The sequence below is a fragment of the Rosa rugosa genome, chromosome 3 (genome assembly GCF_958449725.1).
Source record: "Rosa rugosa chromosome 3, drRosRugo1.1, whole genome shotgun sequence".
NCBI classification, from domain to species: Eukaryota; Viridiplantae; Streptophyta; class Magnoliopsida; order Rosales; family Rosaceae; genus Rosa; species Rosa rugosa.
The window spans coordinates 55,443,084-55,547,260 of record NC_084822.1 but is presented as its reverse complement, the minus strand read 5'-3'; the positions used below and the strand labels follow the sequence as shown (position 1 = coordinate 55,547,260).

Here is a 104,177-nt window from a genome sequence, read left to right as displayed (position 1 = left end):
CCTGTGAGGACTAGTTCCTGCACTGTGCACACAATTTTGGTATGTGTTTGGTTGTAGCGTGTCCTCGTTGATTTTCTTTCTCCCTTAGTTTAGTAATTAGTGGAGAAGCATGCATGGTTCTTATCGGGGTTTTTTTCTTAGGTTTCGTTGTTTTTTATAGTTAATTGCTTGTGTTGATGAGCTTTTCCCCCAATTCCGTGTGTGTATCTAGGGAAAACTTCAGTTTCATGTTTTAAAAAAAAAAAAAACATATATATATATATATATATATATATATATTTCCGGGTTGGATAATAACTTGGATCTTAATAACTTGTGATGATTTGGATCATATCCGAAATTTGAAAAGTTAAAACTTCTATATATGGATCAAATATCCAAAAGAAAAATTAAGACCAGGGAATGATTACATCGATCAGCTTGACTGTATCCCAAGGCCAGGATTTATTGAAACATCAATCAAGAAAGAATAGTATAGAATCAAGTGGATTATTTGCCCTTATTTCTTACAACAAATTATAACTCATACTTTAATACTAAGAGAGCCATCATGACTAGATTTAGGTATAGCATGTCCCTGGGGGGACCTAGCAAGGCGAAGCCACTTCTCTTCAGACAGTAGTTTTGCAAACCTTGTAAGAGCCTCTGCATTAGTCTCTTCGGTAAAAGCCTCATAATTTCCGGTCTCTAAATTAACTCTAGAGACTGGTTTTTTCAATAGGCCTTCACCAACTTTCAAAAGATCATTCAAATTCTTCTCTACTGCTATATCCACTGAAGATACTTGCCCAGTTAGCGTGTCATCCTGCAATTGTTAAATATTAATTAGTTAACCGAGCTTGGTTTGGCCAGTTAATTCATTTGGTGCTTTGTTAAATCTGCATGATATTATTCTCATTTTCACTTTGTCATGCTGCATTATTGTCGTGAATAATTACAGTAATCAAATATTAATTTTGTAGTGCAAGATGATAAATTTAGAATGTATATTAATACCAGCCGCGTGAAATACCTGAATTCGAAGATAGTTTTCCTCCGAGTGTAGGGCTTGGAAAACAACCGACAGATTAAAATCGACCATATCAGAACTTGACTGACTGAAAACATCAATTAATGGGGTATGTCCACCGCTGGTTAACCAATCCAACAAACCCCATTTGGCAGCAGCATGGGCATGATATTTCAGTTCTATCTTGGGTGAGCCAGTTCCTAGTGATATGACTAGAAATCGACCATAGTCCATGGGTTTAATAGGAAAGAAGTTTGAACTGCCCTTGAGTATTGTCTTTGTCACTTCCCCAATAGCAACTAAAGTCTGGAAATAAGAGACAAAAAAACCACATATTCAAGGCACATTTTAAGACAGTACTATATATACACTATTGGACTATTTCATGCATGGTATGTACTTACCGGGTTATTTGCACAAACGCCGCCATCAATAAGGTTAAATTCCTTAACGTTGCCTTGGAAGTCTCGGGTTTCAAAATAATGAGCTGGGAGATAAGTAGGTGCAGCTGAGGTTGCAATGCATATATCTCTGAGTAGAGCATCGGAGCATGGCTTGCTTTTCACCTAGCCAAATCAAGAAAGCACATAGTATTTACATATATTGTCGATAAAACTGTAAAGTAACAAGTTTTGAACTCTAAAAATGAAAAATATTAAGAAAGCGAACCTCAAAGCTGGAAAAGATAGTTGGCTGGAGTTGTTTTATGTCAAAAGTGGGAATGACCACATTAGTCAATGTCTTGTGCAGTTTTTTGTCACCTAATTTTTCCCCAACCAAGTGGTGGAGATATTTTCCATCATATTTTGGTCCTGCTAAAGCTTTGATAATCTTTACAGTAAGAGGAAACACTGGACAGCTGTTGTTTGCAACATTAAAGAAAATATTAGTAACCAAGCTAATGAAATATTAATTGAAATTTTAAATCAATTGCCATTTAATTAGCAAGAAACATCACTTACTGCCTCTGGGGGAAGATTTTAGGGCAGTGTGTAAGATAGAAATCCTTAATATCTTTTGCGGCAAACACAGGGCGGTTGTTGTTGTTCTCGTCTGGGGTTGCAATCATGGCAGTTACGAGACCACCTGTGCTAGTCCCGGCAATCACATCAAAATAATCTGCTAGTCTTGCATCCTTGCCATCTAGCTTCTGCAACATGCATAAACATACTATTAAATTTGTACTTGATATATGATCAATATCTATCTTTTAGCAAAAATGCTAGATGATCAAATCGAATCTACTAATTCTGCAGCAAAATTATACCTGAAGCTCGGATTCAAGGTAATCAAGAATGGCTGCTGGGATAAGGCCTCTTATTCCACCCCCATCAATGCTCAAAACAGTTACTAGGTTTCCGTAGGTTGGGGGCTGTAGAGGTATACTCTTGGTTCTTTCCATGATCAGACAACTAAGAGTTCTAGTTGCAGCTATAAAAGAGAAAGCAGAAGAGAAAAGGAGAGTCTTTGAGCTTTAGAAGAGGCTTTTGGACAGATAGATAGAGTTCTTAATTCACTTTGTGAGTTACCATTGACAGATCAAGTATGGTACTTATAGAGTCTACTCCTGTCCCAGGAAACAACCCAGAAAGAGATTAGATAATCGAATTTTCAATGGTTTGTCTGTTCTATGGACAATAATATTGTTCAAATTGGACTGGCCTGTCTACTAAGAATGGAGAATTTCCTTATCCAGTCAAACTATATACACCCCTTGGATCTTCTCTACAGGAAGAAGGCTCATTATTTGTTCCCCTAGGCCATGGACAAATCATAATAAGTGAGAATTGTAGAACTTTAGGTGAGACTCTCCATCAGACTTGTAGGTAAACAATGTGAGACCATAAATAGTTAGGCCAAAACCAAGTTGCCCTCATGAAAATGCCTATACCATCTAAAGCAGCAGGCTCTATCAATAAGAATTAATGCAGACAATACTTTTAGGTTATTAATATGCAAAGTTCCTTTGTATGGTTTCATACAATGAATGCACATGCGCGCATGGTAAGATCGATTTCCTAGTTTCCAAGGATTATTAGAATTCTTCACGCGCTAGAGTTTGATTCGTAAAAGGCTGCGAGGAACCATAGCAGAAAGCAGCCCGTTTGATTGTTAATTGCAGAATGTACTTGTAAGGAAATTAAAAATTGAAGGATCCATTCAATTTTGCCCGCTGATATCTATCTATATCAACTTTAACTTGATCCTGCGTAATTTGAAGAAGTTTCTATGGTCATATGTTTTTCATGGACTTTGAATTTTATCAAGTTCAAAAGAAATTAGAATGATCGATTTGCTAACCTAACTAGCCAGCTGCAATCTAAAGTGAAAAGTGAATTACATATTCACTGTCCATTGGTAATACATATGTACAGATCACTGTAATAAATTTATTAGTACTTGTTCTATTGGTAGCAGAACTTCCTAAAAGTTGCTTCAAGTAGTCCCTCAACAAACTCAATGGTTCTTAACAGCATCTATACAAAAACACACACATGCATACACACAAGGACTATCTATGAACTTACTAATATAAATACTGGAATCTGGATTTTTGCCAAGGTATATCTCAATTCCTAATTTAAACAGTAACTTGCATAAGTACCGTAGGCAGTGAATCACCACCATAATTTTATGAGGAGATATTTGTTCAAGGAGATAAAGATAGATGCAAAAATATGCGATAAGATCAATGAGTCTAGCTGCAATAGTATATGTATTTCCAATATATGGTTAGCTTCTAAAATTAATATGCAGTACATGAATTAAGTTTGTTCTTGTCTTTTAGAAATTAAGTAGTATATATTGTTTAGTACTATTCATTGAGTTTGCTGTTTCTATCTGTGTGTTTACGTACTGAGGAAAGCCAGAGTTCTTATTCGATGATAAAAATAAAAAATAAAAAATAAAAAAAATAAAAAAAAGAATGCAAGTGGAACAAACCCTAATTGAGTACCCAGAAAACCAGGATATTAAGCTGGTATACTTATTAAGGTCAATCAAGAATATTATACGAGTATGAGGCGGCATCTTCCCAACTTGTGTGGTTTAGCAATAATACTTAAAAACTAGTCAGTATGTCGTTCAATCTGGACCCAAACCCTAGCTTATTGAAAGTACTGTTTGAGCCCAAAAGTAATTTTGGCAATATCCTTCAGTGGATCTAGCACAGCGGGCCGATACCTGCGGCCCAAAAATAAACATACTTGGTTTTGGGTTACGACTCCGCCTATTCCGGAATCCATGAGGAGAGCGAAGTCCTATTGGAATCAAGTAATAGAGATTGACTAGGAAACTCCGGTCAATATTCCTTCTACGACAAGGAGCGGTCGAAACCTTAGGTATATATACCAGGTTTCGAGGACAGATTAAGGAACTCTCTCATATCAATCAATCCTAGCGATTACAAAGCCTCCCCGGAGCAAACCTTCAACCTTGTTGAAACCCGGTGACCGTGCGCCAGTCCTAGTCTCTCCAAGAGCCGACTGTCAGCATCACCAGACCAACCCGGCGACCGCACTTCCAGTCCCAGTCTCCCAGCGAGCCGACTGCGAGCGCAACCGCCACCGTTACTACCAGCGAAGCAAGGGTAACGCCCTCGCAACCCAGCGAAGCTAAAGTCACGCTTTAGCAAAAAACCCCTGCTTCTCCTAACTTCCCAGTGATTGCTCTGCTTAGTCTACAACACTAAGTATCGATTCGGTGAACGCAAGAGACCACAACCAAAGTCCTTATCCGTAAGGCAAAAGTCCTTTTCCGAAAGGCTAGAGAAGAACCCTGTGACGAGGTTGGTGCTCTCCTCGTCCACAGCGCTTGAAGAAGAAGTCAGGTCAAGGGACTACCCCAACGACTGCACCCCGCGGTGCTGGCACGCCTGCGCAATCACTCGCTCAAAAGAGACAGTTTGCAAGCCAACTGGTTTTGGAGCCAAACATTTTGGCACGCTCAGTGGGACCAAACTAGTGTCTCTTCGTGAACGGTAGCCATTGGGAAGTCAAGCGAAAACCCTTACCAAAAGGTTTACGCTAACTGCCCAAAGCATAAGACCTCCAGTTACAAGCCGCATTCTCGCGCGGATTGTCGTGGTCTTTCTGAGCAACAAGTGACTCAAAGATTCGCTCTTCATCCCCATCCAACCGAGATGTCGACGGAAAAAGGAGAGAATCGTCCGACCGCTGCTGAGGGTCAAACTGTCACTAACAACCAGGCCAGCGAGCCGGTTGACACTGTCGCTAGCTCCAACACAGCGACGAGTGTGCAAAGAGAGGCTTTCGTTCCGAAGCCTATCCCAGAAGGGGCCTCCTCCGAGGTCGCGTTCGCAATTATCCTGGAGAACATCGAAAACCACAGCAAGAAGATAGCTGCTGACCTTGCAAGGGATAATGCGAGAGCCGACCAGGTCATACGCGAGATAAACCAGCGTATTTCCCAACAAGCGGAGGAAACTAAGCAGCAAATCTCATAGACTGAGAATGCTTTGATGGCCCATGCTTCAGGTATCGCAGAAGAGCAGAACCAGCGCCAGAAAGGAATAATAGAGGCCATTGCGAACCATACGAAGCAAACAACGGCTGACATGGCTGGTCTCCGTAAAGATGGAGAGATCCTCGCAACCGAGGTTGCCATGCAGAGGGCCGAGCTGAACTAGGCTAAGGAGGTATTAAACCAGACCTTGGGTGATCCCAATGCTATCCTTGGTTCTCTTGGCCAGCCATCCGGTTCGGGCAAATACGTGCCACCGAACCAGCGCGAGAAGGTTAGCAGCCATACTGCTATACCTGCCGCAACTGTTGCTGCCACACCGCTGAAAAACAAAGAACAAGCGCTAGTTATCGGCGGCAGCAAAGATAAAGGTACTGCCTCAAATGGGCAGACTACCAGGCAGAAGCACCAGGCCTCAAAGGGCGCTGGAACCTCGTCCGATTCTACGTTCGTTCAATACGACAACGACGGGGCAGAGAACGTATATCAAGAGCTGCCGGGAAGCTACTATGGGATTGACCAGGCTGGTAATCCGGTTAGGATAACAGCGCTGGCAAAGGAGATGCCCATACCAGCAGTGACTCTTCAACAACCCGCTACAACCCGCGTTGTCCACATAGGAGAAGGGGCAGCGACTGTAAACCAAGCAATACCTGTGCAGCCTGTTCGCCATACAGCGGCCATACCACCTCCTCCTCCTCCGGGTCCAGAATATGTGAGACGAGATGAGGTAGAGGAGATGATTAGACAGGCTAACCCTAGGGCCCAGATGGATGGGATCTATGAGGGACCTTTCCCGCCGCATATAATGCTCGCGCCTTTCCCCAGGGGCTATAAGAACATTATATTTGCTACTTTCTCAGGGGAAGACTCCGAGAATGCAGCAACCCATCTGGCCAGGTTCAGGGTACAATGCGGCCAGTACCAGAATGATGACATCCTCAAGTGCAGGATTTTTGGCACTTCTCTCTCAGGAGCTGCCTTCAGGTGGTTCTCCAAATTGCGGCCAGGAACTGTAGCAGATTGGCCTGCAATGGAAAAGCTTTTCCGGGAGACTTTCGGGGCCACAGAACCTGAGGTAGACTTGGCTTCTCTCACCCAGATGGCCCAACAGCCCACAGAGTCCGCTGTGGCCTATCTTCAGCGCTTCCAGATTCAGAAGGCCAAGCTGAATGTGATCCTGCCAGAGAAAGAATTGATCAAGTTGGCGATCAAGGGCTTAGAGCCTCGCCAGCGAAAGAAGCAGCATGGCAGCATGATCCAGTCAATGGGAGAGCTCATCACAGAGGTGGGAAGCTTCGAACACCTCCTCAGAGAAACTGACGCCAGGAAGAATGCGTCCAGAGGAACATACGTACCAGGGAAACACCGCACTTTAGCGGCCCTGAGCTACCAGCCGGCTACGTATGATCCTTACTACCACTATCACAGTGAGGACGTGGCTCAGGAGGACGAGGAGGAAGATGAAAGCGACATCGCCGCTTATGAGCTGACAGGGAGAAAGAACCCAGCCTTAAAGCAATTGAAAATCTCCAAGGAACCTGTCAAGCTCAAATCGATGGCCTTCACTAAACCTGAATTCGCGACGTATACATATGATGCCAACAAGGCACACGAGATTCTAGATGAGATGATCGCCGCGAAGATGGTGAAGACCGACTTTGGACCTTTTCCTCGACCAGATCAGCTGAAAGGAAAGAAGTACTGCAAATTCCATAACCTGTGGAACCATAATACAGCTGATTGTGTGAAGCTCAAGGACCAGATTCAGGTATGGCTCAACAACGGTAGTCTTCAGGTGGAAGCTCCAGTAACTGCAGCAGCGCTTGTTGACCTAAACCCTTTTCCTGATACTGGGATTAACATGGTTGATGTGAACTAGACCAAGCAGAACCAGAGGAAACCAACTCTGGATTTGTCCACGAAAGGACAAGAAACAGAGCCTAAAGAGGCTCCTGCCCAGAAGAAGGCCAAACCATTTGGTCAAGCCTCGCCAGTAGTGTTATGCTCGCGGTGCAAAGAAGAGTGTGGCATCCAAGTGCCGCACGAAGAGGTCGAGCAGACATTTCGTTTTGGTTCTCTCCCGCCCATTAAGTGGGCTTCGTTATCACGAAACTACCAGCCTTCCAGCCCAAGAGAAAAGGAGAGATTGGGGTCGCCTACATCGCCAAAGGACTCCAATCTGTTCAAGAAGCTGAAGGCAGCTACGGCTGATCAGAAGATGGAGGAAAAGGCCGCGAACAAGCACAAAGACATTCTGACCAAGCCCTACATACCACCTGCTTCAACCGCTACCATCAAAGAAGGAAAGTGGTACACCAGGGAGAAGGGGAAGGCAGTGGAGATAAGTCCTTCCAAGAAGCGAAAACTGCAGCGCAGATTTGGTGAAGCCAAGCGCGCGCTAGAGGCTTTAGACCAGGGCCTGATCAAACCTTCACAGTTGGTCAAATCTCCTGAGCAGTATCAGAAGGAGATGGAAGCGCTCGCTGCCAAGCCATTAGTGGCTCCTCGCAGTCTGCGAAAGCCAGCGAGCTCAGAATCTGGGGCATCTAAGCCCAATGTTTTTTGTAGGATTACCACGGAGAGAACACCTCCGCTGGCCAGAAGGGAGAGCTCGCCGTCCATGCGACCACACGTCAGGCGCAGGTTGTCTCGCGAGGAACCAGAAGCCAAACCCTCGGTTTTCGAGAGACTGGGGGGCAGAGACAAGACTACCGACACTTTACAGTGGAGACCTAAGAAAGTCCAGAGTTTGGTGGTCGCTCCCCCAAAGGCGGATATTGCTAGGGAACTGAAGCCAGATTCCCTTGAACAAGCTTCAGTGGTTCAAGAGCTCGAACAATGTGAAGTAAAAGGCCTCACCGAGGAATCCTTAGTGGACAGGTTGGTCAAACAATTCAACACGGATATCCCTGTCCACGAACCCAAGCTTAACCTGGAGGACGACATAGATGAATTCGAAACGTCCTGCAATATGGTTTATGTGCTTCCAGCGCGGTATGCAATGCCGGTCGCTGCTCAGGAATGCGTAGAAGCTGAGGAAAGTAATACACAACCCCTGCAGATCACGTCAGCAGTCCCAACACCGGTAGAAGAGTTTGTTTGTCTGGAAACAGAGGACGCTAACGGTAAAGAATTCTTCATGAGCTTCACTAGGCCAACTCCTGCCATGGTCCAGCACATGAGACCTTTATACATCACGGCGGACGTTGGTGGTACCAAAGTTAGCAAGATCATGGTTGATACTGGAGCTGCTGTTAATGTCATTACTACCCGGACCATGCACTTGCTTGGAATCAAAAAGGAGAAAATCCAGTCCACGTCCCTCACTCTCAAGAACTTCGCGGGGACTGTAACAAAGACTTTGGGATTACTTTTCTTGCGTATCAAGGTAGGTCCAGCAGAGGGAGTTTATGCTTTCTTTGTGACAGACTGCTATGCGGCCTACAACGCTATCTTGGGAAGGGACTGGATTCATCGGAGCTACTGTGTTCCGTCAACCCTCCATCAGGAACTTATTATGTGGAACAGGGAGACAGACAAAGCTGAGGTGATCAAAGCGGACCCTCGTCCTTTCCCAGTATCCGCAAACTATGTAGATGCCAGGTACTACTTGGAGCCTATCGCTCCATTGCAAGTCAGTGGCATCGATAACAAAGGCCGCCCCACAGGGGTGACGGCCTCTGAACTGGCACAGTGGGGGCTTACGCTCGCAAAAGAAGGCTTAGAAAGGCCTGGCCACGCTGTGCCTAAACCCTTGAACGATTAATGGATTACGACCTTCCAGAGGAAGGGATAGAGGCCCTCCACTCGCTGCATGAAAGATTATCATCATATCTAGTGGAAAAACAGGCCTATGAGCAAATCGCGACTTTGGAAATCGTTGAAGAGGGACTCTCTGATCAGGAACAAGAGGATGAGGTAGAAATCCAGCTCGCTCCGGCAGCGTTGGACGACACGCCTCCTAAAGTCAGAGATCCTACCGAGAAAGTCAATCTCGGAATAGCAGATGAGCCTATGGAAGTGGCTATCAGCGCTTACTTAGAGCCTAGCGAGAAACAGAGGCTTATTGACTTATTACCAGAATTCAAGGACTGCTTTGCGGAAAAGTATGAGGATATGCCTGGCCTGTCACCGGACTTGGTTTGCCATCAGCTACCAACACTCCCTGACAAGAGGCCTGTGAAACAAGAGCCGCGAAGAATGAATTCAGAGACTCAAATCCTCGTTAAAGAGGAGGTCGAAAAAATGCACAAATCAGGCATTATCAGGGTGGCCAAGTACAATCAGTGGCTATCTAACATAGTGCCTGTCCGAAAGAAGAATGGTAAGATGAGGGTCTGCGTAGATTACAGAGACCTTAATACTGCTACACCTAAAGATGTCTACCCCATGCCGGTCGCGGATATGTTGGTAGATGCCGTTGCGCGGCATGAATTACTGTCCTTCATGGACGGCACTGCGGGGTATCACCAGATTCCGGTTGCAGAAGAAGACAGACACAAAACCGCGTTCCGCTGCCCTGGGTTCGCGGGCGTTTTTGAATATGTGGTTATGCCTTTTGGACTGAAGAACGCTGGAGCGACTTACCAAAGAGCCATGAACCTAATCTTCCATGACATACTTGGAAAGATTTTGGAGGTTTACATTGATGACGTGGTTGTCAAGTCTCAGAAAAGAGGGGATCATATCACAGACCTCAGGAAAGTATTCGAGCGCATGCGACAGCACAAGCTTAAAATGAATCCTGCTAAGTGCGTTTTTGGAGTTCAAGCGGGAGACTTTCTGGGGTTCATTGTCCATCAGAGGGGAATTGAGGTCCCTGAAGACAAAGCGAGTGCAGTTATCAACGCATCTCCGCCACGCACGAAGAAAGAGCTACATCGCTTGCTTGGTAAAATCAACTTCCTGAGACGCTTCATCTCTAACTCTGCAGGTAAGATCCAGCCTTTCTCTCCTCTACTGAAGCTGCAGGGCCAAAGCGAGTTTGTCTGGGAACGTAAGCACCAAGAGGCTTTTGACAGAATCAAGGCCTACCTAGCGAGCCCGCCAGTGCTCGTTCCTCCTAGGGCTGGATTTTCATTAAAGCTATATATATCAGCAGCTGAGGCTTCTATTGGCAGCCTACTCGCCCAAGACGATGAGGATGGTGTCGAACATGCCATATTCTACCTTAGTAGGACACTCACAGACTGCGAGACAAGGTACACTCCAATGGAAAAGCTATGTCTCACATTGTACTTCTCAGCGTGCAAGCTGCGCCACTACATGTTATCCTTTACCACTTGCATCATCGCTCAGACTGACTTAGTTAAGTACATGCTATCGCGACCTATTCTGAGAGGCCGCATTGGCAAATGGGTGTTAGCTTTATCTGAATTCTCACTACAGTATGTACCACAAAAGGTAGTAAAGGGACAGGCTATCGCAGATTTCCTCGCGCACCACCCTACCTTAGACATCCCTATAGTGAAGGAGTTAGAAATAGCAGCTGTGGCCATCACTCGGCCAGATTTGGCGCGCATCCCAGAGTACGCTATTTTCTACCAAGCCACAGTCTCCTTACAGTCCTGGATACTATACTTTGACGGTTCAAGAACGGAAACGTTAGCAGGGGCTGGGATTGTTCTGGAAAATCCAGCGGGCGATCGGTTCTCTTATTCTTTCCAGTTGGAGTTTAAGTGTACCAACAATCAAGCAGAGTATGAGGCCCTTATCATTGGCCTAGAGGTTCTGCTAGAGTTAGGGGTGAGGGACGTTCAGGTACACGGCGACTCTTTGCTCATAATCAACCAACTCCAAGGAAAGTACAAGTGTGAAAGCTTTTTGCTCATACCCTACATGCATCGTGCCATTGAACTTCTAGATCAATTTGACGATGTAGACTTGGAGCACATACCTCGTGAGCGCAACTTTGCGGCCAATGAACTCGCTCAATTGGCTACAGGCATTACATTGAAATATGGCGTTCGCGAGCGCATTCTGAAAGTCGAGCGCCGCACACTGCCTTCGTGGCTCGCGCGGCCTGACCCACCAGACGATCCAGTCGTCGCGGTCCTCGAGCCTATCGACGTTGATTGGCGCATACCGTTGATTGACTACCTCAAGCAACCAGATCTTACAACAGACAGGAAGATTCGTTTCCTTGCCTTGAATTATTTCCTTCGAGGTGATGAGCTGCGACGACGTGGAGAAGATGGCGTAGACTTTAGATGTGTCTATGGCCGCGAAGCAAAACGATTAATGCGCGAAGCGCACACAGGAGTTTGTGGAGCCCATCAAGCGGGCCCCAAGATGCGTTGGCTTATCAGAAGACATGGGTTTTATTGGCCTAGCATTTTGAAAGATTGTATCGCATTCGCGAAAGGCTGCCAAGACTGTCAGGCGCATGGTCCGGTGCAGCACATTCCCAATATTCCCATGCAACCCATTATTAAGCCTTGGCCTGCACGAGGCTGGGCTTTGGATTTGATTGGGATGATTCACCCTCACTCTTCGCTCCAGCATAAGTTCATCATTGTGGCCACTGATTTCTTCACAAAGTGGGTTGAAGCTGAACCATTGAAGGAGGCTTCCGGCGCTACCATTCGTCAGTTTATCTTTCAGAATATTATTTGCAGGTTTGGTATCCCGGAAGTGTTGGTCTCAGACAGGGGGGCAGCGTTTATGGGCGGTGATGTAGAGAAGCTTGTCAATGAGTTGGGTATTCAGTTTGTCCACAGCACACCATATTATGACCAATCCAATGGTCAAGCAGAGGCCAGTAACAAGATTATTATCACCTTGCTCAAGAAGATGATGGTTGAAAACCCCAGACAGTGGCACGATACGCTGTATGAAACCTTATGGGCGTATCGTACCTCCAAGAGGAATCCCACTGCTACAACCCCCTATGCGCTAATGTTCGGCCATGATGCAGTCTTACCTTTGGAACTCAACGTCCAATCTTTGCGCGTCCAAGATCAGCATCACTTGATCGGGGAAGATTATGTTCAGGCGATGTGGCAAGAACACGAAGATCTCAGCGAGCAACGCTTGGCAGCTTTGGACAACTTGGTCTTGGAAAAACAGAGGATTGCTCGCGCCTGTGACAAGAGGACACGTGGCCGTAGTTACAAAGAGGGTGATTTGGTTTGGAAGGCTGTTTTGCCTTTTGGCGAGAAGTTGACCGGTCGCGGTAAATGGACTCCGCGATGGGAAGGACCCTTCGTTGTTCATCGCATTCTGGAGCGCGGGGCCTTTCACCTCAAAGATTTGGATGGCGACATCCATCGCAATCCCATTAACGGGCGTTTCCTGAAGAAATACTACCCTAGTGTTTGGGAGTTTGACGATCCACCGGATCAACTTTCTTCTCAGACAGGGGGGCAACCTTAGTCTGCCCAGGTTCGCTTCATCCATATTCAGGCCTTACCTGTGGCCTTAGTATCCTGTACTTGCTTCACCTACGCATACTAGGGGGGCAACACTCTGTACATTCAGGCCTTATTTGTGGCTTTTCGTTCAAAAATTTCAATTTCAACGCTTTCTTTTCTTTGACATTATGGTGTTAAGAATGCATGTAATGGCCTATACCTGAGGCCTTATTTTATACTTTGATTTGCAAAAAAGTGTTAAAAACTTTCATTCATAAAGTGGCTTTGCGGCCAAAAGCAGTACAAAGTGCAAATCAAAATAATTACATTTGCGGTTTACAAGGCCAGAAGTGGCTTAGAGTAAAAACCATAAAGTTACAGATCTACTGAGAGTTTCTGGATCTTGTGGCAGCAAAGGGGCTGTGCTCGGGCATTCCTACTCTCCCTCTCTTCACCCACATGCCTCCTCTGCTTTGAGTTGCAAACCGCTACCGTCTGTACCGGACCAAAAAGGAAGGAAATAATCCATCGCAACCCTTTTGGGAAGGATTATCCTCCGGGATGGAGATGGTCTTCACAGAGAAGCGCGACTCACAACCACATCTACCTCCAGGGGAAAAACATAAGTCACGCAGTCAGACCCTGGAGGCAGGCGACGGAGCAAGAACAGGCGACCCATATTGGTCTTCCGCCCTTCTTCCTCCTGCTCCACGCGGGCAATCTGAGAGAGGAGACCCCTCAGAATCTTGTTCCGCCGCTACGGGAGCATCACATGTTCTTTGGTCTAAATGAAACCGGTGGGTTTCACCGCGACTTCCAGAGACCAAAGACATGAGGTTGGACCTGAGGTTAGGCCATAAGACCTACCCAGGTATTGAGGTTAAGCCATAAGACCTAGGGGTTTGAGGCTAAGGCTGATATCGTGAGGAGAAGATTTTAGAAACTGGAGAAAGAGAAGTAGAGATTGCGATACTATTTCTGGGAAAGCCATATTGCGTTTATGTCTATCATCTCTCTAGAGTGCAGGTATTTATAGCGCCAATCTCAGTGGCCTCAACCGTACGATGGGCAGTTGTGACATTCTCACTGTCATCAATGAGCGTATCAACAAGGTTAAATGCGAAGATCTCGGAAATGAAGGTAATTGAAAGCGCGTGGAAAGTGGGGGCAGTCTCCAAGGAGGTAACCGCTCCGTTTCGAGATTATCTTTTCAATCTTTTCAAACGGTTTTAAAGCAATAAAGGCAACTTAAAGCGTTGAACCGTTTGAGAGAATAAGTTATTATTTGGGCCAAGCAAAGTGGGCTAAATAGTAAGTTATTAATAATAATAATATTGTTCATACAAAATATGGGCCTAATTCTAGGGGCCCAAAAGTCTTCGGCCTGCATGGGTCAGGCGAAGGAAGAGTTCGTCCAAACGAAAACTGGCGTCCGCAGCAGCTTGTGCGGCTTGTTGGGCTGCCACGCGTGCCTGAGCCAGTTCCTGGGATAGCGTCTCGAGAGCAGCGAGGGGTTGTTCCAACTGAGGCTCTGCATGAACGAGCATAGCAGTAACATCGGTTAACCGGGCTTGAAAGGCCTGAATTTGGGACCTCAAGTGGTTCCTCTCAAGCGTCAGGTCCCTGATGAGGTTAGCTTGGTCACCCAAGAAGTCACGCGCGGTCTCCGTTTGCTGAGTAAGGTTCTGATAATGCATTTCGGTCTGCCTGGCTTGCGCATTCGCGACTGCCCGCTCGTTGAGCCCTTGAGGAAGATCCTGCAACAGTTGGTCGATTTCCTGGAATTGTTCCTCAGTGATGGCTCCCTCGCGGAGGAGCACTCTCAAGTATTCTAAGACCCTCACAGGCGCACCAGGAATCAAGATATCAGGGCCCAGGAAGCGGCGAAGGCCTTCTCTGACTTCATCTACTACCCCAGGGGGGGTCACTTCAAGTACACGAGCTAACCTTTCCAAAGTAGAGGGAGTAGGAGGCTCAGCGACAGGGGCCTCAGGAGGTTCAGCGATAGGTACTTCCGGCACTGGTTCAGGAAGGTCTTCCAATTCTTCAGCTTCAGCGACTTGGGGGGCAGGGGGAGGAAGTTCCCGATCAACCACGTTAGGAACAGGCTCAGCAGCTTCTGCTTCTACTGCTCCGATTACATCGTCCCCAGTTCCAACGACGTTTGGAACCTGGAAGAAGACATTATCAGAATACTTGAACCAGGAAATAATGATGAAATAGTTGGTTAGGAGGAATACCTCTTCAATTGGGGGCTCATACACAATGATCGCTAGCATTGTCTCTGGGCTAGCTTCGCTGGGAACAGGAATTGAGTCAGGCGCTGTCTGTTCCAGGACAGGAACGTCGCTTGGTTCTTCGCGAGGTGCATCCAATAGCAGTACTCTATTTTCAGCCTCCGGCGAGCTGTCATCTATGATCTGCACTGGTATCGAGGCCAATTGTGCATTATCTACAGCGCCCGCAGGAGGTGGAGAGTGGTTCACAACAGTTGGCGCTGGAGCTTGGGAAGCAGATGTGCATTCACCAACAGTTGAAGATCCTTCTTCAGCATGTCTCGAGGACCTGTGGCGAACCTGCAAATGAGGATTGTCACAGAGTCACGCAGAATGAAAAGAAATTTCTAACAAGTGCTTAGTGTGCTTGGGTCTTACCAGTCGGTCAGCGATTGGTTCATCCTCTGCCCACAGGTCAGTTCGAGGATCAGAACGAGCGCGCTTCCGAGCCGAGAGAGCTGCGATCTGTTAGAGGCAGGGGATTAGGTATGACTCGTAAAGGAAGCATGACTTGTACAAACAGAGGGCTCTTACCGTTTGCATGTCATCATCATCAGAGGAGGATTCTTTGTCCTCAGGCTCTATCATTACTGCCTTTTGCTTCCCAGACTGGCCAGCGGCTTGGGAAGCGTTGGCTGCGCGACTGCCAGAAAGTGGCGCGCTCCCCTGGAAAAGCAAAGTTTGAATTTAAAGGGGGAGGGATAAAAGAACAAAACATGAGTCAAGATTAGTTACCTCTTGAAGGGGTTCGCGGATTACGATACCAGCTTGGGCCTGACGTGGGGCTTGCGCGGGTCGCGGAGCCGGTTCAGCAGCAGGAGGAGAAGCTTGTGCAGCGTCTTCAGGGATGCGAGCAAGTTGATCAACGTCAGCGGCGTAGGGATATCGCAGTTCCCCGAAGATGGCAGCGAATACCTCATCGTGCTGTTGCCGCCAGCAGTTAACAGAGACTTCTGCCCACCATGCATCATATCCTTCCTCAGTCGCGTCCACAGAGTCGATCTCTTTGGCCCAGTCAGGAAGATCAACCAGCGCGAGCGTGCTTTGTGCTGGCGGAGGCCCAGAAAGGGGCCCAATTCTACCCCAAGAAGTGTTGTAGTTCCAAGCATCATGTAGAGGGAATGGCACTAATTGGACAAGACCAAGTTGACGAGCGAAATGGTTGGGAGCGTAGAGCTCATAACTGAGTTCGTCAGCGGCAATCCTGATGTCGGAACAGGAGATCGCGCGGCGAAAAGCCAAGCGCGCGCGATCACTGTAGCGAGAGGCGCCAGGGAGGAATCCATGTTCAAGCGGAGCTGGGAATCTTCTACTCAGCACTAAGTCGCAGTACGGCATCTCGTGCAGAAAGTACAAGTATGTGAAGCACTCAAAATAAGGAGGGGATGTGTACCTTTCGCCGCGACTGAGCCATCGACCCAAGAGTTGGTCAGTGGGCGGAAGTAATGGGATGTCGTCGCGACGAAAGTATGGAAAGTAAATTTGAATCCAGAAGTCAAGGATCCAAAAGGGGCCAGAAATGCTAGTCTCAAAGGGATGCATTGTGGCTTGATACAAAGTACGGTAGAGGGCACCTAATACTGGTTGTCCTAGTCCCACACGGTGGCCGTTGTAGAGGGCCGTCGCCAGAGAAGTCCAGGCACCAGTGGGCTTACAGGAGGAAGTGCAGAAAATAAATTTACAGAGCCAGTACTCCAAGAATGCAATCCCGCCAGTCGCATTGTGCTCCTGGCGGTAATAGGCCAGCCACCGCGGGTAGGAGCTGCTATGGGCGCCGCGACCATGTTGGGCCATGGTGGAGGTGAAAGTATCAGAGTCAAATTGGCCATGCAGATAGGGTTCACCATCAATGGGTAGGCCAGTAATGGTGAGAATGTCCAATAAAGTGACACTCATTTGGCCAAATCGAAAATCAAAGGTGTTGGTAGCAGTGTTCCAGAAACAAAGAAAGGCAGCGAGTGGCGAACGATTGCCACCGCGCGGAAGACGAAAACAAAGATCGATAGTATGGGTGATACCTGCTGCGTTCCAGCGGGCTAGATCTCGAGCGCGTGCTTCCCGGTACCAAGAAAGCTCTTCCGCACTGATGGAGGATGGCCAATGCCCTATTTTTGATCGATGATTAGGGGCACTCCAACTGGTAAAATCCCCAGGGGTCCTTCGGAGGACGGGGATGGGGCGACGAACAGGTAGACCATAAAAGGCGACGGCGTCGTCCGGGAAAGCATCTCGCGATGTTGGGCCCAGCCCGGCATGGTGGTTCGAAAGTCGGAGGAGCAGAGGTCTTTGGATGGTGGTCTGGAGAATCAGGCTGGCGCCAATCCCAGTTCCCCAAGAGCGTGCTGCCTGTTCATTCAGTTCTTCTTCTTGGTCGATAACCATCTTTTTCGGGGGAGCCATTTCTGGGTTTCGAAAAGGAAGATGTGTGCCAAGGAGGGTTTCTGGGTTTAGGAGACTAAAAGAGTTTCTGATGTGACAGGTCTGAAGTGGTTGCGGATTTAAATAAGAGATTTTGTGAGGGAAACGATGCGACAAAAAGGCGTTTCGCAAGTAAAAAGACGCAACCCTCATTAATGACATCGTTTCGAGCATCGAACGCGTCGTTTTAGTCCCCTTCAATCAGTTACACTTTCATGGGCCTGATTTCGAGGCCTGGGGGGCAATGTTTGAGCCCAAAAGTAATTTTGGCAATATCCTTCAGTGGATCTAGCACAGCGGGCCGATACCTGCGGCCCAAAAATAAACATACTTGGTTTTGGGTTACGACTCCGCCTATTCCGGAATCCATGAGGAGAGCGAAGTCCTATTGGAATCAAGTAATAGAGATTGACTAGGAAACTCCGGTCAATATTCCTTCTACGACAAGGAGCGGTCGAAAACCTAGGTATATATACCAGGTTTCGAGGACAGATTAAGGACCTCTCTCATATCAATCAATCCTAGCGATTACAAAGCCTTCCCGGAGCAAACCTTCAACCTTGTTGAAACCCGGTGACCGTGCGCCAGTCCTAGTCTCTCCAAGAGCCGACTGTCAGCATCACCAGACCAACCCGGCGACCGCACTTCCAGTCCCAGTCTCCCAGCGAGCCGACTGCGAGCGCAACCGCCACCGTTACTACCAGCGAAGCAAGGGTAACGCCCTCGCAACCCAGCGAAGCTAAAGTCACGCTTTAGCAAAAAACCCCTGCTTCTCCTAACTTCCCAGTGATTGCTCTGCTTAGTCTACAACACTAAGTATCGATTCGGTGAACGCAAGAGACCACAACCAAAGTCCTTATCCGTAAGGCAAAAGTCCTTTTCCGAAAGGCTAGAGAAGAACCCTGTGACGAGGTTGGTGCTCTCCTCGTCCACAGCGCTTGAAGAAGAAGTCAGGTCAAGGGACTACCCCAACGACTGCACCCCGCGGTGCTTGCACGCCTGCGCAATCACTCGCTCAAAAGAGACAGTTTGCAAGCCAACTGGTTTTGGAGCCAAACAAGTACAATATTAACTTGGTTCATATCGATCACACGCCACTCTAGGACGACTCATAACAATCAATTAACAAGGATTCAGGGACTCAAGGATTCGAGAATCTAAGAAACAATGAACAACCACCCATGTGCATGGATTGATTATATAACTTCGTACTGTCTGTTGCTCGATCTAGTAATGGTGCAGGAGGCTAAGATAGATAGATTAATCATGGCGGCCTTGGTTTTAAATTAACCTTTCCCCTTTTAATTTAATTTTGCTTTAGGTTCGCGCGAAGGTCGTCGTTGCTTTTCTAGTTCGTTGACTTGTTGGTAATAGTCGTATTCTATCTATGACGGTTAATTAAAGAATTATATATTCTCCAACCTAACCGACCAAATGGTCAAATTCTTGACAAGAACAGTGGAATTTCCAGAAAGATAGATGTGCTTATCAGTGAATCTTCAGAATACTATAATGCAATATATGCAAATTCACTTTATATATAGAAAAAGCTCTAAGTTAAACAACGAACAACTTGATCACAAACAAACTGAGCTTTTTCTTTTCTTTTCTTAAAGTTGAATGGTGTGCATCTAAAATATAGGGGTCGTCTTGGGTACCTTGATGTATGCCGTACCTTTATTTTTTTACTTTTAGTAAATTAATATAGTGGAAACCTACTGAACTGGTCAACAGGTTACCCAATTAAATATCGACATGTGTCATTTTTAAAAATAAAATTTACCATATTAACAACACACTCTTTCTTGATATGTAACATTGTTACAAATCATGTAACAAGTATTGTTAAAATAATAAATTACACATAGTTGAACTACAATTACGACTTATGACAACAATTGTTGTGGTTATTGTAATTGAGTAGTCAAAGATGTAAATATCTTATTTGGACAACTTTTATCAAATTTAGAACCTTGATTATCAAGTGGAGAAGCTCCTTACAATACTGAGTTGTTACATATCTTTTGGTCTAATTTTAATTTTACCATGTTCACAACACAAATGTTGTCGGAATTGTAAAATGGTTGGTAATCTTGTGAATGGTATAGTTTTTGAAGTAATTATTACAATCAGAACAAAAGTTACAGTTTTTACACCAATAGTTGCGAGTTATGGTAAAATATGTAGTCATTGAGTAATTATTCCATTAATGATAAAAATATAATGGTTTACCACTTTGACAACAAATTTGTTGTTGCACTTGTTAAATTGTCCATAAATTAGTACATTAGTTTAGGTTGAGTAATTACTATAAATAGGACAAAAGTTACCGTTTTTACATCAATTGTTGTGATTGTGGTAAAATGTGTAGTCAATGTAGTAATCATTTCATTAATGATAAAAACATAAATATTTACCACTCTGACAACAAATTTGTTGTCATACTTGTTAAATTGTCCATAAATTAGTACATTAGTTTAGGTAGAGTAATTACTATAATTAGAACAAAAATTTTCATTTTTTCATCAATTGTTGGAATTTGTGGTAAATTACATCGATTAAAAGTAATTACTAATTCGACGATGGACATTACACAATATATTACTTTCATTACGCAAGGGAGACCTTTATTACACAAATGAGGACGGGTAAAGCTATGGACATTAACATTTCTCATACATGTTCTATTTTATATAATATTTACCACTTTGAGGACTCATGTAACCACTGTGACGACACATGTGGTAATTAGAAAAAAAATCCTCATTAAAGTAAATAAGGTATTCGTTAGAGTAAAGTAGGTTCTCATTTGAGTAATTAAGTCCTAAAAGTGGTAATTGTAATAGATTCTCATTAGAGTAAAGTATATTCTCATTTGAGTAAATAAGTCCTAAAGTATGTTCTCATTTGACTACATTTAAAACAAATATTATTTATTTTTACACTAATTGTTGTGGTTGTCATAAAATGCATGTAAAAAGAATTATATTTGGTTAAGGAAACTACTAATGATATAATTAATTGGTAATAAAGACTACTTAACTAATACTAATTTTGCGAACGTAGGTTAGAAGGTTCTGTTTTTAATAAGGAAAAAACATAATTTTCAATTGTGTAATTGTCCATTAATAACAAGCATTAATCAAACATTAATTCACTAATAATAAAATTAAATTTTTTTTTGAATAAAAAATTAATTAGTAATATAGACTATTTAACTAATAGTAATTCGGTGAACTTAGGATAGAAGGTTCTTTTAATTTTTTTTTTGAAAAAGGAAAAATCATAATTGTCAATTGATAATCAAACATTAATTGACTTTATTGTTTTCAATTCAATTAGTAGTTTGTGTTAACATTTTTGCTTATTGGAAATGAGTAGCATAATTAGAAAGGCTAAGGGCTAAACAAGTTACCAATTTATTAAATATTTTGAACCATTGGATATATTACTAATCCAATAGTCCAAAATATTTAACAAAATGATATTTAACAAAATGAGGGTATGGCAAACACCAAGGTACCCAAGAATTCTCCCTAAAATATATATAACAGGTTCATACTTTTATAAACAGCTTATAATTCCATATTGATGCAAATTTTAAGTTGAATTGATTTATTTAGACTAAAACGGTTCATACATTAATGTATAATATAATCTATAATTTATAAGTTTGGTGATTACATACATAGAAGCTAAACCAAAATAATTCTTGCTTGCTAGCTAATTTTCCTTTATTCTGGAATAGGAGAATTATCGATATCGATGTGTTACAATATACACAACAATTATTTCCCGGCCTATTAGGGTTTTATTTCAATACAAAGAATTAAAGAATGATCAAGTATGTTGGATCATTTGTCCCCATACCTTGAACTACAAGAAACTGTTACTTAAACAGTTAATGCAAATGAAAGAATAGAATAGTAAGTTTGTGTAACATATATGTATAGAGGCATTCAGAATTTTTGGATATAATATGTATCAATGGGAGTTCGGCATGGGCATGTCACAATTTCCGTGGGGCGACCTTGCAAGGCGAAGCCACTTCTCTTCAGAGAGTAGTTTTGCAAACCTGCAAATTAATAGTCAAAACTTTCTGTCAATATATTGTTATACATATTATTTAATGGATTATCAAAGAATATAATACCATAGATATCGGAGAAACAGCCAATATATATTGGTAACATATGTAGTTGCATACCTTATAAGAGCCTCTTCGTTGGTCTCATGATTGGAAGCCTCAAATCTGCCATTCTCCAAATTAACCCTAGACACTGGTTTCTTCAATAGGCCTTCTCCAACTCCTAGGAGATCGTTCAAATTTTTCTTCGTGGCTACATCCACCGAAGATACTTTTCCACTTAGCGTGTCATCCTGCATTTTCATTTCCATTAATCAATTAAATTTGTATCTGTCAAAAAAATTGTAAGATTAATTCATGCCTATCTGGAAGAATAAAGTTACATAGTAATAATTTTAAGTACCTGAATTCGAAGATAATTTTTCTCTGAGTGAAGGGCTTGGAAAACTACAGAAAGGTGAAGATCGACCATATCGGCACTTGCATGACTAAAAACGTTAATGATTGGAGTGGAACCACCGCTGGTTAACCAATTCAAGATACCCCATTTAGCTGCGCTCGGCGCATTGTACTTCAATTCAATTTTTGGTGAGCCAGTTCCTAATGATATAACCAAAAACCTTCCATAGTCCATAGGTTTTATAGGGAAAAAGTCGGAGCTCCCCTTGATTATTTCCTTTGTAACTTCACCAATAGCAACTAGAGTCTGAAACAAAAGTAAAACTATGAATGGGGTAAAGCTATGATATGTTAACATTTCTCATACATCAACTATTTTTACCACTTTAAGGACTCATGTTACCACATTGTAGAATTTTCCGTATGAATTTAGGGTTATATTCTTGATTATCAATCTTTGATATGGATTACATATATAATTTTATTTCTAGTACTTACCGGATTATTTGCAGCTACCCCACCATCTATAAGGTTGAATTCTCTTACTTTCCCTTCCGCGTCCTTGGTTTCAAAATAATAAGCTGGAAGATAAGTTGGTGCTGCTGAGGTTGCGATGCTTATGTCTGAAAGCAAAGCATCAAAGGATGGCTTCTTTTTCACCTGATGATATCCCAATAAAAGCAAACCATATATGTTAGATCTTTTTACTCCAGCTATAACTATATATACCATCGCATGCTATAAGTGGATTAATAATTTTACACAGAAGAAAAAATAAATGTGCACCTCAAAGCTGGAAAAGATTGTTGGCTGGAGATTCTTTATATCAAACGCAGGAATGACAACATTAGTCAATGTCTGATGCAGTTTCTTGTCACCAAGTTTTTCCCTAATCAAGCTATGTAGATACTTCCCATCGTATTTTGGTCCTACTAGAGATTTGATGATGTTTATAAGACGAGCAAACAGCCACCATCTGTCGAGGGTTTAAGAGATTCAGAGATTAATTAAGTAATTACTTGGAAGCATCCAAAGGTAGTAAATACTAGCTAGGTTAAAAGCAAATTTAGTTAACTAATATGTAAGCATTACGTACGTCTTCTGGGGGAAGATTTTGGGGCTATGAGTAAGGTAGAAGTCCTTTATATCTTTAGCAGCAAACATCGGTCTGTTATTCTCATCTGGGGTTGTAAGCATGGCAGTCACAAGACCTCCTGTGCTTGTCCCTGAAATCACATCAAAGTAGTCGGCGAGTCTCACATCTTCTCCATCCAGCTTCTGCAAGTTGATTAATGACTTTATTACTAGATGGTATAATATATTAACCAATAGAAATGACATATATAAGACGGCTGTTGGACATTAAAGAAAATACAATATTTCTATAATTAATTTGCTCTACAAGCGCTGGCGTAGCTTATGCAACATGATCAAAATGTTAGATTTATTGTTTGATCAACCTAGGAGAAATGCACGAGTCGAACCACGCATTTTGATCACTTTGTATTTGACAGTTGATATGTACTTATAGCACTCAACTACTACATATATTATTGATATATATCTGTATTGTGCCCCAGCGTGATTACTCTAGCATTACTCATATCGGACATGTACGTACATGTTGGACAATGAATACGACAAATACTATAACTTGCAAATGCAAATGCATAACCCTAGTTTGGTACAAAATTGATCTAGCGTTCATATGCTACCTGAAGCTCAGATTCAAGAAAAGCAAGGATTGTTCCTGGGATAAGCCCTCTTATTCCACCTCCATCGATGCTTAGAACAGTGATTAGGTTTCCATAAGTTGGTGGCTGTAGTGGGATGCTTTTGGTTCTTTCCATGAGACTGACTGAGAAAGTCTGTGCTGCAGCTATATATGTGAGAGATCAAAAGATAACGAGATGGTTGATCTGATGAACTTTTGGAGAAGAGGCTTTAGGAAAATAGCTCGAGTTCCTTGGTGAATTCCTATTTGAGAGATCAAGTACGGTATTTATAGACTCCTACTAAACTCATATACCTAGAATCAACCAAGTCATTGAATCAAGTTGCCCCCAAAGTGTTTGAATAACTGGAATGTCAATAGATGAACGCGATTCAAAAGATTGACCCGGTTTTGTACAACTTCTTGGATATGGTTCAAGTTGGACCGCATGCACGTATTCGCATATATAATTATTAGAAAGTTCATATCTAGTCCATCATGCCCTCTTTGCTACAGCAAAAACGTACATTGTTCCCCTACGTTATGGACCACATATGCATTTATGAGAATTGCAGAATAGTAGGTGAGACTCTGAGAATTGTAGGTAAGACTGATTAGCTGAAGCACCGAAGGCTAGCAAGGACGAGACAATTGAGTTAGGCCTAATCTCTGCTCTTAAACTTGCCTAAATCTAAAGTGAAGCCTTTACCAAGAAGCGAATGCCTTGGATTGTTAATTAGTTTGAAGTTATCTTTTTGTAGCCAACATGGTGAGATTGATGCTGCACTAATTCAAGGAGATCATACTAAATCATCAAGTTTAATAAATTAATTTGATTCATATAAGGCGGCGAAGGATGATCGATCAACGATGGCATAGAGGCTTGGAAAGGTCAATATATAGGATAACTTGCCTAAGTAATTGATCAAGACATAAAAATACAAGGACTTGCACGAAACTGAAAAAAATCGTTGGTCTACCATTCCATTAATATGCCTGTGTACTCTAATTAATCTGAATTGATGATGACAGAGATGGTGAGACGGTAGATCCAGGAAATGTTCATGATTTAATCATATTCTATTGCCACATGTTTCTCCTGTTCCTTGATTTAGTGTTGAATTTGTCGTCTGTTTGTTATCGTGAACTTCAAATACACTATAATCATTTTGGATATCATCAAGACATTATCTTCAGAGTTACAGATGCATGATAAACTGAAATTGACCATATATTGATTTTGTAAGAAAATGAATAACTCAGAAAGCTCAGCTGTAATCAAAATCAACCACAGGACGTCACGAGTATCGAAGAACAGACACTACAGAGGCTTAATCAGCAAGCTGAAACTAATCCTCCAGCTCGATCAGCTCTTGAGTGTTAACATTAATTAATAATATATCAATGTCCTTCTTTTATGCCTAATGACAACTGTTCTTTCTCCATCAACTCTCAAAATACATTCAAGCTTTTGTCCTTGTCATACTTTGCTGATTACTCATCCTCCATGCTCCATAAAGAGGATCTTTTTTAAAAAAAAATATTTATTTTATTTTTTTATGGGGAAAATGATATGCAGAGACGCAAAAAGGTCACCGGACATGAGTCGATCTAAAAGGTTTTTATTAGATATGTGTTGAGTTCTTTTGCCATTTTGCAAGTATACTACTGTACGTTCTATATATATTCTTCTGCCTAGAAAAGATGCATATCCATCCATGAAAATTTTGGGTTTATTCCAAATGATCGAATAGTGTCGTAGCCCGATTTTGTAATAAGAGGAGTTAAAAATATAATTTCAACAAGTTAGAGTTTACGTTTAAGTGAAGCCTCATTTCCACCCACAAGTTTTTTTTTAATTTCCCGTTTATAGACAAAAACCCAGTATTTGCTCATTCTTCATCGAATCATAGGGATCGAGAGCCTAACAATGATGGAATTTATATTCTGTTTCTTCCTCACTTTCCCCCCTTTCTTCCGTTTTTGAGTTTTCTTTCAGTTTTTTAGTAACAATGGGTGACGATATTCTGCCTAAATAGTAACTAGACATAGGTAATAAATAAGAGAATACTAAAGATTCGAGCCATAGAATTTCTCATCAATTCTGACTCAAGGTACTTATTTGATCTAATACGTACATTAGATCTAATAGAATTATTTTGCTGTAATGAATTATAGTTAAAAAATCAAAAACTGGAAAGGAATTTTAGAATTTGTATGAAAATGGAATAATAGTTTAAACTGTTGTCTGTTGAGAGTATATACATCCCACATGAGAAAAATTAGACATTGCCTATATGTTTATAAGAATTTGGGCCACTCCACAGACCTAGATATTTGTCAATTAGTTTTAGTGATTAAATATCCTACTTATTCTTTATCAAGTGATAAAAAGCATTTGAATCGGTAGCACCCGATGAATCACATGACGGTGACATATTCCATTACGTGCATGATATCTACAAATCCAAATATTTTCAATTTTAATTTCATACCAGTTTTAGCTCAAAATTCCCATTAATTTATTATGGTAAACCAGGGTAGGTGAAAACCTTGTTGAACAAGAAAGAGTACTTTGAGAAAGATTGGGAAATGACTTGTCGAAAATACTATTGATCGATGAAGTTTGCTAGCACTACAGATCTGTTCTCTTACATGCATGTCCGGCAAACTGAGGATGTAGAAATAGAAAAGGTTGCAGCCCTATATTGCAACGTAGTTTCCATATATTCGTGCATATATGTGATAAAGTAATCTGAGATTCGCATCTAAAACCAATTGACAATGGATGGAGTGGCCCAAACCCTTATAAACTCATAGGCAATGTCCTATTTTTTCTATGTGGGATGTATATATTCTCAACACGCCCCCGTACGTATGGCAAATTTTCAATCCATACACGTGAACAACTTTGGGTGATGTGGAGCCCGTGTGGCCGCGAGGCATGCACACGTGGGATAACCTGCTCTGATACCATGATAAAATAATATGGGGTTCGCATCCAAAACCAATTGGTAATGGATGGAGTGGCCCAAACCCTTATAAACCCGTAGGCGAGGTCCCATTTTTTCATGTGGGCCGGGATGTATGTATTCTCAACAATTTGTCCTGCAAATCAGTTGTCTCAAGATTTCATAAGTTGCGAACATGTTGTAGCAGAAACATGGTATCTGTTAAAAATAAAGTGCAAATCGATAAGTAGCTTTGCCCTATTACTTTGAATTAAAGGATTGGCGTGTTAAAGACACCATCAGCATCATTAATTATTTACTCAAAATTTTCTTTTGACGGAATATTAATTTCCAAGAAATTAAGCTTTGCCCTAAGGAAGTGGCCAGTGGTATTATTTAATATAATTAGTACTTTAGCAGATTCCGACTTCAGATTAGTACTTGAACAGATTCATGACTTCAGATTAGTACTTAAGCACCAGCTAGCTTTTCACTGAAATGAACAAAGTTCTATTTTCTCATAGACTTAGTGGTCTGTGACTCTCTGCCGTGGTCTATATATAGTAAAGAAACTTTCCCTTCCTAAACTTCTCAGTGAGTTTGAACCTAGCTAAAAAAGAAAGTTGTGAAAGCGCATCCAGATTGACCAAAACCCATGAGAAGCATGAGCGGCATGCCTGTATGCTCAAAATAGTAAAGACAAAACCTGTTTTCTGGCATGGTTAGCATAGTGAAGGAAAACTTTGCCAAAAAAAATAATAAAAAATAGAATAATGACAAAAAAAAAAAATTGCTATAGTACTACGGTAGGTCAAGTGACTCAGTGTGTCCATACATGCATGATTCACAAATCTGCAATTTGCCAATAGGTGCTCTGCTCATTGCGGTAGGATGAATGCACGAACGCGCGTGGTGCCTCGGAAATTCTAAAGTGTGAATTACGTTCTAATCCACTAATCCATATAGGGATGTGTTACCTGAGCTTGGCCGGAATATAGAAAAACAATAAAATAAAATAAAAACATAACAGTAAAAGACTGAATTTGCCACACACCAAAAGAAAAATGAAAAACTAAGGGATCGGAACTCATATAGATTGCATGCAATGGCCATAGGGTCATTTGTTCATGTCTGATACTAATTACTGTAAGTAACTGATGAATTAACCCAACTAATAACAAGACTATTAAGTCCCCCTTCATATATAAACCAATGTTATACTTTAATTTTGATTATGACGACTGTTTAACAATCTTAAAACATCAAGAACTCGAAAGTTTAGTAAATTTCTTCATATATACCAGTTAAACACTTAAATGGGGTTTTAGGTTAAAATCTAGTTACTCGTGTCTGATATTCAATATACACTGTTATTACTCGTGTAAATTGGCATGACGATTTCAGGTCATACGTACCCATCTCAGCTAGATTGATTTATCTGTTCCATGCATGCTTGGAAATTTCCTCCTAATTATTGGTCCATATATAACAATGTCCGACTCCGTGTCTTCAACAGATCGAGGATAATGTTTGAAAAATACAGCAATATTTTGAATGGAGGAAAAATAAGCCACGCATATTCTTGAAGCTAGAAACTACATGGATCCTCCATGGAGTTATAAACTTAATTTTATGAACTGTATATTGATTCCCAAATATCATATTTTATCTGCATGCATCACATGAACTGTCTGTCATTATTGTTCTAGTCTTTTTGATCATCAAGACTTTCACGATTGAATGGAAAGAACATTTACACAGCAGCATCCAGATCGAGCAAGGGACCATTACTCTGATCAATCAGGTATTCACACCAGATCCAGTTCTGCATGCAAGACCATTATCTCAATTATTCACAGCAAAATAAACACACGATTTAAGCATGCATGCATGCTGTTAAGGGTAATATAGGAGTGTTGGTTATTTTTACTAGTGTTGGTTATTTTCACTTAGTTTGCTTTAGTATATAAAGAGAATGTATGGTTGTAAATGTAATTAGAAATCCCAGTAACAATGTAGTCCTTAAGCCTTCTCGGGGTTTCTTTTCCTTCCTCCTCCTTCCTTCTTCTTTCTTCTTCTTCCATGGTTGAAATTCTAGCATGGTATCAAAGCCATGGCGGCCTGACCATCGCTCCACTGTTGCTTCTCCGCTGCAATTCTCTCCGTTCTTAGTTTCTTTTGTGTTTCAATATAGAGAAATCGAATCTAATAAGCCCCAAAATCCCCCAATCGGAATTCCCAAACCCTAAAATTGTCAATCTCTCTCAATCCCTCGTCATCACCTGGCCTCTGTCCAATTACGAACTCTCGCCATCTCCGGAGTTGTCGTCTTTCTGCTTTCTACTCTAGCCGAGTCGCCGGTGACCACTGGACCTCACTGGAGCTCCATCTCCAACCAGAGGTCAAGATAACTCGACGGCTTCCGATGAGATTCCATCGGCATCTGTGCCGTGGGCAGATTCAGGTCCGGAGATTACAGACGATAATTCCGACTCCGACGGTGTTGAAATTTCAGAGTGTGTGGTTCGAGCTTTGGCTCAAAAGCTGCGTTTTATCTTCTTCTTGGTAAAATTTTGACTGTGCCTTTCATGAAAGTTCAATTGGTTCATTTGCTTCTTGAAAATTGAGTTGGGTATATTGAGTGCTACTGCTGTGTGACCTACTCTGCTTATCGATTGCCCCGTATTACCTGGATTATGAACTCAGTCTGCTTAGGTGATGGTATTTGGTGTTATAAGGTTGATGTTGATATGTTATGATTTGGTACTGTTAAGTGAAATCTGATCATATGCTACTCGAAGATATTCAATTGTCCTGTGCCACAGCCTTTCCCATTTTTGTTTTCTTGCCTATCCCTCTTCTTGATTTCCTTTAATATTTTTCTTTCAATTTGCTTATGTACAATTACCAATCAAAATACCAAGAGATTCTTTGTTTTCTCTATGTGTACAATTACCAATCAAAATACCAGGAGATTCTTTGTTTTCTCTATTCATTTATGTACAATTACCAGTCAAAATACTATCCAATTCCTTTGTTTTTTCAGTTCATTTTCAGCTTTTCTTTTCCTTTTGTACAATTACCAAATCAAGATCAAAATCTGTAAAATTACCATTCAATCTTTTGCCTTCTGCACTTTTCTTCATTCTTCTTCTTTCCTATATTCTTCTGGGCTAAGGCTGTGGCCACTCCACTCAAGATGGGACTACTGTAGTTACTTTGCTGACCTTGGGTATCTCAGCTTGGTGGCTGTTTTGCTCTCACAATTATGCTATTAAAAGACAGGGCAGGGTTGGTGAACTGTGGCATGTTGCAATTGGAATTAGCATCTGTTTTTGATATAATGTGGGCAGCAAAAGTGATTCATAGAGATACTGGTAATGAGTTGCTGGATGGGAATTTCATTACAAAAAGTTTGGTGATTTTAGATTGGCAAAGCTCATGGATCATGATAGGAGCCCTGTTTTGAGGCAGATAGCTGGAATAATGGGGTGCTGATGCTTTCTGCTTTGGTGGGAAAACTGATTGAAGCTGCTGGAGTTCTGCTTTCCACTGTTTTTCTTTGTTCCAACCATTATGCTTAGGTACCAAGCATATGGTTGAGGGGGGATGTTAAGGGTAATATAGGAGTGTTGGTTATTTTTACTAGTGTTGGTTATTTTCACTTAGTTTGCTTTAGTATATAAAGAGAATGTATGGTTGTAAATGTAATTAGAAATCCCAGTAACAATGTAGTCCTTAAGCCTTCTCGGGGTTTCTTTTCCTTCCTCCTCCTTCCTTCTTCTTTCTTCTTCTTCCATGGTTGAAATTCTAGCACATGCAAAGACCTGCAAATAAAAAGACAAAGAAATCGTGTTTCACAAAAAGAAAAGAGACAAGAACGGAAGCAATGCGCCCCATCTTGGTTGGGATGCTCAAACGTTGATGTTAACCGTACCCAGAAGAAATCTGAATGGACTTATTTTTTCGTCCACTCAAATTGAACAAAAAAAAAGAAGAAGAAATGTCAGTTTGGAGATAATATCGCGTTTGTCTAATGTATTTGTAATCCCTGGGCTATATTCCTGACGTGTAATACATCTTTCGTTTGGGCCTTTGTTGCTCCATAACACTAAAACAAAGAAAACGTTATCATCTGCTCGATCCGGGACCATTACTTTTTTTTTTTTAAAGAAAGAACCGTTACTATTTTTGTTTTGGCAAGTTAGGTAAAATAATTTCCATTATTAGAAACAACCAAAAGACACCCCAAATTCTCTTGATCAAACTCTCGTGGACGAATTCCATGCATATAACCTAAAATGCGTTGATAATGTGTAAAAAAAAAAAAATCATGAAATTTATAACATAACTTTAATCTCCAACTCGTGGACGAATTCCACGCATATAACCTAAAATTCATTGACAATGCGTAAAAAAAAAAATTCATGAAATTTATAACATAACTTTAATCTCCAAGGTAATCCCGTTCTCTATAAAAAAAAATATTGGAAAATTATATTATATGTGTATAAATGTGTTGGTTCAGGTGTGGACTGATGAAAAATGCACTAAATGTCTATATGCATAGAGCTAGTTTTTTTTTTTCCTCTCAGTTTGCAATGGGAACATCCACATTTGAATGATTTCTAGGGGGTAAACCACAACACGTTACTGTGATCAAGCTGATTACATAATTTTTAGTATCCATTCTTTTCTTTAAGTTGTGCAGTTATCAAAAATATATATCATGCCAAAAATTTAAATCATATCAGAAGTCTCCTTTACCCTTAATGCCTACAGGCTATGACATAGGTACGTACGTGTCTATAAAATGTTAGAGATATATATAACTGTGAGAGTATAGTTTTTACTCTTCATGATTTCCACGTGCATTGAATTTCAAGTCCGTAATTACCGGATGGAACAAAATTGATAGAGTTTGAGTAATGACAGTTATTCAAACAAGCAACAACACAAATAAAAGAACACAAGAATTGCTGACGCAGTGTAAACCTCTCCACTGAGGAAACTTCACTGCGTGGCTTTTAACGTAGCCAACACGAGAATCAAATCCAATATGAATCAAATCGTTACAGATCACAAGTAGTGGTATTCAACACAACCACATTGACTAGCAACAATGCTAACTTGCTCACAACTGTAAAAGACCTATTCTAAACAACTATGAAGCAATCTGTATAGATGAAGAAATCTGGACACGCCTTCAGATTCAATCTTGCCTTGAAGCCTCACTGATCTCAATCACATATGCAAGTGATGAATGCAGTGAACAAGCAGTATGATCAATCAATCAAACAAACAATGAGAGTTTTGTAAAACAGTTAGTGCAGACTATGCAGCACAATTAAAATTCTCAATCAGAAAACTCTGCATCTCATAATGCAGTTTCAAAACCTTTTATAGAAGATAAAGACTCCCCCTCAATCCAATCACATTAAACACCGATTGAGATAAACATGGAAAGGTTTTTCAAAACAATATGCAATCACAATCTTTTATCTGATATGTATTCAAAACAATTCTAAATGCAGATAAGATTTCCTAAACTCCTTTCCTTAAACACTATTTGAATTGGAGAGTTTAGACCCACAATCTATGCATCAATCACATGCAAATTGATATGATATGCAAATTAAAAGCTCTCTAAACCTAGACCATATTTTCAGAATTATATGGAGAAAGAATCGTGTACAATCAATGCGTCTAACCCTAATTGATTCCTATTAGGAAAAATCTTTTTAACAAAAGATTGCCAATTAAAATAAACAGACCTAAATCAATTAGGTCTTCAATGGGACGATTTTAACTGGTGAAAAAAATCTTTGCCTAATAAAATTTAAGAATAGAAAGATACTTTCCAAAAACAAACTTCCTAAAACCTAGGACTGACTCAAGGATTGCAACACAGATTGCAATCCCAATGCATATGCTGACTCATGAGATGCATTTACCTGTAACGTATTTGAGATCAGTATTAGGCCTTTTTCCAGCTTCTTCAGTGATGAATTGTCATGATATACTTCACTAGCTTTGTATGGGAATGCCAACAAATAACATGTACAAAATCTTGTACTTACAATCTCCCCCTTTGGCATTCCTATACAAAACACATCTAATTAATACAAACTCCCCCTCAACAAGTACTTGAGGATCCTCACTTGGGAAGAAGCCTGCAATTCCTGTAACACTTATCACACACACCTTGTAAAAAGCAAGTTAAAGATAAGGCATAGGAATGTCAACGCAATTTCAAGATCAATATCAAAAGATTTAAACAATCAAAGCACAAGTTGATCAAATTCACCAAGATTCTCCCCCTTTTTGTCTAGGAATGACAAAGGCAACCTTCAGCTTGTAGTTAATGAACAAGTGAGAGCACAACATAATAAAACCGAACATGTAGACACAGCATGTGAATGAACCCAAGAATACCAGCTCTTGTGCTGCTCGTACTTGAGTGAATAAATAGAGGAGCATGCAACAAGGAACAAAAGCACATACTTCAAATATTTCATTCCGATATCATCATATTCCTTTGTCTTATTCCCTGCATGGGACTCAGAACCTCAACATTGGTATCTTCCCACTTCTATCAATCTCTATGTGCATGGCCTTCCCAATTTTCCAAAATTTAATGCAGCAGCCAACTCCAGAGCTTTCAAGAACCATCCATGAATTCATTGTCAAGTAGATAGAGGAAGATAACGAACTAGCTTATGAAGCACACAACAACAGACTTCGAAGACAGCCCTTCCATAGACTTATTTTTGTTCCAAAACTGAATATCATTTTTTTTTTATATATATATATATCGAAAACACAAAACTAACAACCTAAAAATAGCAAAAAGGTTTCAATTTTCTTCCCCCCACACTTAAACCAAATATTGTCCTCAATGTTTGACAAATAATCACATGTAATGAAAAGATTTAAGTATAGAAAGAGAGAGAAAAGAAAACAACAAAAACAAGTATAGTTAAGAAAAGTAGAGAATGCTCCCTCTTGTAGACCTCCCAATGCACACGACCTTTGGAGACGAACTAAAGACACAAACCTCAAGGCTAATTAAGCCTTGACTTCCTAACATAAGCTCCATGCCAAACATGCTCCAAAGGTACTCCAATAATGCTCAAAGACAATAGGAAACATCACTTGTCACAAACTGATTTCAGCTAAAACCTTGCAGCAGTCCTACTTCCGAGGCTTATAGCTCATCCATTCAGAATCAGAATCCAAAGATCCTACTTGGAGATGAAAGTTCATATTCAGGGATTGCCGTACATATGTGGCGCGAATTCTAAGTCCAAGGGATGTGAAAACTAGAGACCTGCAAAGTTAGCAAAAAAATACAGAAAACTGTCAGAATGCTGACAGAATGTCCTTTGTCCATTCAAACCTGAATACCGGAACCTACAGGGGTCACATTCAGAAACCCTTTGGTATGAATGAAGTAGACATCTGGGGCTTCAAATACATATAAGGCTTGTCTCATTTGGACCCCGGGAAGTATCCCCTGTTTTGCACTTTATGTGGCTCAGCTGCCCAGTTTTCTGGTTTTCTTCCCTGACCTTTCTGTACTCAACTGAAGACTGCAGACTCATTAGAACTCAGAATTTCTATCTGTCAACTCCATTGGAAAATAGACTCCTGGGGCTTTTGATCCATGTATGGCACGTCTTCTGGTTCCAAGTGATCTGTGAACCCTAGCCGTTCAAAATGAACTGATCCGCGAGCCAGAAAAACTGTTTCGGTCAACAATGATCTTCTTCTATCTTTCCTCAACTATATGACCTGCACACACACTAAAAACATAAAAAGGAACCAGAAAAGAAGCAAAGAAATTGAAAAGAAGATTCAGGTAAACTATAACACCCTTTTAACATAAAAGTTTCCTACGCCGTTGCCATCTCCTCATCCATTCATTGGATTGCCTCCCAATTAGTGCTTGGTTTCATGTCATACAAGCGCACTTTCATTTCCAAATTCATTGAACTTCTCATGTTCAGTAATCAGTGACCTATTCAATGACCTGATCGGTGACCTGATCGGCTTCACCACTGAAACCAAAATCATTTACACGGTTTTTGTCCACGGGATAGACCCATCTCTGGTATATGTAAATCAGAAATATGATATCATCACGGAACACACAAAAAAGCGATGCAACATTGACATTTTTATGACAAATGCAACTTATGTAGCGGAAGCTATGTAGAAGGAGGATCACCAGTAGATGTTTCGCAATAGACACCAGCCCAAGAAGAATCAATCAGAGAAAGATAGCCCAAGTATCAATACTCCCCCTAAGTGTGATCATGTGATGAGAGATGCAAGGATGAAATGCAAACACACAATGAGTGGGTTGTATCCAAATGCTAAGAACAGATTTAATTCGCATAGCTTTTCCAACAAGAGCAATACCACTTAATCATAAACAATAGTGCAACAAAATAAGTTCACACGAGTGTATTAATTCCGACAATCACAAGGTAAGATAGAGGGTGATCGAGTATTCTATACCTCTTGTTGTGAAGAGTGAACATATCTCAAGATGGGGTGTGTAATATTTGTGGAAACCTGAAAAGCAAGCCTCACATACGAAACAAATTTAAGCACGTAAACTATATTCCCCCTTATAACACCGTGTTCGCATGATTTTGAATTTTTCTTTTGGCCTTTCACACAAAGTAACATTTTTGCTCAAGAAGACTACGACCCATGTAACGAGTATTAAGCTAGCAGCTCCCAAGTCAGATGACTTTAGGGTACTAGATGTAACAAGGACATCCCAAAGAGCACATCTACTCGAGTCAATAGTCTTATAATCCACCGGGGTGACCAAACCATTCCCGTTTCTTCCCAATCCTCATATCGTTCGTCACGACCGAGGGATGTTTACTTTGGCAATAGCCTGGCCATGCTCCATAAAACTTTTTTTTTTTTTTTTTTTTCAAGGAGCAGCAAAAATAATGAAATATTCCGTACAAGAGTATTGAGAACAGGCCAACCAAAAAATATGACTTACCACCACTTAGAGTATGTGTGCATGTGAGGATTCAAGGTGATAGAGAATATGTTGTTCAAGCTCACAATTACAGAGTGATGCAGGAACAAATTCAAAACATGCTAAGCAGCTCATTGCACACAGATTTAAGAAAAGGAGTAGAGCCCTCGTCAATCTAAGTTTAAATTAATATGTCAGACACTTAGGGATACAAATCACAATCTTGAATTTCCAGAAACTGATCCTAACAATGCAGAAACGGAAATAATAATGCACCTATACTACCATGAAGACATACAACATGAATGCATGCAAAATGGATCAAGCGAAGTGAGAGTATCAATACTTAGAGCATCCACCAACGGTGCTTCTAAGTGATTCAAATTGAGTTCTGTCTAAAGGCCTAGTAAACGAATTAGACAATTTGTGTTCAGTAGGAATGAAAGCAAGCTCAAGCATATTATCAAGATTATTCATATGAGCAGAAAAACAATTATTTGAACCTTTTTTAATCCAGATTTGCTTCTGCTTCAAATTCTGCTCCTTGGGGATTGCAATCCTGCTAATCAACTTCAGATGCTCTTTCAGCTCTGCTTGCAGCGATGCAGTTGAGCCTATTTTTGATGCTTTCCTCTGATTTTGAGTGACCCTGCGGAGCATATTACATCTAGGACGTATGTGTCCCAATTTTCCGCAGAAATGACAAGTGGGAGTGAAACTTTTTGAGTTATGAACATACCTGGGCTGACGCACAGAGATGTGACTGTCAGAACTTACCTGAGTTCTCCTTTGATGAGGTGGAGGTGCTGAATCAAATTTAGGCTTTTGAGGAAGAGTTGGGGGATGAGTTTCTTGGTCATTTGATGAGCTTGAGTGCACACTTGAGCTCACACCTTTCACAAAGTTAGAACGATTGATTTTTGCACCTTTATGCCGCAACCTTTTCTTGTTGGTGTGTGGTTTTCCAATTCCAATCATTTTGGAAACCAAATCTGACCCTATTGAGAATTTGTTGAACTTTTCTTGAGACTCTTCAAGCTTAACCTGCAAACTCTCAATTTTAGAGGTTAGTGAGATATTCAGTGATGATTGGGCTTTAACTTCAACCTGAAGGGTTTTAATCCTGTCAATCAACTCAATACGCTCCACCTCCCAATTTTGGGAATTCATCTTATCCTGCAAAATATCAATTTTGTCAGTGTAAGCAAAGCGTTCACCTTCCCATTTTTCTTTGCATGATTCAAGATTTAACTCGGCCTTGATCTTTGCTTTTCTGATTTGCTCAATCTCGTTCTCAAGTTTAAGATTTCTTTTGAACATCACTCTTGAAGCTTTATACAATTCCCTGCACTTATCATTAGTCTCATCATCTGATACATCAAAAATCTTACCTTTACTGTTGGAATCGTCAGATGCCTCATGATAAGGTGAGGAGATGAAAGCAATATTCTCTTCTTCATTCTCAGTTTGAGAATTTTCCTCACTGTCGCTCCAAGTTGACTTAAGAGCATTGTTATTTCGTGAGCTATATTTTCTATTTCCACAATCAGAAGAGATATGACCAATACCACCACATTCATAACGTATAGGTTTTTCAACAACGCTTTTCTCTTTATCAAAATTATTGACTTTTGGGTTTTTGTCAATACGTTTTTCAGATAATTGCCCCATTTTTGATTCAGATATACTTTTTGAAGTACTACCATAAGAGTTTTTATTTTTCAGAAATTTTTTAAACTCTTTGGTTAATTAGTAAAGCTAAATCCACAGAATCACTATCATCCACATCTTTCATTTTAACAGAAGAGACAACAAAATTTTGTACCTTTTTCTTAGGCTTGAACCTCATCATGATCTTCCATTGCGAGTAATCTTCACCATCAAAATATGGGGGACAATTTATCGAACTTGCAGCTCTGTCACATTCATGTTCCATCATGTCCTCGGATCTACTAAAAAGCTTTAGAACCCGCTCTGATACCAATTGTAATTACCGGATGGAACAAAATTGATAGAGTTTGAGTAATGACAGTTATTCAAACAAGCAACAACACACATAAAAGAACACAAGAATTGCTGACGCAGTGTAAACCTCTCCACTGAGGAAACTTCACTGCGTGGCTTTTAACGTAGCCAACACGAGAATCAAATCCAATATGAATCAAATCGTTACAGATCACAAGTAGTGGTATTCAACACAACCACATTGACTAGCAACAATGCTAACTTGCTCACAACTGTAAAAGACCTATTCTAAACAACTATGAAGCAATCTGTATAGATGAAGAAATCTGGACACGCTTTCAGATTCAATCTTGCCTTGAAGCCTCACTGATCTCAATCACATATGCAAGTGATGAATGCAGTGAACAAGCAGTATGATCAATCAATCAAACAAACAATGAGAGTTTTGTAAAACAGTTAGTGCAGACTATGCAGCACAATTAAAATTCTCAATCAGAAAACTCTGCATCTCATAATGCAGTTTCAAAACCTTTTATAGAAGATAAAGACTCCCCCTCAATCCAATCACATTAAACACCGATTGAGATAAACATGGAAAGGTTTTTCAAAACAATATGCAATCACAATCTTTTATCTGATATGTATTCAAAACAATTCTAAATGCAGATAAGATTTCCTAAACTCCTTTCCTTAAACACTATTTGAATTGGAGAGTTTAGACCCACAATCTATGCATCAATCACATGCAAATTGATATGATATGCAAATTAAAAGCTCTCTAAACCTAGACCATATTTTCAGAATTATATGGAGAAAGAATCGTGTACAATCAATGCGTCTAACCCTAATTGATTCCTATTAGGAAAAATCTTTTTAACAAAAGATTGCCAATTAAAATAAACAGACCTAAATCAATTAGGTCTTCAATGGGACGATTTTAACTGGTGAAAAAAATCTTTGCCTAATAAAATTTAAGAATAGAAAGATACTTTCCAAAAACAAACTTCCTAAAACCTAGGACTGACTCAAGGATTGCAACACAGATTGCAATCCCAATGCATATGCTGACTCATGAGATGCATTTACCTGTAACGTATTTGAGATCAGTATTAGGCCTTTTTCCAGCTTCTTCAGTGATGAATTGTCATGATATACTTCACTAGCTTTGTATGTGAATGCCAACAAATAACATGTACAAAATCTTGTACTTACAAAGTCCAAACAGAGTAAGGGAGGTTAGGAGACCTCTATATAAAGCCTATACAAGCTCTGTAATCTTCACTCCTCCTCAGCTATAGCTGGTCGATCATCCTAGCTTTTAAGTTCTTCAAGTTATCTCAGTTTTATTAGCTTCTAGCTAACTAAGTAAACAGTACTAGCTAGCTAGTCCAGATGGAGAAAGCAAGTGCATTCCTTTGCCATCCCCCTCCCTCACATGGAAAGCTCATCACTGTTCTCAGCATTGATGGAGGTGGAATCAAAGGGATTATCCCCGGAACTCTGCTCAGCTTCCTAGAGTCCGAGCTCCAGGTAATTAACATTATATATGTCAATACTAAACACGTATTTAATATTAATTACTTGATAAAGTAATCTGGGATTCACATCCAAAATTAATTGGCAATGGATGGAGTGGCCCAAATCCTTATAAACTCGTAGGCAAGATCCTATTTTTCTTATGTGGGATGTGTACTCTCAACACGCCCCTGCACGTGTAGCGAATTTTCAAGTCATACACGTAGACAACTTATATTGGGTGACGTGGAGCTCGTGTGGCCGCAAGGCATGCACATGTGGAATAACCTGGCTCTGATCGATACCATAATAAAGTAATATGGGGTTCACATCCAAAACCAATTAGCAATGGATTGAGTGATCCAAACTCTTATAAACTCATAGGCAATGTCCCATTTTTCCCATGTGGAATGTATACTCTCAACAGTTATGTTGTATATATGCAGAAGCTGGATGGTGAAGCTGCAAGGTTGGCAGATTATTTTGATGTTATTGCAGGGACTAGCACAGGTGGCCTTGTCACTTCCATGTTTACTGCCCCGGATCAAAACAACCGTCCCTTGTTTGCGGCTAACCAGATTGTCAATTTTTACGTTGAGCACTGCCCTAAAATATTCCCTCAAATCAAGTAATTATAACTCCAACACTGATAATTAATTGAAATTTAATTAGTAATTACTATTACGCTTAACGATTAACCATGATCTATTTAACTAATTTCCTTGTGCATGTTGTATATCTGTCCACAGTATTCCACTGTTTGGTGACGCCTTAGAAAATGCAAAGGGTGTATACGCACCAAAATATGATGGCAAGTATTTACACAAGCTTATCAAGGAAAAATTAGGAGACAGACGATTGAACCAGACATTGACCAATGTTGTGATCCCAACTTTTGATATAAGTTGCCTCCAACCAGCTATATTCTCCACCTACGAGGTTTGTTTCGGTCTGATCCTTATAAATTTCTTGTGTATATAATGTATATTTCTGGTGCCACTACAAGAGAAAATGTCATCGGCGACAACCCAAAGTTGTTGTAAAAAGTCTAAATTTCTCGTTAAATTGAAAATGCGATGACTTTGGGTTGTCGCAACCAGTTGTCGCCTTATGTGTTTTACTGATTGTCAAAAGCGACAAAATTACACGGTTGTCGCTTTTTCAATATGCGACGCAATCAGTTCCTCGCATATCAAAATATAGTTGTCACATAAACATTAAGCGATAATTCTCAGAAGTCGTCACCTAATTAATCTTTTGCGAGGAAGTTAAAGTTGTCACACAAACATTAGCCGACAGTTGGTAGAAATTGTCGCCTAATTGAAATTTTGCGAGGAATGGGGTGTCGCATAATGTCAAATGGGCGACAACTGTCAATTTGTCGCAAATACCTATTTTATGCGACAAATTGGTTGTCGCTGATGGAATCATGTGCGATAATTGAAATTTCCTCGCATTTGCTAAGTTTTTGCGACGAATTTTTGGTTGTCACAATGAAATTCCTCGCTTTTGCTATTTTCTCTTGTAGTGTGCTCGATCTTACTAATATATAATTCTTAATAATGAGAAAAAATTATATGTTGGTTTATTGTAGTTGAAAAGGAACAAGAAATTAGATCCGGCTCTACTGTCGGATATATGCATCGGAACTTCAGCAGCACCAACTTATCTTCCCTCGCATTATTTCAAAAACGCAACAAGAGAATTCCATCTCGTTGATGGCGGTGTGGCTGCAAATAACCCGGTATTAACTAATTGATCATATCGTTGATCACTTTCCAAGCAATAAAATTTATCATCAAAAATAAAAAGTCACTTGTGTTAATTATACTTCTCAGGGTTTGACTGCTATAACCGAAGTGACAAAAGAAATCAAGAAGGGAAATACTGACTTCTCTCCGGTTGAGGCAGCTGATCAGGGTAATAGGTTCCTCCTCATATCTTTGGATACTGGTTCATAAGCAAAATCCAAGTACGATGCCAGAGTAGCAGCTAAGTGGGGTATTATGGCATGGTTGATGCAAGCCAACTTTATGTCCATTGTTAGATGTACTCACTGAAGCAAGTAGTGACATGGTAGATTGCCACCTTTCTACCCTTTTCCAAGGTCTTTGGTCTGACGATAACTACCTTCGAATTCAGGTACATATATATACATCGATCTAATCAATATAAATATATATATGACCTTTTAAATTGAATCATGTTTTAAACAATTGATAAGGGAACAAACAATCTGATTATTTTGATTATTTGCTTAACTAATGTGATCACGTACAAGTGCTCCATGGCATCCAGTATAATATACTTAAACTCTAATGTGGGCAGGATGACCAATTGAGCACCGACTTGAATTCTATGGATAATGCTACGCCCGAAAACTTGAAAAAACTTGTAAAAGTGGGAGAGGCACTGTTAAAGAAACAAGCTTCAAAGTTGAATATAGCTACCGGCCTCCATGAGCTTGATGAACGTCATATTACTAATGAAGAGGCTCTCAGAAGGTACTTGTTGGTACGAATTACTCTCTATATGTACTGGGATTTGTATCAAAGCATCATAAACATATATTCATTAATATTACTATTATTAATTAGTTATTTGTTTTCTTAATCATTCTGCATATGCAGGGTAGCGGCAGTTCTCTCCAAAGAGAAGAAGGAACGTGCAATCAGATCAGCAGCACCACAAGCAAACCCAGCATCTGCCAGCTGATCGATAAGCTTGATATATACTCGATCTGTTGAAGAAAAATAAATGCCCATCATATATAGTGATGGTGGAATATTGATGCTTAATACTAGAGTTTCGACTATCTTGTAACTCAGTACGTGCGTACTGAGATTATGTTCTCAATAAATACCAATCTACTACCTCTGTTATTTGTGATGGAACTAGCTTGTTCTGCACTATAATTTTCCTTTTCTTCATTTGGAAGCTTTAAGTCAAATTAGAAACAAAACATCCCATCTATCAGTAAAAGAATTAATGGTACGTGACTTAACATAAAAGCTAGCTTAATCGTTGTTGAGAGTTGAAGTATTTTCAAATTTAACATTTCCTATTCTCCAACTTTCTTCATCAGCAAAAGCACCACGTGTCATAGATCTGGAGGTTCATTCAGTGGGTTGGTTAGAAGGCTTAGTTAATTTAAGAGTTCCTCGGTATTTCTTTTCTTTGTTTCATTTAAGTTTGATTTGTAAATTCCCTTTCATGATTACATGGGTTTCACAACTAAAATCAATTGTTAATAGATGAAGTTGACCTAAATCCTTATAAACTTATAGATAAGGTCCCTATATTGTCATGTGGGAGTCATACTCTCTCAAAACACCCCCGCACGTATGACAAATTTTCATATATCGGGCGACATGAAGCTCGTAAGGCCGCAAGGCATATGTGGGAAAGAATCATGGGATAACCCGCTCTGGTAGTAATCTAGGCTTACCAACCACAACCAATTGGCAATGGAGGAAGTTAACTTGAATTCATATAAATCCATAGGCAATGTCTCAACCTTTCCCTGTAGGATTCATACTCTCAACATTGAATTATCCAGAATTAATACTATAACGAGTTTAAGGTCGAGTTTGGTGTAGCTGTGATTATAAAAAAAAATGACTTATGCTGTGTTATTAGAATAATCAGCTTTGAACTTAAGTTGTTGAGTGTTTGATGAGATAGAGGGAATAGAGGAACTTATGAGCAGATGAGGACACTTTTGGTATTTAAAAAAAATCCAATTACTGCTTGGCAGCTGCTTCTAAAAGTATGGTTTAGCCAACTTCTATAATCTGCATTGAAAGTTGTGAACTTGAGAAATAAGCTGCAGTTTCTTACTTCACCAAATGCATCAACCAACTTAACTTAATAAAAAAGCTGATAATCTGTAATACCAGCGGGGCCAAACTGGGCCTAAGGATTCATACTCTCAACATAAAGAATTAACGAGTTCATCTTACTTTCTTATATATGAATCATCTCAATTATTGTGTTTAAAGATTGCTCAAATGCCGGAGAAAAGCTAAAAGGTTTTATTGACGGACACAAACCAGAATTAATAGAAAGCTTGATCTGTTACAATGATGATATCCGGTCACCTGGGTTTTATTCAATCATAAATAACATTATAAAAAGAATCAAGTACGGTGGTTGATGATCATGTGCCCCCATACGTTGAGATTACAACATGCAAATTGTTTTATTACTTCAAACAATGTGTGCTAAAATAGAGAACCATATGCCAAGACTTTCTCGTGGAACTTTGCAACATACATATCAGTGAGACTGTGCAATATGTCCATGGGGAGACCTTGCAAGGCGAAGCCACTTCTCTTCGGACAGCAATTTTGCAAACGTACATATTAATATCAGTTATAATTTTTTTTTATAAATTAAATAGAGGATTAGGCTATATTAGTTTCTCTGCGACAGCCGATTTGGGGTGACTGGCACCTGTTAAGGGTAGTATAGTAATATGGTTGGCACTATATAAAGAAAATTGCTGTAATATTGTTTTTTATCCATTCCAGTCAAAATGTAGTTTTTTTTAACTCTCTGCGTTTCTCTTTCTTCCTCCTCTCTTCTTCTTTCTTCTTCTTCCATGGTTGAAATTCTAGCATGGTATCAGAGCGGGTTACCCACGTGTACATGCCTAATGGCCACACGGCTCCACGTCACCCAAAAAGTTGTTCACGTGAATGGCTTGAAAATTCTCCACACGTGCGGGGGCGTGTTGAGAATATATACATCCCACATGGGAAAAATGGGACCTTGCCTATGGGTTTATAAGGGTTTAGGCCACTCCATCCATTGCCAATTGGTTTTGGATGTGAACACCAGATTACTTTATCATGGATTCATGGTGTTGAAGGTGAGAAGATGTGGCCTGGATGGCTTGGTCAGAGTGTTTTTCGGATGTTGGACAATGGCCATTGGTGCAATGATTTGGTGAATTGGATTGAGTGGGAATTGATTTGTCAAGTTGACAAAGGCTTGGTAGGAGTTGCACAAGGCTTGGATGAGATTGGATGCATTGCAGCTGTCCGTTGATCACAACACAAGTGTAATAACCTCATTTTCCATTACCTTAATTATTGAATTTTCTGGTTTTGGCACTAGAGTAGTGATGATTTCTTTTTTTTAAAAAAAAAAAAAAAAGAAATCTGTGAGGCGTGTTGAGCAACAGTGAAGCAGTGCTTCTGCTTTACTTCTTTTGTATATTGAATGAGAATTGGTGGAAGGCGGTAGGCAGCACAGTGCTTCTGCTTTAGTTCTTTTGTAGTATTGTATGCGATTGTTGGAAGGTGGTAAGCAAGCACAGAAGAGAAAAAAAAAGAGGAAAAGAAATTCCACTCTCTCCCGTTCTCACGTCCGAAAACAACCCAAAGAACAGAGCAAATTTCTCCAAGATTTTTCTCGCTCCACAGACCATCGATCGACCCCAGACCACGTCCCACGCCTTCGCCTCCTCCTTTCGCAGCTGCCGGTAACAGCCTTTCGCCGTCTCGTGGGCCGTACACGGCGGTGGAGCACAAGGCCGGTTTACCCCCGTTTTGATTTCAAGCTTGATATCTCAAGCTACCAGTCACCACTCCTCACCAAACTCCATCCACAAGCTCGCCTCAACGTCCTGAAGCTCCCAGAAGTGGCCTTGCACGGCGGCGCTACTCGTGGTGGCGGCTGGAAGCCAGACCCGATCAAATTGAAAACCGAAGCTTCGAGCAATATATCTCGCGCTACAGGACGTTGTTTTGAGTGTTTCTTGAACTGGTGAACTCAGAGTGAGGATCTGAACAACTTTCCAGAAGGTATCGAGGCCTGAAGTTGCAGTTTTTACGTCGAACTAGGAGCTCGCCGGTTTCTGGGTTTTTCCGGCCAACCGACTGGTTTGAGGTAATTTCTATTCCTTCCGGTCATTTTCAGACTTCGTGCTAGTTATGAAAGTTGTCAAGCATGATGAGAGGAAGAAGAGCAGCCCGGCCCCGACACCATTGGTGGTGGTCGGCGGCGGCTCTGCCACTAACTCCGGCGGCCCTTTCCGGCCACCTCCGGGGATCAAAAATATGGTTTCTGTACATTTTCAGATTCTATATTTCAATACGATCATTTTGATATATTATACACAATTTTTGGATATCATATGATTAAGTTATGAATTTTACGATTTCGATCGATTTCGATCGTTCGATTTGTGATATGTGAAGATCGGACCGTCCGATGGACTTGTAGTTTTGATATGTTGATCTTATGACTGTCCCAGTGGCTTTGTGTGGTCATGGGCGAAGATCCGACCGTTGGATCTTCGTATAATTGCTAAACAGTGACTAGGAGGCGATTCGTGAGAATCCGTCCGTTGAATTTTCGTATAAATTAGCGGAGATGTTAGTAAGGACGATTCAGGAAGATCTGACCGTTGGATCTTCGTGATGATTTTTGGAGGATGATCCTAAAGGCGATCTGTGAGGATCCGACCGTTGGATCATCATTTAATTTCGATCCGACCGTTGGATTGTCGTTTGATTATGTTTTTGAGTTATTGGCTAAGTTAAGGTCATGTCTGATTAGGTGATCGACGATTTGATTTGGCGGACGATTCGTGAAAGTGTATTTTGAGCTGTTAAGAAGACGCAGCGGGAATTTAGAGGTGAGTAAACCTCACGTGGTTCATATTACGAACCGAATAAATTTAATTACCTTATTTTGTCGTAATTGCGTGAAAATATTTATGAAATAAATATTTGTTTTAAAATCATATGGACTTGATCAACTACGGTCCATGGGTAAGTAAAATGATTTTTACTATACAAATGAATTTCTCGGTTTTATTGCATGTGAACTATAGTTGGTATTAGTGATTATCCCTGAGCGGATAATTACGTATATATATATTTACGTGATTATATGTGAATGGTGTGACATTGAAGAGTGTGGAATTGGGATGATTAAATTATTATGAATTGACATGTGACTTACCATATTTACATGTGATGAACATGATTGATGAGTTCTTGTTAATATTCATGATTTACATTGGAGGATGTATAGAGTTAGAGAATGTAGGGTTCTGAGGATGAAGTGTCCGAAGTTCGACGGTTAAGGATAACCGGAGTGTTTGTGTACTGAGGACGGGGATGTCCAAGGTGCGACGGTTTATTATTAACCGAAGTTGTGTGCTGAGGACGGGGATGTCCAAAGCGCGACGGTTTATTATTAACCGAAGTATATGGTGCTGAGGACGGGGATGTCCAAAGCGCGACGGTTATAGTGTTAACCGAAGTATTTTTGCCGTTGCTTGACCCTAGGCCAAGGTGTCAGAGGTAACGAGGCAGTTAGAGCTCTAACGTGTTATGGGATGGGACCAAAGTGGTGATAGTGTTGTGAGATAGGACCAAAAATGGTGATAGTGTTGTGTGATAAGACCAAAGTGGTGATATTGAATGGGTTTGACGTTTGCGTCGTGGATGTTGAGATTGTTGGTTGTATTGTTGAGTTATAAGAATTGTAATTTAAAATCAACAGTTCTTTCTTGTTTACTCATACTGGCTGTAAAAAGCTTACCGGGTTTTGTGTTGTTGCAACTCCCGGTACACTATTCAAATTGTGTAGCGGGAAATCCTACAGGTCAGGAGAACCAGGACGGTGATCGGGCTGCTTAGAGTAGTGTTATGTGAATTACAGCATTATATTGTGAGGTTTGTTATGCTCATTTAGAGCTTTGCAATTTTACTTTGTAAGAGTGAATTGTAATAATTAACTCGAGGGTTTCGAGTTTTTGTGTTGAGTGGCGAGTGGTGTGTTTGTTTGTGAGAAAAAAATTCAGAACGTTATTTGTATTAATTGTTTATTCATGTTTCGGATTTGAATTGGTTATTCAAAATTCGGGGCGTGACAACAAGCATTGAAGGGGATGACTTGTGCATTTGGGATTTATATCATGTGTTCCAACCATTATGCTTGGTACCCAAGCATATGGTTGAGGGGGGATGTTAAGGGTAGTATAGTAATATGGTTGTCACTATATAAAGAAAATTGCTGTAATATTGTTTTTTATCCATTCCAGTCAAAATGTAGTTTTTTTTTAATTCTCTGTGTTTCTCTTTCTTCCTCTTCTCTTCTTCTTTCTTCTTCTTCCATGGTTGAAATTCTAGCAGCACCCACCCACAATCTCGAAAGAAAGGGGGCCATCGCAACCGGGAACCCACCGCCCGTCCCTCTATTTTATTTTATTAAAAAAGGAAAAGAAAACACAAGAAGAAAGGAGGACAAGAACCAAAACCTCTCTGAAAACAAAATGAAATAAAGTACTCAAAGTGAGCACTGAACTAAAATAGTTACAAACTGATGAATAGAGCAACCATGCAGCTGATAGGAGCATTTTAATGTGGTGTTTGAATAGTTAATTCCTCATATTTTGCTTAGTTAATTCCTTAACGAATCGTTTTTTTAACTCAGTTTCTATTTTTTAGGTACATTGGAGTAGATGATGATGAAATAAGTGTTAGGTCCATAAAATGATGGAGAAAAATGGAAATGCACTAAAAATGTCAACTTTACACATTTTCCTACTCCGACTAGGAGAAACCAAGCCAAGCAAGGAAGAATGAGCGACCACCTGACCAAATGAACTTCAAATGAGCTGAAACCTTCCAGATCCATTCTAGACATCCTAAGAAACATTTTCTTATGAAGAGTGCAAGAGCCAAATAGAAGTGGAAGACCTTCAAACAGTCAGCCCAATTTTCTACAGAAGCAAAACTGGAAAACTGGACCTGTAAGGAGTCCAGCAGCAATTCCGGCCCAAAGGCATGGAAATAAATTCTGAAAATTTTACAACATGATCTATACTCATGGTGGATCATTTCATATGAAGAAGTCATGGGCAAAATCTGAAGTCTTGGTGGATAATTAATTGAAGGAAAAATGAGCAGAAAGTGACTCAAACCTAACAAATTCCATTAGTGTTTAAATATTCAAACCTAACAAATTCCATTAGTGTTTAAATATTCAAACCTAACAAATTCCATTAGTGTTTAAATATTCAAACCTAACAAATTCCATTAGTGTTTAAATATTCAAACCTAAAAAATTCCATTAATGTTTAAATGCTCAAACCTAACCCATCATCATTTGTTTAAAGCCAAATAGTTTTGCTTGGTAGCCTATAAATAGAGGCTACAACAAAGAAGAAAAACACATTCCTTCATCCATTTCATCTTCTTTGTCTCTCCATTTCCTTTCCATTTTTCTCTCCATTCTCTAGTTGCAAAATTCTGCGTTTTCAAGCAAGGAGAGGAAGAAGAAGAAGGAGCGGTGAAGATCATATCCTCCATCGTCCACCTTGAAGGCTTGCTTCCAAGATTCAAGATTCCAACGTACGTTTCAAGCTCTCCATCTCCATCTCCAACTCACGGTGTAATTCATTCTTTTTCCTTGTAATATTTTGATTTCTTTTTTTGATTTCGTAGGAATTTGTTTCTAGTTAACAATAACGTTTATGGGCAAAGTTTAAGCCCAATTTCTATGTTTGAATAAAGATTTCGAATTCCATAATTGTGATTCTAAGTTGCTTATGTGAGTTTGTTCGATTGAATTTGCTTGATAGAAAACTTTTATATGTTTATCTTATTTGGGTCGACACTTATAGGATTTGCATGTAATTGGTGCTAGATTTTGGTAAACGATTCACCTAATAGTTTTGTGAACCTAAATCACAAGTAGTAAAGGCTTTAGACAAAGGTCGAATTAAATTGAAGAGGATTGCAAATATGTGAACTTATTTGCAGAGGTCGAATTCAATTGAAGAGGATTGCAAATATGTGAACTTATTCATAACTAGGTTGTGCACTTAAGTTGATAACCTTTCTCTATGCTTCTTGCGTTGAACATGTTTTGATTAGCTAGCTTTCTAGACTTTGATTGCATGTTTAATAGGATTGATCTAGATGCTTTCATTTGGATTAATTAGTTAAGGAAAGTAAAATATGGGAAATCATTTGCTTTGAATGTTTCACATGATCAACTTCGATCTTTCTCATGACTTGGATGATCAATTATAGGGTTTGAATCGAATTTGATTACATGAAATTGGTTTTGATCTTTGTTCCTTGCGTTCCACCCTTGTATATGTGTTTTTACATTTTCTCTATTTTATTTTATTTTAATTCCAATTCTATAATCCCAAAACCCCCTTTTTACATTAACTTGTATATATTTCTATTCTTTGTTTTATTTTTGTACATAATACTTTTTACTTTATTATTTTAATTCTTTATTTGTTTTTGCAATTACAGGTGTACCCTCAATTCCCGGCTAGAACGATCCCTACTTATTCTATACTAACAACCAAGGTTTTAAATATCGGTATTTTCATATCTATCGGTACGTTGAAAAAGGGAGATATCAGATATATTGGGGATACAGTGTACGAAAATATTGTTTTTGAAAAAAGTCAATTTATTAGAAATTTAGAACTACATATAAATACATATGAATGTCAACTTCATCTACATCCAAAAAAAGACTCTAGGCGGTTGAAAAGCCGCTCGCTGGTCTACGAAAATGCAATAATCAGACCAAGACATATGACCCATATAGTGCGAATTATAGTGATGAACATGATCGATAGTTATAGATCTCTTTAGAGCTGCCGACTGTTTCTCCTATAAGGGGATAATAAGGATGAACCCAACTAGATAACTGATCATATACTTCTCCATATTGATTATATCCATAAGCATCATAACCAAATTGATTGTTGTCTTCATGAGATTCATTTGAGATCCCACTGCGCTCTGTGCCTAAACTGATAGAGTCAAAACTTAAGGCAATTGAAGAAACATCAGATGGGGTACTTTGATGATCAGTTGCACCTCTAGTCCTCCTCCCATATCGGGTCTTCTCTTGAGCACCATGACCAGCTGTTCTCACTGCGTGGTCTTCATCTTGGGTGGCATGATCAAAATTACCTTCACAGGTAAATTGGAATCCTCCATCCACAGAAGATTGTCCATATTCATATCTTTCACCTCCACCACCTGTTCCGCTTCCACCCTCTCCACCATCATCAGAACTATCTGGAGTTGCTGTACCACTGATTACACGTATTTTTTATACGTGTAATTATATCTAAAATACTATAATTAAGTTAATCCTTAAGTCAATTAATATGTAATTAATCTATTTTTATTTATTTTGTAGGAAATAAGCGGAATTACGAAAATCGAGAGAAAATGACCTCAAAATGGAGCAATTCGGAATTTCCGACAAAAAGACGAAATTATTGATTTCTTAATTAATCAATTAAGCGTTGGTTAATTAACCAGCTTAATTGATTATGCAATGCACGTTTGGTATACTTAATCCAATTATGAGGTGACATGTGGCATTGATTTGTTTGTTTTGATCCAAATTATGCTGCAGCCATTACATGTCTCCTTACCTAAATAACCAAAACGCACCGCATCACATGAATGGGTCCAAACCCTTGTCTTTTCTCCTTCACACGAATTGGCAGCCACCCATATATATATTCTCCTCTCTCTCGACAGAGGAGAACCCTTCTTCAGCGCCGCACCAAAACAGGGGGCAGCCTTGGGCTGCTCTCACTCTCCCTCCTTTCCCCCCATTTTTTTTCTTCTTTTCTTTATAATTTCTTTTGAGATTTGAAGAACTACTCACACAAAGCATCAAGGATCCATCAAGGGGCTCAATCTCTACAAGATTCAAGATTTGGGTATTTTCTGGGAGTTGTAATTCAAGGCTAGTCATGCTAGCTTCCTAGCTATTTGTGACTATCCTTGTTTTCTCCTACACTTCTCTACTCTTTGCTATTTGAATTTTGTAATTTTGATGTTCATGAATATGGGTTGTGAGTAGTTACTTTTGGGAGCTAGGGTTTCTAACTCTAGCTCAATTTTGATGTAATGAACATATTTTTCAAGTGATAAATAATGTATTTTCATATGGGTGCACTCTAATTACTATGTTAATTGATTCTTGATGCATGAATTTAGGGAATTGACCACTCTCTTTGTTATGTGTTGAGATTTGTGATGTGTGATACAATTGGTGGTTCTTTTGTTCACTAGCTTCATGTAATTAGTGTGGTGTGTCAAGTAGTTACTTAATCGAGAATGAATGATTGCCTAAGTTTCTATTTTCTTGTGCCCTTCGCCTTTAATCCTAGACGTTGTGGCCTTAACAAGGCATAATGATTAGGGTTAGAGAGTTCATTCTTGCCTTAACCGGAAGAATGGATACCAAATAAAAGAAATTGACTTAGTGGCCTTAACCGGCATTAGGTAGAGAACTAAGCAATCGTTAAATTTTAGGTTGTAACTATTGCATGCTTAAATCCCTAATTTCTAGAGCTCTAGGCCTTTAGTTCATGTTTTGGTAGCCCTACTAAGGTACTAACTCATGAATTAGAGAGTTCATATTTGTCCTAACCGAAAATGTGAATACCCTTAAGGAAATTCGGCTTAGTGGCCTTGACCGGCATTAAGTACGGGATTTGGTTCTCATGAAAATATGTTTGTTTGCTTGAAATGTGTTCGTTGCATTGAAATTGCTAGAGAGTGATCCCTAGTACCCAAACCTATCTCTCTTTTATTTTTATTTTCTTTGTTTTTAATTGTTGTTGTTAATTTAGTTTTTGACTTAGCCTTTTTAGAAAATTAAATCACAATGTTTAATGACAATTTCTACCTCATTGTAAATAGTCATCACTAGGCTTTTAGTTTTGATTAGGCTTTGGTGAAAACCAAAGCCGAGCATTGCTAAGGCTTGGTGCCTTAGATTAGCTTTTTTATTTATTTTCCTTTTCTTTTCTTTGTTTGCTAAGTGTCTTTATTTCCGATTACCCAAGGATTGTGGGTTAGCCACTAATCCCCGTGGTACGATAAACTTTGGGCATAATATTTCCCTATCTTGACAATGATACGTACGCTTGCGTAAATGTATATCCAAGTCAACCACCCCACGCATCATCACTATCTGAATTATCTTCTGGGTTTTTAACAACTTCTTCAGATAAGACTCTCTCTACGTTGATTCCAGCATTAGTTGCAGTTTCTACAACTTGTGGAAGAGGTCTTCCAGCTTCATCATCGAGGTGTGCAGGCATAATCCAATCATTAGTTGCAGTTTCTACAACTTGTGGAAGAGGTCTTCCAGCTTCATCATCGAGGTGTGCAGGCATAATCCAATCATGAAGTGAATCAATGCCATTATCAAGCGGCTTGCTTGCAACATGAAGTAGATCTATATAATTGTTTTCATTGACCACATTATTCTTTGCCTGTTTATCTCGCAGCCGCAGCTTCATGTTGTAGTAGCATTATACAAGCTTTTCCAACTTCTGATATGCCAAACGGTTCCTTTGCTTGGTATGAATAATAGCAAATTTACTCCAATTTCTCTCACACGCAGAAGAAGAAGCCGTTTGTGCCAAAATACGCATTGCAATTTTCTGCATGTTTGGTGCAAAATACCCACATTGTGTCCACCAATCAGCTGTAAAGCTACTACAATGAGTTACTGCTATAATAGATCAACATTTTCTATTAAAGAAATTATATGTGTGTGTATGTGTGTCTTTTAATGAATACATATACGGATATACCACAAACCTGTATTTCTGGTTTCTCTTGTTTTTCTTGCTATGGTTGACCCAAATGATTCCTTTGCATCTCTAAAGCATACAATCTGCATTAACCATTTGAAAATTAGTCATTTCTAATCCCAAATTTTTTTAAGGTTGTCATCAATAAGAAGTTACCTCATCCACAAATGTATCCGCAATTTCTCCATTTATGTTAAATTGTTCGACAACTGTTGCCAGAGAGTTTGTGAAACGTGGGCTATAACCAACATCATGTCGATAATGAAAATTTGGGTTTAAGAAATGTGCTACAAACAAGAAACCAAAAAGTTATATAATATAGATCTAACTAAGTAATTATCAAGATACAAACGTATTTCGAGATAGAGAATTTTAGAGAATTACTTCTCACCCAAAATCGCCTTGAGGGTATTTATCCAATTCTCCTCACCTAGATTCGCCTTGAGGGGATTTTTTTCCTCACCTAGATTCGCCTTGAGGGGATTTTCTACTCACCTAGATTCACCTTGAGGGGATTTCTCCTCACTCAAATTTGCCTTTAGGAAATCTCTCTTCACACAGATTTTCATTTAGAGAATTACTGAGTTTTTTTTTTATTTTTACCTCAAATTTTACAAATATTTCTTCACTTTATCGGGATATATCGCAAATATCTAATATATCGGGGATATTTGACGATGTCAGAGAAATTTCGCAGAAACGGTGACAGATAAGATATTTACCCCCTAGATATATCGGTCCGTCGAAAAAAGGAGATATCGGGGGATATATCGGAAATATCGCAGAGATTTAGAACCTTGCTAACAACTACATGTTGCAAGGTTAAATTGCGCGCTTACTTTTAGCGTATCAATTTTTGGCACCGTTGCCGGGGATTGACACGTGCTACTTTTAGTGTATCAGCAGCAGAAACCACCTTTGCATGAAAACTATCAAGCACTTCAGAATTATCTAATACGGAATGCCCCTCATGATCCACCCTATAGTTAGCTAAGCAGTTAGCCACTTGATTCCCTTCTCGATAAATATGTGAAAACCGAATCTGCACAGAGGAGAGAATGGTACAACAATTAGGGTTTAACCTTGCAGATTGTGAACAAAGGCAGCTGAAGCACAAGGAGGGCAAGAGTCCCACCAATAATGCCCCTCATGATCCACCCCATAGTTAGCTAAGCAGTCAGCCACTTGATTCCCTTCTCGATAAATATGTGAAAAGCGAATCTTCATAAATATGTGACCAGAGTTATAAATTTCTATTAGCTAGGTTACATATTTTACCATTCTATATATATATTGAAACCTGTTGATCAGCAATTAGGGTTTTCAAACATGTTATGTACGTGGTTACCTTATAAGAGCCTCTTTATTAGTCTCATGATTACAGGCTTCGAATCTGCCTGTCTCTAAATTAACCCTGGAAACTGGTTGTCAATAGTCCTTCACCAACTTTGAGAAGATGGTCCAGATTCTTCTCTGTTGCTATATCTACTGAAGATACTTCGCCACTTAGTGTGTGATCCTGCGTTTGTTTATTTCCATCCTATGTGTACGTCAATTAAACATCAACTCAACCCAATTTATGCTATATAAAAGCATATACCTGAATTCGAAGATCGTTTTTCTCCAAGTGAAGGGCTTTGAACACCACAGAAAGATGCAAATCGACCATATCGGCACTTGCTTGACTGAAAGCATTGATCTATGGGGTGGAACCACCGCTCGTTAACCAATTCCACACACCCCACTTGGAGGCAACATGAGCATTGTATTTCAGTTCAGCTTTCGATGAGCCAGTTCCTAAGGATATCACCAGAAATCGTCCATAGTCCATTGGTTTTATAGGAAAGAAGTCTGAATTCCCCTTAACTATTTCCTTTGTCACTTCACCAATAGCAATCAAAGTCTGCAAGGGCAAAAATACAATCGGTTTGTTTTTCTAATGGTTTATATTGGCTATGTGATAATATGAGTATTGAACATACCGGATTATTTGCTGCCAATCCACCATCTATCAGGTGAAATTCTCTAACTTTTCCTTTTAGGCCGTTGGTTTCAAAATAATGAGCTGGAAGATAAGTTGGTGCCGCTGAGGTTGCAATACATATGTCCGAGAGTAGGGCATCAAAGGAAGGCTTATTTTTCACCTGTCCTCCCCATAAATTTAAGCACAGGCACATTAGAATTCAGTTAAATATATGAGTGCATCGCATCGCATACACTCGTATTATAGGTGGCATGGAAAAATTGTGTGCATCGCATTTCAATGATGCAATTTCGTTGTTCACATATTTTTCGTGAAGGAAACCAGTTGCCTGATGCATTGGCCAATTTTGGCGCTTTAGGTACGGGCTTTACTTGGTTTGATTCATCTCCAAGCTTCGTTAATCAATTTTGTTTAAGAGATAAGTTGGGTCGCCCTAGTTTTTGTTTTAGATGATTTCTTTTATTTTGGAAGGCAGGATGTTGTCTGTCATTCTTCATCCGTAGTACTTTACATATGGGAGGTGTAGGATATGTTATCTCCTCTTACTTGTATTTCCTTCTTTTTTTTAATAAATCTTTTTCCTCGCATTTGCGAGGTTTGAAAAAATAAAAATGAGTGCAGTTAATTTTCTTGTTAACTAGTTGTGACATGGTACGTAGGGAAAAACCTATAAGATGTAAAAAGGAAATTGGACTGGAGATCAAACCTTGAAGCTGGAAAAGATAGCTGGCTGGTTCCTGGGATTTGGCCTCTTATTCCACCGCCATCGATGCTCAGAACAGTGACTAGGTTTCCATAGGTTGGGCCTGTAATGCCATACTTCCAGTACGTTCCATTATATATCAGAGTATATATAGAAAGAGAGCCAACTGAATTCGTAAGATATATAGCTTGAACTGGATCTGATCGATCTGTGCTGATGATTTTCCATTTGAGAGTAGTAGCTAGCTAAGGGTATCTATATAGATCGACTAGCCCATACAGTTCCCATGCATGTTCCTGGAAAAGACCATATTGCTAAACGTTTTAATTGAGCTAGCCAGCAAGCATGATTTGCAAGCAAACATATATATATATAACTCGATCAGATAGATATAACCAACATCAGCATTCTGATCATATATATATATATATATATCCTCCAGCTCGATCAAATGAACTAATTAAACTATAGTCCCAGTAGTAGTGATCGATGACCTGGAGAGATATTATTAATTACAGTTAAATCCGAGAATGAAATTAGTGTTAAAATACGAAACCTTAATATCATTCATGCATGTCATGCCGCCCATGCCAGCTTATTAATTTATTAAGTAGAGAACAAACAAATATTCCGGATGATCATTCTGTGCAGCCTTTACAATGGTATTGTTATACGTCAACGAATTGGTCGTATTTGCCAGTTTTTGATTATTTGGTCAACGTACCACAAGTTACTAATAACGTAGCCTACACTACATAATTTCATGCCTAGCTTCCTTCATCTACGTAATTGTTTAATTCCATTCCCCTATGCATGCCCTTTTTTTCTTTCTTTCTTCTACAAAAAATTTCAAACTATTCGCTTTGTATAACTCGAGGTTAGCATGCATCTGATCTTCTCTAGCTTAACGGTCCAAATTTGTTGAAATTTCCAATAATGGATACTTTCTATAATGACACTGACCAGTTGTCTAACACCTTCTCCAACTTCTCTTTTAGTCATTAACATTCAACTTAAACCTTAAAGATTTAGGACGATTTGTTAGAATAAATGTGGACCTATCATCATCTATATTCAGTTTACAAACTAGATTGGATTTTGTCCACTAATAGGAGTTGTAAGCTAAGTACAATACCTAGAAACCTATTGAGACAATTATATCAGCTCATTGGTTAGGAATCCATTAGTTGGATTACATTGTAATTCGATTTAGTGTTGCATTAGGTTTTCTTGTTGTTGGTGACTTGGATTCTAAGAAACATCTTTATGGGAGGATTCTTAGGATCATAACCAATATATATAGATGTGTTGGTCCCTGCTCTCTCAGTTACAAAAGCGTTAAGTCCTGCCCCATAGAAAGGAGCTTGTATTCAGAGACGAGGAGAAGATCAATACTAGCTACTGTCAACTTGTCTGCAGCAATGGCACCTAACAATGAAGAAGGTATGTTTCAATTACCATATTGCTTAGTTCATGTTGTGTTGATTAACATTAAGTGTGTTTATGCAATTGTGAATTGATCTTGGATTAATTGCTCATTCAGTCTAACAAATGGTATCAGAGCCTTCAGGTTTTCACAAACATAAATCGTTTTTTGGTTAATCAATTTTGAAAGAACTAAGGGTTTTATTTTCTAAACAAAAAAAAAAAAAAAAAAAAAAACCCTAAACCTTGCTAAAGAAAACAGGCCACGAATGGGCCAAATTTTAAAAAGATCCTTCGGCCCAAACCCGCAGGCGCTGACCCGGACCATCTAACCCATTCAGAACCCCTTTTCTTTACAGATGACCGTTAGGCTCCAACGGTCATATTCGAATTGGGGATTAGGGTTCTTCATCTGGGATTGAAAGCGCAGAGGATGTTTATATCCTCTATGGAATTCAAGACTCCAATCACTGCGGATTAAGAGGCTGAACTGATCGATTGCTGTTTTGGGTTGAAAATTCATGCTTCCGCGATAAATTTACAGCAAATTAAGTGTGAACAAGGTTAGTGTTTTCTGGAAATTTTTGGGTTTTAAAATCTGGGATATATTTTTTTTTTTTATCGTTGTTTTGTGCAAGAACAATAGAGGCATTCCCGGCGTGCACCTAGGCTAGCGTAGATGGTGACCGGATGAAACTTAATTTTCAATATATTGTTTCTGTGATATGATGATTTTGGAATATGTGTGTAAATATCTTGATGTTTCGATGTGATTGTTTTGCACACTGAAGAAGAAGTTTCTATGCTAAGATGATTCGTGATTTTTCAATACATGCTTGTTGTGTTAAAATTGCAGATTGAACAAAAATTTTCGACTGACAGTACATTGTTTTTAAGAAAGAAAGTTTTTGAAAGAAACTTCTTCATGGTCCGAGAATTTAAAGAATTAAGAAGACATGTTGCACAAAGCAATTGTCTATCCATCAGTTAAAATTCATTGAGTTGATAAAGGACCTGATTTTGTGCTTGCTTTTTAAACTGTGCATATATTGTCTTCCAAAGAAGTGTGAATTGTATGGTTTAACTTGATAAGCAGCATTATGCATAATTTTGGATTCAGCTTGGGATTCTAGAGACTTTTCTTCTGTCATAAAGATGTTGATTGCCTTTAGAATAAATTGAATTCATTGTTGTGGCATAATGATTGAGAAAATTTTTGAATATCATGTTTTCTGCTATAAAAGTGATACTTGATATTGACTACAGAATTGGGGCTAAAATTACCTACCTCTGGTATTGTTTGTTTTGTTAGATGTCTTGTTTTTGCTTGTGTGTTTACATGAACTGCTTTAGAATTAACACATATATGCAGAACATTTTTGACAAAACTTGTTTTCTGTGAACTGTTGAAAACTAAAACTTATTTTTCTTTTGTTTTGCTCCCTAGGAATCACCTACATGAACCTGAATAATATCCAGATGCTTACTGGATCAAATTTTAAGGCCTGGAAAAGTGGTGTGGAGTTTTATCTCATGATGCATGAGAACATGGACTTGTGTTTTACTGATATAGAACCCTATGGTATAGATGCCAACAGCTCACCTGAAGACAAGAAATATTATCGAGATTGGCATAGATCCAATTATAGAGCTAAGAATGTGATGAGAACCACCATGTCTGATACTGTGAGAGGTAGCATAGATGAACCAGCCCTAGCTGTTGATTATATGGATGCCATAGCTAAGAAGTTTAAGGAGAGCAATAAGGCTGAGGCTGCAAGACTCAATAAGGAGATGAATGAATTAAAATATACAGGTAGTGGTGGAGTTAGGCAGCACATTTTGAAGCTTACTGAGTTAAATGCTAGGCTCAAGGATCTTGATATGGGGGTTAAGGATGACCAACTTGTTCACAATGCCTTAGACTCCCTGCCACCTAGTTTCAACACCCTGAGAACCAGTTACAATGCACAGAAGGAGAACTGGACCTTGAATGAGCTCATTGCCATCTGCGTGGATGAGGAGAGTAGGATGAAAAAGGATAAGCAGCCCTCCACCTCTATCAACCTAGTTGAGAAGCCTAAGAAACAGAACAAATTCAAGCCTAAGAAAATCATTGCTAAGCCATCAGGAAGTACTGCAGCAGCTAAGGTCAACAAGCCATTTAAGTTCAAGTGCTACTTTTGTAAGAAAGTAGGACACATGAAGAAGGACTGTACAGGATTTAAGGCATGGCTTGTGAAAAAGGGTAAGATTGATTTATTTGATCATTTAGAAACTTTTTCATTAGAAGTTAATTTTGTTAACATAGAACCTCATTCTTATTGGTTAGATAGTGGCAGTCCCTTACATATTACGAATTCTTTGCAGGGATTCATAAGGAAGAGGAAGCCAAGAAGTGATGAAGCTAACATCTGCGTTGGGAATGGAATGAGGGTTGCAGTCAAGGCAGTAGGATCTTTAAGACTAGATTTGGGATTAGGAAATTTTCTGGTTTTAGATAGTGTTTATTATATTCCCTCAATTAAGAGGAATTTGCTTTCAGTTAGTCTTTTGGTTAAAAGTGGATGTAACTTTTACATTGGTTCTAATGGAATAAAAATTTTCAAGGATTCTCTTGATTTCTTACCTAAAGATTATTCTATTTTTGGTTCTGGTATTATTGTGAATGATTATTTAAGATTGAATTGTTCATTAGGTCAACAAGAAACTTTACTTGTTGAAAATAACAATAACACATCAAGCATAAACACCATTACTGGTGTCAAAAGAACCTTACACAATGAAAAATCTGCATATTTGTGGCACAGGAGACTTGGCCATATATCAAAAGAAAGATTGAAAGTACTTGTGAAAAATAAAACACTACCAGAATTAGACTTTGATGATCTTGAGAATTGTATTGAATGTTATAAAGGAAAAATGACAAACTTAAGAAAGAAAAATGCCAATAGAAGTAAGAAACTGTTGGAATTAATCCATACAGATATATGTGGACCTTTTAGACACAAGACAATATGTGGAAATATTTACTTCATTACCTTTATAGACGATTTTTCCAGGTATAGCTACATCTACTTACTGTCAGAAAAATCACAATCACTTGAGGCTTTTAAAATTTTCAAAATTGAGGTTGAACATCAACTGGACTTGAAAATTAAGGTTGTGAGGTCTGATAGGGGGGGAGAGTTTTATGGCAAATATACTGAGCAAGGACAACAAAAGGGTCCTTTTGCCTTATATCTGCAAAGTGTAGGCATAAAGGCTCAGTATACAACACCATATAATCCCCAACAAAATGGGGTAGCCGAGAGGAAAAATAGAACTCTATTAAACATGGTAAGAAGTATGATGTGTACTTCAGGATTGCCAAAGATGTTTTGGGGAGAAGCTTTAAGAACTGCAAATTATCTTTGCAACAGATCCCCAAGCAAAGCTGTAGATAAAACACCATTTGAATTATGGTGTGGTAGGCAACCAAGTTTACACCATTGTCATGTCTGGGGATGTAAAGCTGAAGCAAGGATTTATAATCCAAATTTAGGAAAGCTTGATCCAAAGTCTGTAACTTGTCATTTTATTGGCTACTGTGAGAAGTCTAAAGGATATAAACTTTATTCACCTCATCACTCACCTAGAGTTTTTGAAACTCATCAAGTTAAATTTTTAGGTGAAAGTATCTGCAATACAAGTTTTGAAGACTTGTCTTCAGATTTTGAAGAAATTGCAGAAAACGAGGGTAGCATAGCTGTATTGCCAAACATTCAAAATAGTTTGTTAAATTCAGGATTAGTTCAAACCCAAAATCTAGTTGAAGGTCAAAATGCAGTAGATGATGTTATAGAGGCTGAAGACCATGATTCTGAAATGGCTGAACAAAATTTAGAACAGGAACAAGTACAAGAAACTCAAGCTGAACCTCAAACTGGACCACCAACTGAACCACAAACTGAGCCTGAACCCGAACCTCAACCTCAACCTGAGCCACAACAAAATCAAGTTGTGCAACCTAGAAGATCACAGAGAGTGAGGAAACCAAGGTTTGGAGGGGAGGATGACATTTATGAAGTGTACCTAAATGAAGTTGAGTCTGCGTTGTCAGATGACAATGATCCCACTAGTTTTAAACAAGCCACTGAGAGTAGAGATTCTGATGCTTGGACTGCAGCTATGATTGCAGAGCTTGACTCAATGTATAAGAATGGAGTTTGGGAGCTAGTAAAGCCAAAAGAAAATCACAAACCAATTGGCTGCAAGTGGGTTTTCAAAACCAAGAGAGATGCCAGTGGAAATATAGAGAGACATAAAGCTAGACTAGTTGCTAAAGGTTTCACACAAAAGGAAGGGATAGATTTTACAGAAACTTTCTCACCTGTTTCAACTAAAGATTCATTTAGAATTATAATGGCTCTAGTAGCTCATTATGACATGGAATTACATCAAATGGATGTAAAAACGGCCTTCTTAAATGGGGAGCTGGAGGAGGAAATCTTCATGGCACAACCTGAGGGTTTCATTGAACCAGGAAAAGAAAATATGGTCTGTAGACTTAAGAAATCCATTTATGGACTCAAACAAGCTAGTAGGCAGTGGTATAAGAAATTTGACTCAGTGGTTTCATCTTTTGGATTTTCTGAAAATCTTGTTGATGAATGTGTTTATCTTAAAGTTGTTGGAAACAATTTTATCTTTCTTATCCTATATGTAGATGACATTCTTCTTGCTAGCAGTAATGTAAAATTGCTGAAAGACACTAAGGCTTTCTTGTCAAGTAACTTTGACATGAAGGATCTGGGAGAAGCATCATATGTGTTAGGAATTGAGATTAAGAGAGATAGCTAGAAAGCAGGGATTGTTGGGATTATCTCAACAAAATTATATTTCAAAAATTCTGAAAAGGTTTGGAATGGAAACCTGTGCTAATGGTGAAGTTCCAATGTCTAAGGGAGATAAACTAACTAAAAATCAATGTCCTAAAACTGATATTGAGAAAACTGAGATGGAATCGATACCATATGCTAGGCTAGTAGGGAGTTTGATGTATGCACAAGTCTGCACAAGACCAGACTTGTCTTTTGCAGTAGGTATGCTATCTAGATTTCAGTCAAATCCTGGACATGAGCATTGGACAGCTGGTAAGAAGGTTCTAAGGTACCTGCAAAGGACCAAAGGCCATATGCTTGTGTATAAACGTGTGAAAAAGCTTCTTGAATTAGTTGGCTTTACTGATTCTGATTTTGCTGGGAATTATCCTACATCTATGAAGTCGACATGTGGTTATATTTATATGCTAGCAGGTGGTGCAGTAGCTTGGAAAACAATGAAGCAGTCATTAATAGCTACTTCCACCATGCAGGCAGAGTTGATAGCTATATATGAAGGAGTGTGTGAGGGTTTGTGGATCAGAAATTTTATTTTGGAGACTAAAGTGTTGAGTGATCTTGTAACTGGAAGTTTGAAGGTATTTTGTGATAATGAGGCTGCAGTGTTCTTCAGTAAGAATAGTAAGAGATCAAATAACTCTAAGCACATAGATTTAAAATTCTATAGTATCAGAAAGAGAGTTAAAGATGGTGAAGTTGAGATTTCTGGAGTCAAGACAAGTGATCAACTTGCAGATCCATTTACTAAAGCATTGTCAGTAGCAGCTTTTAAGGAGCATTCCAGGAACATGGGAATTCTGTCGAGTTTTGAAGATGCTTAAGTTCAGTGGGAGCAAAATGTTTTGGAGAAAATTGTTTTTTGGTTTAGTTTTATTTGGTTTCAGTTCTTGATTTTCTGTTTTGAACTATGTAACAGAAACCTTGTACATCATGTTTGATTTAATGAAATGAGGTATTTTTCAGTTAATGTTTTGACAGCTTTATTTATTTTGATAAATTTATGGTAGCTGTACAGTTTATCAGTTCAGTTCAAGTGGATTGTGATATATGCATATATTCAGTTAGAAGCAAACATTGATCCACTGTGTGTAAAGAAATTGTGTTTGCATTGTGATTTTGATATTCAAAATACTTAGGTTGGACTGTTGTCAAATAACAACTGCAGTTTGATATAAAATGTTATTTGATTGCATCACATTAAGTTTAGATTCATGTGAAGTGCAGAAACTGTTGCTTTGTGGTCTGGAACGAGTATGCTCATTTGAACATGCCTATTTCTTGATTCTGCAATGGTTATGCATTTTGACAGAATTGAATGGATTTAAGGTACAATTACATCTCAGTGCACACTTCAGCTATTTCTGGAAATTTTCTTGATTCAGTTTGTGAATAGACAATGATGGTCCAAGTGGGAGAATGTTAGAATAAATGTGGACCTATCATCATCTATATTCAGTTTACAAACTAGATTGGATTTTGTCCACTAATAGGAGTTGTAAGCTAAGTACAATACCTAGAAACCTATTGAGACAATTATATCAGCTCATTGGTTAGGAATCCATTAGTTGGATTACATTGTAATTCGATTTAGTGTTGCATTAGGTTTTCTTGTTGTTGGTGACTTGGATTCTAAGAAACATCTTTATGGGAGGATTCTTAGGATCATAACCAATATATATAGATGTGTTGGTCCCTGCTCTCTCAGTTACAAAAGCGTTAAGTCCTGCCCCATAGAAAGGAGCTTGTATTCAGAGACGAGGAGAAGATCAATACTAGCTACTGTCAACTTGTCTGCAGCAATGGCACCTAACAATGAAGAAGGTATGTTTCAATTACCATATTGCTTAGTTCATGTTGTGTTGATTAACATTAAGTGTGTTTATGCAATTGTGAATTGATCTTGGATTAATTGCTCATTCAGTCTAACACGATTTATACAATAAAAGCTGACGGACTTTGTAGTAAGTAAAAACATGACTGGGAAGAACAAAAATTTCACATTTGCTACTTTTACTTTCACTAAGAAACCATATGCGAGGCACATCAATACATGAAATACTCAAAATAAAAAAGAGTCAGAATTTATATGCAATAAAGTAAGAAAAACCATCACATTCTCGTAGATGTGCTTTAACTCGTCACACCAATTTCCATAATAGCTAGAGCAAAAACAATACAAGAATCCATGAATGCATTGATGAAGAGAATTTTACGAAGCTTCTCCTTGCCTTTATCCCAAGCTTCATAGCTAACTTTAGACCATGGATCCGCAAACAAAGTATTGGGCTGCAACTAGACTCATAGTGCCGTATTGTGCTCACTATCCAATCCACAGTCACTACACCACAATAGCCCAAGGTTCAGATAATTGGGCCGCATCGTGTTCAGTAGCCCAGTTTTCAGCCCATACACAATAGCCCATTGTTTGGTCAAGGTTCGCATATCCCTCGAGAAAATTCCATCTTTTTTGTACACTTCACCTTCTGTATAAATCGCGGAATTTCCTCCCGCCATGGAAAGCCTTCCTTCCCACTTCACTCTTTTCTTTTCTCCCAAACAATCAAATTTTCTTTAAAATATTTTTCCAATTTTCATTTTTCCAATTCCTAATTCAACACAATAATGATGCTCCGTCTCTGCCACAGAACCCGTCGCTACTGCTATTACCTCTTCCCTCACCACCACCGTCACCCCCGTCCCCTTTCCTCCTCCGCCTCCAGAAACCCCATCGAACCCCCCAACAATCTCAAAAATGCCAACCAAGTCCCTCCGCCACCGCCAATCCTCCACCGCCGCTCCAGCCCTATCTTCCCTATCCCCACCGCCTCCCTCTCCCGCAACACCGTCCTCGGCCTCACCGCCGCCATCGCCTCAGTCGCAATCGCCTCCTACGCCGTCGTCGCCGTTACCGATTCCGACGACAAGTCGTTCAATCCTCTCTACGACGGAGTCCAAGGCCTGGCGCGCCAATCCGCCGAGTCGTGCCGGAGGATTGTCCACCACGCCAAACAGACCGGCGTCACCGCCTCCGTCCTCTGGCACTCGCTCCGGTCCGTGTTGTCCTCCGCCAACCACGAGGTCCGTTCCGGCTTCCAGCTTAGGGTTGCGGCGCTTCTCGCCGATATTTCCGCGGCCAATGCCAGCCGCAGGGCCGCCATTGTGGGCGCCGGAGGCGGCGCCGTCGTCGATTGGCTGCTCGAGTCGGTGGCGGTCCCCAGGGATGGGTCCCGGACTCAGGCGGAGTCCGCCAGAGCGCTTGCGTTCTTGATCGCCGACCCTAATGTCTCCGCAGCCGTGCTCGGCAGGCCCAACGCTGTTCCTAATCTCTTGAGGTTTATCTATTCGTGCCAGCCTAAGCAATCCAACAAGGTGAGCCTTTCGATTATCTCTTGAATTTGGTTTGAGCTGTGAACAATGCGTTTGGTCAATCAATTTTACTGAATCTGTAAAAGTTTAAGTATTGAAATTAGGGAATGTGAACCGAAGCTAAGTGTTGATAATCCATTTGCACTTTTGTGGTTGAGTTTATCTATGAATTTGATCATTAGCATTTTCCTTTCTAACCTAAGTTTGGAAATAACCGAGACAAAAACGTGAAAAGAGATAATTTGGATAAAAGATATGTGCTTTGAGGAAAAGCCCAAGTTATTGTATAGCCATATGATCTAATATTGTAAATTGAATGGATGGACTGATGGAGAATATAGTAGGTATGTTGATTGTGCTTCGTTTATAGGTTGGGAATTGTTATGTGGATGACTGACTTTGGTTACTTTTAGTAGTTACTGATATCATGAATCAGATTTTTTTTTTTTTTTTTTTAATAAAAAAAAAATACTTCATACTTGAATTTTCCAATGCTTTTAATACTGTGGTAACCATAATTGCATTCCTCTGGAAGCAGCACTCGAGACGTAGTTTGCTCGATGTTTCTGATTCTTTGAGAGGCAGGAGCATGCTTGTAGCTGCCATAATGGATATTGTCACGTCCAACTGTGATAGTTCAGAAAAGATGTCTTTTAAGCCTTCTTTGCCAGGTGATGCTGAAACGCGGGATATAGCAGCTGGCCTTCAAGTTATTGAAGAAGGTGGCATGCGTTTGGATGATTCAAATGAACATGAAGGTGACGAAGATGGTGACAGTGGAATCAAGGGTATTGGTATAAAAGTTCTTGGGGGTACATCAGTTTTAGGACTATCAAGAACGAGTGGACTTATGGAGTTGCGGAATTCTGATAGTAGTGGTGTAGAATCAGTGAGGGTTACTAACCAAAATCTTCTCCTGCAAAGTAAGCATGACAGTTCTTTAGCACAAACCAACTTGTCTTCAGCTGTCGTTCCTGGGCTCTGGGATGATTTGACTTGTCAACATGTTGCTGTTCCATTTGCTGCATGGGCATTGGCAAACTGGGCAATGGCATCAGATGAGAATCGATCACGCATACAGGAATTGGATGCTGATGGAAATGCTGTCATGACTGCTTTAATGGCACCTGAGAGATCAGTAAAATGGCACGGTAGTTTGGTGGCTCGCTTGCTTTTAGAGGATGATAAGTTACCCCTGAATGGTTCTGTTTCTGATTGGAGTTCCAGTCTTCTTTCTACTGCTTCACAAGCAACTAAAAATAAAGACATTCCTTTGGCTAAGGTGGCTTTGTCAGCATTCTTGGTTTCTGTTGAGAAATGCCCTGAAGCACGGAAGAGAGTGATGGAAAAGGGTCTTCATTTGATAAGAGACACTGCTAAGCGGACAACGAAACATAAGCATGTGCAGGAAGCATTGGCAAAGGCATTAGAATTGCTATGCACTGGAGACTTGCATTTATCTCTTCAAGAGGGTCAAAAGTGGTCTGGTGTATTACTTCCATGGGTTTTTGGGCAATCTTCCTCTGATACCATGCGTGTTTCAGCGATAAAAATCCTTTCTCGCATTCTTGATGACTATGGACCCTATTCTGTACCAATTTCTCAGGGATGGTTAGCTATTCTGCTAACTGAAATTCTGGGTTCCAGCAAGGCATCATCAGTTAAAGGAAATACTCAGCCTAAATCTGATAAAGTTAAGGTCGGGATTCTTTTTTCCCTTCCCTTTATTCTGTTCTGACTTTAAACATGCTATGTCTAATCTTTTTGTAGGCTCCACCTCTCATATACTGCTTATCTGTGTTTAAAATTATAATTGTTGACCTTAATTTCTTTACCAGTATTCATAAAGCCAAATACTTTTTGCAGACTCAAATTGATCAGTCAAACATTCTTTCTGCTGGACAAACTGCTAATCAGTTGGCGGCAGCTGTTGTTAATCTAGCAGTGAAGCAACTAGGAACAACCCCTGATTCTGTTGATACATCTCCACTGGCAGATCTTCTTTCCATGGAACCTTTTTCCGCCCCATTAAAAACTCTGAAGAAAGATAGTGTGCCTAAGGTTGATGTGGCTGATTCTGCAATGGCAACCTTGAAGGGAATCAAAGCACTGACTGAAGTTTGTTCTGCGGATTCTTTATGTCAGGAAAAAATAGTTGATTTTGGGGTCTTATGTTTGCTCAGACGGTTTTTGTTGCGTGATGATTATGAGAAACTTTCTGCAATAGAAGCCTATGATGCTTCTAAAACGCTTGAGGCACAGGATCGAACCTCAAATATTCCTAAAGAATCATCTACTGCAGATAGTAATGATCCATCTAGTGTTAGAGTTCCGCCTACAGCACACATGCGCCGGCATGCAGCTAGGCTGTTAACTATCCTCTCGCTACTTCCAAAAGTCCAGAAAGTAATTATAAAAGATGAAGCTTGGTGTAAATGGCTTGAGGATTGTGCTAATGGTAAGATCTCAGGTTGCAGTGATCTTAAGATACAAAGTTATGCTCGAGCAACACTATTAAATATATTTTGTAATCGCCCAATTGATGGAGATTCTGCAAACGGTGACACTCCTGATGCTGGTACTGCAAACATTAACAAAAATTCTCCACGATATGGTGACAATATATTTTTAATCAATCCTGAATTATCCCATTGGAAATGTCCTGAAAAAGTTTATCAAGACGCAGCTCACCAGGATTCATCTTCTTTAGATGGGGCCAATCCTATTGACAGTGAGGATAAATCTGTGACCAGACTTTCAGATGATGTTAACTCTTCTAGTTCTGGGGATGCATCTCACAGTGGTACAGGCAAAGGGGAGCCTCCTCATCTGGATATAATTTTCGTGCATGGCCTCCGTGGGGGGCCTTATAAGACTTGGCGTATAGCCGAGGACAAGTCATCCACTAAGTCTGGCTTAGTAGAGAAGATTGATCAGGAAGCTGGGAAGATGGGAACCTTTTGGCCAGGTGAATGGCTTTCAGCTGATTTCCCCCAAGCTCGTATGTTTACCCTTAGATACAAGGTTTGTTTTGGTGATTAGTTGCATAGAATATGTTGTTTCTTGGAATTTCTCTCCAACCATATCATCCTATCCCTTGATACACACACTATATCCGTTTGAAGATTGGTGTTTTTTTAAAAAAAAAAAATTATTTCTTGTATGGGTTGCTCCTCACATTGGCATCTAACTCTTAGTTTAAATGCTATGCAGTCAAGTTTAACACAATGGTCTGGCGCTAGCCTGCCCCTTCAGGTCAGTGCTTTTGGTTACAATGAAGGATTTCCATAAGATGTTAAGGGGAATCTATTGATTGCCATTGATTTGGAATCTAGTGACTTGAGGAGTTTAGGTTTGCTGCACTTATGGATGTGTAGTATGAGTTGATTTTTGCCAATCATATACAATAGTGCTGCACTTATGAGTTTAGGTTTGCTGCACTTAACAATAGTGCTCAATTGGTCAGAGGTGTTTAATTACAAGTAGTCTTTGAGCTTCTAATTTGGTCTAGATGTTATTACTTTTAGTAATTGTTGCTTTTGTTGTTGGAGTATCCAGGAAGTTAGCTCAATGCTGTTAGAGAAGATTGTTGCTGCAGGTATTGGGGATCGACCTGTTGTTTTTGTGACTCATAGGTACGTACAGTGTTTCTTGTGTGGGCACCAAGTCATCAACTATTGTTGCTTTCAGGTTGTCATTTTTGATTTTCTTATGCATTATGTCTTTTTTTTTTGTGGTTCAGTATTACAAGTGATTGATGTTGAATGTGTTTAGATCATGGTAGTCTTTTCCACAATCTGTTGCATCTTCACTCACTCAGTTTTGGGTCTTTGCCAAATTTTCTGGTACCAAAGACAATAAAAAAAAAAAAAAAAAAAAAGGGCAAGTAGGTGGGTGAACATTTTACTTCTACTCACTTCTTGGCAGACACCAATGACGAAAAAGGCAGAGCCGAGAATAAATTTCTGAGAAGTATCTTCCGTATGCCCCCCATGCTTGGTCTGGGCTCTCAGATAAGCATATAGGCAGTTCACCACTCTGGAGGTTCTCAATTCTAATGTTATGTTTGAGTTATTTTTCCAATCACCATTACATTTAATGGGTAGGTTCATTTAATTTGTGGTAGTTATTAGCAAGATTACAGGTACTTCAAATCACCTCCTATTTTTTGTGCCACATGCAATCTCTTTCTCTCCCTAGTTCATTTCTGTCCCACAGCATATTTTTATTGTTAAAAGTTTTTGTGGATTGATTTATTTTATAGATAGTTCTCAAGTTTTAGTTGATACTTTTCTACTTTGATGCAATATATCCTGTCCGCTATTTTGCAGCATGGGGGGTCTGGTCGTCAAGCAGATACTATCTAAAGCAAAATCAGAGAATATCAATAGTCTTGTGAACAACACCGTTGGAATTGTATGTCATAGTAATTGAATATTTTACTTACAATGCAGTTCTTCTTTGACCCTTATTATCATTTCTATTAACTCTGGTGTCTTAATGTGATATCAGGTTTTCTATAGCTGCCCACATTTTGGAAGCAAACTTGCAGACATGCCTTGGAAGATGGGATTTGTGTTGCGCCCAGCGCCAACTGTTAGTAGATGATCTTTATAATGTTTTTATGCCTACACTACCAAATTTTTGAGGTTAATATAATTTCTTCTTCATGTTTCTTAGATAGGGGAGCTAACAAGTGGGTCTCCAAGATTAGTACAGCTTAATGACTATATTCGTCACCTTCACAAGAAGGGGTTGCTTCAAGTCCTCAGTTTTTGTGAGGTAGTCAAAGTAGTGTGTATATGCTTTGTATCTATGGGGGTCTTTATGAGCTTAATAATTTGTGCTGACTTTTTTCGCAGACAAAGGTGACTCCAATTGTTGAAGGTTATGGAGGATGGGCCTTCCGAATGGAGATTGTACCAATTGAATCAGCATATCCTGGATTTGGTGAACTCGTTGTAAGTGGGATGATTTTAAACCATTTTGAAAAAAAGTGATTTCATCACTCATTTATAATGAACTGAAGTACGTTATATCGATATGAATAGGCAGTAGTGTAGAGTATAGACCAAGTTACTTCCAACAACATATGTTCCCTATCCCATATTGCCGTTTCAAGTTTTGAATGGACCTATTCAGGTTTCAAACACTAGTACCTTTATCTTCAAACTTGTGGCTCATAAGTACTTATGTTTGGAACAGGTATTAGAGTCAACAGATCATATAAATTCGTGCAAACCGCTCAGCCGCACCGATCCCTCATACACAGAGATATTAGAGTTCTTACGGAAGCTGAAAACCAGCTCCAAAAAACAGACAGCAGCGTAAAGTAACTATGCCTCCGGAATTTTGTTCATGTATTCCCATTTCAGGGACCCGGATTGGCTGGTGGTGGTTTTGATCAAATTGAGATGAAAGTGCGCATTGGCACACAAGAGTGGATTGCATCTGCTGGTCCTGTATATCGGAAACTAAACCAGTCTAATGAATTTACAGACTTGTATGTACGCAGCGGTAATCATCCAACAGAAGCGCGGTAAATTCTTTTGTACATCCTCCAACCTCGAGCTTGTAATCTTCAACCCCATTATTCTTTAAACTCATTAACCTTGTTGTATTAGTAGTGTAACACTGTTAATCGGAAGATGTTGTATGTAGAACTCACTCGTGAAACTCCCTAATAGGGAGAATCATTTATGAACTCTATGTAGCATGTACAACAGAAAAAGGAATTACAATTTTTATTAGGGACTTTTTCGAGTCATTCTGTTTTGCACTCCCAAGGTTGAAACATCTTTCCCATGTAAATAATTAGTCGCGAGGAAAACTCATTAAAAATGGATATTTAATTTTCTTAACAAAAGCTTTTGTTGATGAAATTTTATTGATATTAATAGATATAACAAATGCGTTGGTGTTTCTAAATGTACCCAGCAAAGTTTTTAGTACAGTTAGCAAATTTATTTGTTTAAAAATATATCTAACTAAACCACCAAATTTCCCAAACTAACCTTATCTTTTAACCAAAAACTGACTTTAAACTGTTTTTGGGTGACCTTTTTTTTTTTTTTTTTTTTTTAAATTTAAAAAAAAATGTACAACTTTTACCGACGACATTTATTTTTCTTTCTTTTGTTAAGACTTAAGACAAGGGGCGCTTGTGGCGTTTCTGAACTGAGACGATAGAACACTGGCTGCTAAATTACCTTTCGTCCCTCCGAACTCTCTGAAGTCTGAACCGAAAACAATGCAATACGCAACGACGTCGTTAATGGACAAAGCGGTGTCCCCATCAATTCTTTACACCCTTTCACCCAAGCCCTCCCCCTCAATTTCAACCAGAAAGCTCCCCTCCCTGTTTCTCTGCTGCTCCGATTCGAGCACCACCGCCGCCTCCACCTCTTGGTCTCCGCCTCCGATTCCGGCCACCACGGGCACGGCGCCGCCGGTCGTGAGGCGGAGGACGAGGTACAGGAAGCAGTACCCGGGAGAGAGCAAAGGCATCACCGAAGAGATGAGGTTCGTCGCCATGAGGCTCCGTAACAGAAACGGCAAGAAACTCGACCCCCGATCTGACGGTGATGATAGTCAGAGTGAAAGTGACGATAATGCCCCTGACGACAGTGATGCTTCGGAATCTGACGGCGAGAAGGAGACTTGGCAGCCTAGCGTGGAGGGGTTTCTCAAGTACTTGGTGGACAGTAAGCTGGTGTTTGACACCGTGGAGCGCATTGTTGATGATTCAAACGACGTCGCTTGTCAGTTCCTTTCTTTCTCTGTTTTCTGCTTGTTTGAATTTCATGGAGCTAACTTTGGTAATTGATTGTGTGTGTTCCATTGCAGACGCGTATTTCAGGAATACCGGATTGGAAAGATCGGAAGCGCTTTCGAAAGATTTGCAATGGTTTGGTGAACAGGGCAATGTGATTCCGGAGCCCAGCAATCCAGGAGTTTCTTATGCCAAGTATCTTAAACAACTTGCAGAAACTTGTGCGCCATTGTTCCTCTGCCACTTTTATAATATATATTTTTCACATGTATCTGGTGGGCAGGTCATAGCAAGACAGGTACTTTCTGAGTTTTAGATCTCTTCTCATTTTATTTAAAGCCTTCAACTTTATGTTAACCAGATAGTTTTTTCTTAGGGATATGTGAAAAACATGTAATCGTAGCAAGATAGGTGGGTACTTTACTGTTGCCAATTTGCTTCAAGCCTTCAACTTTCTGTTGATTTTTCCTGACTACTTTTTGAGGCCATATGTGGAAAGAGCTTTAGGTTTTTATATTCAAGTGTCTGATTGATGATTTTACTTGGAAATGGGAACTTGTTGGTTTTAGGTATCTGAGAGGCTACTTGAAGGAAGGGAGTTGGAGTTTTACACATGGGAAGGTGATGTGCCAGAGTTAATGAGAGGGGTTCGTGAGAAGCTCAACAAGCTTGGAGAGGTTAATAATGCCTTTGATGCTATCTTGTAGTCACTTTGCATGAGTTAATTTTAACAGGGTTACTAAATCTACTCTACCATTGTGATTGCAGCACTGGAGTCGAGATGACAAGAACAAATGCTTAAGAGAAACAACCAAGTCATTCCGATCTCTGGGGCAGATAATTCGCCTGATCATCTTAGAAACCAAGTGATATCAAATTAACAGCTCAGAAGCTCACTCATGGGTAAGCCTGGATTTCATTTTGTCAACTCCAATTTTGAACATTAGTTGCTGTATGTCAATAACGTTTGTTTTCTATTCTGTTTACCAGGCAGCATGGTTCTACTGTGGACTCATATTCATACAAAGATGGTTCGTCACCAGACTGAAGTAGGATGCATCTCCGGAAAGAACATCATCTTCTCCTGGAAATTTTCCTTAGGACTCGAAAGACTGCACTCAGCAGTCAGCACAACAAGTACATTCTATTTCTGAGCCTCATCTTGCCAGCAGGATCTTGGCTTTTCTCCCTGTTTCAGGCTTGAAGGCCTTCTAGTCTCTTAAGCCTTTTGGATGATTTATCAGTTGGCTTGATTTCAAAGTGCTCTCATTTAGGGCTTGGTGGGTTCATTAGGTTAGGTAATGATAGAGCCATGTGTTCACTGTAGTAGGTCATCCACAAGCTATAGCTGCTGGCCTGAAGTACTTCAGAGTTAAACCTAAATAAGTTCATCTTCAAAGCTGTGCAGAGTGAAACTTGTCGGCAGTGTATCAATTTTCAACGAAGGAATCCCTGTACTTGGGCCTTTCGCCCCTCTTTAACAATTAGTTAATTACGCCGTTGATTATCATATTTTACCTGCATTGATTATTCTCCTGCATTCAAATTCTATCACAGCTTGGATTCAAAACTTCAAGAACCAGTAACATGCTTTCCAAATTAACAATGGCTCTTTTCACAGCTTGGATGCAAACACACAACAACGTCAATCACCCGTCCTCTGTGTTTACGAAGATCGATGCTTGGACTTATAAATTATGATCACCGTTGACCTAATTGAGAGTGAAAGAAAGAAACGCACTTTGAGAAATGTAATATAAAGTGTATGCCAATAAAATATTGAGCTGAAACTAAAATTTGAAGCTAAAAGAGAGGAGCGTGCTGGTCGTAAATGATGTCGTTCTTCACGAGGAAGAGCTTAAAACCAGTATATAACGTACACTACCACATCTCACTTTTCTGTAACTCAAGGAGAGAGACAAGAAGACGAAGATTGGATGCCAATTTATCTTTCTTCTCATCATCTCAAGATGGATGAAGAACTGTGTTTCTTCAACCAGGTCTGCTATGGAGTTCTTTGTGAACCCTAACCCTCCTCTCTTTTTTGTTCTCAGTGACTTTCACTACTTTTATCAACCAAACAAGTTGTCGTGTCTTTCAAAGATAGCTTATTGTTAATTGGTAATAGATATTGACCTTGGTTAATTGGTAAATACATGTCTAACAGTATGCTTGCAGACTATTCCAGCTGATCTTTTCAAGCTATGACCTTTTCTTTAGCCGTAGTTTTCTCATTATAGACAAACAGAATAAGACACGCTAAAATCCCATTTAAGAGGTTTTTTCCTTCTTTCTATTTCTCTACTTCAATGGAGGATCTTAGATGGAAACCACAGTATGCTTCTCTCTCTGTGATAGTGTCAATTTCTTGGACTAACTTTCTCACTCACGCAACACACACATAGTTGTGTTCTTCACTTACCATGCATTCTACTGCTTCTTGTACCTATCATTAATTCTTCATTCTAACTCTTGAACTGTATTACAGGATACACTTGTCATTAAGGCTCCTAAGAAAACTCCACTAATATTGAGGATGGTGGTATTACTTTTTACAATGGCTTGTGGTGTTTATATTTGCTTAGTCTGCTTGAAGCAAATAAACCCTAACAAAACGATGATCAAGTTCTTAAACATCAAGGTGATTGACTACGACAACGAATCATGCCCTGATCCTCATCTTGAGCAATGGGAAATCCCCTATGTGCATTACCCAAAACCTCGCACATTTGAGAGGTACCTTGCCAGTCATTGATGCATTTATTTGGTTGATTGATATCCATCGACTCAATACTTACAAGTGCCAAAATTAGTGGTCTGATTTATGCATCATTTACAGGAATGAATGCGCCTGCAATCCGGTACGCTACTTTGCAATATTGTCAATGCAGAGATCAGGGAGTGGATGGTTTGAGACATTGTTGAATAATCACACTAATGTAAGTTCTAACGGAGAAATCTTTTCGATCCCGGATAGGAGACGTAATGGTTCTTCAATTTTGAAGAACATGGATAAAGTATACAATCTCGATTGGTTTAGTAGTGCTTCCAGAAATGAGTGTTCTGCAGCTGTTGGATTCAAATGGATGCTTAATCAGGTTAGCTAAACTATTAAATGATTAACACATAGGTACCGATGCTAGTCGGATATTTGTAGCAATAGATTTGCTATCATATTGTTCTTAAAGCTGAATGGTACTTATTATACCATATGGTGCAGGGTTTGATGGAGAACCATGAAGAGATAGTGAAGTACTTCAAGAAAAGAGGCGTGTCTGCAATATTCCTCTTCCGAAGGAACTTACTCCGCAGAATGATTTCTGTACATGCAAATTCTTATGATAAAGAAGCTAAGCAACTCAATGGCACTCACAAGTCCCATGTGCATTTTCCATTGGAAGCTCAAATACTTGCAAAGTACAAACCCAAGCTTAATGCCACATTACTAATCCCAGAGCTGAAGCAAGACGAGGAGACAGCTGCGAAAGCTACACAGTATTTCAAGACCACTCGGCACATTGTTCTTTACTACGAGGACGTGATCAATAACCGCACTGTAATTACTATACAGTTGATCATAATCACTTACACATAATGCTACCCTTTTGGAAATGTCATTGATTATGGAGCTTTGTTTTGCAGAAACTCAATGAAGTTCAAAAGTTCCTTGGGTTGCCTTATCGAGAGCTCAAGAGCCGTCAAGTTAAGATACATACAACACCGTTGTCGAACCAAATCGAGAACTGGGAAGATGTTCAGAAGACACTCAAAGGAACATCATACGAAAGCTTCCTCGCAGACTATCAAGTTTCTTCTTTAGCACTACTTTGACAGTGTGAGGATGTATATAACCTGACCACTATCGGTTCATAATCAACTTATTATTTGGTTAGAAGGTTAGAATTAGATTTTGGCAAAATCACTGTCTGAGCTTTTCAAGTTCATCTATTGTTTTGAATCAATTGTATCAATCCCCTGCTTTTAGCCAGTTCACCTGCTTTCTGTAAATTTAGTAGAAGAAAAGAAATTTTGTACATTCAACATTTTTGAGGACTCTATTGCATACTTGCTCCTTGGGAAAGAATTTGAACTTCGTATCTTCTATGGACCAGAGATAAGTCTGACAGACGGAAAGTCATACACCAACTGTGCTAGGCCTCAACTATAGTAAACTCTACTTACAATTCTGTGTTCAGCATGATAGCTGGTGAGCTGGACTAATGGGAAATCAAGATGTATAATATTACCAATAAAAAATACTACTCATTTTTCTTCTTTCTGTTCTTTCATGGCTACCTAAAGGAACGTAACTACATTAATGTTACATAAAGAGCAAGCCTGGATCAGCGAATTACTGAACCATCACTTCCTGCTACGTCAGTTTTATCTGTTTGTCGAATTACAAAGTGATCAACTATCTTAACATTATGTAGTGGGTCTTGCTGAGCAGCTTTTGCACTCCATTTACTAGGAAACTTTCTCCGATGGCTCATCTGTTGCGGTTGTTTTGGCTCCGCATCCCAATCAGGGTCCAGCTTCCATTCTTTTGGAACCTGCATGTTTTAATTATAAGCAACTCTCAAAAGTCCCAAATAGGTCATTGGAAAGTAAACCAGCCTTTCTTACCTTATCGACTGCAAGAGTATACACTTCAAGATCCCCATCAGTATTAATGTGAAATCGAGTGAATGATTTGTAATTAGCAATTCGCAAGGAGGAGAACGCTTCATCAAAGTGTATGTGCAACCAATTAATGCAAACATATAGGTAGCTGCCAAACACCAAAGAAACCACTGGAGTAGAGAAGACCCAAAAATAAAGGAAGACAGAAGCATAATATATACAAGCACCCAGTCTAGAGAGTGATTCCATCCCATTCTTGCATATATTGTTCCGGGTGACTGCCATAACCTGATAATATGTCTTGATGATGAGAATCTAACAAATAAGGGGAAAAGTAAGTATACAGAAGAGATTTCCATACCTCTGGAACATCAAATGCAGACATGAAATACTTGATGCATGCTGGATAAAGACCAAAGGTCCATTGTTCTATACGAGCACGAAGGCCAGTTGGATCTGGAAAGTGCTCACTCTCCGCTGACCGGTACCACTCATATAATGTGTGATAGCCTGAAAATTAAAACTTTCATCATCAGACAACATACTGTTTGCTACCATTAGCATTTTGGTCAAAACCTATCATTTGAAAAAGTAAGAAATTACTATAAGATGTCAGGTGATTATGAAGATAATAACCATTGTACATATATGTTCTCGACCTGCAAAGAGTACATTTCAATCTGCTTACACACCATCATATGTATCTTTATGTCATATGAATATATTGACTGACTCAACCAAATACTAAAGTCACTTCACTTATCTGACAGTTAACATAATCACACAAACTAATAAAATGGTTCAGAACAAAAACCCATGACATAAAAAATGGCTACCTGAAGTTCCTAGTAGTTGATGCTGGACGCACATCTCAACACCCAGTTCCAACAGCAACATAAGAATTAGAGCTGCAGCCAGGTGCGCAGACACATGAAGAACTCCAATCATAACCCGTTTCTTACGAGACACTTTGGAGGGGACAAATGTGACTGCCACAATCAGCAACACCACAGCACCTGCTAACGATACATAAGACTGCTCCAGCATGTACACAAAAGCATTCCACACTGTTCCAAAGAAAGACCTCAAGTGACCAGGAAATGAGTCCTCTCGCAAGATATGATTGAGCTTACACTACAAAAGGGAAAGGAAAATTAGAAAATGTCACTGGCCAGTAAGGAAGTAATATTCAGATCTGTGTAAGCAGAGATGAAATGATTTGGCATTTGGAAAGCTCTAAGAAGCAAAAGAACTCAAATTTAAAAGATTGATGAGGTACATATTATTTCAATTCCAGAAAGAGACCAAGAAAGATATCATAAATTCATAATTGTTCAAATCCAATGGTGAAAAAGCAAAGTCAGGGGGGATTATCATTGAATATCACAAAAAACAGAGACGCAATTAAAGACTCACCTGTGGGAACATAGAAAAGACCAATAGAAAGTATATAATGCCACCAATAAAATCAAATTGCCAGTTCTTCTTCCGAAACTTTAAAATATTTCCTAAAGCAATCTGCATACAAGTGAAAATAACTCATTAGCCCCAAGATTTGAAAGGATATACATACAAAACTTGAACTTGGTAGTGGCAGTTGGACGAACACTATAATTACAACTTACCCTACTTGAATCTTCAAATGAAGGATAAGCAGCCTTGGTCTCGTACGATGCTCCATAAAATTTCTTAAAATTACTGAACACATGTGTGGGATGTAGAAAAGCCCCACCACAACCGTTTACAAGTAAATGTTGCACTTGAACTGGGTCCTCTGACCTAACAAATGAATGACGCATATAATGATGCAAATCTCCAGCCACTCGTAGCTTACACCTTCCTTTCAAATGATCGCATATCAGATGTGCAACATTCTTTCCAGATACATCATTCCAGTACCAGTCAAGAAGCCAGTTTGGCTCATGTGTCATAATGATTACAGAATCATCTTCTCCTACCTACAATAAACATGAAGAAATGAGAATTTACCATCAGATTTGAGCAAAGAAGTAAAAGCCCCACAGGCATCCCTGGTCAGCATATATTGCATCACATATGACGGTTCACATGCATCAAGCACAGCACTAGCATTCATCACCTAATGCTGAATGTGAAATTGGGGATTCTCTCTAGTTCACTATTGGAAAAATGGAGCACCTAGAAAAAATTAAAAGGCCTGTATAAATGGTGGCCCAAATTATTAATCTCCAACAAGTTTAAGAAAAGCAGAGGACCAAAGAAACAACTCAAAAAGTAGCAAGTAAACAATGGGTAAAAGTTTAAAGGAAAGTTAGAAAACTATAAAAATAAAAAAAAAATAAAAAAAAAGAACAAAACAAGAAATACCTTGTTCTTTACTAGTTCTGAAAAGAATTTGAATTGGTACACATCAATATCGCCGTGGAGTGCCAGATCAAGACCAAACACCCACCATCTTTTAGGGAGTTTCAGAGCAAAATAACTCTTCTTTTGAGGCATAAACCACCCACCCAACCAGCTCTTATGACATATATACCTCATAAATGTATTAAGTCCATCAAACCAATCTGTAATGCCAAAAAGAAAAGAAATTGTTACAGCCCCATATTAACAATCTAGTTTGTAGGTTGATCTCTCTTTTTGTTGTGTTGGTGGTGGGACAAGATAGAAAAAGAAGCACAGACTGAGATATAAGGCCTACCATGGTTTCCAGGAATGACAAAACACTGGGGCCCATCATATTGCTTTAGTTCAGACACGCCACAAGGTAGCTCAGGTTTATCTACAGCTATATGCTCTTGATTAGACCATGAAGGGGGCTGGAGAGCATACTCGAAAGGACAAAAGAGACGCCTTTCATAGGTGAAGGCTGAAGGATTAGGATACCTAGACCAGAAGCATGACGTATCAGACTATATTAATATGTATTCAACTAGATAAAAATATCATTGTCAGATATGTTTACATATGCCTAAATGAATAAACAGCAGAAATCATGAGGTTGAGGTCTCTTGGTAAACAGAGGTCCAAAAGAAACATCAAAGGAAAAAGAAATTTGGAAAAAATTTTAACTGTGTAAACTCACTCAAAATTTTTAATCAAAAATTCAATTTACCTAAAATCATTTTGAAAAGCTAATCTATCTAGATTTATCCAATATCACAACTGCAACACAGATTAAAAAGAAATTGTTTTACCTTTTAATTACCAGAAAACAGATATCTATATAATAATTGATCCCCGATGCCCTAATAAGAATATTTAACTTACGCAAGATCTCCTCCAATAAGTAGTAGGTCTCCACGTGGTAGGTTAAGTACAGAATCGTCTTTGCTGACATTGATGGAAGGCTGAGCGAGGAGCCGAGCCACAGAATAAGATGAGTTTCCACCATCGCCAGTATCAGCCATGAAGTCAAACCATAGATCATCCTTCTCAACAAAATCATCATATAGAAGATCCCCTTGTGAAGCTCCGTCACTGATCTTGCTCATTGCTGCCTAATGATTGGAAAGGGACAAATAAAAATGCAGAAGGAAAAAAAAAAAAGAAAAAAAAAAGAGCCATTAGCATTAAAAGAGGTGGAGGAGATGCCAAAAAGTTAAGAAAATAATGTGTATTACACCCTTTTCAATTACTACACCATCTTACAAAGTGATCAATTTTTGAAAAGACAACATATGAAAGATGATTAAAAAAATACATTTTCTTCCTTCATAATTGTTAAAGTATAAAACATCTATTTTATAGAATACTATCCACCTTATCATTTTTATCTTTGTGAATTACAAATAAGGGAAGACATCTCATAAAATTCAATAATACTACATAATGAAATAAATTTACAAATAAATAAATTTCTAAATGGTATGAACTATCTTACCTGCATCATACGCATGTCAAACCGGCCAACAAAGACAGTTACTGATACCAGGAGGTCAAAAACAGTCTTGAACAAATCAGCTGATGTTCTGCAACGTATAGCCATCAGCAAAGGGAATGCAACTATATGAAGATATCTCTGTTCAACTCTCCTTAAGAAGGGCACAGAAATAAAGGGGAGATGATAGAGAGAGAGAGAGAGATACCCTGAATACCAAGGAACCATATCCAAAAAATCAGGCTTCATTTGCTTGTTCTTCGACTTCTCATGTTCTTCTACAGACAAAGGATGAGTAAGAGCCCACCTGGTTATTTGAGGAACAAGAAGCACAAGGCAACTATTATAAAAGTAAAGAAGTGTAAGGACATAAATCAAATATCTAATCCAATTGTAAGCATTATGGGATCAGCACCTAGCTACCATATTCCAGCTGAAAGTTTTACACAATAATTACACATGCAAGGTAACTGTCAAACTATACAGGCCCCTTAGTTATAACAACAAAAAGCCAATACCAGCTGTCCAAGTAGAGTGATAGACAGTGAAACACAGATTAGTTTGTCATGGTTGACCAAAAAAAAAAAGAAAAAAAGAAGAAGATTAGTTTGACATTCTATACCCCTCCAAGAAAAATAGCACACCATGTATGGAGTAGTTATGAAAATAACAGAACTTTTTTCAAATTACTCCATTCTTTCGTTTTTATCTTTTTAATTTGGTTTACAATGAAGTCACATGATAATATAAGCAATTAGAAACTTTAAACTATAATGTCATTTGTTTAAACCATGATAATATGTCATTTGTTTGGAGGTCACAAGCTCATCATGTCTAAGGTTTTCCACTTCAATCTTCACAATCACATGTTCGGTTAACAAGAGAGATGGAATAAATTATACAGCAACCAAGAACACCAGGTCCTACCAGCAATTTGAATCCAACTATAGCCATGAAGGTAACATTTACAGAACAGACCATGGAAATCCAAACTTTAAACAAAGAAAGTTAAGTCGGAAGAGATATCATTCTCTACAAGAGACAACAATCAATTATTTATGCATAATACATAAAACATGTTGCAATATATCACTTACCCTGTTGACCTCTCCACTACATAATTAGCAATATACAGGCCTATGAATGTGGCCCATAATGAGTATAATGGGGATATTCCATCCGATGAACCAGCACATGAACCATTGCATGCTAACTGAGAAATAGAAATAATAATAATAAATAAATATATGACAATAGAGTTATAACACTAATATTATAAATAGCACAAAAATACAAAGTGGTGGGAAAAATCATTTACTTGTTCTACCTGTACCTCACCATAGATGACCCACTTGGACAAAAGTGGATAATCACTTGCAGACCCTACCGGAGCAAACCAGTATGAGCAGACCTCATCTTTCAGCTCATTCATTCGAAGGAATTTAGAAAGCCACGTATTTCTCTCATCTTTCTTCCAGAAATTAAACCAAGACAAAGAATTTCTTCTATCCAGTTGTCTCTCTCTCAGGATAGCTCGGTTGCCACAATGACTGTAAAATATACAGCAGGCTACGCTAAGAACCTACATGAAGAAAAGAAAAGATGCATGAAAAGACAATCCAGACTTTATAGTTTGTTGCATGAACATTCCAAGTTTCTTCTCTGCTACATAGCAAGTAACTAAAAAAACTGGAAACATTAACAGCTAGAAAAATGATTTTAAGACTTACAGCACAGTTTTGGAGGATTGTTAAAATTGCTGGCCTCCTTCCAGCTACACGTGACACGAGACCGATGTACCAAAGGCCAATAAATACAATGTGGAAGAAAAGAAGAAACAGGACAGAAGTGACAAATACATTAAAACCCAAAGACAAACTCATCCGTATATCAACTCCCATTGATTTTAATTTTGGGAGATGATAGACAGCTGCCACAAAAATCCAGGTTATATACCTGCAAAATTATCCCCCAGAGTTAGAACTCCTATCGGCTCTGTATTTATCTCTATGAATTCACATACATTTACATGCATGAATAATTTCAGTGCAGATGAGACAGTGCAACGTACAGATACAACTGGCATAGGATTCATACAAATGTACTTACCACCGACTAAAATTTGAATAACTTGGTTTGATAGTCTTCCCTACGAATGGAGATGAAAAGAAATAGAAGAAACCCAGCAAACAGGCATACATAGACCACCACTTAATATTGTTGTCTAGCTTCTCTACAAGAGTATTGATGTTGTCGGAGGAGATAAAAAACAAGCAACCCACAACAACAGCAATTATGGCATGACGTGAATGCTCGTGGGGATAAGGATATGTATGGGTTAGAATTGTTCTAACCCTCTCCATTTTTAAAGTATCTAGAAAACCAGCAGACTGCTTATTAGATCCCATCAAATGAACACGCACTGCTTCAAGTGATTACAAATAAACCAACAATGTGTTTGCCGGAATCACGGCATAGACCAACTCCGATGTCCTGAGCAGAAAAGATTACATGGGAGAAGTGTCAACACAGGAGGAACACTAGTAAAAAGAGCAAAAGAAACTCATATAGGAAAGATGTAAAATAATAAATGTGGCCAAAACAAGGATCATCATTTTCTAGTCGACTTTCCGGGTCTTTGATGCACATCACAGTTGTACAGATAAAAGCTTCAGCATTGCAAGTAAACATCTTTATTTTACCATCATCATTAAAGTAAACAACTTTCAAATATAAACTACCATATTTTAATCCCCCGCGAGCTAGAAAAGGAAAAGGAAAAACAAAAAAAATCCGCTGAGCAAGACTCGGTCATCAATCACACCACCAAATTCCAATCCCAAAACAAACTAATGAATCAGACAGCAATAATCAAAACCACATTGCAGTTACAAAAACAAAAATCCCAACTTCAGTAAGAAAGGAGAAGTAAACCCAACTCATTAAACACACAAAAAAAAAAGCCGAAAACTAATCGAACTACTGAAAAAAGAAAAAAAAAGGAGAGCAACACACAGCAAAAGCCAACTGCAACTCAAGCACACACGCAAATTCAAATTCAGCGCCAAAAACAAGGACGACTAGGGTTGGATTTCATTAATTCAAACCAAACCAGAACAAGCGGAGCTAATAATAATTAAAACTGACCTGGTAGGTAGAACCCGAAATCGGAGACGAAATTGATCGGGGATGCGGAAATCGTAAGCGGTGCATGCGGAATAGAATAATAAGAGGTGCGAAGCGAATAGGGGTTGGAATCTAGGAATGTCTGCGACGAACTTAGAGCATTTAGGAAAGGGTATATTCCTTTTGTATTGCGCCAAACACAACACCAGCAACGTACAATGCGTCTTCGTCTTTCTTTTTTTTCTCTTCTCTCTCTTTATAAATTTCTTTTTTTTGGTTACAACTCTCTTTATAAATTTCAGAGAGAGTGCTTCTGCTTTTTTTTTTGTGTGAGAATTACGCAAACGAGATTTTGACCACATTTTGGGCTTTGCCTTGGTCGGTTTGAAAGAGAGCAATCTTCTTCCCCATATTTTCCTCGTGGCAGAGTCGGGTCTCTTTTACGCGGCAATTGACCGTTGGGTGTAGAACCTCAAATGGATTGGGCCGTTTTATGTGAGTGGGGATCTTTCTGCAAGCCCAGGCCCGTTTTAGTTATTGGGCCTTACTCAGACATCTAGCAATTTTTTTTTTTTTTTTTTTGAGTCGAAATGATTCGTTCATCGATAGACCGACGGCACAGTAGTTGGAAAATGGCAACAAAAAATTAATGAATTTTTAAAATTATGATTTCTACCTAAAACTGTGGATAGTATGCAATTTTTTGTCTAGATTGTATGTTCTTATTTTTCTACAAATTTTTTTTTCACTCTTAAATAATGATTTTCAAACACTTTTCTAACTTACGAAATTTTTCAAAGTCTTATTACAATAAAATTTATTAAAAATATATATCGTTTGAGGTTTCAGTGTTCCGTCAATCGGAACACGTTCTAAACATCACGCTCTATGAATGGTCAGCATGACATGGCATGCCATTCCGTTCTATGGATGGTCCCATGACACCTCCAGCGTCTCAAACCATGCAAAACTTATATTTAAATTCTCATGTTTTATAATCTCATTATTATTGGTAATTTGATAAAGCATGTATACAGGCTTTTCAGACTAATAAATTGAAGTCGTTGATCAATACTTTTAAATGTTATCATCTTTCAAGTCCAGTAGCTTATTTGAAACCCCAATAGCTAGGGTAAGCTATTATGACCCTTATTTCACTAGAGTCTCTTTCTCTCGCCTTTCAAAACTTGTTTTTGTATACATATAGCTACTAAAGATTTATTTTTTCTCTCGCCTGTTGTATAAACTTACAATAAAAATTGTATATCAAATTCCGATGAACTCCAAGTTATGCGCCTGCTAGTGGACTTCAACATGTTTAGAATTTTGACGCTTTCTCATCGCGGAGACTCCGGCCATATTCCGGTACCGACACTAAAAACCACAGTTGCAGGTCCAATCTCTCGATTTGACATCTCTCACAAATTTGCGCCGTCAAAGCAAGCGGAATCACTTACCACGTACAGCTCTACCATCCATGTTATACGTGCAGGTCCTCGTCTACCTTTCATATCAAAAGAATATTCCTACCCGATCATTTCGACCACGACTCACACACACTGACACACACATTGTTTTCAGAGACTCAGATTTGACATCTCGATCATATAAATATCACGTACAGTACTTACAAAGCGACTCACCATCTTCTACGGTCCGAGCTGCACTGACCTCGCCAAACCAACTTCTTCCCTGACTCTGGGAGCCAATTAACCACCGCCACTCCCTTCATTTTCACCAAGAAGAAAAGCGACCACGTACAGTTTTAACTAATTTGAATTAACATTAATCAATCAATTACTTTATTGATTTCCTACCAGCAATCCTGCATAGCTGCCTAGCTGGGGCTATAAGGGGCTGCCATGGATGTATTTGTGTTTGTGGGGTTTCAAGCCCTGTGGTCCTTTCTTTTCCTTGAATGAGTTAAATTTGAAAACCTCAGTGCGCATGCACTTGGTCAAATATTTGTATCACTTGCAGTAGTCTGTCCGGCACTTCTAGTAATGCCTCAATATCCTTAATTAATTTAGTTTTGATTTCCCGCACGCTTAACCAAATCTCAGTTTCTTAAACTTAATTGATTCTTCTTCATTGGTCACCATTAATTTTTTGGATCCAATGTAAACGATGATTCGGAATCACTGTATATATGTATTTTAATGTACTAGTGGCTTCTCACGTTAATTTCCTTTAAGTTGTTTCCCACCCTCAGCAAATTAAACTTCGACCCCATTAATTAAAATGTCTACTTGTTACAATATATGTTGCATTTGTTTGTTTTGTCGAAGGATCATATCTATGGAATCCCAGATCATTGTTTCTTAATTAACTATCGACCAACTTAGTCGAGTCATGGTGATCTCATAGTTAATCTGGGGGCGGAGGACTTGAAGTTAAGAGAAATTATCCGTGGCCGGGCTCAAGTAAATGCTCAACTAGAAAATGGCATTACGTACCTAGAGTTTGTATCGAACTCGAATACTCGATCATTGAAAATTCGAAAGGAGCTTAGCCCCTCATGTGCGATCCTAGATTCCTATCATGATGATAACCTCCAACGTACAGGCGTCTATAATTGAATTCTTTGAATTCACCCTCTTAATGTCCTCTCGTTTTCACACATTTAATCTGTTACATTTAGACCTAGACCAGTTAACACATGCATTTTTAGTTCTCCAAAGCACTAATTAATAAGTTGAAATCTCAAACATCAAGGAATTTATTAATATTTTTCTTTAACAAAGTATATAAAATAGAGTAATTAGGAAAGGCGGGGGAGGGGGGGAGGGCGGCCGGGGTGGGTAACTTTATAATTTTCTAATTCAATCAATCACGTTGTATAACATAATACAAAGATTACCTTTGTAAAAAATCAATCAAATTGAAGACCTTTTAATTATTCATTTCTATGAAATATATGGACGGTTCATCATAATAGTAGTAAGTGTTGTTAGAATCATTCATTTGTTTGATTCAATTAGATAATTAAACGATTTCTGATTCGATTGATTTTTCACAGAGATGATTTTTAAAGGCTAATTTAATATATGGACCGTTGGATTATAAATTTATTAAGTAAAAATATATTAATCGACAATTGGAGTGAATATGCTCGTTTACCCTAGGAGTGAAACTAAGAATTGTCCGACCTGATATAACAAATTATGATATGCAAGTTTAAGTCTTAGATATAGTTTTCATTTTGATCTAATGTTACAAGATATGAAAACAAAGTATGCATTTATTATTCCAACATATTTGAATAAGCACTTACCGCAAATCACACAATTACAAGGTTTAAATTAGGGAAGTGAAATTCACACTCCCCATTTTACAATCCACACTCCATGTATCATTTTTGAGAGTTTCTATTGAGACCTCCAAATTTACTCACTTGACCTCTCATACTCTCTACACCTCATTTTTCCTTTTAAATAAAAGAGTTTGCTCACCATACCTCTTTTTAAATTCCTAAAGCAACCTTAGTTATATTATTCACACACAGAACAATAAATTACTCATTATACCTATAATTCACTCATTAGACCTCCATCCCTCGAATTTTTTTTTCAGGCAGACCCAAAAACTTTACCAAAAAAAATTCTAAATTTTTGTTCATGAATTAAAAAATCATAAATCTCTCATTTAATTGAACCAGAAACACATGATTTGACAAAAAAGTTTTCGATTCAGGCTTCACATATATGTAATGGAGCAACATATATAATAGTAAAGCTTTGAAATTGCATGAATGGTAGCTAGCATATATATATATGCATTTTATTTTTCATTAATTTATACCATGATCTGTCTAAGATTCTAATTCTTCACTGCAATTCTTATTCCGGGAGTTTTCATAAATTATCTCTTGCTTACTACTTGGATAATAATTCATTCTGAATAAAGTAAAAGTCATCGATCAACAAAACCTCTGGAACGGGGAAAAAAAACTCCCATCCTCCACCAAACCTTAAACAAAGAAAACATTTAGTTGCTTATTATTTATTGTCTATAATTGTCATTTTATAAAAGGATATATATATATATGTAATTCAATAATTCAAAAGAGATGGAGTCGACTTTTGCTCTGCTAAGGTTTTCTCCCTAGCCGACAGACTGATCGAGTTTGGCGTAGCGATGGCGGCGGAGGGTGCGGCGGTGTCTCTTGCCTTATCGAAGGAGGCCGTAGTGAACCTGGTGGGAGGCGGGGATGTGATCTCCAATCCGTTTTTTTACTTGTGTGGGCGTCTGCTAACCAAGAAACCGATGGTTATCCCATCGTTCTCGACGACGATGACCAGAGTGTGGCGGCTGAAAGAGAGGGTTCTGATCCGTGAAGAGGAGGGAAGAATCTTCGTGTTCCAATTTAAGGAGCAGGAGGTGAAGCACCGTGTTCTTCACGGTGGCCCATGGTATTACAGCAACTCAATATTATTGCTGGCTGATTATGATGGTGTTGGGGCTCTGGCTGAGGCTCCTCTGCATTTTATGGAGGTGTGGGTGGTGGTGACGGGACTGAGAGTGGCTATGCGCAATGTGCAGGCTCTCACCCGGATTGGCAACTTGCTGGGTACTTTTGTGAAGGCTAATCATGTGGTGGTGCAACGTAAGGAAACTACCCAAAGGATCTGGTTGGTCCATGACGTGCGCCAACGAGTATGGGCTTGGCGGACGATATGTGTCTCACCAGAGGTTTCAGTGGACCTGGAATTCCGCTATGAAAAGTGCCGGGGAATATGTAAGGGTTGTGGTTTCTTCACTCACGGTGGAGGGGCATGCGACCGAATGTTGGTGAAGGAGGCGGCGGTGTCGTCAAAAGTTCTGCAGATGGAGGCGGTGTTGCCATCCATGGTTATGGTGGAAATCTCGCCGTCGTCTCTTGCTCTCGTGGAGGCGTTGCCGTCCGGCCCGGTGGATTTGGTGCCATCGTTGGGCTCTGAGGCCATGCATGTGACGGCTCTAAGGCAGGAAGCGGCGGGGATGGAGCTGAACTCGCAAGTGGCTGTCCCGAGTTTTCCGGCGGTAAATCCTAATTTCAAATTAGGGTTGACCGCTGGGTCTGGGTTGACCAATTTGAGTGTTTTTGGGCTGGGTAATGGATCAGTTGGACTTGAAGGCTCTGGGCCTTTTGCTGATGGTCCCCTTGGACACTCATCTAGGGTTTTGGGTGTGAGACGGCTTCGTGAGGAGGAGTGGCTTGCGGATGGGAAGCCCCTGAAGTTTTCTGAAGGCTTAGTTGAGGTCCCAGTCACTGATGGGAAACTTCCAAAGAAGAAGGGCTGACCACGCGGTCGTCGGAACAAGCCCAAGTCTACACCCATCTCAGGGGTGGATGTTGGGGGGTCGTCTTCGGAGGAGCTGAATGCCCTTCCTCAAGAGGGCTAGGGTTGTAGACCTACATTGACCCGACGAAGCTTTGGCTATGATGTTTGCAGAGACGTACACCATTGGGTCTTCAGGCGTTAATGCTTCATTATAGTTGCTTTGTTTCGGGTTGTGTAGGTTTGCATTTTTATCTTTCTTTTGTCTTTCTCTTGTTTCGGGTTTTTGTTTTTGCATTTCATTTCCTAGTCCTATATCTGTCTCTTGAATGCTTCATTCTTGGATGGTGTAGGATTGGGGAGTTTTATTTTTCCTTGCAGTTCCTTTAGGTTTTTAGTCTTTGGTTAGGAGATTTTGGCTGCTTTGTGCAGTCTGTATTGTGCTTGAACTTGTATTATGAGTGGTTTCGTGAAACCCTCTCGCTTGACGCAGTGACGTCGTAATATATCTGGAACCTGATTCCATTTCCCTCAAAAAAAAAAAAAAAAAAAAAAGAGATGGAGGTCAAGTGAGAAAATTTAGAGGTCCCAATAGAAAAACTCATCATTTTTCAGTACTTAACATCATATAGTTTACAACCCATATTACAAAATGACAAAATTTAAGATACTAAAAAAGGAAACACGGAGTGTGGATTGTGGATTGTAAAATGCGGAGTGAAAATTTCACTCCCCTAAATTAACCACTCATACATCTTTTTGGTGAATGAATTTCACACATACTATTTTAGTGCTACTACTTGCAGATTGATTCCTAGTTGCCCACTCAACTTTGTTAACCTACCAGAAAAAGCATCCGAGAGGCAGATACTATACTATTTAAGGTCAACTCTGTTGGGTTCGTACCAGAAACGTCTCATCAGGGTGCGACTAGTGGCTTGATCATCGATGTTTTGACACCATCAGTTCAACCATTAACATTTTGATTCGTTCATATATACAGCTAGCTGGCTTAGCTAGAGTTGCATGCATGGCACATGCAAGTACTATTGCAGGAGCAGATTCTCCAAAAACTCTAAGGAGAATCTTGGAGGGTGTAATCATTCCCCATTTACATTTACACTTTGACTTTGCTCATACAGTATATGAAGAATTTCGCTTCACCATACCATGCCAAGTCTCATCTAAACTCTATAAATACTCTTCATCACATTCAGTTGGAGGCACAGCACCACCTCTCGCTCCTCTCACTCTCTCTCTCTCTCTCTCTCTCTGTCTTATTAATTTGCCTTCTCTAGCTTCTCATCAGCTTTCTAATACGCTGAATTTCTCTCATGGCAGCCATTGTCAATAAGCTTCTGTTTTCCGGTGTTTTTCTTTTTTTCATAGTTCTCTCTTATGGAGTCATTTCAACTGAAGAAAGGCTGTTGAAAACAACAGATGGAAACAATAGTCTGAATTACCATCTGCTGCGGCGGTACCTGTTAGAAGCTGCAGCAGATTCTGTACCAGTACTGCCACCCGCAATAGGTGATGACAGTACTAGTAGTAGTACTCCTAGTATAGTCGGCAATGTTGCAAAAGTCGATGATTACAGACCCACAGAACCAGGTCACAGTCCTGGTGCTGGTCATGGTCATGGTCATTCTGTTGAACCAGCAACAGTAGAGCTAAACCAGTAAACCTAATCCACTATACTAGTCTTATATGGTTCCAAGTTCATGATTACTGTACGTGAACTGTAATCATATGAGAGCATGAACCTATGACTATAGTTGAATAAGTTGGGTGTTAAATTTGTATGAGCTTGTCTCCGTACGTGGAGTATATATGATGATCTTAATTAGTTATCCGAGCAGGCGCTATGTAATATATATTGTTTCCTTTCCTCTGTGTATTTGGTTGTCGTCCAATTGTATGAAATTTCTCACTTAATAAAGTTGGATTATCTTTCATACGTACACATAGAATCACTTTTTGGGCTTTTATTTATTTATTTATTACTAACAGTATCACATTGTATGAATTAATATTTGGTTTAACGTGTATGATGATTTTGATCACAAACCTATATATTTCATTGTTTTGCGGTCAAGCTCATCATTTGTGTAAATTTTCACAAGGAGTAGGAGTAGGTACTCATCATTGTTTAACGTCTTCCTTTTAATCAATTGTGTAAATTTTCACAAGGAGTAGGAGTAGGTACTCCTTTGGAAATTCATGCAAAAGCTATTGCAACTGTCTTTTAAGGGTGTATGAAGATTTTGATCACAAACCTTTTAAGGCCGGGGTGTCATCACCATAATTCGATACAGTGTGATATTATTTTCTTTGGGGAGTAAAAAGACAATTCTTAGGTTCACCCCTTGGGTGAATAAACATATTCGCCCTCACTTGTGATTAATGCATAATAACTTTATAATTTTCTAATCCAACAATTCATGTTATATAACGTAATACAAAGATTAGCTCTGTAAAAAATCAATCAAATTGAAAATCTTTTGGTTATTCATTTCTATGAAATACATGGACGGTTCATCATAATAGTAGTAAGTGTTGCTAGAACCATCCATTTATTTGATTCAATTAGATAATTAAACGATTTCTGATTCGAATGATTTTTTATAGAGATGATCTTTAAAGGCTAATTTAAGATATGGACTGTTGGATCATAAATCTATTAAGTAAAAGTATGTTAATCGACAATGGAGTGAATATGCTCGTCTACCCTAGGGGTGAACCTAAGAATTGTCCGGAGTAAAATGCACACTCCCTATTTTACAATCCACACTTCATGTTTCATTTTTTAGTAACTTAAATTTTATCTGTTTATAAGAAATTCAACAAAAAAAAAAGGAGGAAAGAATGAGTGTTGATTTTACATGGAGTGTGAATTTCGTTCTTTTTTTTCTTCCCTTAATTATTATTTTTGTCCTTTTTAGGTTCTATCAAAGTAAAGATATCAATGAGACCACAACTTTCACTTTCAACATTCATCAATTATTAATGAAGATATTTTTATAACAAAGAAAAAGAAAAAGAAAAAGAAAAAGAAAATACATGAGTTACAGTTGTGTGTTCTCTTCTTGTAACAAAAAGAAAAAGAAGTACATGTGTTCTTATGAATGAATAACCACTGCAAGTGGCCTAGTGGTTCTTGCCTAGTTGGGTGTGCTCCCCAACTTAGGTTTGAACTTCAAAGCTGTCAAAGTGGCCAGACACTGTGCTGCAATGCACAGTTGGAGCATTTCATACGCGCTGAAGGGGTTTATCTTGGGCCTAGGAAACATTTGGGTTCCCCTTGACAAAGTAAAAAAAAAAAATGAATGAATCAGTTTTCTCTCAAAAAAAAAAAAAAAAAACTGTTGATGATGGTATATTTAATTCTGCGCCTCAAATGAAATGGGACTATGCATGGATTGATGATTAATCCATGTTGCCAGTCACAATCTTAACTTAGTCGTGTATTTGGGCATTTTTCATCTTATAATCCCGAAAATACCCTCTTTGTCTTTAACCCTAATCTATTGCTTTCACTCAAGTTAGCCATCTGACCTGAAATGAAATGAAGGGTATTATTGGCATTTTGAAGACAAAATCATTGAGCTGCGTACATTAACGTTCCCGGAATGGGCAATTAAAATATTTGATTTTATAGTATATTTTTGGTCCCGTATATCCTTCAGGGCAAAAAAAGCCAGAAAGCAACTTCTTATTCTACCTGATCGAGTTTCCTGATAAAGAGTGAACCTTAAAGATCCTCCGCTCTGGTTCCCTCACCCCGTACGCATCCATTTTCGGTAAAAACCAGGATTTTTTCACGGCAATTAATTCTCACTGAAACTGAAAAAGATCTCGTGACGTCACGCTGGTGAAGGTTAAAAAGACCAGAATCTAACGAAAGCCCTAGAAAACTAAAAAGAAAAAGAAAAAGAAAAAGAAAAATTGTTATGGTACTCGAGGGCAAAACCAAAAACCAAAAGCAGGTGGCGGCGGATTAACAAAACCACAACAGTGTCTAACCTCACCTCACTTGGGGTGTAACCTCATCTCACTTTTGGTGTGTGGATTCGACGGTAGAGATAAGCCCTCACCGTTTCATCCGATGGCTGAAACTACAACCGCGTTTTTCGAAGCAAACCCATGAATCCGTCATCCTCAAAATAAATCCCTCCCCCCCAAGCCCCCGCCCCCTCCCCTTGTTTTACTTTCTCTAAACCCCCAGATTCGGAAACCCTCTCTCCTCTTCTCTCTGCAACTCCCTAACTCTCTTTCAGATTCGTTGAATCCTTAAGTTTCAAGAGCAAGGCTTTGTGTGTTTGGAGGGAGAGAGAGATGCAATCCAACGGCTCGGATTCCTCCCTGCAGCAGCAACAGGAGCAAAGTACTCAGCCACGTCAGCAGCCGCAGCCTCAGTCGCAGCCGCAGCCGCCGCAGCAGCAGTGGATGGCGATGCAGTACCCAACGGCCGCGATGGTAATGCAGCACCAAATGATGCCACCGCAGCATTACGCGCCTCCGCCGCAACACTACATGGCGTACCACCAGTACCAGCAGCACCCGCAGCAGCACGTGCAGCAGCAGCAGATGGGATCTGGCGGCGGCGAGAACAAGACCATCTGGGTCGGCGATTTGCACCACTGGATGGACGAGAATTACCTCCACAGCTGCTTCGCTTCCGCCGGCGAGGTATTTTTATATTGTTTTGTTTGCTTTTTGTATTATACGTATATGAAAGGTGATTTTGTATTAAGAAAAATTAATATGTAGTTCTTTTTTTTTGTTAGATTAAATGTTGGGTCTTTAGAGTTTTCTGCTTAGGGTTTGCTTCTGAATATTGTTTGTAGGGTTTTCTTCTGTTTCTGTTAGTTTTTGTACTTGGTTGAGTTTTATAGCAGATAATATTTGTCTGAATGATGATATATATGACCTGACAAAATGTTAAAAGTAGAAGGTTTGTGAGTGAAACTGAAAAAGCAGGACAGGGATTTTTTTTGACATAATTGGTAATTAAAGTCCAGTAGGAGGATATGAATGGGTGTAGTGAGAGTAACACTTGTAACTGAAAAAAATAAGTGCAGTTGGTTCTAATTATATGCTATTGGAAATGTTGTTCATTTGGGGCCTGGGTGGGTTTGTGAATGGCAACACTGACTTTTCTGGCCCTTGTTCTTTAGTGTATTTTGAGGCAAGAACCTTTCTTTTTCCCCCTTTTTGGCTGTTAGAGGCAACATGATGTGAAAGTATATATGATTTTGCACTTAGATTTTGTTTTTGAAAAAAAAAAAAGAAAAAGCATGAGAACTAAATTTTTAAGTTTTTTTTTTTCCCTCTCCAAAGGTTGTGTTTCTCTTATTTGTGAATTTTGTTGTCTAATGGTGATTAATGCCATTAATCTATATCATAAGTAAAGGATATTTTAGTACTCAGTCCAAAAGTTAAGTTATATAATGTGATATTAAGTCTTACTTGATGAGCATGCCAAGTTAGGAAACTCTTCTAATTTCCACTGAATAAAATCAGAATTATGATGTATTGGCCTTCAATAAGGCTTGGTTGAGTATATTTAAGTATTATGTGTTTCTTTGAAGCTGCATTTTTTTTACGTGTTCTTATGAAATTTTGATTTATCACCTCCTCTATTAATTAAAGGGCCAAGCTCCTTACAGCTAGGTTCTGTTTTAAAAAAGATTTTTGTTGTAGTTCCTGTCGGAACTGATTTAAACGGGAATGCTACATATTGCCTCCATTTCTTTAATAACACAAGAGGGTTCCCCTTTTCACTTACATTTTTTTCTAATATCATGTAGATTGCCTCCATCAAGGTTATCCGCAATAAGCAGACTCTTTTATCAGAGGGCTATGGATTTGTAGAATTCTTTTCACATGCTACAGCTGAGAAAGTCCTACAGAACTATGCTGCAATTTTAATGCCTAACACGGAACAGCCCTTCCGTCTGAACTGGGCAACATTTAGTACGGGTGACAAGCGTTCAGATAATGCTCCTGATCTTTCCATTTTTGTAGGAGACTTAGCTGCAGATGTTACAGATAGTTTATTGCACGAAACTTTTTCTAGTAAATATCCATCTGTTAAAGCCGCAAAAGTTGTCTTTGATGCCAATACTGGCCGTTCAAAGGGCTACGGTTTTGTGAGGTTTGGCGACGAGAATGAAAGGTCACAGGCTATGACTGAAATGAATGGTGTTTATTGTTCTAGCAGGCCTATGCGTATTGGTGCTGCAACTCCTAGGAAATCATCTGGATATCAGCAGCAAGGTATTTAGTTCTACTTGCGTTTTCTATTTTGAAGTGAAGCTTAATTTGGAGGTAAATCTTTTATGTGTTGTTAGACTTTACATGAGCATGAATGGGTGTAGTATTAACTCTGTTAAGCAAATAACTGGTAACATTTTTTTTTATCTATTGGTAGAAGTTCATTGCACGCTTTAAGTTTTCATTGTGGTAGAAGGAGCAGATTTTCCCATGCATTTCACAATAACTAATATTTATACCTTTCTGAATAGTCACAGTTCATCTCTGTATTTTCTCTTAGTTGGATCTGTTTTTTGTTTTTATTTTTATTTTTTTATTTGTGATTTTCTCTTCCAAAACATGGTTATTTACATAGCCATGGCGTGAATATGATCTTTATTTATCCACTTTAGTTTTGCTCGGTTATTGCAGGGGGGTATGCTCTGAATGGTACACCAGCCCAAGGGTTCCAATCTGATGGAGATGCTACAAACACAACAGTGAGTAATCTTCGAGGTTCTCATGGTTTTAACCAATGGTTACTTTTCTCCATTTGGCTGATTTGTGTGTCAATAATAGATATTTGTTGGAGGGCTTGATCCCAATGTTACTGATGAAGATCTCAGGCAGCCTTTCTCTCAGTATGGCGAGATCGTCTCTGTTAAAATACCAGTTGGAAAAGGATGTGGGTTTGTACAATTTGCCAATAGGTAAATCATTTGTAATACTCTGTCCAACATTAGTGCTACTCACTATTTAACAAGTTATCATATGATCCGTTTTGACCTCTTGTGACAGAAATAATGCTGAGGAGGCATTGCCGAAACTGAATGGCTCAGTAATTGGCAAGCAAACAGTCCGACTTTCATGGGGTCGCAATCCAGCAAATAAGCAGGCATTCTTTCTTTCTTATAACCTTCTGTCCCGAAAACACCCCAACCATTATTGTGCTTGTTGTGGGAGTGGTCTGTTCTTCACTTGGAATAAGGCTTGTTATTTGTTTTAGTTTGAGTGACAGTTACTGCTGTTTTAAGAAGTAAAACCATCTTTCTTATATGTGGTTTTTTGGAGTGACATTGACAAGTAGGATATTTTGTTTCGTTAGAACTTAGAATACATTATCTTCTATTATGCCATCAGTTTCATTACTCATTTATGCATGTCCCTTCTTTTTTATTTTGTAACAGTTTAGAACTGATTTCGGCAACCAGTGGGCAGGAGCGGCATACTATGGAGGACCTGTTTACGATGGTTATGGTTATGCTCTGCCACCACAACATGACCCAAGCATGTATGCTGCAGCTGCTGCATATGGCGCTTACCCTGTTTACGGTACCCACCAACAACAAGTAAGCTGAGAAGAGAAAGCTGCCCCTATGTGTTGGTGGCTACCAAGAATTGAGTGAACTGAGCGAGGTGCAAGGAGTAGTAGTTTTAGACTTTTAGTAGAGACATGATGACTCTAGAGTTTCTAGTTCTGTAATTGGCTTGGTGCTCTAGAATTCTTATAAAATCCCTCCAATTGTGGAGCGGAACTGAATTTTGACAACTTGAGGTAGTTTTGTAAGGGATTTGGTTGATCATTTGGTTAGAATCACGTGATTTTAACACAAAACTTAATTCTTGGGTCAATGCTTGCACTTCTCATATTTTACGTCTTGTGGTTTATGTGCTTCAAAGGGTCAAGTAGAGTTGTCAAAGAGTACTGTAAATAATGGTATACTAGAATATAAGATGGTTCTAGCCAGCAGATGCTATTTAGTTTCAAGTAGCATTCCTCTGTAGACAAGTTTCTGCATTTGCCGAAAGGTGAAAGTAGGATTCCAGTTCTTTTACCTGTGTGATTCAGTGAACCCTACTAAAAACCCTTGTTTGGGGCTGTGGTTGCACTTAAAACCCCATTTGTACTTCTTGATAAAGAATGGTTACTAGAATATAAAGCTCTAGTTGGGCTTAGAGCAAGTGCACGGGTATGACCTTGGCTGGTCATAGTCAAGAAAAGCTGATGTGGTGACCGGTCATGGGAGAAATGCAATTTGCAGCGGAGGAATCTTGTCCGGGCAAACATTACCCCTTCATGACTACAGCCAAAGAAATAGTGATTCCATGACTATTTTCTTGCCCGACCAAGCCGACATGCCACACAAGCCCAGCCCTTCACGTGGCTGACGTGATGAGGAGCTCAGCAAACGACGACGCGCCAAGGGAGGGAAGTGGACGACAGCTTGACGACGCGTGGCGCTGAGCTGCTGGGAGGGACGCCATTTTTGTCGCGTAGCGCCAATGGGAGGGACGTGGCAGTCATCTATTGGGCTTTTGGAATTTTAAAACCAACGGTCAATTAATCTTGGCCGTTGGTTGCAATTGATGTGAAGATCTGATGGTATATAATTAATATGTATGATTATATAGGTAAAAGTTTAAAAAATGAACAGTGGAAAAGTTGATGAACAGTGAAAACGACGATGAACAGTGGAAAAAGTGAACAGTATTGACCGGGCAAGGAAAAAACGGGTGCAAACCTATGTCCAGTGGCAGTGAATAGTAACTTGACTGGTCGAATTCTTGACTTCTCGACTTTGCCTTTTCTTGATTACGGGTGCACTTGCTCTTAAACCCTACTCTTTCTGCAAGTGCTTGGTACTCGTGGCATAAATCTCATCTGAATCGCAAGCTCCATGATCTGAAGCCCCGTTAATTGTCTGATTTTTTTTTTTTGACTTTGTCAAGGGGAACCCAAAGGCTTCCTAGACCCAAGATAAACCCATTCGGCGCATGTGAAATGCTCCAACTGTGCATTGCAGCACAGTGTCTGGCCATTTTGACAGTTTCGGGGTTCGAACCTAGGTTGGGGAGCACACCCAACTAGACAAGAATCACTAGGCCATTTGCAGTGGTTAATTGTCTGATCTTTTAAGAAAGCGAATTGAGTTGTAGAACAATGTGGGTGGCATGTGCTGATGATACCATACAACGAATATCATCATCACTGTGCAGGTCCCAAGCTTATATTATTACTCTGTACTACTCATAGGTTGAGAGTCTAATCAAATCTAAGCAGCAAAGATCAGCCGACTGGAGGCTCACAAAGCAGAACACCTGCATATAAAATAGAATAAAATGTAAGCTGGAAAAGTGTTGGAACCGTAGGGCGCACAGCACCCCATTGTTGGGTTGGCCGTTTGGGACACATGGGGAACAATATTTAGCCCAGCAGGAAGCAGATTGATACTATATATATGGGCACGCAGGGTCAGCAATTCCTGTTCGTTTTCTACCTATATCACTGCTTGGGATAACCTTGAGTTGAGGGGTCGAATTTGTAAATATACAGCGTTGGACGATCTTATAACCCTTACTGATCATCAATGTGAAGAAATTCAAATGCTGCAGTGGTTATAACAAGACAATCCATATGAAAAGCCGGTGATAAATTCGTCAATTGAGTGAAGACAATCTCTCTTACTTAAAACAGAGAAATTTTCTCGTTTCTCTTAAAAATTTGAAACATAAAAAAAAAAAAATTGTCATCAGTTAAAAAAATTTAGAAATTCGCTGTAAGTGAATATAAAACGCAATCCAAGTTTCTCCATGACACACACCCCCAAAAGAAAATAGATCATGTTACCTGTCAAATCCTCCATAAGTTTCGGTTCAAATTTGTTCCCACATTTCTTCATCCTTTGGAAAGCAGGAAGTGACGGAGATGCATGTGTCACCTCTAAACCGGCCCACTCGTGCTGCACTGGCCGTTAATGAATAATGATAAGTTGATAACTAGGAAATGAATAAAATAATGAGACGTACTTCAATTAGTAATAGGTGTCCCTCTGCGTGGCAACACGTTTCCAATGGCACAGATTTCCCTTTCCTCTTCCTCTTCTTGTCCTCTAATTCACCGGCGAATCTTTCTTCCTTGTGCTTTTTCAATCCAAGCTACCTCGACGACTTCAAATTCGCAGCCGCCGAAAGTCGTCGTCACCAGAGAGCGCGGCAAGAATGCCAAACTCATCACCTCTCTGGTAATATAATTATCATGCCATTTTTTTTTTTTTTTTGCTCACAAATGTCTGTGATTTTCTTCAATTATTGCAATTTTGCCTTCTTTTTTGGATTTCTAGGGTTCTACATTTCGTTCCACTGTTTTTTTTTCATTTCCGAATTTCAATCTTATAGATTGCTGTGGCATTGGAATTTCAGTTGTGTGATTTCTTGTGCAGGGTGATCGTAACTTTTCACATTTTAGAGTAGTAATTGACGTATCTTATCCAGATAGACACAGTTGAAGACTATAGATGTGTCTGTGTGTATCTATGCATTTGCATTTGTATATGTGTAATCTCTGTGTTTATGTGTGTGTGTGCAATTATAGCAAGTGGCTGTGGAGTTGTGATGGAATTTTGATTTGTTCGAGTACAGGCGAAGCAGGGAATCAGCTGTTTGGAGCTTCCCCTCATCCAGCATACACGCGAGCCTGATCGAGATAGGCTTTCTACTGTATTGACTGGTAATTTCTTCAACTGTTGTCCCCTTTTTTTTTTTTTTTTTTTTTTTTTTTTTGAAGCGGAGCAATGCCATAGTTTGTGCCATCATATTGGACATGGTTAAGGCAGTGTTTTGGGTTGATTTTAAGATCTTTGTCATGAATCTCCGTTCTTTCCTGGGATAAATGTAAGAACAGCTGTTAAGCACAAGCGTTTTCAGTTCTGTCACCAAGTTTGATATGTGCTCACGTTGCATTATTCAAACAACTGGGGATACTGTTTGCGACTAACATTCTTTTTTAATGCTCCGTGTTGGCAACAGATACTGCGTTTGACTGGATTGTCATAACTTCCCCTGAAGCTGGTTCAGTCTTTTTGGAGTCATGGAAGTAAGGGATACAACTTTCTAACTAGAAATCTGGCCATTTTGCATTTAAAGATTTCTTCTGCAGCTTTAATTTAAACTTGTAGCTTCAGGTTTCTTTAAGCTGTACTAGTGTGTCTTTTTTATGTCATTGCTCACTCTGTATGAATCTTTTCTTTGCTTCAAGTTCACCTCTACACCCCAAAATCAGTATAATCTTTGATTAGCACATCTTGCCTAATCTTTGCTTCAAGTCCATGATCATTTTGGATCATTTCTATTCTCCAAAATGACAGCAAGCTTCTTTTTGGTCTTTAGGGCTGCCGGAACTCCAACTGTTAAGGTTGGTGTCGTCGGGGCTGGTACAGCAAGTGTCTTTGAGCAAGTACTGCAGTCATCAAAGAACTCCCTCAGTCTTGCCTTTGTGCCATCAAAAGGTAGTTATGTCGTGCTTCTACATTACTTAGGCAAGCATCTAATTCTGTACAAATCGTAGTGCCACCTCTTATGCTTCCTTCAGTCACTCAGAGGACCCAAAAAGAAACATCATGACATTAAGACTATTTGGAAAACACTGGAGAATACTATTAAATTGAAATTTCTCCAAATGAAAATGCATCGATTGTGCTGAAGTTAGATGCTATTAAAACCTGATGGATTTTGGATTGCTTAGTTTGATTTCAATACATCTAGGTGGCTTTTCAGCTACTTCATTTTGGTGGTACTTAGTTGCTACATCAGGGATAGCTCTGCATCCTGATATTTGTCTCGCGTTCTTTTACTTGGATGTGAGACGATAGAATCTATGCATTTGCACTAATTGGTTTATTGTTATTTTCTTTTGTTCAAGATCAACCAATCTTGTGGGATCACTGGTCTCTTTTCTTTTTGATTCAGTATTGGCTTTTAATCATTGCCCACGTTTTCTTTTGTAAACTGTAATGTTCAGCAACAGGCAAGGTTTTGGCTTCAGAGCTCCCTAAGAATAGGAAAGACAAATGCACAGTCCTATATCCTGCTTCTGCAAAAGCTGGCAATGAGATTGGTAAGTGAATGCTTCAATCAGTATGAGTGCAAACACACAAGTCACACAGTGAACAGTCTTTGGAGTACAAAAGTAGTGAAAATTAGATGCATTTTTGTAATGAACATTGAAATACAGGATCTATGAACAGTCTGGCATTTATGAAAACAGCAGTTTGGATTAAAATCTCTTTGGTTGTGGAGCACATGATGCATTTTGTATTTTCTCTTTCATAGACAGGAGATTGCTCTGCATTTAAATTTGTAATGTGGATCTTCATCTATCTTAATAGTGAGTTTAAATGTAATAGTAGATAAAGAGAAATATATGCTCAGGTGTCAACCATAATGCTAACTGAGAAATAATTAAATTTCAAAAGTTCCTGTGTCCTGTCATGTGTAATCTTATTTTCTAATTTCTTCAGAATGTAATCATACTCTCTAAATCAAACTCATATCTAAATGGAATTCATGATCTTCAGAATGAAACATTACTGTCTGAATGGAACTCATATCTAAATGGAACTCATTAATCTCAGAATGTAATCTTACTGTTTTTGCGTATCAGTTTTCAGCATTTCTATTTTGTTTTACCATCTCATTTGGGCATATTTGTTTCAGAGGAAGGCCTGTCCAATCGTGGATTTGAGGTCACAAGGCTAAATACGTACACCACGGTATGGTAACTTATCTTTAGGCATCTAGTTACAGTTCTCGTTATATGGGTTCTAAGTAATGTATTATTCATATTTTGGTTTGATGTGTCCATGAATTTGTTCTTATCATTGTCTGCCATCTTATCTATGTGTTGCTCTTGAAGTCCACTGAAGATAATTGCACCTTTTTTTTCATTCAATGTTTTGTTACTTGCAGCACTTGTCTACTGTAAATTTTAGCACATCATTCATGTTCATTAGACTGTTTTCTTATTGTAATAATATACTCTGGTCACTCTATTTCCTGAATTTATTTTTCTATAAATATGTCGAAGATGGTATGATTTTATTAGTATATGGGTTAGGTTATACTGTGACAGTGGTGTGGAGCCAGAGCTGTAGTACATCTGTATATTAATTCACTATGGTTGATCCTCATGTTAGTCAGAAAATAGCAGGCATCCTGTTCTTCTCTCAATCACTATAGTCTAATGTGGACGTTGGACTTTGATGTGTTTGTCTGAACCTTTTTGTTTTAGCTTCCAGGGTTACAATCTTACATGAACACTCTTTTGATAGTTAATAATTTAATTCAATTACAACATGATTCTCTAGGGACCTGTTGACCACGTCGATCAAATGGTTTTGAAGCAGGCTCTTTCTGCCCCTGTTGTTGCAGTTGCTTCTCCTTCTGCAGTTCAGTAAGTAACTCGTTGCTATTCTTTTTCCTTTTCAATATTACTTGTGTATAATTTTCTCTGAGCTCCTTATACAGTGTAATTTCTCTGGAGACTATAGTCTCAATCGTTGAGTCCATTCTTAATTTGAACTCTGCCATTCACTGACTTAGTTGAATACTTCTATACATTTCCATTCACCAACTTTTGAGCATCTGCTGATGTCTTGAAAATATTTGAATACATATTTATTTTCATCATTTTCAAAATTTGAGCTATCTAGGTGAAGAAAAGATTTCTAGAAAGACAGTATTACCTAATTTGAGCTTGTATATCTCGACTGGAACAGTGCTTGGGTCAATCTTATTTCTGAGTCTGAGCAATGGAACAATTCGGTTGCCTGTATTGGTGAGACAACTGCCAAGGCTGCTAGGAGATTAGGCTTGAGAAATGTTTACTATCCAGTGCAACCAGGTCTTGAAGGGTAATATTCACATTTCTAACCTCTTTTCCTCTTGAAGGGTAATATTCACATTTCTAACCTCTTTTCCTGAAATAAATTGGTGGGCAGTTTAACAGTTTTCATCACCTAATTTGTCTGAATGACAAACTTAAATTGCTAAAATCCCAGTTTCTTTACTTTATATATCAAGACAGCAGTAGACTACTGGTTTGTATTATAAAACAATATCAGCTGTACTGACAATTGATTTTGAGATTGACATTATGTCCATTCCCTAAGGCATTCATTATCATTTGCTCTATTCGAAATGGTGAATTCAAGCATGCTTCTATAATTCCCATGGTCTTGATTTTCTCATATCAGATGTTGTCCGTGATGATTGTTTTGGACTTGTAGTATGCTACTCTGAGATGCTTCCTTGAAGCTTTTTTTTTCGTAATGTAATTTTTTTTTTGGATGATAGATGGGTGGATAGCATTGTTGAAGCATTGGGAGCAAATGTCCATTTGTAGAGGTGATGTTTTCTTTTCTGGTAACCTTTTTTCTTCTAAATTTAGTTAAGCTAACATTGTTTTTTTCCTGTGCTTATGTTAGAAGAGCAGTCTGTCCAGTTTTCTTGGCGGCAGGGGCAGACTGATGAAGAGGTAACTGGTGCACAGTTGAGGGAGCACGAACAAACACATGAAATGTGAAATTTCACAGCTTCAGCACAAACTAGATGCAAAACAAGGACAAAATATTTTCAAGCTGCAGGACAGAAAGATGTGGAGATATGTGACACCCAGAATCTCGGATCATCTTCATTCGGCAGAGCTTTCTTTGACGTTTGTGAAGTCACTGTATTGAGATCATATTTAGAAAGAAGGCCTACTCTTATTTGTATGTATATTTCTTTTAACATTACCATGTTGACCTTAACATCAATTTTGCTATCCTGTTTGGTGAACTGGCTACATGTAAAATTTCTTTGTTAGATAAAAGGAAGAATTTCTTCTTTCTAGCGTTGTACATTTAATGATCATAATGGAAGCTTGCTTTACTTTCAATGACAGTACTCTTTTTTACTTTTGGAGTCCGATACTGCCTATTCTTTTAAAAATAACAAAGGTGTTGTAGGAGAATAGAATTGTTTATTATTGATAATAGGAGCCCTTTATATAGGGAGTTTACAGAGTACACAAAAGGTAACAGAATCGAAATACAATTAGTATACCTAGGGTACTTTCCTATTACAACTCTAACCCTAGTTTGTAGAGGCACACATTATGTCGATATCCTTCAACACTCCCCCTTGTGCCGCTCAAACTTGGTGATGACGCTTTCATTGTTGCCTCGTTAAAAACCTTGCCAGGTAACAAAAACCCTGTGGGACAAAAATAACCCTGGTCGAAGGACAAAAAGAGCACAACACGTCCTTCACTCTTCGAGATCGAACATGTAGACATCATACC

General features: G+C 39.2%; 8 protein-coding genes, 3 long non-coding RNA genes and 2 pseudogenes across 19 annotated transcripts; 8 read left to right on the top strand and 5 right to left on the bottom strand.

Moving 5' to 3' along the window:
* Positions 1-340: 340 nt before the first annotated feature.
* On the bottom strand, positions 341-2,717 carry LOC133736319 (patatin-like protein 2). The gene is made up of 6 exons (XM_062163775.1): positions 2,277-2,717; positions 1,972-2,159; positions 1,679-1,868; positions 1,414-1,575; positions 1,013-1,315; positions 341-805 (listed from the first exon to the last, which is right to left on the bottom strand). Exons 1-6 carry the CDS (start codon positions 2,409-2,411, stop codon positions 524-526), a joined length of 1,260 nt encoding a protein of 419 aa, XP_062019759.1. The 5' UTR covers positions 2,412-2,717; the 3' UTR covers positions 341-523.
* Positions 2,718-21,245: 18,528 nt separating this feature from the next.
* LOC133739598 (patatin-like protein 2) lies at positions 21,246-24,078 on the bottom strand. Its single transcript, XM_062167383.1, has 7 exons — positions 23,742-24,078; positions 23,123-23,304; positions 22,813-23,002; positions 22,525-22,686; positions 22,031-22,333; positions 21,748-21,920; positions 21,246-21,615 (listed from the first exon to the last, which is right to left on the bottom strand). Exons 1-7 carry the CDS (start codon positions 23,874-23,876, stop codon positions 21,525-21,527), a joined length of 1,236 nt encoding a protein of 411 aa, XP_062023367.1. The 5' UTR covers positions 23,877-24,078; the 3' UTR covers positions 21,246-21,524.
* A 14,882-nt stretch (positions 24,079-38,960) lies between these two features.
* LOC133740610 (patatin-like protein 2) lies at positions 38,961-41,908 on the top strand (annotated as a pseudogene).
* Positions 41,909-43,456: 1,548 nt separating this feature from the next.
* Positions 43,457-54,979, bottom strand: LOC133737972 (patatin-like protein 2; annotated as a pseudogene).
* Positions 45,768-46,961, top strand: LOC133735878 (uncharacterized). Its single transcript, XR_009859322.1, has 2 exons — positions 45,768-45,824; positions 46,787-46,961. It is a non-coding gene; the product is annotated as an uncharacterized LOC133735878 (long non-coding RNA).
* LOC133741304 (uncharacterized) lies at positions 48,375-51,211 on the top strand. The gene is made up of 3 exons (XR_009861794.1): positions 48,375-48,592; positions 49,471-50,153; positions 50,378-51,211. It is a non-coding gene; the product is annotated as an uncharacterized LOC133741304 (long non-coding RNA).
* Positions 52,203-53,136, bottom strand: LOC133736657 (uncharacterized). The gene is made up of 3 exons (XR_009859650.1): positions 52,959-53,136; positions 52,810-52,885; positions 52,203-52,693 (listed from the first exon to the last, which is right to left on the bottom strand). It is a non-coding gene; the product is annotated as an uncharacterized LOC133736657 (long non-coding RNA).
* A 9,315-nt stretch (positions 54,980-64,294) lies between the features above and the next one.
* On the top strand, positions 64,295-70,930 carry LOC133736423 (uncharacterized). Of its 4 annotated transcripts, XM_062163901.1 has the most exons (10): positions 64,298-65,166; positions 65,702-66,862; positions 67,030-68,187; positions 68,377-68,418; positions 68,722-68,798; positions 69,495-69,579; positions 69,676-69,759; positions 69,844-69,945; positions 70,026-70,124; positions 70,369-70,930. In XM_062163901.1, the coding sequence occupies exons 1-10, from the start codon at positions 64,420-64,422 to the stop codon at positions 70,492-70,494; spliced, it is 3,681 nt and encodes a 1,226-aa protein (XP_062019885.1). In that variant the 5' UTR covers positions 64,298-64,419; the 3' UTR covers positions 70,495-70,930. The 4 variants fall into 4 exon arrangements, 1 of the variants encoding a protein (XP_062019885.1); XR_009859559.1 differs by lacking the exons at positions 69,676-69,759; positions 69,844-69,945; positions 70,026-70,124; positions 70,369-70,930 and adding an exon at positions 69,091-69,207 and having other exon boundaries at positions 64,295-65,166; positions 67,030-68,131; XR_009859557.1 differs by lacking the exons at positions 69,676-69,759; positions 69,844-69,945; positions 70,026-70,124; positions 70,369-70,930 and adding an exon at positions 69,091-69,207 and having other exon boundaries at positions 64,295-65,166.
* A 376-nt stretch (positions 70,931-71,306) lies between these two features.
* On the top strand, positions 71,307-73,447 carry LOC133736427 (probable inactive heme oxygenase 2, chloroplastic). Its single transcript, XM_062163907.1, has 5 exons — positions 71,307-71,924; positions 72,010-72,233; positions 72,505-72,612; positions 72,704-72,838; positions 72,926-73,447. The coding sequence occupies exons 1-4, from the start codon at positions 71,414-71,416 to the stop codon at positions 72,803-72,805; spliced, it is 945 nt and encodes a 314-aa protein (XP_062019891.1). The 5' UTR covers positions 71,307-71,413; the 3' UTR covers positions 72,806-72,838; positions 72,926-73,447.
* Positions 73,448-73,578: 131 nt separating this feature from the next.
* LOC133736425 (uncharacterized) lies at positions 73,579-76,003 on the top strand. Of its 2 annotated transcripts, none has more exons than XM_062163905.1 (5): positions 73,579-73,935; positions 74,424-74,671; positions 74,775-75,033; positions 75,156-75,491; positions 75,578-76,003. In XM_062163905.1, exons 1-5 carry the CDS (start codon positions 73,873-73,875, stop codon positions 75,764-75,766), a joined length of 1,095 nt encoding a protein of 364 aa, XP_062019889.1. In that variant the 5' UTR covers positions 73,579-73,872; the 3' UTR covers positions 75,767-76,003. The 2 variants fall into 2 exon arrangements, with proteins under 2 accessions (XP_062019889.1, XP_062019890.1); XM_062163906.1 differs by lacking the exon at positions 73,579-73,935 and adding an exon at positions 74,239-74,270.
* Positions 76,004-76,153: 150 nt separating this feature from the next.
* LOC133736424 (uncharacterized) lies at positions 76,154-83,821 on the bottom strand. 3 transcript variants are annotated; one of them, XM_062163902.1, is made up of 16 exons: positions 83,565-83,821; positions 82,527-82,910; positions 82,148-82,373; positions 81,736-81,999; positions 81,515-81,630; positions 80,626-80,724; positions 80,421-80,508; positions 79,808-80,037; positions 79,239-79,423; positions 78,905-79,104; positions 78,184-78,516; positions 77,975-78,076; positions 77,395-77,692; positions 76,920-77,068; positions 76,562-76,846; positions 76,154-76,488 (listed from the first exon to the last, which is right to left on the bottom strand). In XM_062163902.1, the coding sequence occupies exons 2-16, from the start codon at positions 82,823-82,825 to the stop codon at positions 76,279-76,281; spliced, it is 3,084 nt and encodes a 1,027-aa protein (XP_062019886.1). In that variant the 5' UTR covers positions 82,826-82,910; positions 83,565-83,821; the 3' UTR covers positions 76,154-76,278. The 3 variants fall into 3 exon arrangements, with proteins under 3 accessions (XP_062019886.1, XP_062019887.1, XP_062019888.1); XM_062163903.1 differs by having other exon boundaries at positions 81,745-81,999; XM_062163904.1 differs by having other exon boundaries at positions 81,751-81,999.
* A 9,023-nt stretch (positions 83,822-92,844) lies between these two features.
* Positions 92,845-96,708, top strand: LOC133738312 (polyadenylate-binding protein RBP47-like). The gene is made up of 6 exons (XM_062165825.1): positions 92,845-93,493; positions 94,615-95,083; positions 95,492-95,559; positions 95,639-95,769; positions 95,858-95,954; positions 96,247-96,708. Exons 1-6 carry the CDS (start codon positions 93,140-93,142, stop codon positions 96,415-96,417), a joined length of 1,290 nt encoding a protein of 429 aa, XP_062021809.1. The 5' UTR covers positions 92,845-93,139; the 3' UTR covers positions 96,418-96,708.
* Positions 96,709-98,848: 2,140 nt separating this feature from the next.
* Positions 98,849-103,772, top strand: LOC133741031 (uroporphyrinogen-III synthase, chloroplastic). 3 transcript variants are annotated; one of them, XM_062168966.1, is made up of 10 exons: positions 98,849-99,081; positions 99,479-99,566; positions 99,866-99,932; positions 100,226-100,344; positions 100,863-100,952; positions 101,552-101,607; positions 102,202-102,287; positions 102,613-102,747; positions 103,190-103,240; positions 103,329-103,772. In XM_062168966.1, the coding sequence occupies exons 1-9, from the start codon at positions 98,911-98,913 to the stop codon at positions 103,236-103,238; spliced, it is 861 nt and encodes a 286-aa protein (XP_062024950.1). In that variant the 5' UTR covers positions 98,849-98,910; the 3' UTR covers positions 103,239-103,240; positions 103,329-103,772. The 3 variants fall into 3 exon arrangements, with proteins under 3 accessions (XP_062024950.1, XP_062024949.1, XP_062024948.1); XM_062168965.1 differs by having other exon boundaries at positions 98,850-99,081; positions 100,857-100,952; positions 103,321-103,772; XM_062168964.1 differs by having other exon boundaries at positions 98,851-99,081; positions 100,857-100,952.
* Positions 103,773-104,177: the final 405 nt, after the last annotated feature.

What these genes read in the sequence shown, in the direction of transcription:
- LOC133738312 (XM_062165825.1), top strand. Translation starts at nt 93,140, where the DNA reads ATGCAATCCAACGGCTCGGATTCCTCCCTGCAGCAGCAACAGGAGCAA. An exon ending in GCTTCGCTTCCGCCGGCGAG is followed by an intron (nt 93,494 to 94,614) that starts GTATTTTTATAT and finishes AATATCATGTAG; the next exon opens with ATTGCCTCCATCAAGGTTAT. An exon ending in GCAATCCAGCAAATAAGCAG is followed by an intron (nt 95,955 to 96,246) that starts GCATTCTTTCTT and finishes ATTTTGTAACAG; the next exon opens with TTTAGAACTGATTTCGGCAA.
- LOC133736319 (XM_062163775.1), bottom strand. Translation starts at nt 2,411, where the DNA reads ATGGAAAGAACCAAGAGTATACCTCTACAGCCCCCAACCTACGGAAAC. An exon ending in ACCTTGAATCCGAGCTTCAG is followed by an intron (nt 2,160 to 2,276) that starts GTATAATTTTGC and finishes TGCATGTTGCAG; the next exon opens with AAGCTAGATGGCAAGGATGC. An exon ending in GCGTTTGTGCAAATAACCCG is followed by an intron (nt 1,316 to 1,413) that starts GTAAGTACATAC and finishes TCTTATTTCCAG; the next exon opens with ACTTTAGTTGCTATTGGGGA.
- LOC133739598 (XM_062167383.1), bottom strand. Translation starts at nt 23,876, where the DNA reads ATGGAAAGAACCAAAAGCATCCCACTACAGCCACCAACTTATGGAAAC. An exon ending in TTCTTGAATCTGAGCTTCAG is followed by an intron (nt 23,305 to 23,741) that starts GTAGCATATGAA and finishes ATCAACTTGCAG; the next exon opens with AAGCTGGATGGAGAAGATGT. An exon ending in AACGAAGAGGCTCTTATAAG is followed by an intron (nt 21,616 to 21,747) that starts GTATGCAACTAC and finishes ATTAATTTGCAG; the next exon opens with GTTTGCAAAACTACTCTCTG.
- LOC133736427 (XM_062163907.1), top strand. Translation starts at nt 71,414, where the DNA reads ATGCAATACGCAACGACGTCGTTAATGGACAAAGCGGTGTCCCCATCA. An exon ending in TGATTCAAACGACGTCGCTT is followed by an intron (nt 71,925 to 72,009) that starts GTCAGTTCCTTT and finishes GTTCCATTGCAG; the next exon opens with ACGCGTATTTCAGGAATACC. An exon ending in GGCAGGTCATAGCAAGACAG is followed by an intron (nt 72,234 to 72,504) that starts GTACTTTCTGAG and finishes TGTTGGTTTTAG; the next exon opens with GTATCTGAGAGGCTACTTGA.
- LOC133736425 (XM_062163905.1), top strand. Translation starts at nt 73,873, where the DNA reads ATGCCAATTTATCTTTCTTCTCATCATCTCAAGATGGATGAAGAACTG. An exon ending in AACTGTGTTTCTTCAACCAG is followed by an intron (nt 73,936 to 74,423) that starts GTCTGCTATGGA and finishes ACTGTATTACAG; the next exon opens with GATACACTTGTCATTAAGGC. An exon ending in ACGTGATCAATAACCGCACT is followed by an intron (nt 75,492 to 75,577) that starts GTAATTACTATA and finishes TTTGTTTTGCAG; the next exon opens with AAACTCAATGAAGTTCAAAA.
- LOC133736424 (XM_062163902.1), bottom strand. Translation starts at nt 82,825, where the DNA reads ATGGGATCTAATAAGCAGTCTGCTGGTTTTCTAGATACTTTAAAAATG. An exon ending in TTGACATGCGTATGATGCAG is followed by an intron (nt 80,038 to 80,420) that starts GTAAGATAGTTC and finishes TCCAATCATTAG; the next exon opens with GCAGCAATGAGCAAGATCAG. An exon ending in TCTTTTCTATGTTCCCACAG is followed by an intron (nt 77,693 to 77,974) that starts GTGAGTCTTTAA and finishes TCCCTTTTGTAG; the next exon opens with TGTAAGCTCAATCATATCTT.
- LOC133741031 (XM_062168965.1), top strand. Translation starts at nt 98,911, where the DNA reads ATGGCACAGATTTCCCTTTCCTCTTCCTCTTCTTGTCCTCTAATTCAC. An exon ending in TGCCTTTGTGCCATCAAAAG is followed by an intron (nt 100,345 to 100,856) that starts GTAGTTATGTCG and finishes TGTAATGTTCAG; the next exon opens with CAACAGGCAAGGTTTTGGCT. An exon ending in GGCTAAATACGTACACCACG is followed by an intron (nt 101,608 to 102,201) that starts GTATGGTAACTT and finishes ATGATTCTCTAG; the next exon opens with GGACCTGTTGACCACGTCGA.
- LOC133736423 (XM_062163901.1), top strand. Translation starts at nt 64,420, where the DNA reads ATGATGCTCCGTCTCTGCCACAGAACCCGTCGCTACTGCTATTACCTC. An exon ending in GCGCTAGCCTGCCCCTTCAG is followed by an intron (nt 68,419 to 68,721) that starts GTCAGTGCTTTT and finishes TGGAGTATCCAG; the next exon opens with GAAGTTAGCTCAATGCTGTT. An exon ending in AAGTCCTCAGTTTTTGTGAG is followed by an intron (nt 69,946 to 70,025) that starts GTAGTCAAAGTA and finishes CTTTTTTCGCAG; the next exon opens with ACAAAGGTGACTCCAATTGT.